Source organism: Sphaeramia orbicularis, chromosome 19, assembly GCF_902148855.1.
Source record: "Sphaeramia orbicularis chromosome 19, fSphaOr1.1, whole genome shotgun sequence".
NCBI classification, from domain to species: Eukaryota; Metazoa; Chordata; class Actinopteri; order Kurtiformes; family Apogonidae; genus Sphaeramia; species Sphaeramia orbicularis.
In genome coordinates this window covers 36,807,510-36,920,012 of record NC_043975.1, presented here as the reverse complement: position 1 = coordinate 36,920,012, position 112,503 = coordinate 36,807,510, and the positions used below count along the sequence as shown (strand labels likewise).

At 37.9% G+C, this 112,503-nt stretch overlaps 9 protein-coding genes across 11 annotated transcripts; 4 read left to right on the top strand and 5 right to left on the bottom strand.

Moving 5' to 3' along the window:
• The first annotated feature begins 16,350 nt into the window (after positions 1-16,350).
• On the top strand, positions 16,351-24,242 carry LOC115439350 (ras-related C3 botulinum toxin substrate 1). The gene is made up of 6 exons (XM_030163184.1): positions 16,351-16,714; positions 18,072-18,143; positions 18,388-18,505; positions 20,515-20,577; positions 21,232-21,391; positions 22,661-24,242. Exons 1-6 carry the CDS (start codon positions 16,680-16,682, stop codon positions 22,789-22,791), a joined length of 579 nt encoding a protein of 192 aa, XP_030019044.1. The 5' UTR covers positions 16,351-16,679; the 3' UTR covers positions 22,792-24,242.
• Positions 23,094-31,944, bottom strand: LOC115439349 (ketimine reductase mu-crystallin-like). The gene is made up of 8 exons (XM_030163182.1): positions 31,720-31,944; positions 31,447-31,597; positions 30,396-30,458; positions 30,201-30,302; positions 27,584-27,767; positions 25,864-25,985; positions 25,073-25,157; positions 23,094-24,965 (listed from the first exon to the last, which is right to left on the bottom strand). The coding sequence occupies exons 1-8, from the start codon at positions 31,887-31,889 to the stop codon at positions 24,889-24,891; spliced, it is 954 nt and encodes a 317-aa protein (XP_030019042.1). The 5' UTR covers positions 31,890-31,944; the 3' UTR covers positions 23,094-24,888.
• A 1,552-nt stretch (positions 31,945-33,496) lies between these two features.
• On the bottom strand, positions 33,497-35,289 carry LOC115439351 (NHP2-like protein 1). Its single transcript, XM_030163185.1, has 3 exons — positions 35,092-35,289; positions 34,809-34,929; positions 33,497-33,951 (listed from the first exon to the last, which is right to left on the bottom strand). Exons 1-3 carry the CDS (start codon positions 35,092-35,094, stop codon positions 33,689-33,691), a joined length of 387 nt encoding a protein of 128 aa, XP_030019045.1. The 5' UTR covers positions 35,095-35,289; the 3' UTR covers positions 33,497-33,688.
• A 969-nt stretch (positions 35,290-36,258) lies between these two features.
• On the top strand, positions 36,259-45,314 carry uqcrc2b (ubiquinol-cytochrome c reductase core protein 2b). 3 transcript variants are annotated; one of them, XM_030163180.1, is made up of 14 exons: positions 36,259-36,379; positions 38,236-38,337; positions 38,628-38,777; positions 38,894-38,958; positions 39,063-39,119; positions 39,635-39,756; positions 41,147-41,247; positions 41,335-41,392; positions 41,516-41,611; positions 41,710-41,900; positions 43,068-43,148; positions 43,266-43,342; positions 43,555-43,708; positions 44,972-45,314. In XM_030163180.1, the coding sequence occupies exons 1-14, from the start codon at positions 36,347-36,349 to the stop codon at positions 45,053-45,055; spliced, it is 1,371 nt and encodes a 456-aa protein (XP_030019040.1). In that variant the 5' UTR covers positions 36,259-36,346; the 3' UTR covers positions 45,056-45,314. The 3 variants fall into 3 exon arrangements, with proteins under 3 accessions (XP_030019040.1, XP_030019039.1, XP_030019041.1); XM_030163179.1 differs by having other exon boundaries at positions 39,635-39,759; positions 41,150-41,247; XM_030163181.1 differs by lacking the exon at positions 38,236-38,337 and adding an exon at positions 38,114-38,200 and having other exon boundaries at positions 36,265-36,379; positions 39,635-39,759; positions 41,150-41,247.
• A 139-nt stretch (positions 45,315-45,453) lies between these two features.
• Positions 45,454-61,951, top strand: LOC115410675 (uncharacterized protein C16orf52 homolog B-like). Its single transcript, XM_030122421.1, has 3 exons — positions 45,454-46,229; positions 57,891-58,103; positions 60,623-61,951. Exons 1-3 carry the CDS (start codon positions 46,124-46,126, stop codon positions 60,805-60,807), a joined length of 504 nt encoding a protein of 167 aa, XP_029978281.1. The 5' UTR covers positions 45,454-46,123; the 3' UTR covers positions 60,808-61,951.
• Positions 61,952-65,825: 3,874 nt separating this feature from the next.
• Positions 65,826-78,861, bottom strand: tmem235b (transmembrane protein 235b). Its single transcript, XM_030163177.1, has 4 exons — positions 78,435-78,861; positions 78,246-78,326; positions 77,959-78,096; positions 65,826-66,969 (listed from the first exon to the last, which is right to left on the bottom strand). The coding sequence occupies exons 1-4, from the start codon at positions 78,610-78,612 to the stop codon at positions 66,713-66,715; spliced, it is 654 nt and encodes a 217-aa protein (XP_030019037.1). The 5' UTR covers positions 78,613-78,861; the 3' UTR covers positions 65,826-66,712.
• A 2,286-nt stretch (positions 78,862-81,147) lies between these two features.
• Positions 81,148-86,121, bottom strand: birc5a (baculoviral IAP repeat containing 5a). Its single transcript, XM_030121887.1, has 4 exons — positions 85,945-86,121; positions 85,138-85,247; positions 84,012-84,129; positions 81,148-81,430 (listed from the first exon to the last, which is right to left on the bottom strand). The coding sequence occupies exons 1-4, from the start codon at positions 86,050-86,052 to the stop codon at positions 81,338-81,340; spliced, it is 429 nt and encodes a 142-aa protein (XP_029977747.1). The 5' UTR covers positions 86,053-86,121; the 3' UTR covers positions 81,148-81,337.
• Positions 86,122-86,533: 412 nt separating this feature from the next.
• Positions 86,534-95,818, top strand: faap100 (FA core complex associated protein 100). Its single transcript, XM_030163173.1, has 8 exons — positions 86,534-86,786; positions 87,048-87,166; positions 88,977-89,860; positions 90,771-90,927; positions 91,033-91,924; positions 93,584-93,694; positions 94,955-95,041; positions 95,557-95,818. The coding sequence occupies exons 1-8, from the start codon at positions 86,631-86,633 to the stop codon at positions 95,686-95,688; spliced, it is 2,538 nt and encodes an 845-aa protein (XP_030019033.1). The 5' UTR covers positions 86,534-86,630; the 3' UTR covers positions 95,689-95,818.
• Positions 95,819-97,853: 2,035 nt separating this feature from the next.
• On the bottom strand, positions 97,854-111,937 carry fscn2b (fascin actin-bundling protein 2b, retinal). Its single transcript, XM_030122405.1, has 8 exons — positions 111,660-111,937; positions 110,695-111,532; positions 110,288-110,386; positions 108,883-109,609; positions 101,442-101,598; positions 100,864-100,985; positions 100,605-100,772; positions 97,854-98,832 (listed from the first exon to the last, which is right to left on the bottom strand). Exons 3-8 carry the CDS (start codon positions 110,378-110,380, stop codon positions 98,627-98,629), a joined length of 1,473 nt encoding a protein of 490 aa, XP_029978265.1. The 5' UTR covers positions 110,381-110,386; positions 110,695-111,532; positions 111,660-111,937; the 3' UTR covers positions 97,854-98,626.
• Between the last annotated feature and the right edge of the window lie 566 nt (positions 111,938-112,503).

Sequence of the window (112,503 nt, the reverse complement as noted above, 5' to 3'; positions counted from 1 at the left end):
ATGTCTTTGGATGATAGAAGGAAGTTAGAGTACCTGGAGAGAATCCACTCAGAACATGGAAACTTGACACAGAAAGGTACAAGCAATTGGTAATTACAGCTGTCAATCATGAATTTAACCCGCCTATCCATTTCAAAACATTTTCACATCAGGGGGTAGATTTTCTACAGCTTGAAAACACAGGCAAGGACTAGATGCATTTTTTTTAAAAAAGCTTAAAGTTAAAAAAGAGTCTGGCTTCTGTGTTTCTTCTGTGTTACGCAGCTTATTGCATCCCCGAAAAAAATTTGCGAGGACATGGTGGGTTATATAGCTCAGTAGGTAAAGCCCCCCCTCACCTCATCACTGGCCACCTGGTGACCCCTGAAAACAAATTTGGGATGGGGGTGGGGGGGTACACATCATTCTACAGTATTTAAGGTGAGGGACCTGTTTGCGGAGGACGTGGTGGTCACCTCATCACCTCATCATTGGCCACCTGGCCCCACCCAAAAACTAATTTGTGATGGGGGAGACCCATAAGACCTGGGGGGAGAACGTGTAAGTGAGTATGTGTCTCTGTTATACATCAGACACACACTCCTTCCACTGGGGGGGGGAGTGATGTATAATGTTGTAATGTACAACAGTGGCTATCGCCCACTCATTTGTGCCTGAGCGCCCCCCTCTCAGCTTTCTCATTCCAAACCCGCCCCCCCCCCCCCCGAAGATGTCCCAATGCCCCCTCAGGGGCCATACCGTCCCTGTTGAGAAACACGTTACTAGAGTTTCTTTGACCTTTGTGCATGCAGACTAGCAACCAGTTAATGCTCAAACTATACAGTAAAGTGATGTCACTGATTTTAAAATATATCTATTTTAAGTGTTTAGATGATTTAAAACAGCTAAAACTTCCATGTCCTAAAACTGAAAAAAAAAAGCATAAGTTGTAGACTGTAAAACCTATAGGTGCTCTGTCAGGGGCTTTTACAGACGTCTTTTTTTACCTGTGGGATATGGGGAAAATGCTTTCAATGACAGATGATAGTGGAATCGTCACGTTTGTGCTCCAGTCTTCTATCCAGTTCTTCTTATGCATGAAAACACAAAGCCTAATACAGGGCATGCTATCTAAACTATGTTCTCCACTTAGCCTAATACAGTATACACGACTTAATATTGAACAGGCTAACTTTAATTTCTGAAACCACTTTTTATTGACTATCAGTACAGTATATTTCACTTTGAGGAGGCTATTATTTATGATATCCCTAAGAGCATGAAATACAGAGAGAGAATCAAGGCAGGTTAGTGGCAAGAGTATGAGTGAAAGGAGAAGTATGGAAACAAAACCATAATTAAGTTAAAATAAAATAGATGTCACTGAAAATAAAGTATTCAGAATATAATTAAACCACAGTAATAAGATAAATCATGCAGTATAATAATTTCTCTTTATTAAGTTTAGTTATGTGTATAATTACTAATGATTGTTCAAATGAAACTGAGTCATTGCTTGACAAAGCTGTTTTTTATGTCAATAGCCTGTACTGGGGGGAACATTTTTACTGACTATACTGGGGATATGCCCAATATTATTTCATATTTTAAAGGTTCAGTGTGTGCTGTGGTGACACTTAGTGATGAAGTGGGAAATTACTCTGTACTAACTTTCCTCTGACCTAAGGACACCCTTATTAAAGCTAATGATTGTTTTGTATTATGGACTTCTTACTTCAAAGGATATTAACAAACAGAAGGTGAGTGTAATGTACCTTTAACACAAATTGTCACTCATTTCAAAACTGATAAGAGGAGAGCTACTGTACTGTACTGTACTGTGGGTATATGGCTGTGCAACCTGGTGGACTCCATAAAAGACATCCCATTCCTCCTGTAGGTCTAAATAGATCCCTTACTAGATGACCTTGCCACTAACAAAAATATAATTATAACAATTGTATCCAATTTCTGTAATGACATCCCCTTAAATCTATGTAGACCTTGTACAGTGGAGCACTCTACTGAATATATTTGTTGAGTTTCTTTAACATATTTGTATGTCACTGAGGAAAAAAGGCATATAGTCCTTCATGCATTGTACTGAAACTCAGAAAATGAAATTCTTTCACAATGCATTTTTAATGGCAGTGATGCGTGGCTGACCCATATGGCATGAACTTCTGGCTTTGCCTGCATGGTGACTGGCCTATATTTACTAGTTTGTGTGGTTCCTATTAAAATATTCATGCATCCATACATTTTATTGCTTTTCTTTGTGAACTTACAGCACCCCATCTCTGTCAAGTAACTTCACTTGACTTTTGTCCTGATGTTTTTGGTTTTTATTTAAATAGTGATTACAGCATTAATTATGAAATGTGGAGGGCAAAAAGCTGAAACAGACTTTGCAACAGATGACTGTTTTAATGGCACTTCTGTTCAGATTAGTCTGTGATACAACATTTCAAATAGGAGGAAAGAATCACTTACATTTAGTCTCTTAAAAAATAAGATTCCTACCCAGTGTTTAGTTATTCTTTAAGCTCCAAGGACTAACTCTATGAGTTCAGTTAGTGGTTAAACACTTTAATGACTAATGTGAAGGTAAACTGAAGCAGACACAGCTCCCAAAGTGCATTTTATCTATTGATCAGACCAAGGTGTTCTTAGTCAATACAGCCAAGTCATAATAAATCACATTATCAAAAATTAATTAGTTTAGCTTCTAAATGTTTGGTATTGGTGTTTTTATTGTAATGATCTGGGAAAATCATCATTGTGTTGTGTACCCACAATGCACTGTGAGCTAAAACTTCAGTGCGTCATTCTGTCCTCATGCACCCCCTCATATCCTGCCTGGTGAGGCAGGTATCTTTGAGGACTTAAATGGCCAAATGATCCAGTGTGGATATATCCTGTCTGTCCCTGCCTGTCTGACTCACTGAGGTTTTTCTAGGAAAGATCTCAGCCACACCAGCCTTGATCTACTGTAGGGAGGAATACGAAAGCAGGATCCAGCATGCGCTCCACTGTTCAGGAAGGGAGTTGTGCTGAGGACTTATTGTACAGCTCTACAGGAGACTGTGGAAGAAAGTTACAGAGAAGGAAGTGATGTAATGGGTTGGCACTCCACCCTTGAAATGCTATGAAATCATACCTAAACTGTGTCACTTTTACTTTGTAGGGTTTCACTACAAACTGCAATAACTCCATCTTATAAAGTACATAAAATGTGCATTTATACACAATTTACACCAACAAAAAGAATATGCAGAACAATATCCATAGTCTGACTCTGATCGCAGCTGGAGACTTTTGTTGCATGTCACCCTACTCCCTCCCTATAGACTTTATTTTTCCATCATTGTCAAAAGCAATCTGTATAAAGGATGTTGATGTTAACTGAATCTGTTTAAACCTCCAGTGAATCAATTTCCCATAAGCGTCCTCTGTGTTGAGTTCAGTATTTTTCTTTCTGGGCTGTAAAAAGCTCATCCCCTGCTATGCAAACAACATGATGTTATTAGTGTAATGACCGGATTCTGTCTGACATAGTGACAGTATTTGAGTTTTGATTTGTGCTTGAAGGCTGCACACATACATACAGCAGCTAAATCAGCAAATGGGGAGGAGACAGCATCGATTCCCGTGAAAACACAATATTAGCTCAGTCGTCTCTGTTAGAAAAACATATATATTCCTGCACATAGCGTGTGACCAGTGGTGGGAAGTAACTAAGTACTGAGGCACAGATTTTAAATACTTTTACTAAAAAAAAAAAAAAGTATAAATTTTATGTGTTTTGGAGGATTTTCACAGTCTACTGCTTATTCAAATTCAATTCAATTCAAAAATGTTATTTGCCATTTGTGCATACATATACACAGTGCAAAAAATAATAAAAGTGCATAAAAACCAACCCAGAAGACAATAAAATGAAATAAATAAATAAATACACCGCAAGGAGGTAGTCAGTCTACAACGAGCCCACATATATACATACACACCTACATACGTATATACACACATATACACACGTACGTGTACACATATACACATACATAATACATACATTATATTGCACTATGCTCAGTTTATTTTGCATTGGCCAGGAGCCTCACTGCGGCAGGGAAGAAGCTGTTGTAGAAGCGTGTTGTGTGTGTGATGATGCTGTCCACTTGTGATGATCCTTATGCAAAGGAACTGAATATTCACCAGTCATGAGATCTTAATTGATCTTTCTGGATTTGTTAACATCATTGCTATGTTTTACCATTTCAAATTGACCAAAATCCTAACAAATTTTTGTTTCGATATTTTTTTAGAGGGCAACACAGTGTATCGCCTCAAAAAAAAGGTCTTGGGTCTTATTCCGACGCCAACCAGTATGGAAGTTTGTATGTTCTCCTTATGTCTGCATTGGTTTTCTGCAGGTACTCCAGTTTTCCCCCACCATCAAAGCACATGCATTTTAATAGGCTAATGGGTCAATCTAAATCACCTGTAGGAGTGAATGGTTGTTTTTTTTGTACATGTCAGCCCTGGAATGAACAGGCAGCACGTACAGGGTGTACCCAGCCTTCACCCATAGGTAGTGTAAGCAACGTGGGTGTGTGTATGAAGGAATAAATCATTCAGAATAGGTACAGGGTCCTTCTCATAACTTTTTAGTCAGCTCCAACACACAGTCCAACTTTACTCTCCCTCCTTTCACTTCACTCTTGTCTCCCAGAACAGTGCCCCCCTAGGCAGAATCCCTCAAAATAGAATATCAACCTAACATTACTATAAACTTATATATGTAAACATTATACAGTAATTATGTAAGAACACACTAAAACCATGTCTGTATAACATCATCATAAACATGTCTTTACCACTACTGTGCTTATGTTTACAACAGAATGTTTGCTTGTCTGAAGCATTTCCCATTTTCTCTCTTACAGTACCAAGGAGAGGCTGAGGTACCCCCACAATCCCTCATAAGGCCAGAGACGGATTTTTTAAAAATAAAATCCTAGCCAAATCTTTTGTAATACAGTTTTGTTTGCCTAAACCACAAAGAGTTTTAATGTAACAACGGGACCAAAAGTGTGAATTCTCAAAAGCAGCCATTACTGAGAACATGTCAAACTTCAATCAGCATTTAGAAATTATAAAGAAAGGTTGTGTAAGTCATAACAGCAATGCCAGTTCGCATTATTAATCTGCTTCTATACTAAAACTCTATAACAACCTTACCCAATAAGATTTAGTGAATATTGGCAATATATAATAGCCATTTGTGTATATATTCTATGTTTCAAGATGCTAGATTCAGTTGTCTGTCAGCTGTGTCAAGTATTTTTCCTTGTGATAAACAATGACAGGACAGACATGATAATGTTATTAATGTGTAAGTGACCTGTTCTGGTCTTGGACATTACTTGGTCTCACTTTAGGAGGTTTTGTCAGCAATATTATCTCACACCACTGACTGTCAGAACCAGTCTGATTTTTTTATATTAATTATTTTATCACTGAGTTTTTCTGATGTTTATCATGACATTTTTGCCTCAATAGCTGGTAATAGCTCATGGGATGTTCAAGGACTTGTACAGTTATTACTTGGAACTACTCATTATTCAAATGCCATAAGCGAGAACATCCACCTCGTGATCTGGTCACATGTTTTGGATATAAACACGGCAATGAACATGAAGACAAACATTTATATTGTTTACTCTATACATTCTTGACTTATTTTTTACATGTATCACTTATGTGTTTTGCATGTTTTACTCCATGAGCAAATATAACATACTGACATAATCTCTTTCCTAAAATAGAAAATTAATGGTCTCTCTTCTTTTTTCCTTCATAGGCTCCAGGCATAAACAAATACTGACTTCATAGCACTGGTAGTTACAATTAATTTGTGGCTTGTTCCCATAAATTCCCCATCACACACCCACAGAGGCACGCCTGCAGCCAGGAAGCAAACAGTGTGGGTTTCATGGTTCTTCAAAGTGTACCGAAGGCAGAAGCTTACTGGACATATTGAAATACCATCATCTTTAGAATTTTCTTCTTGTGCCTTTCCCTGACATACCAACAAGTATTAAAATGTTTTCTCTGAGAGGAAGCTGTGAGTTCTTGGAAGAGTTCCAGCATTAGATGCAGATGTGGAGACTCGTACAGGAAGGAGGTCTAGTTCCTGTTTCAGTGGAAACAACAGGGTGGAGTTGAGCAAGAGCGCCCCATCATTAAATTGAATTATCTCCCTCTAATTGACAAAAACTAGAGTTGATTCATCATGTGATCACAATGCTCCCAGTGTTTACCACATTATTAAAATTTGGAGCTGCTCATTTTCTGTTGGAAGTCTAATGTGGGAAATGAAGCAATCTTTACAAATAAAAGATTACTCATGACAGGAAATGTTTTTTGAAAGCCAAATAATCAATACATTTTCGGTATCATTTCAAAAGAAACAAAAAGAAGACGTAAAAGTAAGGCACTGCTTGGTTCTACTTTCTTAATTACTTCTTGACCCATAAACTTAACCCCAGTCTGACATCATCTCTGCACTAAGAATGTGGTTATATTTAGATTTCCCATTTACAAACCAGAAAGGGAAAAAAACTTTGCATGGATGATCATATTTTACGGGAAGGGGATGTTAGAGAGAAGCATATGTCAGCCATAATAAACCATCCCATGTGCAGGGTCAAGGAGGGGCTGAGCTGACCTTGGGCCCTGCGGAGTGGTCATGGACGGCCATGTTCATGTGATGCAAACTGATTCCAGCAGCAGCAGAGGAGCACATACACACTATCTACTCGTGTATGCGAAAAGTAGGCCTGACAGGTTTGACAACGCTCTTTAGGCAATCATATGGTGATTTTAGAGGACTGGATGGAAATTCTAACTTTAAATGTCAGTAAAAAAAACCCAAAAAAACATTAGACTAATCATTCTGGTAAATGTGTTTAAGAAGCACAATGCTGAATATTCTTGATCCATTTATTTATATTAACTTCTCCACAACAGATGATCAATCACACTGTACATGCAAGGTTATGTTTGTAGTTGTAGAGTCAAATCTTTTACTGTCGGTAGCCTCCAAAGACCACAATGCAATGCAACCACTATGTCATTTGAGTACGTGGAGACATGTAATTACTCTTAACTGGAAAATTATTGCTCCTGCTATTATATTTACTCTGTGTGCTTAAGTTTAGTGCCTACAAATGCTATGCTCTTGGGGTTTACATAGGTTTGTGTCATGGTCAAGAACACATAAACATGTTGCCTTGGGCTTGCCCTTGGAAGTTTATTATCTGTATAGGGTTTAGGTTTATTGTTTTATTTTATTTAAGGGACCATGTACAACAATAAGTATAAAAATGGTCATTTAATGCATCAAAGCCTTGGCCTGTATTCATGAAGTGCCTTGAGATAATGATGTATCATGATAGGTACTATATAAATGAGACAGAATTGAAAGGAATTGAATAAATCCAGATCATGTCATGACTATTACAACACTGTATTGAGATGGAGAAAGGAGAGAAGGGATTGAAGCAAGTCAAGACCTGGACCAAGGTAGGGCAAAGTGAGATCAAGACCAGACCAGGTACACAATTGGGACACTACCAAACAAGTGAATTTTCTGTCCACATCTCTGAAATAATATTCATTTTAAGGTGATTATAGTGGGTGGATGTGCATTTTTCTGAGTGACTGAGTGAGCCACAGCTGACACTGGGAAAAAAGGTATGTAACATAACTTTATATACTTCAGAGAGAGAGGCAAAGTCTTGCCCCTTCTGGTTGTGTCCCATGGGATCTTACTTTAGAAAACAAAAAAACAAACTATAGTAATCAGTGACAAGAGCCAAATAATATTTTGAGTCCTTTTGAATTATGCCATGTTTGTCCGTCAGTTGCAGAGGTGATGTCACTGAAGTCAGTCACTGAGGTTGTTTTTACACCTTCAACATGACCAGACTTCTAATGATTTTTACTTATTTTAGAACTTTTTTCCACTTGGTCTCAAAGTCACAAGTAAAATATAACGAGGTAATGGTCATTTTGGCGTAAGTGACATATACCTCATGAGACAAGAGTTGTAACTCTACTATGTTCCCCACAAATGTGACGTTTTTTTCCTTATATGATTGTGTTTTAATAAACAAACATCATAAATTGTACAATTCAAACAGGCCATTCACATTATTTTCTGAAATTAGTTCCCATTGGGCACAATGGAACTTATGGACCAACAGTTTGTCATCACATGTTGTATCCCCTCAATCTCTCACAAAGCTAAGTCATATAACTATGTCCCTAAATTTATGCTACGGAAATTAGGTAGCATGTTCACTTAGCTATGTGGCGAATAACTGGCAAACAACTACAACGAGTGTAATGAAACAGAAACACATTTATTGCTTATTCTCAAAAAATGTCAAATTGTTGAAGGTAGTAGTCGTAATGATGTCTATAAATCACTTGTTGTGGTCCTAACTGGTCTTGAAATAAAGCACAGAATCCTCTTGTGCAAAAAGAGGTGATCCTGAGCACTACGTACAACACAAATACAGGAATTCTGGAAAATGTAGGAAATCACTAATCCAAAGAAACATAAGGCGAATAAAGGTTTTGTTTTCAGCAGACACAATAAATATGTTCTCTGCTAAACACGCATCTTAAACACTCAAAATCCTGCTCTTCATTTCTAAACACAGGCCTACTCATATTCTCTGAACTCCTGGTGTACTTATCAAGGAAATGGCCTAATGCTGTGTGGAACCAGATCCAGCCAGTCCATCTCTTGGCTGCAGTTGTACAACATCGCAGTAAACAAGTTAAGGACTAACCTGCTTCATGACCCATACTGTTATAATGAGGTAAATGTCCAACTGTACAGCCACAGACTTGAAGCACTGAGACTGAAATAAACCGATCACTCAGTGCCAAGTAGAAATACTCCATGACATTAAAATAGACACAATCTGTGTTCCTTTTTTAAGAAATCTAGAAAAAGGAAACCCAAGAGGGTATGCAGCAGTGAGAAATAAGGAGGTGCAAATATATCATTACTGTACATATTGGAGATTTCAGGTATCTATACTTTAAGATTTCATACTTGAAGAACCTATTTTCTGACCACTTTTTACTTTTACTTTCTAAATTAAAAAGAAAAACCTGGTACATTCAACAGAAGTATCAGTCATTCTTGTTTTGACTAGTTGCATATCTTCATAAGATCAAGACAGAATTCAACCTAAGTGGATGAACAATAACGTACAAAAGGCCTATCAGTGCATTTCACAAATGGCAACAAAACAAGATGAAAGTAGTGTAACAGAAAATGCAATAAGGAAAAAAATGGTGTAAAAGATGTAGAAATGTGAAAACAAAATAAAAGTCACCAGCCACAATAAGACAAAAATTATGTAAAAGATGCAAGAAAATGAAAACATCGTTAAAGACATAATAAGACAAAAACAACATAAATGATGTAGGAAAAAGGAAACAACAATAAAGAGAAGCACCAAACAAAATGCAACAAAATGAAATGATGAAAAAGGCAAAAAAGAAAGTGAAATGCTTTATAGAACAATGATATCATAATGTGTCAAAAAACTGCTGAAAATGGAAACTGATTTGTTCACTGGAACCAAATTAAAGTTCCTTCTTTTCAGTGCATTAGTTTTAACTCTATTTCAAATTAGAATTGTTTCATAGTCTTCACCAGGGAAAAAAAAAAATCATGTCAGCAAACTTCTCAAATGCACTCAGATATATCCAAAAAGTGTTTTATTCATCTGCTCCACTCTATCATAGAGGATATTATAATAACTTTTAACAGAGCAGAAGTTTTACTTATAGTGGAGTATTTTTATTCTCTTCTTCATTTTTTTTTCTAAGAGCTGCACAGTTTTGTTAAAACTCTGGTCTTTTTCCTGCTGTGAATTAAAAACACTTGGGTAGTTTGTCGGTGGAGACATGAAATGACAATAATTAGTTAATCTAGTTTTGTAGATCTTTACTTTTTCCGTTAACATACTGTATATGTGGACAATCCCACATACTGCTCTTCACATTATATTAACCCATAAAGACCTAGCGCTATATTGGTGTCAGTTCCCAAATGAATTTTTCTTTCTATTTAACCTTTCTTAAGTGATTTATCACCATTTTTTATAATACTATCCTCTGTATATAGCATTTTTTCAGTATAAATGAGGTATTTTCCCATATTTAAGCGGTTGATCGTTAAAAGTCAGAGTAAATTCAAAGGTTATTAAAGCAGAAACAGAAAAAACTGAAGAAAAAGTGACATTTTCAACAAATATATCAATAACTGAGCATAAACCCAGTGTGTCCATCCACTGTCATTTATCAAACTTCATGGGTTTTACTGGTGAATCAAAGTTGTAGAAGATGACAGTGTTTCCACGTTCACTACAGAGCATCTGAACGTCCAAATGGGTCATATCTGATGGCCATGAAAAGACGGCAAACTGCATTTTACACCAATTATTTACATGGATTGTTAGGGTTAGTGGATCAACAGGTATTAAACATTTAGAGAAGTAGATGGTTTTGGTCAGCAGTGGCTGTTTGGGTCTTTATGGGTTACTATGACATGAATTGCATAGAATTAGTCTGAATAAATGTCTGTAAAAGCCTTACTTCTTACTTTTACTGTAAGTGACATTTCAGAGCTTGTACTTTTTTCAGTTTCGCTGCAATTTAATCAGTTCCTCTATTAATTTTTGCTGTATCTGTCCTACTGGAGTAAAGAATGTGTGCGCTTTTGCCACCTCTGATCATTTGTGTTCAGGCCTGCTGAAAACTCTCATGAACAGTCCCACATACATTCCTGCTAATCCAAACACACACATGCACGAGTAATGTCACACACTTCCTTTCTCACAATGGTGGAGAGAGTGAAGCAGGCAGCGTCCGGTAAAGAAGGGAAAGGAAACATGCAGCGGGAGAATGAGGGGGAAGACAAAGGAAACATGTGGGACATCTTTCCAAATGACAGCCAAGTACTGCGATTTTGCTGTTGTTTAACCCCACAGCTGGAAATTTCCCATCACATCCAGTGCAGCGATGTGTGACTCACCTCAGAGCTCTTTATATCTGATCTAATGTGATTGCAACTATGACTCATAGCTGATGATTGGAATGCTAGAAATATCAAAGCAAGAAAAAAAAAGGGTTTGTGAAGAAATGGGACTGGACATAAGTGACCAGTCAGTGGTCCGATGTTATGTGATGACTAATAGCCACAGCATATGGTGCACATCACTGTTCATGTACAGAGAGCACTTCAAAAGAACTGCTCTTTTTTTATGGGAAGTTTCACATTTGCTGCCACCAGCTAAGCAAAAGTGCCTGAAACTAATATAAACTGTGCTTCTCTCTGGTAAAGCTCTTCTGTAGAAAAGCCTCACACCACCAGGAGGTTTGTTGTTGTTAGCAAAGGTAAAAAATACATATATTCACATACATTTGCATTTCTCAGTTTCTGTATCAGGATACAACTGGAATGAATATAAACAGCATTAAATACTAAAAAGTCTGAAAACATTTTGACAGACCACAATGGAAAATATTTAGTGTGAACGCCCATTGCATTTACCATGTCCTCAACTATTTTTAGCAAACAGTATGAGATTTATTGCACTAATTTTTGACTGCATTAAAACAGGTTTCATTCTGAACATGTCCAGCTTTTTTTATGTACTTTGGGCTGCTGTGTTCAGAAGAGAGGAAACACTAAATACTGCATTTTGCATGTAAAAGAAAAATGTAGCCATTGGATAAACTAACACAAAATTGGACTGAGTAGATGTAAAGTTGTAAATCATTCATTAAAATGCATTTCTAAAAGATTTTTTTTCTCTAAAATTGTTAGATTTTGTTACATTTATAAATACCCCCCCCCCCCCCCCACACACACACACACACACACACACAAATTCACCATATTCTGTCATCTTTTAACCCAGATTTACTAAAGCTTTAGGTAAAATTCGGCCAATTTTGATTAAATGTTTCTGTTCAATTTTTTCATTCTGTTGTCACAATTTATTTATCCTCATTCAGTTGAAACCCTTTGTCATTGTTCGCAAGATTTACATGAAACATATAAATAGCTCTTGAGAATTAGATGAATGGAAACCATGTGTTAACAACTTTTAAAACAAGAAGAAAAAGAAGAAACAAGAACAAGATGTAAAATTCCACATGAGTGACATCAGCAACTTTCATTTCTTTCACTATTACCATTTACTCAATATAAGATTGTTCTTTTTTTTTTCTAAACTTGCCAAAAATGAATAAAAGAAAGTTATTTAAATATCTTTACAAATGGTCAGAAACACCTTTAGTCCATTATAGTCGATAAGTTTTGCATTTATGAGTATTTTTTCAACTTAGTCTTAGATTTTAGATTTTTACGTTTAATATCATGCACACTTTTTTCTTGTATTTTATTGTCGTATCAAAATAAAGAGACTGAGAAATCTATATATTTGACTATTACACCTCTCAGAGACAACAAAGTTAAATGTGTTCTTAGGCCCTTGCACAGCACTGTAGGTTCAGTCAAATGTAAGCATCCATCTGGAGGAAATAAAGAATAAAAACTGAATTAACCAGCACTGAGACATTTTCAGGGTTTTTCGCTATTCTGTAATATTAATGCAGCTGCACACGAAGATTCAGCACTGGAGAAAGGGGTATTTTTAAGCATTTGTAAGTGTAAATGTGTGGTCTTACAGTAAATATACAGGGAAAAGGCTTTCATGGGTGGCCAAATTTTCTTCTTTGATGCAGCTGTGACATGAATTCACTGTTATGAAACCCCATTATCAGATCACAACACACATTTGCAGTCAGACCTGCTCCAATACACACATTCTCAGAAAATCCATCAGATGTCACCATTTGAGCTGCTGAATAATTCATAGTGAAGATAGTCATCGACAGCATCTTATTACTGCAGCATAGGACTTGAGCATAACATTGATCAGAAGATAGCAGCTGCATAAATGTCAAAATCTCAGCTGGATTCACCCATATGCTGAGTTCATCTGAAAAGATTAAATCCAGGGAACACCGTATGAGTCTTCTCATTTAGCTGCCTGAGTTTGGACTGTTGTTGGTGCTGCCATTACAGAGTCATTTCAGAGTTGATTGCAGTCTGACAGTCAATCTGACTCCAATGCAAATGAAAGCTCAGCGATGGGGGCCATTAAACATTGGTGATTACTTAGAAAACTAATGGTTGAAAGTAATGATTTAAGCAAAAAATCGTTAGCCTCATACCATAGTCTAAATCATGTTTTTGGTGTTTGAAGAGTAGAGTGGCACATTATCACAATTTGACCAAAAATATTATTTTGTATCATTTATTTGGCAGACTTCTGTCTTTTCAGTTTACCCTTCCTATCCAGTGAAAACCGTGTATCCCCAAATGTGAGGATTTGAATGGTTTGTGATAAACTGAAGGATTAGATCTTTGTTTGTAGGTTGACAAAAAGCAAAATAAACTCTCCAAATCTCCATCTATCAATTATTGAGAAAATTGTCATGAAACTTTTAGACAGTTCCCACTACTTACATAAAAAAAATACACTGCAGGTATACACTTAGAGCATCAAAAAGTGGCATCACCATTACTTTCCAAGATTAAAATGTCCTTACATGTACATAAGTGATAGAGACAGAATATTGAAATACTCTGTAACACCTTGAGACCACCATTAGAGAAAGTTAGTGACTTTTCAGAATGAAACTTGCAAAAATGCACCATGAGTTTCTATGACATCAACATTTCCTTCCTCCTTCCTCTATCATCAGGACTATCATGAATCAATGAGCAATCAATAGGAAGAATAAAGTTGTGAAAATGTTAGGATCTGACATTTGACAAGTAATGTGAACTTGTAACAGACACAAGAAACACACAGTTCACTGAAGTGGAAACAAAAAGACAAAGCAGTCATAGCATTAATATGTATTTGACTCTGCAAATGGACAATCCATCAAAAAATGTCATTAATTACTGACCCATGACTCATTCTTTGTTCCAACTCTGATTCTAGGAAAGAATGTTGTGTAATATTATAACACATATGCATAATGAATACTTTCGCCCACATTTAGATTGTACTTTTAAAAATTTCTTTATGTAATACTTTCACCTCAGTAATGCCTAATTGAAGTGGTTCATCTCTTTTATTTCAGTAAAGGATCTGACTTCTCCATCCACTGTCAGCCAAATGTAACCCTTGGATGTTTTGCATTATGTGACCAAATACATCCAACTTGTATCATTTGAAATCATGTCTTTGAGAGTTATTAAAGACGTTCGAAATTCCATATCCGACAGATGTGTGAACATGAGGCATAATGTCTTTTCTCAGTTTGACATACTAAGTTCACAGTGTGACTCCCTGTGCAGCCCCGGCCCTCTGCTGTGTCTTACAGCCTCCCTGATGTGCAAGTGGCAGGCCTGTTTATCCTCCATTAATCTCCCTCCTCTGCTTCGACCCCCCCCCCCCCCCCTTTTTAATGGTGGTGGTTATCCGATTAATGTGTTGTTTTGCTTGAGAAAACCTCCAATAACATAATCCAGTGTCAAGGTTACTAATGTACGTGTATGTTTGACTACACTTCATGTGCCTGAATTTACAGTGGATGGAGCCACAGATTAATCACATTTATCTACGAAAAGAAGCAACACAGAAGTGGCAGTTAAAGAGAAATGTGTCTTTGCATAGTTGTGTTTTATTTCTTTCTCACTTTTTTTTTAAACTCCCCTCGGGTGGACAGAAAATTATCAATCAGCAGCATTACGCGTCATTTAAAACATTAAAATTGTAAAATACTGCCCTCTAGTGTTTACATGAAAAACTACAAATGGATTCTTTTTACAGGGGAAAAAAAGGAAGTGCCAAAATATTTACCTGTCATAGGGAGGAGAATTACCGAATATAGCTGGCAAATACCACACAAAAATGAAGGTCCTGCCATAGAAACGTCATACACAATAAGTGTTATTTTATTATTTTATTTTGATTAATCATTTGGTAATGTCTTGGCATAAGAAGGATTTTCATCACTGAGATCATTTATGTTTACCTCACACATGCGGTGGAATAACAGTAATTAAACTATGAAGGTGTACAGGATCTGACTGTGGATAAAAAGGTGATCATGTCAAGAGAAAAGACAAAATACTACGAGAATAAAGTAGAAAATCCTAAGGAAATCATGTAGTGTCAAATACCTGTTTGATTAACCCTTTCATGCATAGTGGTCACTTCAGTGGACAGCTATTCTACAGCTGTTCTCTTGCATATTCATGGGTTTTATCAGCCAACACTGTGGACACTTATGCATCATCCCATACAGTCCAATTCAAACTTACTGTATCTATGCCATTCTTGATAAACCTGATCTGCAGTAACATGTTTTAGTGTAAATCAATAAACAAAACAGGGTCTTTTTTGCATATTCTCTCCATGAAGTGAATAATAACTAGCATTAGAATATGTTAAAATGTGGGTAAACATCTGATTAGCAGCATTAAAAATGTTTTTATTGCACAGTTTTCCATATCACTTTCTAATGTTAAGTTTTAAATTCATGTTTCTTTGCTTCAAAAATTAAATGCATGGGGTCCGGCTGAGTGGACAGTTTTGTAACTGCTTAAAAAAAAAAAAAAAAAAACCTCGATCTCAATGTTTTTTTCATGCTTAAGGAGGAATAAAAACACTCAGGAAAAATATCTTGACTAAGGTTCTCATAATTGCATGAAAGGGTTAAATACTTGATCAAATACAAACAGCAGATGCTGGACTCACACTGCTTCATTTGAGTCAACTAGCAATTTTGACAACTGCGAAACCCCAACAAGTTAAAATAAAAATGTGACTTGTTTCTCAAAAATATCACACCTTTTTTTTTTATTTTACCTTTCCTAGTATAACTTATCTTGAAGAATGGTGGCTTTACAAATATAATATGTATGTGTCCGTACTGCCCTTTCTTATATATATATATATATATATATATATATATATATATATATATATAAAAGCAGGAAAAAAAGAGCAAAAAAGGAGCAAAGCCTTTCAATAGGTATGTACATTTTATTTGATTTGATTATATATACATTTTTTTATATTATTTTATTTATTTCACTTATTATATTTCAACAGTACCACATGCTATTGTTACTTTACTTGATTATTTTTTTCCCAGTCACTTGATCTCATTTTGAGGATTTTGCTGTAAGCCCTCATGTGTAATTCCTGTTTCCACCAGTAGGTGACAGGGTTTCACTGCCCTCTTCTGACCGGATATGACTTGCAAGGATCTCGGAGCTGCAGCTTCTGAACTGTGGGCGTTTTTTCCTCAATCTTGACTCCACGGTTTTTTTTTCTGGGTGTTGCCTTTCTGCTTTACAACTTTGGAGTTTCACCGGGGAATTTCTGAGGAAGTCGGACAGGTCGAAGAGTTTCCGTAACGACAATATCTTTAACTTCTTGGAGAACAATCGAGGCCCTCTAACTTTGTTAGCGCTGTACTTTTCAGGCGACAGAGGAGCGGTTTACTTTAGCCGCCTTTAGCTAACGTTAGCTAAGAGAACTGAAGAGCTGTGGTAACGAAAGAGCCGCCCGATGCAGGCCATTAAGTGTGTGGTTGTGGGGGACGGGTAAGTTGGAAAATTGTTTTTTTCCCTTGCTGTGACATTAAAAATATTAGACTAATGCGGTAGGGTTCAAAGGCTAACATAGTTGTTTTCGTTGACCCAGTTACCAACAGTTGGCTAGCGGCTAACAAGCCTCAGATAACATGCCAACATGAGCGACAGCTGTTGTTGTGCCTGCTTTCCAGTCCAGCTGGGTCAGACAGATTTATCTACATGCTCTGAGTTAGGTGTGTCTGAATGGGCCACAGCATGTCATTTAGGAGACATGACGCAGGCTGCTAGGTAGACAGATACACGGTAGCTCGACCTATATGGGAGCTTTTTCATCGATATAGTGATATTAAGCTAGTTGAGGTGGTGTGGTACTCATTAGCTTTACACAATCTGTACCGACACCTTTGGCCTTTAAATAAAGTTGTATTTTACAAATGTCACAAAGAGATGTATTTCGCCGGCTAGCTACTCCAAATGAAATTATCGAAGGCTTCAGAAACTCAACCATGACACCAATCCTATGGCTTTCGACACATTAATACAACGGCTCCCATGTTTGTACATTGAACGGCGTTGATTTATATTCTTTAAACCACGATTTATTATTGTGGTTTTGTATCGACTTTGTTTTTTCCTTGACTTATTTGGAACCAGAGTCTGCAATACTGTTTTTACTTCATCAGATTATTAATATGACCACAGCTGCCAGTAAAGTAGAGGTAGCCCAAACAAAAAGCCATAAAAAATTAATACAAAAGTGAAAGTAAGTAATTTGATACATGCTTAGTAATAGTATTACATGTAGTGACATGCTTTCATTATCTCACATAATGGGCATCAAGGCAGTTTTATAGTTTTCTTTTTGCAAATGGATTAGGAAATTATATTTGAAGACTTGATGAGTACATTTAAGGTAATGCTGAAAGAGGACATTGTTCCCAAAACTAAACCTCTAAAACTCAACCAGGCAAATGCAAATATACTCAGACACTGTAATCTGCTATACAGTAAATTACCTTTGTTTTGTAGTCATTGAAAGCGTTATTGTTCAAGGTAAATACTTAACTGTAAAGATCTGTCCTGACATAAAAGGGAAATACCTGACAATGAAATCACAGTAAACTTGTTTCCATTGTGGTCAAAATCAGAGAAAGTAATTACACTGTGTTCCTGTTGAGCAGGTCTCCTTTCTTAACCTGTTCAGTAAGTAAGAGTGATGTACTGAAATGCAAATTTGTTAGTGAAGACTATTCTTTAAATATTGCAACAGCCCAAAAATGTACAGAATGATATATGTGACTTCTCATGTGATTCTGTTTGTGAAACTGAACTAATTTCTTTTGATATCTTTTGTTTTCTTTTTTAGGGCTGTGGGTAAAACATGCTTACTCATCAGCTACACAACTAATGCTTTCCCTGGAGAGTACATCCCCACAGTGTAAGTAACATACAGACATGGTTCATTAACACAAGTGATATGGAGACGCCCACCAGATGGGAATGTGGCTCTGTTTAGCTGTTGAAGTTCATTAAAGTGATGGAAAACAATTTCTTTAACAGATGTTTTAAGATGTTCACAATTGTCTGTTTTCACTGTCATCTACATTACATTACTGTGGTGAGAGAAATACTCGCACATTACATGTTTAATTGGGTGCCTATGTCCCCCTCCTTCCCAACAGCTTTGACAACTACTCTGCCAATGTGATGGTTGATGGCAAACCAGTGAACCTGGGCCTATGGGATACAGCAGGACAGGAAGACTATGACAGGCTAAGGCCACTGTCCTACCCACAAACAGTACGTATATATGCAAACATACACAAACCAGCAGCAACAACTGCTTACGTCTGACTGGGGTCCTGCACACACTAGAAACAGCTAAGCAATGTTAGGCTGAACACTGTTCTCATTTTACTGGCATTGATTTGGAGTTATTCACTGTCAGTGCACTCAGCAAAGTAGAGACTTGTATCCACAGTACCTATACACTGTCTGGAAGATGGCTGGAGGAAGTGAAAGGGAGCTCTTGTTTGGTTTCTCTGTCTTGACAACAAACTGGTCTCTGTGCCAAAGATGCACAGAGAGCTGAAAGTGGGCGTCAATTTGACCAGTGACTCCCCACAGCCAAGTATTTAAATATTCACTGCTGCACAATAATTGATTGTATTGATGCAGCTTAAGCCTAATCCACACAAACATGCATATTTTTTCATATACAGGGTGGGGAAGCAAAATTTACAATGAACATTTAGTTGTTTTTTTCTCAGCAGGCACTACGTCAATTGTTTTGAAACCAAACATATATTGATGTCATAATCATACCTAACACTATTATCCATACCTTTTCAGCAACTTTTGCCCATATGAGTAATCAGGAAAGCAAACGTCAAAGAGTGTGTGATTTGCTGAATGCACTCGTCACACCAAAGGAGATTTCAAAAATAGTTGGAGTGTCCATAAAGACTGTTGATAATGTAAAGAAGAGAATGACTATGAGCAAAACTATTACGAGAAAGTCTGGAAGATACTGTTAAAGAAGAATGGGAGAAGCTGTCACCCGAATATTTGAGGAACACTTGCACAAGTTTCAGGAAGCGTGTGAAGGCAGTTATTGAGAAAGAAGAAGGACACATAGAATAAAAACATTTTCTATTATGTAAATTTTCTTGTGGCAAATAAATTCTCATGACTTTCAGTAAACTAATTGGTCATACACTGTCTTTCAATCCCTGCCTCAAAATATTGTAAATTTTACTTCCCCACCCCGTATAGTCTTGTTTTGGCCATTTATTTTTATATATATATATATATATATATATATATATTCTCTTTGAAGAGTTGCTATGTGGATAAGGACAGTTTAGTTTTTGGCATGTAATGTGTGGCATTGCCTTTTGTTCATGCCAACATTTAGGGTTATATTGCCACCTGTTGGTTTGGCATACGCTTAATCAAAGAGGACAAAATGAATGCATTATTTACTCAAGTTGAAGCATAGATACTTCAGTATAAAAGCAGAAGTGATTCAACTTTGATACTCATAGTATAAAGGTAAAAGGCAGCTCATTTGTACTAGCCATTTATATGCAAAAAGATAATTGAACTTCATGTGATAATGACATAGACTATCATAACTAAGACAGCAACAGTAATATACTGAAATAATGAATTTTGCTCCAATATGCTCATAATTTTTTTCAATGACTTGACAAATTATGACAATGATTTTCCACTCTGCAGTCCTCCTAATGTCCGTTTTGTCTTTTTGTGTTTTTATGCTGTTTCATCTTGATATGTTTTCATGCATGCCATTCAATGATGGACACAGAAAAAGGATTGTCATTTTTGTGTGTTATTGTCCCATCGCTGTAGGATGACCTCGGTTTTGTTCAGAATGTGTGCAATGATACATAAATTATCATTCATTTTCCTCAAATGCATTAAGCCCCAAGAAAACTCAGCCTGTTTTGAAAATGCAAGGACTAGAAAGTACAGATATGTGTGTAAATGTAGAGGGGAAAGTAAAATACTATAAGGAAAAATAAGTCAAGTACAGATACTAGCAAACTCCATTGAACAAACCAGTATTTATTATATTAAGCAGTCCTGCTTTTCACAGAAGTTCAGTTGTGTTCCTGGACATGTAGTCAAGAGTTTTTCCAAATCGGTGGCCATGATTGATTTATTCTTGAGAGCAAATGAAGAAACACACTGTATATGTAGTTCATATGAGTGTGGACTGCACCATAGTTCTGTTTTCCTCTGCAGTGATCTGAATAATGATGTCTTTGCCCCCCCCCCTTTAGGATGTGTTCCTGATTTGCTTTTCAGTAGTCAGTCCGGCCTCTTTTGAAAACGTCCGTGCCAAGGTAAGAATGGCTTCCCCTGTGTTTAAGTGTGTTTAAGTGTGTTAAGTGTGTTTATGTGTTTGGTCCAGGTAATGACAATATAAAGGTGTTTTGTCTTGACTTTTCATGCATGCAGTGTTTTAGAAGCTAATGAACAACTTTTCACAAATGTTCTGAGTTAGGTTGGGTGGAGAAGAACTGATTATATTTTGACAGTGATTCAGAGCTGGGACCTCTGCCAGTGACCCAGTTTTGTCTCATAACTCCACACCAAGCATAGATGTAATAGATGTGAATGTATCTGTTGAGTTTAGATAATAACCTTTGCTACATTGTCACATTTTCCTCTTTGATTGATACAATAACTTTAAAATTTTAGTTTGAACTGTAATCATAATGCAATGGTATTAAAATGCCCCAAAATACACTTGAATTAATGTAAATGTGTAGAAAATTACAACAGAGGAAATTTCTATCTTAATGGGGCCAGTTTGGCTTGGAATGCTTATGTGTTTCCAAAATCATGTAAACTTCTCTCCTTCCGTCATTTAGATTTTGTTCCCATCTTAGTCTCAGTTTTCCTAAAGTCCACATTCACTTCAGATTAAACACCAAAAAAAGAGAAATCTGTCATTTCACATTTGCAACCTCTTACTGTTCGTATTTCCTCTCTAGTGGTACCCTGAGGTTAGACACCACTGCCCTAACACACCCATCATTCTGGTGGGCACCAAGTTGGACCTGAGAGACGACAAGGACACCATTGATAAGCTAAAGGAGAAGAAGCTCAGCCCCATCACCTATCCTCAGGGCTTGGCCATGGCTAAAGAAATAAGTTAGTTGATGCACTGCACACTGGCCTATAAAATATACACTGTGTTATGATTAGAGGACACAGGCCTCCCTTTTCTGGATTAAAGTCAGTTGTAAAATAGAAATTATGCAGATTTAAGTTGCTCCATACTCTGTGAAGGACTGTTTAGACCAAGAGCAATGATGAGAGCCACACCCATGAATAGTAATGTGCTATAAATGGAAGCACTGAGCATGCAATGCACGTTTCAGCTATGTCAGAGCCCTGAAAACAGAATACTACAGACCTGTTAGTGCTCTACATTCCAACCCAGATTATTAGAAAATGTTGATTATAATGAGGTGAGACCATTGTCATGAGGCTGAAGTAGCGCCACACAGCCTGCCATCTTACATTGGGTATTCATGACAACCTCCTCACCTTCAGTAAGAATAATCCCAAAACTACTTACCTCTGATTCAGAGGATGAAGCCAAGTGGATTCCACGCCTCACCCTTTATAAATACTTTTTTGATAAAATACGTGGGTTTTTACATGCACACAATCACTTTACTCTTGTTCTGAATATGACAATATTCTGTATTTAAAGGTATCACACAATAGGCCGATTCTTTTTTGAATATTCTAAATTAGACCAGTTTCTCAATGGAGCATTTTCTACTCATGGGTACAGTGTGGGATATTTAATACCCTCCCACCCTCACCTGCAGTCAAAAAAAGCCTAAGTCCCATATTGGAATCAGTTTATTTTGCCTGTTTGGCTTTTCAGGTTGGTGATATTAACACTGGCCCACATTGTATACGGGACTAATGCATTTAGATATCAACAACTCCTTATGAAGTAACAAGGAAAACAATTCTCATTTTGTTATTCATATACAAATAAAAACACATTTATGAGAGTATTTTCCATTTAACATTATGAAAGAGAATGTCAGCAGTTTTGTTTTTTTTAATCAAAATTTTACCCATTTCAAGAGGAGTTGGAAAGAATGAAAGAGGGAGACTCAGTGGAATTTCTGCCATAAATGAAACGCTGTGTATTTTTTTAAAATAAATGTATTATTTCTAGTGTTCATCAAAAGTGATCCCAACATTGTTTTCCAGTGTCTTCTAGGATGAAAAATATAGTCATTGTTCTTGGTATGGACAGTCTTTTATGATACTTAATTATTTGCTGTTACAGGAAATGTGTCTATTTCAATATTGCTTGGATGCGATCCTTTAAAGCTGCAGTAGGCGGACATTATGCCTTATTACTGTTTTTTGTGCATCCCCTCTGCCCACCAGGTGCAGTGAAGTATCTGGAGTGCTCAGCTTTGACACAGCGTGGCCTTAAGACAGTGTTTGATGAAGCCATCAGGGCGGTCCTGTGCCCCCCACCCGTAAAGAAGAGGAGGAGAAAGTGCACACTATTGTAACAGAGAACCACAGGGAGTACATAACACGGCTGCAGTCAGAACTTGCCTACTCAGAGGGAAGAAGACGATGGCTCCCCATATTCCAGTTCACACTCTGTGTCCTTGCTTACATAGACGCTCTGGTAGATAAGACTCACATCTGAAAGAACTCAACAGATCTAAGCAGCGTTGGGGGTTCTCCAGCTGCTTACATCTGTCCAGTCCTTTCAGACTGTATTAAGTGACTTTGCTAAGGCCTGGGGGGGAATGTTATGTTGGTGAATTTAATTTTGGGTTGATGTAGGATGCTACAAAATGTCTTTTTTCCTCAAAAATTGTGAAGCAGCACTACTTGAACATGATTTTTACCATGAAATTACAGAAGGATTAACTCCAAGAGAGGGAGGTCCTGCAGTACACTCTTTCCTCTACATACTAAGAGATTCCTGCTGCCTTGAAGAAATTTTACTAACATTTTTAGAAAATCTAATTTCTCCTTTTGTTTTCATTGTCAGTCTCTTGTCTGCTGTGGCTGAGGGACCGTTTTGTTTACATTTCTCATCTGACTAGACTGATGTGCTGCCAAAAGTCAGTCGACGGTCACCGCTCTGTGGTCACTCCAAACACTAAAATGTGTTTTAGGGTGATTTCTGTTTTAATCACCATGCAGTCATGAAGTAACGGTTTAACCCTTTGTGGAGGGAAAAAATGTATCAAACTCTAAAACGACTAATAAAAAATGTTGAAGCAGCTGCTAAGAAAATGCAGTCTATGCTACATAGTTAACTGACGTATTTTTTTCCCTGAAAGTGAACCACTACATCTGTGCCCATTACTGTTATATGTGCTCTGTTAGAAGAATCACACAGTATTTTAAGTACATTTCAAGCATTGTGAAGGTGCAGCATGGCCAGTTGGAGAGATGTTCAATCAGCAGAGGCCTCTCGTTTTGATTGGGTTTTTGCGGTTTCTTTGGTGTAAGATGTGCCTGCTGTGTTGTCAGCCTGACATCTCTACTCACGTGTTGTTGTGTGCCAGTTAATTTTCTCGTGAAGCCCTGGTATAATAGCTCTTCAGATCTATTGGCTTGTCACTCCATCTGTGAGAGTCAATGTTGCTACCACGACGATTTGCAACCAATGTCATTTTGTCCCCGTCATTTTATTTACTGTGTCGCAGGAAGTCTATGAGCCATTGTATTAGCACTCAAAGGTTGTGACTGTTTTTATGTCTTGGATGTATATGACCTGCAGTACCGATTCAGGAAATTCATTTTGAAATGAGCAGTGATCAAAAAAAAAAAAAAATGCATGGGTGCTCTGGGGAGCCACTGTAAATCTAAACTCATTTTAGCAGTGTTTCAACGCTGTGGTGGAAGTTCACATTTGGATTTACTCTTGCTATATGTGGTTTTATTTTCACATAGTAATATGCAGAATTTTCTTTTTAAGTAAATAAAGTCTTTAAAAATGTTCTGTTATTTTTTTTTTTTTTTTTGACAACAGTTTAGAGAAATAGTATACAGGACCACAAGTAATCACAACTTTATTCAGTTATCCATAAATGTCACAAAATGATAATTAAAAAAAAGGGCTTCAGTATTGCACAAAGCTCAAATAGTGACACTCCATTTAAATTTGTTTCAGCTCCTAAAATCTTCTTGCATATTAAATGCTTAAGATAATTCTGTGGAGAAACATCTTCCCTCTAGTTATATTCAGGGTTGGGAAGCAAACTAGTTACTGAGGGGTAAAAAGTGTTGAATTGCAGCTATTAATCAAAATGAAGGTGATTACAGAGGGGTTATATACAAATATCTTTCCATCAGAGGTTGGAAATGGAGTATTTTCCTTCTGAAATAAGAAAATGTCTCAACACTGAAAGGTTTATTTAAGTAATTTAAATTTAACTTGTTGGGACTTTGAGAGGCTTCTTTTAATCCAAAAGACATCAAATATAAGCAAGAGTTCTGCCACTAAGTAACTAGTAATACTTATATCACATATTCCTTTTTTTAACAGGATGGCTTGTAGTTACATGTCAGGAGTGAAATTCCTAACAGGTATATGAATTAAAAACATCAGTAAGAATCATTTGGGATTCACATGTTGAGATATTTCATAATTGACTGGTGGTATATGCATTCCACTTGTCGAATACCAGTTTAGCAGACACTGCATCTTCAACACCCATACCTGTTATGTGAAAGAAAAATAGTCTAAATTATGAGGCTCAATTTAAATGTAAGACTAGATTCACTGAGTGATAAAAATAATAATATAATAATCGCATCTGGCCATACCAAGGGATTTGAACACAGTCGTCTTCTCTCTGTGGGCTGCTTTTGTTCCATTGAGAACGTCTCCAAGTTCTGCAAACACCTCCACCTGAAGAAGAGAAAATCCACCATTTGCATAATTTTTGCACATAGAGTAAAATAGGAGCCACATAACATATACAGAGCTCTGGAATTATGTCCAGGGTTCCCACAAAAGTTTACATAAAAATTGATGGTTTCTCCAAGGATCAATAGTATTTCTTGGAACAATTCACAGCCTATGTAATTCAGCCAATTATTGTAGGAAAACTAAAGAGCAACTGATCCACTCCAGTGAATTCATATTTATTTCTTATGATTTTAATCATTAACATTAAACATCACAAGAAAATGCTTTGTTTTAGTAAAATAACAGCTATAAAACAAACATCCTGGTACCTAGACCTAGGAAAAATCCTAAGGTCTACTCCATTCATTTTGTAAACTTGATTATCACAGAGAACATTATTTAACCTCCTATGGTTTTTTTTTGTCCAATTATTGGGAGAATAGTTTCACAGCTTTAACAAAAAAAAAAAAAAAAAAAAAAAACGCCAATGCAAAGGACCTTTTTAAAAAAATGGAAAATTTATCAGAAAAAAATGTTGCATCATGCTTTGTTTCGCAAGGCAGTTTTTTCCTGCAAAAAAGTCAAAAACTATACTCGTCTCAGGAGGTTTCAATACATGAAATACAGTAAAACTTTAATAATAAAAACTTGTTTTTTCATGACAACACAAATACAGTTTCCCCACTTCAAAAACACACTGACTGACCCCAGACAGGATGACGTCCCCAGACTCAGCTGTCGCTCCCTCCCTGCTGTCAGCGTACACCACCGCCTCCTTCATTAACGCATCATCCAGTTCACGCCAGTCTGGTCTGCAAGCCCCCACTGCTGCTCAGCCACAGGACAGAAACTGTTAAACTCCTGATATCACGGCAGTAAGTAAAGTTTATTTATATAGCACTTTTTACAGAAAGAATTCACAAAGTGCTTTACAGTAAAATCAGAAGTCAGATACAAAGACACATGGCTACATACACTGGCATGAAAACAAAAACCCAGTGTTCCCCTCAGTAGACCCCATATGTGATGCAAACAGCAGCCAGCTTCAGTAGCCCACATGTTTTGGAATTGTCTTTGGATAAAAAGTGATTGGAAGAATCTATTTCAAACAATGTCCAAAAAACAGCTTAAACCAGATCCAATCACTGCTATATTCGGAGAGAAACCGACGACTGTTGAACTTTCAGACACATTTTATTATAAAACATTTTGTGACGTTACTAGCACGTAGACGAATTCTGTTAAAATGGAACCTGTTTGACTTTATTATAGGATTTGAAACATTTTACAGCTAGGAAAAAATAAGATTTTTACCGAGGGGGAAATTGGAAATATTTTATCAAACATGGCAACCATTCATGGACTTCTTTGATGCTGCAGATGTATGACTACTGAGCTTGAGCTGATTCTAATAAGGAATGATGTGATGTCCTCTTGTTGATGTTTGTTGTGTTACTGATTTGTAAAAGAAAAAGTTTAATAAAGAGATTAAAAAAAAACAAAAAACACCTAACTAAAAGCCTGTCTAAACAATGAAGTCTTCAGCTGCCTTTTAAGACACTCAACAGAATTTAAAATGCAGTGACAATGGCAACCTATTTCATAGGTTCCTCTTCCACTGCTTGAAACACTCGATTCCCTCTAGTTATGAAGTGTGTGTGTGGGATGATCAGTAGGCACTGACTCAAGGATCTAAAAGCACATGTAGGGTTATGCAATTTTAGCAACTCTGAAACATAAATGGGCTTGACCATTTAAAGCTCTAAAAGTGAGAGCTAAAATGAAATGGGACCCATGTAAAACTGGTGTGATGTGTGCTCTTTTACTGATGTGAGTCACTTTATTGCATATTGCAAATATTGCATATGACACTTTAACTCAATAACTCATCTATTACCAATAACTCATCTGTTTAACTTCCCTGCTGCACTTTCATTGTCTATATTGTCTCCTCAACCCTCAGCTGTTTATAGTTATATTCTCTGTTTAGAATTATATTCGGTATATAGTTATATTGTATTCTATTCTTTTCTACTATGTTCATTTTGCACTGTGGGGCCCTAGAGTTTTGTAAATCCAGTATGTGGCAAAACTGACAATAAAGCTGACTTCGACTTTGACTTTGAAAAGTCTGAACAGCCTAAAGGCGATGAAGATCTTTCTAGCTCAAACAAGTAAAAAGGCTGTTACAGTAGTCTAGGCGGGAAGAAATAAAGGCGTGAATGATCATCTCAAGTTCTGCCCTTGGTCAAAGGCAGAACTTGGAAATGTTCCTCAGCTGAAAAAAGCAACATACCGAGAAAAGACAGAAGATGAGAACACACTTTCTTTGATTATGAAAGCAGACTGGTTGAACACAGCAGGACACAGAACTACTATACATGTGACTGCAAACAGGTTTAATGTGTGCAGTGTTGTCTTCTCACCTGCCACGTGGGCTCCTGGTTTGACCCAGTGTCCACACAGAACTGGTTCTGTACTACCAGTGACGGTCACGATAGCATCTGCTCCCCTCACAGCCTCCTCTGCTGACCCACATACTATCACTGGACCAGCAACGCTACGGCAAAACCTCTCAGCTCCCTCTCGAGTGCGACTCCACACACGCACCTATAGAATAGAATAGAATAGAATAGAATAGAATAGAATAGAATAGAATAGAATATCCTGCTACTTCAGTCAATGCAAACAATATCAATAAAAGGCCAATACGTAAGGAAACAAATTTACAAAAGAAAACTAAAAAGAAAAATAGAATATAAAATTTAACAAAAGTAAAATAAGAATAGAATTAAAGTAGAAGAAAATAAAAAAAATAGGCATAAAATATGAAATGACACAATATTAACAGTATTAACTACATGTATACCTATGAATATTAGTAATACTAACAGTGTGTAAATCTATGAAAGTCTATAAAACTATAGCACAAACAGAAGTGACTGAAAACTACTGAAGCATATGACCTGTTGTACTTTAAACCAGAGGTGAAACACAGGGTATGGACACCAAATGGTTGGAAAGTTTTCATCTCAGGTTGAGTTTTACAGAACAATTGTGAAGTAACTGTGAAGATCATAAAACCATTTCAGCACACAACTGTGAACAGCATGAGCCCAAACAGGTATCAGTTCACCTCAAAACCTGAACAATCACCAACAACCAAAATCAATCAAAACACGCGATCCCAGGCCCAACAAACCCCGCCCCTCGCACGTATTGTAGCTTATTTTGGCATGGATCAGGCTGATGTCATCATGTCTATGCATGTGCTGATGTCAGCATATCAACTGCCTCTATATATGTGCCAAGTTTCAAGTAAACAAAATTGATGTTTTTATAGAAGTGAAATTTCACCCATTATACATAAATGGGAGAAGAAAAAAGATTTTAAAAATTCATAAAAGTGTGAACTTTGACCTACTTTTCCCAAAATGCAATCACATCTATTCTGGGTCACTGGCAATCTATAAACCAGTTTGGTATGAATTCAACCCATAGTTTTGCTGCTACAGACGTGTGAAATTTCACCCATTATAAGTAAATGGGGGAAAAAAAGTTTTTAAAAAATTCAGAAAAATTTTAAACTTTAACCTATTTTTCCCTAAATGTAATGAAATCTATTATGGGTCACTGGCAATCGATAAACCAAATTTGGTAGGAATTCAACCAATAAATTTGCTGCTACAGACATTTGAAATTTAGCCCATTCTAAGTGAATTCAACCAATAGTTTTGCTGCTAGAGTGTTAACAAACAAACAAACAAACAAACAAACAAACCGAACCAAAAACAATACCCCTTGCCTCCCCTTCGGTGGGCAGGGTAAATATTTAACATTTAACCACTAATACTATCATTACATTTACATAATTCAGATAAAATGCAATTTCTCAGCTTGTCAATAGCATCACATATAACTTTTTCAGACCCTTCATAGTGAAAATGGAAACACCACCACTTTGAGTGGTTTGATAAATGACAGTGGTTGGAGACACTTGTATTTACAATCACTTAATGACACACTTTGCTGATTTGATATAATAACCTTTGAATTTTATCTGAGCTTTAAAGAACCTGGAACATGGTCACTAAATCTACTATTGGAAAATATTTTATTTTCACTTTAAAATACAAAATGCAGAGGATATTGTTATATTTAATTGTGATAAATCACTTAACAAAGGTGGACGTTGCCACAAAAATAGACCTATAGGACTGTGCAAACATCTTCGCCCATGTCTAGGTTTGTTGTTTTTGCAGGGTTGAAATGAGCATATATATTTATTTCTCATTCTCTTTTCTTCAGATAGAAGAAAAACATACTGTAAATCTGAGCACAGCCTTAAAAGACACAAAAAAATGGAACTAAACAGGTTCTAAAGGTTAAAGTCACTATTTATTGTGACCCGACCCCATGACAAGAAGCAGCACAAACGATTAGAAACTTCTGACATGTGTTGAAAGAACCCTGGTATAAAATATCAGAAAATTAATCCAATACATCTCACATTGTCTGAACAAAAGGGTTAAAGACATGTTAAATGCAAAGGGAGGTCACACTAAATGAGGCCACTGGTTTATAGAAGTTGTTTTTCCCTGAAACTTTAGTTTTTACTGCTGTACATACTTCTCATATATCCAGATTGGATCTGAATCCAGAGACTGATAAATGCATGTGACAAACCAACAAACATGATATTGGACTTTTGCACAGTACTGTCTTCAAGCGATAATAGATTTTCTTTCAGTTGACTATCCTCAGTTTAACCAGTCAGTCACATCATATTGGAAAAGTGTCTCTTTAGCCTGATCTTAATTTACAAATAATCCATAAAGTGTTTGATTTTGCTTATTGTTAGAAAATGTGTGATATTGTTGAAACTGTTTGGAGAAATCAGGCAAATTAAGCACAAGTGTGTTACGAGTGCTAAAGTTTATCATTTTGTTAATACTGTGCACACAAATAAGACAAACACAATGAGAATTCGTAAGTGAACATAATTCCATGTGTGCCATTCAGGATATATTTCAATAACTGCACCTCTTTAAATGAAAATATTTCTGTGAAGACGGTGTAATGGCTCCGGGCTTGTTGGCCAGATCCTAGGATGGCCAAGACCTCCGTTCCAGGACGCATCAGCAACTACATGACAAAAACGTACCACAGCATAGTAATACTGCACACATGACACAATAAAACCATGTGTTTACATCGACATCACTGGTGTAAGTTCACCTTAGCAGAGATCGCAGAGACAGCAGCCGTCCTCATGCATGTGATGACCTCTCCTTCCATGACCTGCAGAGTTCACAGCTGATTGGTGAGGCTATTCGAGTCAGCACCCCCCATATCACACCATGTGCATGTGCAACCACAATGTAAGTATCTTTAGCCTCAGCATAACTCTCTAACTCATACATAAATGGACAAAAGTATTGGGACACGATGAATTGAGGTGTTTCTTTTCTAACAGGGGTCGGGGCTACAAAACAATAATGACAAATATAATACAGTTTTATATTGGGATAAATATCATTGGATTAGTTAGTTGTATTTAAATTATTATCTGTGCCTCCAAAATGCCTCAGAGATGGTTTTTACTTCATTTCTCTCAACATTGTTTTTTTTTTTTAAATTTTTTTATCCATGACTATGATTTTAAATGTTCTACCTCCAAATTTCTAAAATATTTATGTGCTCTGACTAAATAATAATTTTCTACCACAACTAACCATCTACTTTCTTCACGTCACTTACAGGACAAAATCTCCCTTTAAACTTATTGAGGTCTATAAACTATATGGACAAAAATATTGGGACCCATCTTAACTACAGCTGTAAGATGTCCTGTTCATGCTGATTTGAGATATAAACTTCACTATTAATAATCAATATGATATTTATCACAGTATAAAGCTGCATTATGACATTATTGTTTTGTATCCCAGATCCATGTTAGAAAAGAAACATCTGAATTCAATGTGTCCCAATACTGTTGTCCATTTGTGTATGAGTAAGGCAATTATGCTATGAGGCTAACAATATCTTCATAATATTTCAATTTAAATCTATATTTATGCTTATATAAATAGCAGATTTTCTTTCTTCTCTATATTTTATGTTTCACAGGTGTATTTTTTTTTCTTCCCTGCCCTTTTATTTCTATGTTGTTGCTGTCAACTCAATTTTCCCATGGTGGGATCAATAAAGTCTTATCTTATCTCATCATCTCATCTCATCTCATCTCATCTTTTCTTTTCTTTTAGGACAGATCAGTTTCACTCACAGCCTTCACATTCCCATATTCTGGGTCCAGCAGCACCACAGTGGCCTGAACAGGAGGCAGAGTAGACCCCTCCTCCCTGTTGTAGAAACACACCAGTTTTGTGCACAGAACCCCATCATTCTCCATGTAGCAGGGCATCATCCCCAGGAACCTGCAGGACAGACCACGTCAGCAGTTGCGACACACTGGCTGTCAATGTGTAATTCATTGTAAACACAGACTGGTTGGAACCGCATTCTGCAGTCCGGGTCCGGGTCCAGGTCTAGGCCCTACCCGCGGTGTTTCTGCAGGGCCACCGTGGTGCGCACAGGCTGGACCACCTCTGCGCTGTCCCGTCTGGAGAACTTGGCCAAGGCGTCCTCCAGGCGGGGGATCAGGTCTCTGTAGTGCAGCAGGCGGAGGACTTCGTGCCCCCATATGATGACGGGAGGGGGTGCAGCCATGACCCGGATCCTTCAGCTGACGGAGTCTGTACGAGTCAGAAAAGTTTAGACTGAGTCTGAAGTTTGACCCGCTGGATACTTCCGGTCTCAGAGACTTTTATTCTTTCAGTATAAAAAAAAATATGACAAAATTTAACAGAATAATACGTCAAAATAAAAGCACGGGCTCCATCTGTTCATTTTACTGTAAGTGATGCGGGGTTTTTTTGGGTTTTTTTTAGAATAAAGTTTGGTTTAGAATGTCATATCTGCACATCATGTAACAAATTACAATTCAACCAAACTGTGTAGAAAAAGATCACAGCTCTTCGATTTCATTAGATTAACAGGTATTTTTCTTGCAAAAATAAAGATTTCGAATTACCAAACATGAGCAAAATGTGTTTATTAGAGATTCAATTTGTATATTGAGATAAAATCTATCCATCCATCCATTATCTTCCGCTTATCCGGGGCCGGGTCGCGGGGGTAACAGTCTAACCAGGGACGCCCAGACTTCCCTCTCCCTATCCCGAGGCGTTCCCAGGCCAGCCGAGAGACATAGTCTCTCCAACGTGTCCTGGGTCTTCCCCGAGGTCTCCTCCCGGTGGGACATGCCCGGAACACCTCCTCAGGGAGGCGTCCAGGTGAGATAAAATCTAAAAAAAAAAAAAAAAAATCATAAAAAATGTATGATTGTAAGCAGATGCTTATGTGGAGGGAACTGATCTTAGTTAACAAATATAAGCTACAAAATAGGCAACAGAAGCAGTTTTAATTGAATTAAACATACGTTTATGAATAAAGTTAACAAATTTCAGAAGAAAACAAATAAGTACTAAGTAGTTATAAATGTAGAAAAATATAACGTAAGTAAATTGCCTTCTTTCAAAGTCCTTGACTCAGTGAATTTTTTCTGACTGTGATTGTCTCAAAGATACACTGACAACTAAAAAGTTTTTTCTATTTTATTTTATTGTAAATATTGATAAATATTCATGAAATAATTGTAACTCTAAAAAAATATTTTTATTGAACTTTAAATCCACTAAACTGTGCCACTTGTTACAATAATTTCTTTTATGTAATCGGTTACCACATTTTTCATAACCCTAATTTGACTTGAACATGGTTTGTGTATAAAAATAAGCAAGGGCAAATGCTGACCATTGTAAAAAAAAAAAAAAATACATACTTGCATAAAGACAAGTGTAATATAGCCAAAATAAATGCAAGACTGGACATATTAAATTGGAACTCATGAAATAAAGTCAGTTACTGATTTGGGGTCAGTACTTTGCAGCTAAATAAAAACAAGCAAGTAGAAATTAGATTTTTCACTTACTGGGTTAGATTTTCAATATGCCTTGTCATAATCACTTGCAAAGATTAGTTTCAAAAGGTTTTGCTTTCCCAACTTTAAAAGTGGCAGCAGTTGTTCCAATAGGTATCAGAATATTACAAAAAAAAAAAGTCAAATATTTTGGCATTTTCTCAAAAGCACCCTTTCTGTAATTTCTTCCTATTTGGGTAAGACACCTTTAATCAAAATGTCATGATTTCAAAAATGCAAAACTGATTATCTGTAGGACAAGAGATCACACAGAAAAAGACAGGTTTCTGTTTAAAAAAAGCTTTTATTGCAAATCAAATGATTCAAATGCAAACTGATACACTAGTGGTAAAAACTCAACATAAAAAACAATATCATTCTTTGTCATGCGCAACTTTTTTTAAATGAAAGATGGGGTCACTTCCTCTGGAATTTGTTTTCCCCTTTTTCCAAGGAGACAGTATCACAACAGTGCAACAAACAAAAGTCACACAAGAAGTCTTTCAATGGCCATCTGAACAGACTGAATCTGTGGTTTGAGCTGAGAGCCCTCCTTTATGGTGACCGAGGTAGCAATGACGGGGCGAGACACCCCACAAGCCCGGCCCAGGGCCTGCTTGGACCGGACAAACACATATGGGACGTTCTTGTCTTCACAAAGCAATGGCAGATGGAGGATGATCTCCAGTGGTTCAGCATCAGCAGCCATCACAATAAACTCTGCAATGCCTCTGTTCAGGGTTTTAGTGGCTGTAGAAAAAGAACACAGTTAGTACAGCATCTACATTCTAGATCAAATACAGACAGTACAACCTTTTTCATACAGGTTTCACCAATATACTACTTAAGACCCATTTCACATCCCATCATGCTAGGACTGAACACAAGTGTCAACTAATGACGGATTTATATTTTTTTGATGAAACACCCAATTTAAATATTGACAAGCAGGACGGTACAGTGAACTTCAAATGTCATTTTTCACTCTTCAACCAAGCACTGAATCCCATCAGTTCTTAAGATAATTGAAAAAAATAAACTTCAATGTCTGCAATTCTTATTTTAGACTTAAAGGGCCAGCAGAATTTTCAAGATGCATAACTGAAAGTGTGATTTATGTGCTTTCCACGAACCGTTTTCAACCTAACAGTCTGCACAACTCAAACAGAAAGTAACAGTATACAATATATATTACACGTAAATGTAATAACCAAGTGTACAAGAAGATAATACATATTTATGTCAATGTACCTGATGTTACTCAAATGATCACTAACTTATGACGATGTTAATTAATTAAAATACCGGATTATAGTCATGACTGATATTTAAATATGAACCCAACTATTTGCAATCCTATCTCAATAGGATGAAACTGTACTACGCAAATAAGTTTTCATTTTAAGACAATATATTATCGCGTCTATGTCCATTTGGATTTTACAACTGTTTACTGTTACACACAAATAAGACAAGTGGCCACCACGTTTCATCCAGTCCACTCATGACTTAACTGATCAATTGTCTCAATGTCAGCCTGTATGGATAAACACAAAACTAGTCCACAAAAGAGTGGTTCCATTCCATTTCAGCCTGTTTTCACTCACCTTCATTAGCCCCCTTCCTCAACTGTTTGTAGTTCGAGGCTTGCTGCACCAGGTCCAGGATGGTTTTGGTCAGCGTGGCGTCGGCCAGTGGGTAGGCCTTTGGGTTCACTTGAGGTTCAGACTGAGGATGTAACATAAAACAAAACCACATTAACTAGTTACATTTGGATAATTACAACAAACAACTTTATTCTGAGGTTATGTTCGCTTTACAGCCAAGTTTCGTCGACTTGCTAACAGTTAGCCGCATAGTTAGCCTGTTCATTCAGTCAACAACACTCACCATGGTAGATTGTTTTTCTCTAATATATGTCCCTCTCGGCGAAATGCTTCACGGAGGACTACGGTCTCTCAGTTGGGTTTGAAGGGACAACAAAAGTAGATATTTTTCAAGGTTAGTAAATAGTTCGTAATGCTACACACTTGCTCAGAACTGTTGCATTCAGCAAGTCCGAACGTTTACCGCACGTGTGAATAATCGCACATGCGCACTGGAACAGGAAATGTCCCGTGTGGGCGGTCTTTTCTCTTCTTCCTCTATTATGTTTGTAGATAAACGTCTTCATCTTATCGAAATAATGGATTGGCTTGGATTAAATTTGGAACAATGACTTGTTTGTCACATAAATTAAAGCACACCTGTTATAAAACTATTAGTAAAGAATATTGTAGCTTCATTACTATCAATATTCATCCGCATTGGTGTCTATGTATGGTCCTCTACAGAAAAAAAATGAAAATGAAATTAAGTTTATGATGGTTTTTATCAAATACAGCTGTCGTTTTAATGAATACATTCATGAATATTTTTTTGTCCTTTTCTCATTACATCGCTTTCAAGTAAATCACATGTATGTAATTTGAACAATTCTTAAAAATAGAACTAACAAACAAAATAACTAACCAAACCAAAATAACTAATCCAAACTAACAAAAATCTAACAAAAAGATAGAAAATATCACAAAACTATCTACATAAATGTTGCCTATGACAAAGTATTTAAAGATATTCTCGTGTTTACAAATTTCTGTTTTCAAGGATTTATTATTTTTTACTCCAACAGTATGTCGTCTTTCCATTTTGAATTTGTGTTTTTGTTTGTTTGTTTTTTTAGTCAGTTTACATTTATTAATGCAGTATTTCCCTAACAAATAAAATATTTATGTTCTTTACATGTAATATTTTTTATTTAAATAGACAAAAATACACACACAAACATATATATATATATATATATATATATATATATATATATATATATATATATATATATATATATATATATATATATATATAATACACACATATTATATTATATTATTTTATATTATACGGTTTACGCATCATATTTAAATTAGTTTTATTTTCATTGATGACTGATGGATGATAATACTCCGTGCCAACAGGGGGCGTGCATTCATCGATATGCCAGGACTTTTATGCAAGAGAAAGAGGCTGAGCGTGCATGGAATTCTGGGTAGGGCACTTTCAGATCGGCCATATTGCCTCATCGTCCTGACTGAAGGAGAGAGGGGAGATGAAGGGGATTCGGGGAATAAGTCAATTATCGGTAAGAATTTATCCATCACTGTGTCTTCGGACAGTAGTGGCCGTGATTTACTCTGTGCGTAATTTTTGATACCGTGGAAAGTCAAAATCTTGACCAGGACTGCCAGGAGTGAAGAGTAGAGAAGTAGGAAGCAGTCACTGAAGCCTGACACAAGTCTACTGTAATCATCAATACTAAACTAACTGCTATTAGTACGTAATAAACCACATATAGGTCGAATTAAGTACTGCTAACATGTATTAAATCAACGTACTGACTATGAAACGCTTTATTAAGGACCAACGACAATTACGGTATTTGCAGACCTGAACCTTGTCGGCTAGCTGTCTTTACATCTGTTGTCAACATGGCTGTATCACTGAAATAAGAAGCTAGAGTTCGTTTAATGTCATCATAATTTTATCTATATTACGTTATTGGTATATTGTGGAACAGAGGCAACTTAATGTAATTTTATTTGAATTCAAAAAGGATCCAAAATCTTCTGGTGTGGTTATTGGTAAGCAGTAGATCAAAAAGACGTAGAAGACTGTATGTGACTTATATTGCATAATACTGTCTATCACGATAAATGTTCAGTCATTTCTTAATCATCATGCTTTTCGATGTCAAAGCTAGATTTAGACTTCTTAGTGAAAATTATTTGTGGTTTTACCATCACCTTCGGAATCAGAATCTGAGTAAAATTCAACCAACAGATCATTTCAGAAGTTTAGGGTAAAAAAAAAACCTTTGATTTATGTTAAATAAACAGCATGTATTTTCCAGATCAGTCAGGCTCTGACATTGTAGGATATGCAGGCAACTGCAGATCAACAATAATAAATAACAACAACAAAAAGTCTTTTAGTAGTTATTATAAAAAATAATTAATGTAATAAATGTAATATCTTTTACTTTCTGACTGGGCAAATGGCCCAAAAATCTCCCAGTCAGTTTTTACTTTCTCCTATACATTGTGTTGTGGTTCAGTGGTTGTCAAATTGCATCAAATAGTAAGGACAGTCTTTGTGCTTAATGTACATGTTTAACTTTTAACAGATTAGGAGGTGAGATAGCATTTCAAAACTATTTCTAGTATCAGGTTTGGAAAAAAAAAAGTAATGTGTTTTATTCTTGTGTTGGTGGGTGTCTATTCTCTAGCCTGATGTGGCATTTTACTTTCATTGGGCAAGTGGTCAAGCCTTATCGATGAGTCCTGTCTTAGAAGTGAAGCCCATAAGCTTCATATACCTTATGCTTAACAGAAATCTTGACTTTATAAGCAAAACACAGGGACGTAACTCAAGGCTGCACTTAGGCCTTGCTGTGTGCATGCTGGTTTACTCTGATGCGTTACTTAGACATTTGAGTTATTCCCAGTACACCTTTGCTGTCCTGCTGTGTCTAAATGTCTGTAGTGAAAAAAGGTCTCCTGTTACATGTATACCACTTAAGTATTTTAAGTTTTTCCTCTCAACTTTACTATACCTCCATTCTTTGGTCACAATAAAAAAAAAAAAAAAAAAAAAAATATATATATATATATATATATATATATATATATATATATATATATATGCGTATATACTGCATATAGAAGGAAGAAATTTATGACACAAAAATGCCAATGCCATCATTTAGGGGTCTGTAAGAAATTGTTTCCCTTCCTCTCAGTATCCCTTTGCATTAGACAGAAAACCATTACCACTTTAGCTGTAATGTCCTGCCTTCCTATGTTCTCTGTTTTTCCAGAAGAGGCTTTATGCAGCCCAGGCTGCCCGTAAGGTCGAGTTCACGGGGGCTGCCGAACATGTTAAGTTTCAGCCGCAGGATGTGCAGGTCAGTGGTTGTTGACTTATCTCTCTTCTCCACAGGAGCGCTTCTATGCGGCTGCCAGATCAGGCCAGTCCCTTGTCCAGCCTATGGCTGTCCACAAGCTCTCAACAAGAGCAGCCCACTCCTACCAGGACGTCCATGTATGTCAGGAATTGATGGGTGACTGCTGGAGAAAATGAATGGTTTCCAGTGGTTATAAAACAGATGCTTTATTTTCTTACCAATATTGGCTTTCTAGGGATGATACAGATAACTTTTTTGTTGTATTTTAATAGAGACAGAGAGAAGCTATTTTCCATCTTTAGTTTGTGGACAGACCTTAACCTACAAAAGTGATAAGACTTAAATTTCAATAATTGGTCTGCTTTTCTTGATTTTAATGAAACTAAATGCCATCTTTCTTTATTTATTGTTTTTTTCTTTGGTGTAGGTGACTAGACTTCCCAGTGGACTAGTGATTGCCTCACTGGAGAATTATTCCCCAGCATCCAAGATTGGAGTGTTTGTTAAAGCTGGCTGTCGTTATGAGACCCCAGACAACCAGGGGGTCACCCACCTCCTCCGGCTGGCCTCCAGCTTGGTATAACACCACAATATAGCCTGTTGTCTTTCAGTAATTTCCCTCCAGCTCCCACTTTTCATTCAATAGATGTAACACTCTTATTTTATTCGTGTTATGTATTTGCACTTTTCCAGACAACCAAAGGAGCTTCAGCTTTCAAGATATGCCGTGGTATTGAGGCAGTGGGAGGTAGTCTGAGGTCTGCAACGTCTGAGGCAGTTTTCCTTTAAAGTATGGCTTCTGTCACAAAAGTTAACGAGAGTTCTTATCTGGATATTTGCATTTTTGTCTGTTTTTCTGTAGTGTGACTTCAACCAGAGAGAACATGATCTACTCTGTTGACTGTTTGCGGGACGATATGTGAGTGTGCAATGACACTAGTGTTTTGATCATATTACACACACAGCAGAGGAGTTGAGATAAAATGTCTCACATTTGTTCCAAATAAAACATGTGTTAATCATCAGTTATCTCCTTTCAGTCTGATAATGTGTATAAAAACTATACTAGGGGTTTAACTTGCATTCATGTTATATCATTGATGTGGTGTTAGAAGAAGGCTGATGTTGTAGAGCAGGGTTGGCTAACCCTGTTTCTGGAGAGCCACCATCCTGTATGTTTTAGATGTATCCCTCTTCCAACACACCTGATTCACATGATAAGCCTATCATCAAGCTCTGCAGAAGCCTGATAATGACCTTCAGGTGTATTGGAAGAGGGAAACATCTAAAACATGCAGGATAGTGGCTCTCCAGGACCAGGGTTGGCCACCTCTGTTGTAGAGGAGGTCGAGCTGGGTGAGAAAACAATCTTAGAACTGGGTTGCAAGAAATTTTACTTTTTGTCTCTAATTTTCCCTCACTCTTGGTCTGCAGTGACACAGTGATGGAGTTCTTGATCAATGTGACGACAGCCCCTGAGTTCCGACCATGGGAGGTGTCAGACCTCACAGCCAGAGTGAAGATGGACAAAGCCCAGGCTGCACAGAGTGCTCAGATTGGTCTGTCTATGTTCCCTGCACAATGTTCACATAGATTATAGTTGTCTGAGCAGAAGATTTCAATTTATATTCAACAGTTCACAGCCTACATGCGAATTTGACATTTCACTACATCGTAACTACAGTTTAGTAGCAGATTCATTCATTTTACTACTGGAAGTGAATCACAGAAGGCTGTTAAAATGGCAAGAAGGTAGAATAAGTACTGTCTAAAGTAAGTAAACCTGCTCTCTTTTTTCTCAGGAGCAGTAATGTGCCATCAATCATCTAGTTTAATCTTATTCTTGTCTGGTCCTTTGTTAAATAAAGTGGCAAAATTAGATTGCAGTCTTATAGATTACACACAGTGCCGAACAATTCATCAGAAGGTTGTCAAAACAGCAGCGCTGCCAAGTGCAATATCCAGACTGCAGTAGCTGCAGGTTTTTTATTTGGGTAAAATGTACAACTTAACTTTATCATTGAGGCATTTTGGTGCAGTAGAGATGCTCCAGTCTAACATTTGTATTTTCCACATGTAAGGGAACAAGCTTATTAAGGAAAGATCTCAGTAAAAGTTACATAATTGTATTGCTGCAGTGATTTGGTTTGAGTAACAGATTCCAGCTTATTGAATTGGACTTATTTCTATTTTTGTTCCTCCTCTGTGACAGTAAACAGAATATTTTGTGTTTTTAGGATGTTATCTTGGGTTTTCATCCAAATTTCCAGGCAATTTTTAGACCAAATGATTTGTTAATTAATCAGGAAAATAATCGCCAGTCTGGGGCCAGCTGAGGTGGCTCAGGCATCTGTTTCGGATACCTCCTGGACGCCTCCCTGGGGAGGTGTTCTGGGCATGTCCCGCCGGGAGGAGACCTCGGGGAAGACCTAGGACACGCTGGAGAGACTATGTCTCTCGGCTGGCCTGGGAACGCCTCAGGGTCCCCCCGGAAGAGCTGGAGGAGGTGTCTGGGGAGAGGGAAGTCTGGGCATCCCTGCTTAGACTGTTACCCCTGCGACCTGGCCCCGGATAAAGCGGAGGATAATGGATGGATGGATTGATAATCACCAGTAAAATGAATCTTTGTTATGGCCCTACATGATTACTTTTATTATTAAAGTCCTGTCAAAATCATGACTCATAAAATAACAATGACAAATAACAAACAAATAATAAACAAATAATAAACAAAATCATGACAAAATAATTGCAATAACATTTTTTAAAGAGGGTTTGACCTCAATTAGAAAAATATAATATATAATTCAGCCCTTGAGGAGATGTCAAATGATATAGATGTAAAGCCTTTGATCAAAATAGAGGTTAATAAGTATCTCAATTGAGCAATAATAAACAGTAACTCATTTTGGTGAGGTTGTTACTGTTACAGTTTTCTGTCCTTTGCAGATGTGGTTGAAGGTCTTCATGCAGCTGCGTACAAGAATGCCCTCTGTAACTCCCTGTACTGCCCCGACCACATGGTTGGAAACATTCAATCTGATCATGTGAGTGTTTTTCCAGTATTTACTCTGTTAAGATTATCAGTGTTAATATACCCATTAAAGCCAGCTTCTTAATGTTTGTGTCCCCAGCTCCACCAGTTTGTCCAGAATAATTTCACAAGTGCAAGAATGGCCCTTGTTGGACTTGGTAAGACTTGTTCTACCATTTACATAATTCTATAGCAACATAATGAGCATTTATCTGAAGAGGATTCATGAAGATGTTAATTGAAATAGACTTTTAAATTCAGTATTATATAATGTTCCCTAGGTGTTGATCACACGGTACTGAAACAAGTTGGAGAGCAGTTCCTTAACATCCGCAGTGGGGCTGGCGCCACGGGGGCCAAAGCTCAGTATCGTGGAGGTGAGCTCAACAGAACTGCCTTGTTTGCCATCCTCTTTTCTTTTCCTTTCAAAAGACTAAAATTCAGGTGTTAAACTTCCTTTATACCCCCCTTCCAGGTGAGATCCGTCTGCCCACCACCAGCAGTTTGGTCCACTCAGTGGTAGTGACTGAGGCGGCGCCGGCAGACACTCTGGCCTTCAGTGTACTGCAGCATTTACTGGGAGGTGGCCCATATGTCAAGAGGGGGTCCAACACTTCTAGCAAACTATTCCAGGGTGCTTCCAAAGCAACTGCTGACCCCTTTGATGTGAGTGGGTGACCATTCATCAACACCTCACACTGACTCAGCCCTCACCTTAGAAATGATGCATGTGTTCAACATGATAATCGTCAATAGAGCCTAAACTGTACTAATACTCTTCAATTTTAAATGCAACAGTCCCACAGTCACAAACCCAGTCAAAAGATTTTCATAAGGGAGAACGGAAGGAAATAAAGAACTGCACTGGGTGTGCATAACTTCAAACTAGCTTAACTAACTTAGAACAGAGTTAGTGCACTGCTTACATTTAAAGGGTTGCACCCACAGAAATGTTTTTGATGGAGACATAAGTTACTAGTTAAATGTTCTCTGTAACATAAGAGTTGGCACAGTTTTGAAAGATGGGAAAACCTGGAGAATGAGGAGGTGCAAAATACACCAGGAACACATTATCTGTGACAGATTACACCCAGCGAACATTTATGATTTATATTCACGGTTTCATTTTTCAAGAGAAGATGCATACACGATCACTAATATAACTATCTTCTGGCAGCAGACTTGTAGCATGACATGGGCCAATCACACACTAGATAAACATCAATATAGCATTACATTTATACTGGACAAGCCAAGCTCGTAACTCGACTAAAGTTGTCATTAGACACCAACAGTATACTGTTGACAAGCCGACAGTTTGTCAGTGTGGGTTATCATGATGTGTTTGTCTTAATTTTATTGTTGTATAACCATTGGTGGGAGCCTATAGCTGTGTTGTTAACTTTCGCCAAACACTGTTGTTATTTTGCACTTGCTTTATGTTAAGGCTGTACATACTGTATATAGTTATAACTTATACTTTGTCTAATTTACTTACTTTTTTATTGTTTAGTGATCAGCTTTAGTTTCTTCACTATGGTTTACAAATATGATGAACCCACTCACTGAGTGGCCACAGGTAGTGAAAACCATAGAAAGTGCCCAAAGCATGAGTTAATTTTAGCAGAAGGCAACAGCAGTGTGAATTGTAATATTTTGAAAATGATTGTCTGAAGTAAGAAAGAGTAGGAATTTATAACTGATAGTGGCTGTAGCATCAATGAAATCTATTCAATTTCAATACCTATAATGGAGGCTAAAGGGGTATAACTAATTGTAATTACAACAGTCATGATGACTTTTCCTCTGTCTGCTTTTATCTTTTTTCAATAGGTCAGCGCTTTTAACGTGGGTTACTCTGACTCTGGTCTGTTTGGATTTTATACCATTTCCCAGGCTGCGGTTGCTGGTGACGTGAGTATCGATACAACCAAACTTCTCAATAGTACAGCTGCAATGTTGTCTTTCCAAAATTAAACTATCATTTGGAGACTGTCTCAGTTTGGTGCCTTTATTTTCATGTCTGTGCAGGTGATCAGGGCTGCTCTGGCTGAGGTGAAAGCTGTTGCAAATGGAGAAGTCACAGCTGCCGATCTCACCCGGGCAAAGTAAGACTAACACTAAAGACACAATGATTTATATAGTCAACATGGAAACAACATTTCGTCTTTTCTAACTGACTTGACTACCTGACTAAGATTAGAGTTTGGTGATTAGTTATCTGGCCACATACTTTCCTGTACCAAATTAAACTTAACTCAACGTTACTACATAGTGTCATCAAAATTTTTACTCATGTACTGTGCATTTCTCTCTGCAGGGCTCAGCTGCAGTCCCAGGTCCTGATGTCCCAGGAGACTTCGGAGGGTATGCTGGAGGCGATAGGAACCCAGGCCTTGGCTGAGGGATCCTACCATACAACCGAGGAAATCTCTAAAAATATCGACAATGTCTCCTTAACTGATGTTGCCAATGTAAGACTCCTGAGTTTTAGACACAGTCATGGATAAGCAAACACATTTCAATCGGTTAAAGGTTCAGTGTGTGATATTTAGCGACAGCAGTGAGTTGAATAACCCCCCCATCCCAGGCTCCTCTATGTTGACCCAGGCCCATGTTAAAGCTTCAGTGTCATTAATGTCTTTTAGTGTATTGCACTTCAGTTGGTCTGAGAGGAAAAAGACTCCTGCACCTGACACTTAGTTGTGTGTTCAGGTCCCCATGAAGGGACATTATGGGAACTTCTAGATTCAGTGTTTAAATGGATGCAAATTCTGGCATTTTCCCCCAGTTTTTCATCTCATGCTTCTTTAGGGAGAGTTTATGTTTTATCCTTTTGTGCTTTTTAAAGGGATACATAGTAAGTGATTCATTAACACTGAATAGCATCTTCCTGTAAAACAGTTCACACCAGTACAGTATGAAAATGTGGTGTGGCAAAAACAGAAAATACAGCAGATCTCAGATTTTCTCTTTATTACTATGCACGCTGCATCCAGTGTGAATTATCTGCACTGCTGTATGCTATTTTTGCCTGCTTTGTGAAGGGAAAATGCGTCCAGCAGTATTTTTGAGAGGTAATAAAAAGGTTGTGTTCCAAACTGTTCTAGTAGCTCTGTGTGCATTACAGCCAAATCAGGCATCATTTTCTGATCCTCATGGACCAGTTTAAGGTTTGCAAGCATTTGTAGGTACTCTATTAGAACAGTTTTTAAAAGATTAAAGTGTAGATTTTTCATAGAAAAATCAGTGTGTGTGGTGTGAATCAGCCTTAATATAGAAAAAAAGAGGGGGAAGTCTGTTCTTAGCTGCTATAGAAACATGGCAGAGTCCAGGAACAGCAGCCCACTCCCTCTGCAGATAGATATGCTTTATTCTAAGGTCACAAAAACATTCATTTATTTTCTGAACTCCTTAGTCATGGGGACCAGGGTCATGGGGGTGCTGAAGCCTATAGCTGCAATCAATTGATGAAGCTGGAATACCCTCTAGATATGTCTCCAGATCATCACCAGGCTGACATATACAGTCAAACAACCATTCACTGTCACACTCAAGTGGTTTTGAGTGACAATTCTATCCCAATATATATTACATTTCTGCAGCTAGATCCTCCAAAATCTTACACACTGGGCCTTTAATGCTGTTCAGATGGTTCAATTTTTTTCCTGTACCAGCTCAATGTATGTTTTATATTTAACAATGATCCTTTTGTCTTTGCTGTCATTTGTTTCCAGGCTGCTAAGAAATTCGTGTCTGGCAAGAAGACCATGGCATCCAGCGGCAACCTCATAAAAACTCCCTTTGTGGATGAAATCTGAGACTCCTCCTCATCATCCTGTACCGTACCTCACCCTTTTAACGACAAAGCAGAATTTGTTCCCCTTATATTTTGACAAAATTAAAGAAAAAGTTGAGGTCACCATCACCTTTTGCGGTGCTGTTATTCAGAGATATAATGTCATAACACCATTGGGTATTTATAGGTGTTGTAACAGGATATTTCATCTGTCATGCATTTGTCCACAATAACTGTATAGCTGATGTAAAATAATGAATAAATATATCTACCTTAGAAAAGTTGTGTTTTTATTTTGCCTGTGTTCCACAATCATAAAAATAAAGTATAGTCTTTTCTGCTTCAGGGTAGGACAGTTGTTAAAGGTATCGGAGCCGAAGCGTTGGTTTACGGGTTTTCTCGCGAGAGTTGTCTGGTACAATGATGGAGACGTGAGCTGATTCATGTTTAGTTTCCGCTGTTCAGAGAGAGGACAGCATCGTCTCACCAACAAAAACAGCCGCTATTTGGGGTAAAGTAAAGCCTCGTAAACTGTCAACCTATTAATAGAGCTAGGGAAGATTTTAAGCTGCAGAAAAAGAGCTTTTCAGTGTGAGCATGGGCGGCCTCCGTTTGGTGGACAAAAGCTCGAGGGGTTTCATCAGGAAATAAGTCGACTTCGTGCACGAGCCAGTTTCATCTGCTGGACAATTCAGAAGAAAAACAACACATTTCTTACCGTTTACTTCTTTAGCGGGAGAGGACATTATCACCGGGATGCGACGGAGCATCCGGATGTAAGTACAGCTCATGTGCACGGGCAGCGACCCTCTCCTCCGGGGCTGGAGAAGAGCCAGCAGCTCGGTCCCCGTCTGGCTCTAGGACAACAGCTGTATCCTGCGTGTATGTGTATATATTGTGATACCTGAGGGGACATCGTGCTTATTTTGACCAACATGACAGAGTCAGACACGGTCTTTTCCACAGCCGGGATGATGGGACGTGGGATCGGGGGCTTGTGGAGGGTCACTGACTTCTGAATGTCCCGTCTCTGTGTGGAGGGAGGTGAGACCGAGACCAAAACTCGGACTTGTTTCCTGCGTCCACCGTCATGGATAAACTCACCGTGATCTCAGGATGTCTCTTCCTCGCTGCGGACATCTTCGCCATCGCCAGCATCGCCAATCCGGACTGGATCAACACCGGAGAATCAGCTGGTAGGTGTGGGTCTGTGGCAGCGTGGGCATGATCTGTGTTGTTTTGGATTTCCCCCCTCATCCACCATAGAAAAAGACCAGTGGAAGTGTGTGTGGTTGGAAAAACAAATGTAACAAGTTTCTCCCAGTTTCATAGGTGGATCTAGTATTTATCTGGGTTTCACATTATTTACACATTTTTATTCATTGATCAGTAGAGTATATAGGGTAGAGTGGGTATGGCTGCAACAATTTTTGCTCCAACTTTCATACATTGTACCCTCATTTTTCTACTAAAGTAGACTATATAGGGTAGAGTGGGTTTGGCTGCAACAATTTTTGCTCCAACTTTCATACATTGTACCCTCATTTTTCTACTAAAGTAGACTATATAGGGTAGAGTGGGTATGGCTGCAACAGTTTTTGCTCCAACTTTCATACATTGTACCCTCATTTTTCTGCTAAAGTAGACTATATAGGGTAGAGCGGGTATGGCTGCAACAATTTTTGCTCCAACTTTCATACATTGTACCCTCATTTTTCTGCTAAAGTAGACTATATAGGGTAGAGCGGGTATGGCTGCAACAATTTTTGCTCCAACTTTCATACATTGTACCCTCATTTTTCTGCTAAAGTAGACTATATAGGGTAGAGTGGGTATGGCTGCAACAATTTCTGCTCCAACTTTCGTACATTGTACCCTCATTTTTCTACTAAAGTAGACTATATAGGGTAGAGTGGGTATGGTTGCAACAATTTCTGCTCAAACTTTCGTACATTGTACCCTCGTTTTTCTACTAAAGTAGACTATATAGGGTAGAGTGGGTATGGCTGCAACAATTTTTGCTCCAACTTTCATACATTGTACCCTCATTTTTCTACTAAAGTAGACTATATAGGGTAGAGTGGGTATGGTTGCAACAATTTCTGCTCCAACTTTCGTACATTGTACCCTCGTTTTTCTACTAAAGTAGACTATATAGGGTAGAGTGGGTATGGTTGCAACAATTTCTGCTCAAACTTTCATACATTGTACCCTCATTTTTCTGCTAAAGTAGACTATATAGGGTAGAGCGGGTATGGCTGCAACAATTTTTGCTCCAACTTTCATACATTGTACCCTCATTTTTCTGCTAAAGTAGACTATATAGGGTAGAGTGGGTATGGCTGCAACAATTTCTGCTCCAACTTTCGTACATTGTACCCTCATTTTTCTACTAAAGTAGACTATATAGGGTAGAGTGGGTATGGTTGCAACAATTTCTGCTCAAACTTTCGTACATTGTACCCTCGTTTTTCTACTAAAGTAGACTATATAGGGTAGAGTGGGTATGGCTGCAACAATTTTTGCTCCAACTTTCATACATTGTACCCTCATTTTTCTACTAAAGTAGACTATATAGGGTAGAGTGGGTATGGCTGCAACAATTTTTGCTCCAACTTTCATACATTGTACCCTCATTTTTCTACTAAAGATGGGACTCGTGATCCTTGGTTTCAACCTAAATCACCACAAGTAACATGCTGTTGTGATTTGGAACAGAAAAAGCAAAACAGGGGCAACATCTTGAAAGATGGCTGTAAAAGACAAAAGACTTATTAGGATGAAAGAACATATGACTTCTAAAGTAAATGTCCTTCACGTTATTTTTGTGCAATGAAGTGGGTTTTAGAGATAGACCCAAAGATGGACTGTGGAAAGAACAGTGGTACTGGCAGAAGTTGGGGTGAATAGACATTGATGCTCGTTTGGAAATACTAACTTTGATGGAAAATAATACTTTGTTCAAAAGATAACAATTGTTACAACCTAGATTTTTAACAGTAAATTTGATGTTCGATCTTACGTTTATTGAACAATGGCTTCTAGTTTTACTTTCCATGATTAAGATTTATGTTTTTTTTTTTTACTTTGACTCAGTTTTGTGGGATAATATTGGCCGAATAATCAGCTATACAACCCCTAACTTAAATTAAAATCTTTAAAAATCCCACTATCACTTAACCTAGCGCTGAACACTATGCCAAAATAAATGTTGGGATTAATAGGAATCACTTAGTGGAATTGGTACATTTTATTAAAACTGAAAAGATAAAAAATCAGATTTTTGCTCCATGTTTCTGGTGAATGTGAGAATTTGTCAGCCATGAATAATGTAAAACTGCAAATCCCCTTCTGGTCTTTGCAACTTTCACTTAGAACCAAAAATCATCCCCTAAACATAACCAAAACAAGATCACACCTTTATTTTAATAATTATTGATATTGACTGATTTGATGTTGATATTTACTGATACTGACACATTTTTTGCCTTGTTGCCAGTCCTTATTACACATCTGTACTTCACATATCTGTGTATGTGTGTTTATAACTAGTATGAACAAACTTTAGTGCAAACTGCTCTCAAAAAATACTGCAAATATTTTCCACTTCTACTCTCAGTGTGTGCTTGGTGCTTTGTGTGCTTCTTCAGACTATAGTTTCAGCTCCTCCTATTAGAAGAAATACTGTAATAGCCTCATACTACAGGCTGCAGTATAAGCCAAATATAATTTATTGTAGAGTCAGTACTCAAATATAAATGTGGAATGCAACTCTTCGGTCTATCTTATTATTTAGAGTTATTGAGAATGCCTGAGGCTCCTGTCAGTTTCCACCTTTATGCCACAGTTGAACTGAGACAAGCCTGTGATAGGAGAGTTCAGTTACTACAGGATATAAGTTGTTACCACTGGTTTTTGTCATAAACCTCAATTAGTAACTTACACCAGCTCTGTCTGATATAAAATGAAATTAAACTGAGAACAGCAGACACGCAGTGAAGGTTTAGCCTCATGTTGCACACAGTAAATAATGGTGTGAAATTAATACACTTAGCGTAGTAAAAGGCTGTGGTTCCTGTTTAATTAGCCAGAGAGTAATTACCTGAAGATGGGAAGTGTTGTTTATGAATGAAGTGTGACTTATAATTAGGTCTCCTGAGAGTGTAATGTTGCCTCATGGAGAATTAAAGCTCCTCAGGCTTAGTAAAGACCAACTCCAAGTGCAAATCTGTAGTTTAGTGTGACTGCAGCTGTTTTGGTCAGTACAGATGTGAACCCCTGGGTAAAACTTCATTTATATGAATTGTTTATCTTTTAGAACTTGACTTCATTCATCCCGTCTCATGGTATTTCATTTTTTAGGTGGTGTTGTGCTGTAATCTTCTATTTCTCCAGTTGTTTCGGTGAGATAAAGCTAAAACACATCCGGACTGCAGAATATTTCCATTATATCTTCTGATTCGGGCTCCACTATGCAGGGAAATGGCTGCACTATTTACATTGTCCCCCACCCTGTACTATGAAAGCATGTGAAAGCAAGAAACGGGATATCCTGTGTATAAGGGGGGATAGGTCAGTCTGCAGGAGGATGTGGTTCAGGGCTTCATTATGGTCCTGCTATCATCCTCCTCCTCCTCAGTATCCATGATGAGGGGCTGAGGCTAGTTCATGCCAACATTAAATATTTAAGAGGCTGTATTTCACTTTATAATGCACAGAAGGTTGAACAGGATATGAACAATTTGTGATAGGTCTTTTGTCTCTAAAAGTTGAGACTGCTATTAGGATACACAAGAGCAGAAGGAATGAATATATATATTTTATGCACCTTCTGTGCATTAGTCAGTACTCTTGGTCAATGTGATTGCTTCAAAATTTTGTGCTGAAATCATTCTTGAACTCTTACTTTATGAATCTTCTTTTATTGTATATTCGTATTTTATTTATTTGTGTTGTTTGTGTCTTGATTTAATGTAACTACATGTGTGTGTGCTGCTCTCTTGGCCAAGTCATTCTTAGAAGTAGATTTTAAGCGCAATGAGGATTATACCTGATTAAATAAAGCAAGAAGGTCGTGGGTTCAATTCCAACACCAGTTGACGGGGGGTGGGACCTTTCTGTGTGGAGTTTGCATGTTCTCCCCGTGTCTGTGTGGGTTCTCTCCGGGTACTCCGGCTTCCTCCCACCATCCAAAGACATGCACTAATAGGTTAATTGGTTAATCTAAATTGCCCATAGGTGTGAATGTGAGAGTGATTGTTTGTCTCTATATGTCAGCCCTGCGATGAACTGGCGACTTGTCCAGGGTGTACCCCGCCTTCGCCCCTATGTAGCTGGGATAGGCTCCAAGTGACCCCTGTGACCCTAGTGAGGATAAAGCGGGTTCAGAAAATGAATGAATGAATAAATAAAGGATATATGTAATAATATGCTATTTCCAGAAAAAGTCAAGACTTGCTCTAAAATGCAGTAAAATAAGGTCTGATTTGTTCCTTCACTTGATGTAGCAAATGTGCAGAGAAATGGTTTTCATTGTTTTTACTGACCAAATTAATGATATTTTGTGAATAGAAACAATTTTGATTTTGATGCCTGCAAATCACTAAAAGAAATGGGACAGAGACAACATAAGACTGAAAAGTTAATGGAACATAGAAGTAACACTGCTCTATCAGATTCCACATTTATCAGGTTAATTACTAATGTGAGGGATCATGACTGAACATAAAAGGAGCATCCACCAAAAGCGTAGTCTTTACACCAGTGGGTTGTAGCTTAACACTTTGAATCAAACTTGAGTTCAAAACAGAGTACTTCTCACTGCTGAATAGCAAGAAATTGTGCCTTTTTTCATCTGCGGTAGATAATATTTAGTCTGGCCAGCCATCCGTCTTTTTCAATGAGAAATCGTCTGGAATTGTGGGGCTTGAATCCAAATATGAAGGCGGGACTAACAGGCGCCAAGCAGGCCCGGACTGGGTAATCGGGAGGACCGGGACAATTCCCGCAAGGGCCGGAGTTCACTTTAAATATATATGATTTTTTTTTTTTTTTTTTTTTTTTTTGGGCGGGGGGGAGGGGGGGTTCAGTCATATCACTGGGTTGATCACGTAAACTGCAACCGCTGTTCCTGGGCCCCACCCCCTCTACTAGCAAGCAGACACACCGTGACCTGACGTAACATGTCCTTGCATACAGTTAGTAGCTCTATGCTGTAGCTGTGGAGCATATACCATCTGTGCTCTGTAGGCTGTGGATGGTCAGCTGTGTTTGCTGTTTTAATAGAAAGAACAAGGGTGGTGCAGAGAAGGCAAGAATTAAAAAGAGGAAAGCTCTGGAAGCAAACGCAGCCAAATGTGCCAAAATCTGCAACTTTTTCACAAAAACGACCTCCGGTTGGAAACAACTAATGAGGACGATGAAACGGGTAAACCACCTTTCAAGTTAGTTAATTATCGAGTCAGTGAATTGTGTGGCATTGTGGTGTGAAACATAATGTTATGCATTTTAAATAATAGTATGATGCGACACCACATAACTGGGAAACTTTGTCTTGTAGCTCCTCAGAGTCAGAAAGAACATCCAGCAGCAGACACCAACCATGAGCCCACAAGTCCAGAGTGGGCAGGTAGGACTGCTCATAGAGGGAAGATTATTAGAATAAATAGGCTCCAATGAAGAGTATGGTGTAGGCCTGTTCAATATGAAAGGTGCTCTGAGATGCTAGATGATTCAGCACTACATGAATGAAACTGACACCAACGCTTTGCAGAATAGAAGATTTGTGCTGAGAATTCTGACCATTTTAAAAATGTGCTTTAGTGTCAGAAACAGAGCCTGTAGCTAGTAGTGATGAGGGGATTGTTCCTGTCAGGATGGAAGGAAAAGGTGAGCTGCTGGAACAGACTGTGTGAACAAGCATTAGTTCCAGTAAAACCACTTTCTATACCCAAACAATAGTCCTGACCTATTTTATTTTTTATTATTAAAAGTGAGACAGTAAATACACAAAGCCCACACTTGAAAGGCAATAGCATAAAGTAATATCAAATAAACCTGCATATTTTGCCAATGTAAATATCTGAATTGGTTAAGTAAGTCAAAATGTCTGCAGATATTATTTTTTATTGTGATACAGGTGCAGGTGAGTCTAGGGAAACAGGAGGAAGTGTGAAAGGGAGAGCAGAGTCTACTGATGACAGAGGAGCAGCTCAGCAGCACAACCCTGAATCCCTAGGCACAAATGAGACCGATGAAGATGAGTCTGTTGTTAGCTTTGATTGCTTTGCTCACCCTCAGTCACAGGACATACATACATTTTTTTTCTTATCATCCTCGTCAAACCCCTAATATCACTATACCAAAAGTTTTCAAAAGCAAAGATGGAACAAACCGCAAGTAAGTTGTGATGGAAATCTTTTGTTGCAGAGGATACAAAAATGATAGAGTTATTAGAAAGTGCAGCAGGCCTTATTTTTTGTATTATTTTTTTATTTAATATTTTTATATATTCTTTTATTTCATTTCAAACATTTTAAAGGTTTGAAAAATGTTAACACTTATAAGAACAAAAATATAGATTCTGTTATTGTTGTGTTGTGAGGAATAATAATGTTGGAGATGTTGATGTGCACTCACTGTTGAAATAAATCCACATTGTGAAGCAACCTTTACTTGCACTGAATTGGAAATATTTTAGAAAATACACTGAATTACAAGGCTTTGCAGAACAGTGTGTAGACCTAACATGTAAGGTTATAATTCCATAATTTTAATAATAATTGGTCGTGATCTAAAGTGGGCCGGTCTGAGGTATGAAACTCCAGGGCTGAAAATGAGTCTCGGTCCGGCCCTGGCGCCAAGTAAACCAATCACAGATAAGAAGGATCTGATGTAATTATGCTAAGAGCAGATCCTGAATGTCAGCAAACCTCAGTATATTTCCATGACGGCATACAGTGGTGGTGGTCAAGTAGAAACTTCAGTGGATGATTACTGTCGCTTTTGAGAAACTTGAGAATACAGGGTGTAATCTGTAATTCAGTCCTTATTTTGAATCAAGTAAACAACCGACAACAGTTGTAAAGAGATTTGCGGACTTGGAACTGACTTTGACTCGCGACAAGAAGAAGTGCTGCGTATGACGCATTGTGAAACACCCGCCCCCCAGACTTGTGATTGGTCTGTATAGAATAGATAGTGCATATTTCATATTGATTGGCCCAATTCCAGACTGTTTTCTCAGTATTGAATACACTGTGAAAACTGGATGACTGGTCAGGTTACATAATGTTGACAGGAGATTCACTGAGTCCATGCCATGCAAGTCTAAGTACATATGGCCAGTACAGTGAAACTGCGAATGACTCTCTGATAAGTAAACAAAAGAAAAATGAATAAAATAAAATAAATTAAATTAAACTTGCTCGAAAAGGAGTAGGAAGATGTAAAAACTTATATACTCCTACCCCCAAAGCTGATGAGCAGCTTCGGTCTTGAACGTAGCAACAACGGACAAATACAGCAATTAGTGAATGTCCTGGGTTTCCAAATGGTTAAAAAGTGAAATGAAAACAAAAATTGATGTAACCCAGTGGTAAACGTGCCTCTGTCACAACTTACTGAACATGTCACATTCATCAAAATCTAAGTTCATTCATTCATTTAGCTACTCTGTTAAAGTCTTTTCTTTGTAATTTTGGCAGCTAAATAGAAGTGAAAACAAGTTAACAAATCACAGGTTATCTTTTCTGAGGTGTGTGTATTTTAATATATTTTCCTGCCTGTTGTTTTGGGTCTTTAGTCATGCACCTTTTGCCAGTTCTTTAATTGAAACACACTTAAATATAATTTGAGTCTTTGTACCTGGTGTTTATTCTAGGCTGTTTTCACCCTTTAATTAAAATATGCCCCAGTGCTTCACTGTGTTTTTTCCACAAGTCTTTGTGATATTGGTTGCTTGTAATTTTGGACATCATGACAATTATGTTAATTGCACAGCCACTGGGTTTAAAGTGCCCCGAATAAATCCATAAATCCACAAAATGTGTAACACTCTTCTGTGTCTGCCTGGCAAGCACTTACTGCATACTGAAGATAATTCTGTGAAAGACAGAGAAAGAGGAGACACAAAAGAATAAATGAAGCTGTGGGAGGATTTCATTTAGCATGTCTCTCATTTTGTGTGGAGCCTTGTGTAGTCAGAGTAGAAGCCTTAAACGCAGCATTTCCCCTGCCTCGCGTCACAGCATCCACCAAACTTATGGTGATGAGAGGCCCTCAGATGCGAGTGTCTGATGCCAGGTCATCGATCTCCATTCATTCAATTTAGTCTCAGCTCTGGGTTGACATGACAGCTAATAATAATGATAATAATAATGATAATAATAATAATAATAATAACAGATTAGATTTGTATCGCATTTTTCTATTTAAGTGTTAATGTGCAGTTTCTGTCTTTATCTGTGCATAGTGGCTCATACTACAACTTTAAACCTATGTAACTGTTATTGGGGGGGGGGTCACTGCTGCACACCATCTCCCTGTTTCCATACCAACAAGTTTCTCAGGTTCTATTTACTGTAGGGACTCAAGATTTGTCACATGGGAGTCTGTACTGGTCCACGTATATACAGGTGATGTCATATGATGCTGTACACGAGGCTGAGGGTGTTATTCTCCGAAGGGTCCAAGTTCACTAACCATACTGTAGCAGTGCGCCAATTGTGTTTTCATGTAGTAGCTTTAATGGATAGACTGATACATTTTCCTGCACCCATCCTATACTAGAACATTCTTATTATAGGACATTTACTGTAGTTTTCTGCAGTGTATCACTTACACTTTCCTAAATGGAGCTTAAAGGTTCAGAGTGTCATATTTTGCAACGGTGTAGTTCCAATTGCAGCTAACTGAATACCCACTATGGTCTATGGTGGCAAAAACATTGAGCCAGTTTGTTTGGTCAGTTTTGGACTTTTTAGTCAACGGCATATTAACTCTGGTTATTAATTCAAACATGGCTGGTGACATTAATGCTGTATCACCTGCAATCAAAAAGAAGGAAGAGTTAGTGTCGAAAAGTGCGTGAACAGGATATTGCAGTCAGCAGCACATTCAGGTCCAGTTTACACGACAATGTTCTCGGGTGAAAACGACAAAGTATTTTATCACATGTACGTTTCGTTTAGACGTTTTTGTGTTTTTGGGGGTTGAAAATGCAAAAAAGTGAAACCACCTTCCAGAGTGGAAATCTTAAAAACATTCCACTCTCTCGTCACCATCTAAAGGGTTGAAAATACAAAACTACCTTTTCTCGTCGCATAGAGTTTACATCACAGGTACGCACCAGTACAGGAAAACAACATGCCAGATTATTTCCCTGCAATGGACCTTCAAGTGGCCCTAGCCGCTCTAATTTACATCCAAGAGTTGTTTCAGCAGTTGTCATGAATCTTTATAGAGAGCAGTGTTCTGTTTCCTGTTTTGTGATTGTATTTCAGGCTAGGAGAGAACAGGACGAGAAGTAGAAAGGTTCTATGCAGGTGCTTGGTCTTGGTGGTAGCGACGCCACCTAGCCACCTGGGGTGTATGCTACATCAATAAATAGGAAATTTCGTACACTTTTGCATGTCCGTTTGCATGCAGATATCCCCCCCAAAAAAACGCACATCTAAACGCAGAATTAAAAGTGAGAACGCAACGCCACTTTTGCATTTTCAGTTCAGATCGTTACCATCTAAACATAGCCTCATTGTGTTAAAATGCTCAAGAATTCACCAATGACTCCATCAGTCTTTGTTAAACTCAAATACAAGTAAACATATCAGATGAGTGAAAATCTGGATACCCCTGAAATCCACCTATGGTTGTCCTGTATCCACCTTAAAAATGAATGCCTAGCCTAGTAAAATTATACAGTTAATGCAAACAACTGTCCCTTACTGTCCTAATCCATCCAAATTAAGAACCTTCCAGTTTTTCAGTGAATAGAACTCCCTCATTTCACAACAAGGTTTTTATTGAGATTCCAGAACTACTCAGAGGTGTGTTGTGGAAAACTAACTGTATTTCCACTTTGGCAACTCTGTCTATGATCTTCATATTTTGAGACTGATTTCATGAAATGGTGTTGTATGTCACGTCAGTTCTTATGTCATTTGGTGTGCTGTACATATGCATTTTTGACCTTTTGCATGTTATTCAATGCCATTTGATCACGTGTGAATGTACACCAAGCTCTCCAGATCACATAACCCTAACCCTCAGTGCGTGGTATTTGACGTATGGATTCAGGTTGGACGGGGGCTGATAACGGCATGAACGTACACAGGGAAAGCTTATAATGTGTACAGATAACACGCCAATTAAAAGTGTTGTGTATATTTACGCGAGTCGTGGTATCATGTTGCATATTTTAGATATTCCTTCATTACATTTCGAAGATGAAGGCACATTTAATGACTCTTAGATGACTTTTTAACTGATCAAATGTACCTGATGTTACTCTGCATCATAATACACTAATCAGAATTTTGAGTCATGCACAGGTCAGTATACCTCCATAAGATGCACATCACACTGGCTTTTAGTTCTATACATGTCTAAGTGATGAATATTCAGATGGATTTCAATATCTTAATGACAAATGAAAACATTTGGTTCAGTCCAAAGTTATGAAAAGCTGATAACTGGACATTTTCACTCAGCCCAAGACTGCAGAACTCATTGGTGACCTTGTATTCCCTCAAACCTCAGCTCTCTCAGTAACGCCTTGGGATTAATTTGTGCAAGCCAACCAAATTCTAATCAACTAGTTGAGGCATGGTAAAAGCATGTGAATGTATGGGCTGCATAATTTGACTTAAAATTAATTTCTTTCACTCACTCTTTGATTTTTTTTCCCACCCAGTTTAGGTGATGTAAGTGATGAGAATGGTGAACAACTCCCTCCAGATATTTTTGTTACCATGTTAACCAGGTACCAAGGGGCTTCACCCCAAACATGGTGGTGTTTACTGTTGGTTCCTACAGTGGGAAACTTTCACAACTTGCAAAAACAAGAGCAAATGTTTAGAGGCGAGAATGATGGACTTTACTCTGCACTGGGCTTGATGTTCACATCTATTAGTAAATTTGAGCAGTTATCTTCAGATTGTGAATACAGAATAGCAGGTGAAAATTAGATGGGTTTTACATGTTCACACAATTCTTTGAAAAGAAACAACAAAACCTTCCGCATTGTCTCACAATGATGAAAATGTGTTATAGTTAAAAGTGTGGGAGCTTTTCTTGTTGTGGTCAGATAACTCAAAATCCTGTCACTGGAGAAATTCTTATTTTAGATTTAGAAGCAGCATATCTGTTTTAGTTGAGATTTTGTGTGTTTTTTTCCTCCAGTTGACTGCAGGAGCAAGAATTTGGAGATAAAATGCCAGAATTTTAACCACAGAGGGAGGTAGTATTCTTATTTCCTTTCAGGTACAATATGTAGGATGGTAATTATCAATTTTTTTGCTTTTGCCTAATGATGCCAAACTACAGTGCAGCTTTAAATGCAGTACATCCTAGGAGCTGAATCATACATAAAAGCAGCAAACAAGCAGCCACCCACCACTGTGAGGTGTCCCCTTGTATGCTACATACAGGATATGTATTGTACATACTGTATATACTGATTGAAAACCATCAGACGGAGGAATGAACAAAACAGGGAACAATAAGCACAGTGATGTGAACAGGAGCCAATTTGCATTTCAGCTTTTATTCAACAAAATCAAATTGTACCCAAATCCACTTCACATGGTGATTCAAATCTCACTTAACATCGTCATTTATCCTTCTTTGTCTCCATCCAGGCTCTCTGACTGTCGGCCTGGTCCGACAGTGTCAGACCATTCACGGCCGGGACCGGACCTGCATCCCCCCCCAGTTACCCCCAGAATGGATCACCACACTTTTCTTCATCATCCTAGGCATCATCTCCCTCACCATCACCTGCAGTCTGCTAGTGATGTCACACTGGCACCGCGAGGCCACCCGATACGCCCGATGGATCGCTTTCACAGGGAGTAGGTTCTTCATGACAAGTTTCTCCCTGAATGTGTGATGGCTACAGGCTACATAGAGAATGATATGATTCAATTTAAAATATGTTCAAGGTGCATTGTTTAGGATTTGTGGGAATTGATAGTAATGAATACTTATGTTTTCATCACCTAAAATACATCAGTACCTTAGAATGAGCTACATTGGAAGTGAGTCCTGTATAGATCCCCCTATGTTGCACTACAGCAGGGGTGTCAAAACACATTTTCTTTTAGGAGCCACATTCAGCCCAATTTGATCTCAAGTGGGCCGGACCAGTAAAATAATAGAATAAATAGCTTAGAAATAATGACTCCAAATTTTCTATTTGGTTTAATGTCAGAAAATAATATTACAATATGCCTATAAATAGGGACAACTCCAAATTTTTCTCTTTGTTTTAGTGCAAAAACAAATCTTAAATTATGAAAATATTTACATTTACAATAGTATGCCTCAAATTATCATTCCTACATTTGCATTATGGATCAGATCTGCAAAGGCACCTAACATTTAGTAACAGGCATTATTTTGTTAACATTGTACTTAATTTTCCTTAGACATGTCAGGTTGTTCATATTTTATTATTAAAAAATAGTTTGTTAATGTAAATATTTTCATAATTTAATGTTATTTTTTTTGCAAAGAAAAAATTGGAGTTATCATTATTTATAGGCTTTTTTTTTTGATTAAACCAAGAAGAAAATTTGGAGTCAAGATGTATTAGTTATTTGCAAATTCATCTCACGGGCCAGATTGGAACATTTGGAGGGGCCGGTTTTGGGTTTTGGGTTTGGACATCCCTGCACTACAGTGTTCTGGGACAAATCAAACACTGCTTTTAACAGTTTCGTGTAGGTTCAGTAGGTCAGGGAACGGTGATGAAAGCTTATTCAGGTGGGTATTCAGTGCAGTATCACTATCAGATGCCACTAAATCATGCATAATGCATCTTTAACATCATTTGAACTGCAACAGTACTCTCATTTTGAGGTTATGTGAACCCACTCCTCTGAAAAGTGCTAAAAAGTTGGAAAGGCGCTGACATGAGGTGAGGATGGGATGAGCATCTGCAAGACCTAGGATAAGAAGACAACTGTACAGAACCATAAGAGGGTCTGAATGAGTTAGTTTGGGGTGTGTACCATCAAAAAATCCCTACCTAAACAAGACCCAGTGTACAATATATTTAGAATATTTTCTCCACTTTTTCCTGCTGTCACACCGTCTGTTCCCACAGTGAACTGAAGCCCTGAATCCTCTTAAACCCACCAGATTTCCCAGTCAAATAGAGCAATTCTGTAGCCTGTGTGATGATGTTTTAATGTGTTATTTCAGATTGAAACTAGCATATTAACCAATCAAGGCAGCATCTAGGTAAAATAGCTGCCCCGATGGGAGTCCGGTTCTCAGTAAACCCATATGAATCTGAATATGCTTCAGTTTGATCCATTGGAAAATGAAGAGGATTATTTTAAAACAGGAAGTGGTGTGTAGACCCATTTTCTTCCTATAAAATACTGATTTTCGTTCGCATCATCACAAGCATTGAGATGTTTGATTAGTCTTGCATACCCAGAACCCCGGTTCCCCACACTTTGTTAGTTACAGTATTTGGCAGCCTTTAGCTTTGTTGTTTTTGCAGGGTTGTAATGGGTGTATGTCTTTATTTCTAACGAGATATATGCAGGAAATATCTGCACAATATTGAAACACACAAACAAAAATCAGTACTAAACAGGTTCTTGCAGGTAAAATCAGTATTTAGTGTGACCTCCATTTGGATTCAGTGAATCTTGGGTCAACTGTCTGGATGTTATATACCTTACTGTATGTGCCAGTGCTGTTGATCAGTCTTCATTATTGTTCTAGAATAGGGGTAAAACTTACTTTGGCTGTTTGGCTAGTTCAGTGAGTGCAGAATGCTGCTACACTGAATTTCCAAATGGTGTCAGGAGAGAGGGTGTTTTTGTTGAAAATGTGCACATAAAAAGATATGTCTTTGTCCAAACTTGTTAGGGTGTAGTTACATCTTGAAAGTTGCTCTTTCACAGAGGGAGGAGGACTTGAAAAGGGAAGACTGGCTCTATAACCATTTAAGCTATAGTGTGTTTGTGCCTTGTTCCTTTTAGAGCATCAGAATCTCACTGGTAAATAACTGGCCTCTGTCCAGTTAGCAGCAGTTACATAACGGCAGGATTTATGTGTCCTGCTTTAATGTCAACCTAAGTCTTTTTGGCTGTACCGTCACAGAAGGGCTTATACAGGACCTCCCATTATCATTTATAAAATGTCTGGTAAAGAAAGAAAGTCTTTCCTCTGTGAAATAAAACCAGATTTCCTTGACGTCAGATTTCTGCACTTCATTTTGGGAAAGCTTTTTGTAATTATGAACGTCTTGAGTGCTGCTGTGCTGTAATTGATGGACCAGTTTCTATTTTTACGAGGCAGATGGAGATGATGGTAATGCTTCTCTCTCTCTCCGTTTCTCTTTCTTCCACAGTGGTTCTCTTTTGTATGGCTGCTCTCATATTCCCCATCGGCTTCTACATCAACGAGGTTGGAGGACAGCCATACAAGCTCCCCAACAACACAGTGGTGGGCTCCTCCTACGTACTCTTTGTCCTGTCCATATTCTTCACCATAGTAGGACTGCTGTTTGCTGGGAAGGTGTGTCTGCCGGGCTGAAACAACAGGACCATTGATGCCATTTTTCCAATCCTTTGGGACAGAAGCAACCAGCATTGTGGGCAGCTTGCTGGTTGTGATATCTGACTTCCCACGTGGCAGCTTTGGAAGTGTCAACGGATGACACTAAAACTGAGAATCAGCTGTTTGTGTTCCTTTTGGATGAACTGTCTCAATGCTCATAACTGGAGCATCTGTTCAGAGACTAAGCAGGTGCTAAAAGCTAAAAAATAGCACTCGTCTTTGCTCTTTCTGAACAATTTAGTGAATCTTGTGGTGAACAGAATGGAGGAGATGAAAAATGAGCTTAATGGAAATAGATGGACTTCGAAGGGAGCCCTGCGGTGCTGTATGTCATCTCAAGAATTAAAAAAAGATAGTAAAACAGTTTTCATTCATTCCACTAAAATGCAAATTTTGGATTAAACTTGTTTGTCAGGCCAGAAAAATTGACAAAATATACCAAATATTGGCCAGTAATCTCCAAAACTGTCTGATGGAGGTTCTTTGATGACCGTGATCTCCGATGAAGGTTCCTTTTCTCAGCACGTTTATTTATTTATGTCACTTTTTTTGTAAAGTCACCTTTAATTAAAAGGCCTAATGTACAGTTTTCCCCTGCCATTAATACAGGTGATGTTTCACCTTGCCTTAAAAAGCTGGAAACCTTAAAACAACTCAGATGTTGTATGGCTTTTGTGTCATCGGATCAACCTTAAAATGTTACCACTGGAATATAATTACCAGTACAATGTAATTGGCAATCAGCAAGAATAAGACATCTAGTGAACCCTTATCAGTGTGACAGATTGTACAGTTGTATTTTTTGGAGCTGTTACAGAATGATGAGCTGGTCTCTGAAAAGAACAACTTCAACAGGTTAAATCTGTTCTTGGTGTCTCTCTTACAGCCTTTAGTGATGCAGTGAATGTATTACTTCACCTTTTGGTCGGGCATTTCCTGTTTAAACACTGTATTTAGAAATCGGAGACTGGTTTGTCCTATACAGTTAAGACAGATGCCGATGCCTACTTCATCTCTGTACAAATAAACAGACAGCCAGTCTGTGTCGTTTTGTAGAAGCACTGTGACATTCTTGAATGAGCATGAATGAACTCATCTCATTAAAAATCATCACAACACAGATCGTCTTATTATTAAGTCTTCTCATCAAGCTCCTCAAAGCTGTCAAGTGGATTTTAGGAGCTTATGGATGCAAATATTTTCATCATAGAAAGAACTATTTTTTTCCTTCTCATTTGGGATGTTGCTTTATGCAGAAACCTTTTGACCTCATAAATTGTTGGGGAAAATTAAAATTTTATCAGATTAGTGACATGTTTAACTTTTAGGAATGCGTATCAATCAGAGTCAGGGACAAGGAACATCATTTTGAAGTTCCACCCTGCAATAAGTATTCTTGTAAATTCTTGTAAAATTTCCACACTGTTACATCAGTAATATAAGAGGGTGGGACATTTTTGAGTTAAGCTGGCCATAGATGTTTTAGTTTCCATGATTTAGCAAGTGAGAACTCAGCTCATTACATCAGATATGTTTTAGTTTTTTTTGCCAACACTGAAGATAAAATCTGAACATTCTGAGTGTGACAAGAGGGATAGTATTAAAAAAAAAAAAGTTGTAGAAAAGATGGGAGGATCATAAATGTTTCTTTTTCTAAAGCTTATTTCAGAAAACAAAACAAAAAAAAAATATCACTGAAAGACCGACTTTTCGCGCATGTTCAGGCCCTCAAAAATGCAAAGGAATGTCCAAAAAAATAATATTTAACACAGTCGATACAATAGGGCCTTCACCAACCATTGCATGGCCAGCACATGGGCCCTAATGACTGTAGTGTGACTTTACTATTATTAACCTAATACCTGTTATTATTACCCACTGTTATTACTCAAGGGTATTCCAATCAGCATGCAGCTGTGACTCAGAAACTGTAGCATGTTTTAACTCAACATATTTACACATTGTAGGCATCTACCATATCTCCATCCTCCCAGAGCAGGGGTGTCCAACTCATTTTAGTTCAGGGGGTCCACATACAGTCTAATATGATATAAAGTGAGCCGTACCAGTAAAATAATACAAATAATAGGATAAGAACTAATAAACAATGTCGACTCCAAAGTTTTCTCTGTTTTTGAGTGAAAAAAGTAGAATTCCTTAATGAAAATGTTTACATCTACGAGCCATACTTGAACATAATATGAACAAATATGAACAACCTGAAAATTCTTAAGAAAACAAGTGCAATGTTAACAATATTACACCTTAGTTTATCATTTATACATGTACATCACAACTTACAGATCACAATGACTCTACAAAAAACATTTAGTAACAGGCAGAATATTGGTAAAATTCCACATACTTCTCTTAAGACATTTCAGGTTCACATTTTTTGTAAAAGGTTCGTCTGTAAACGTCAACATTTTTGTGTAATTTAACTTTTTTTTTTACACTAAAACAAAGAGGAAAATTTGCAGTTTTCATCATTTATAGGTTATTATGATAGTACTTTACTGGTCTGATCCACTTTAGATTGAATTGACCTAAAATGATTTTAACATCCTTGATTGTTAATATCTTCAGTGTAATTTTTGCCTTTCACAAATTCATCCCACGGGCCAGATTGAACCTTTTGGCGGGCCGGTTTTGGCCCCATGTTTGACAGCTGTGTCCTAGAGGATGTTAAAGATTGGGGCTCTAGATTTTTTGTCATTGTTTAGAAGTGGGTACATCTGGAGATTATTGTAATTTTCATTGAAATTAGGTTAATTTAAGTATCAGTATCAAAAAATACACACAACTGCTAAATGACAACATCTTTCAATACAATCAGTGTGTTGTTGATCCAGAAGATAATCCAGAACTGAGTGTAATTTCATTTTTTTATTTGTAAATACATCATATTTATGGGAGTTCCTGGTTTTGAACATGGTAAAGTCAGATTTGGTTTTTATGCCCAGTGTTCATTTGTTTTTCATATAAGGCCTATTTATACTAAGTCTGAAAAGGAATAAATCCACTCCATCACAAGTAATTTCTTAACTGATGGAAGCATGCAAAATAGTGTTTTTAATGTTTGTTATTTCTGTTTTTAAGTGATAAAGAAAACTTAAATATATAATAAGTCATTTATATAAATATATGGCTTTTTTCATAAAAAGTCACTCTAACAGGAACAACACTTTCAGCTGAAAGAAAAATATTTCATGCAGTCAAACATCTCAAGGCCAGAGCTGAAAACACACAGGTTTCTTATTTTATTTGTGCTGACATTTTGGAGATATCTGAAGTTCATCAGACCACGGCTAAAAATAATCCTGTCAGTCGAATGCGTCTGCTTTCACTTATCTTTTGTTTGCCGAGTGAAGCTGAATTTGGTTGGAGCAGAATCTCTGAATGCACATTTTTGTCCTTTTGTCTGTGTGGATGCATGGGATGTTTAGGTTGCCATGGAAATATCATAGATAAGTATGCAAAGAACCAATGAGTTCTAGTGCAACAGTGGCACTAACACAGATGTGCATCTTAAAATCATGTCCTCCAAGGGTCAAGCACTCCAACATCCCATTTTACAGCCAAAACATGTAAATATTTAAGTATGCATGCAGTATTAATTCATTCATTATTTTGTAAGTGTTGCAGTTTCCATGGCATCAGTACTCGAATGAAATATTTCTCTCCCTTTCTGCTGGTTAATTAATAATCAGTTGCACACTAAATGAAAGAAACGCATTGACTCAAATACATGGACACATACATATATTTGACAAACAGAAGGGTCTAAAATATTATCAGATGAAATCACACTTTATATTGAAATACATGTATTTTCACATATTGACACAACATATCGAAGTAATATTTAAAAATTACAGACATTTAGTGAACATTAGCTATTGAAAACATGTACCAGTGTATTTTTGGGTCTTTTTTTTAGTGGTTTTCTTATTTTCATCAGTGTGAACTTTAAAACCAAATGGATTCAGTTTCTTTAAAAAAAATACTGTGCATGATTAAAGGTACATTATAGTCTGAATGAAATATGTATTAAGAATAAGAACACCAGTTTTGTTTGGCACAGATCACACATCACCACACAGTATGGGATGGGTATCATTACATTTGTTCGATAGCAGTTCAGATACTAATAGTCTTTGATACAGGTTCCCAAATGATACAATATATATCAATATAAACTGATGATATAGATGATATATAAATATTAAATATGATTGATTTTTTTCAATACCAATTTTACATATTAACAAAAGACAAATTGCAATTCACATGAGAATATACATCTTTACATTTATTTCATTGGTATATTCATGCACTCATATAAACTGTTGCCCATAAAGTTGGAACAAAATATTTTTACCTCTTCTCCTGAAATGGTTGTGGCAATGTGATTTATTCTTAATAGATTAAGTGGAATTGGGACTCAGTATGTAATCATTGTAACTGGTCAAAGGGGATTATGAATGTGTTTAAATAGGAATAAGAACATGAATGTGTCTGAAAAACAAATTATTCCAACTGTATGGGCAACAGTGTACAAAGCTACACCAAAAAAAAAAAGTTTGCATCTGCGTTTAACTCACCAAATAGTTCAGATCCTTCCACTGATCATTCCATCTTTAAGCCTAAGTGTTGCACTGAGGAGTTTGATAGAGAATGTAAAAATTGGACTGTGTTTCAATGGAAAAAGGTCATGTGTTCTGATGAGTCCAGATTGACCCTGTTCCAGTGATGGATGCATCAGGGTGAGAACAGAGATGAAGTGATTACCCATCATGCCTAGTGCCTACATGCCTGTGGGGGCAGTGTTATGATCCGGGCTTGCCTCAGTCAGTCAGGTCTATGTTCAGTAACATTATGTGTAAATGATGTCAGCTGAACCTGAATATACTGAATGACCAGGTCTGAAGATCAGCGGCTTTTTTCTTCCCTAATGACACAGACTTATTCCAAGATGACAATATCAGGATTCATCCGATCATCAGAAAGAGTGGTTCAGGGAATATCAAATGTCATATTCGCACATGGATTGGACACCACAGAGTCCAGACCTGAACCCCATCGAGAATCTTTGAGATGTGATGAAGAAGACTTTATACAGTGGTCTGACTCTCCATCAACAATTTAAGATCTTGAAAAAAAATGTAATGGAAATAAATGTAATATTTATTGTGATATTGCATAACCACTGCATAAACATCACCATAGCAAATGCATCATGTTAATCAAAGCTAAGGGTGGTCCAATGAAATGTTATGTGAGTACCTTATTTTTTGGCCAGGCTGGTATAAGGTATAAACCTGTTTACAACTGGGTGGCTTAACCTCAGTTGTGGTTCAACACCTTTGTTTTATCTTTCTGCACTGCTGCATTTTTACACTCAAAGCAGTTTTAAAGCATAGAAAACAGATGACTCTAAGTGGTCTGTTATGATATCAATAAATAAATGTGTAAAAGAGCTGTTGCTGATCAGTTATAGTATCTGATATCTGAAATCTGATATCAAACAACAACACATTTTGCATTTTACTTGTAAAATAGAAGCAGTCCCACTGGTGCAATAAAAGCACTGTAGTTGTACTGTATCCAACCCAATGATAGACAGTCAGCATGGTGAGAAGCAAGAAGCCATATTATTTTCCTCCACAGGGTGGAGTAACTTGTCAAGTTTAGCTAGTGCTCATTGTTGTACACTTACAGTTTTCACTTACAAGAATTATCAATCTCTCATCACAGGTTTAAGAACTTTAAGAAAATGTAACTGATAAAACACACTTTTATAAGACATTTTTAATTGTCTGTCCAGAGACCATATTTTGCTTTAAGCTTTTGCAGAACCACCTGTTCTGTTCATCACTGCTCATTTTTCATACTTAATGTAAAAGGATCCGGCTGCAGAGGGACTACTCTGTGACAGCTTTACCATGCGAGCGGCCATGAGCAGCAGCACGCCAGTGAGTAGCTCCAGGCCGTAGGAGAGCCACGCCAGACCCAGAGACCAGCCGAAAGACATGTGGATGTAGGCCAGACCCTCTGGTCCCACCAGACGCTCTGTTTCAGCTAAAGCCTGGCAGCAGTAGACAATGTACAGGCTCACACCACACAGGGTCAGCAGGCCTGCACAGAGAAGACACAACACACTCTGAACATTCAGACAAGACAACAAAAAAGTAAACTATGACTTATGTGAGAAGTTCACAAAATTTGTACTAAGGGATATTAAGTCCTCAGAGATGAAAAACGTGACAAAGATGACTCCCTCAGAAAGTTTTGTCTTGAATATCAGCTTTAAAATATGGCTTTATAATCATTATTTATAGTTGTTTTTTGTTGTTGTTGTTTTTTTACAGTACATTAAGATGAAGACAGAAACTCACTGTAGAATGAATCTTATTGTACTGCTACAAAAGTGATGTAACTTATTTCACTGAAATGTTTGACTTTGATTCCTAGCAATAATAGTTGCATAATGTGTAACATGTAAGACATCACAACATCACAGAAGGCTAAATTAATTTACCACAAATATTTTTGTTATCATATATTTTAGACATTCATTTTATGCAGCTGTTGAAACATTGTCCTCTGATTGTGATGTAGTGCAGGTGAACACTGTCAAGGCCATCCCTTACTAAAAACATGTTGGGGAGGCTGGGTATGTTTGCAATAAACAAATACTACTTTAACTGTCACTTACATCATTTTTGACTTAGAGTACTGATAATTAAGTACTCACATTTATTCACTACAAATGACACCATTTCAACCTTCTAATTAAACATGGCATTTCTTTTCAGCGATTTCAAACCTAACTGAAACTCTGTACATTGTATAAACCTTGTCCAGCTATTTTTGCTTTCAACTGCAATTTTGGAGCATACTACAGTGTTCTGTTGTCATCATATGTGCAACGTGTCTCCTTGTATTTCACAGTGACTGATTTATAGACTGGAGTGAATTTGATATCTTTTGTTTAGCTTCTTCTGTTTATTGGTAATAGCATTGCAATACTCCCTGTAATTGGCCTGAAAATCTGAGCCATCTAACAAGTGTTTTCTCATTGTACATGAACCAAACCATGGTTCTGTTTGCTTTTTGGCTTTGTGTTTGCTCTTCACTGTGGTCCAGAGGTTTCCCACCTGCATATTAGGAGTGAAAACACCCTTTGTTTCAACCTTCCCTGTTACTGAGACAGGCACATGCATTTAAGTTGTTAAAGAAGCAAAAAACTGAAATCACATCCCATAGCATAGGTCAAAAAGAGGTTTTTATTGAAATAAAACAACCAGACAGACAGACAGACAGACAGACAGACAGACAGACAGACAGACAGACAGACAGACAGACAGACAGACAGATAGATAGATAGATAGATAGATAGATAGATAGATAGATAGATAGATAGATAGATAGATAGATAGATAGATAGATAGATAGATAGATAGATAGATAGATAGATAGATAGATAGATGACGGATGGACGGACGGACGGCAGAGGATCCTATTGTGAATGCAAAATGAGTCACGATGTTAGTGGGAATGGTACTTGTTGTATAACATGTTCCTTCATATCTGTAACACTTCATATCAGATAACATAGTCATAATGTTAGTTCAATATCGTGTAAAAATATCAAAGCTAAAATGTAACTTCATAGCTCAAAATCACTTTGTTTCTCTATAGAATATGTATGTGTCTGTTTGCAGGTAAATCATTTGACATGTGAGATTGGGGAAAAAATTGATAAACACTGAAATAATCATATGACCTACACATGTTGTAACCATATCCAGTCTCCCTTACATTTGTGTTTGGTCTTAGGAAGAAATACTTTTTCATTATGGTAAGAACACTGTGAACTACCATGGTATGACAGCAAATATGAAAAGCTTTAGCAAAGCGGAAATTCATAACAGTCCATGCTGTGAACTCATCAATAAAAAGCCATTAGCCACCAAAAATCTCAGATTATACATAAGAGACAGGAAATACACTGACACACAAGTTGTCTGCACAGCATCCAGCCATCACACACTTAACTGAAAAACACAGACGCACACAGTCCTCACAGCTACATAGTGTTGCTATTGGAAACCCTTTTAATTTTGATGTCTTCCTACTAGTTCCAAGTGACTGCTGCAGGGCGGGACTAATAATCATTTGATTATGATTTCACCCCTGGGTGCGACAAGGGTGGAAATTGATGAGGAAGATGCATCCGATCTGTCTTTTTTATTCAGTTCATTTGAAAGAGAAAGAGAAAATCAGATAAGTGGGGCATGCTTTTTGAAATAACCAGAACTAACAGGAGACTAATCGATAAAATGTTAGTCGATACAATCCTGTCAATCATTTGTCCAAAAATAGAATGTCAGTTGTGAAAATCCACCACCTTTCTTTGATTTCAGTCATAAGAGAGTGAATGTGGTGTGGAAAAGTGTTTGCCCCCTTCCTGATTTCTTATATTTTTTGCATTAAATGTTTCAGATAATCAAACAAATTTAAATATTAGACAAAGCTAACACAAATAAACACAAAATGAAGGTGTTTATTTTTAAAGGGAAAAAATTCCAAACCTACATGGCCCTGTGCGAAAAAGTGATTGCCTCCCCCTGTTAAAACATAAATTAGCTGTGGTTTATCACATCTTTGGAAAGCTGAGTTAAATTTCTCTAGCCACACCCAAACCTGATTACTGCCACACGTGTTCTCAATCAAGAAACCACTTAAATAGGACCTGCCTGACAAAGTGAAGTAGACCAAAAGATCCTCAAACACTTGACATCATGCTGTGATTGAAAGAAATTTAGGAACAAATGAGAAACAAAGAGGTCTATCAGTCTGGAAAAGGTTATAAAGCCATTTCCAAAGCATTGGGACTCAAGTGAACCACAGTGAGAGCCATTATCCATAAACAGTGGTGAACTTTCCCAGGAGTGGCTGGCCAACCAAAATTACACCAAGAGCGCATCCAAGAGGTCACAAAAGACCCCACAACAACATCCAAAGAATGGCAGGCCTCGCTTGTCTCAGTTAAGGTCAGTGTTGATGACTCCACCATCAGAAAACGACTGGGCAAAAATGGCCTGCATGGCAGAGTTCCAAGACCAAGACCACTGCTGAGCAAAAAGAACATAAAGGCTCAACTCAGTTTTGCCAGAAAACATCTTGATTATCTCCAAGACTTTTGGGACTGACGAGACAAAGGTTGAACTTTTTGGAAGGTGTGTGTCTCATTACATCTGGCATAAAAGTAACACAGCATTTCAGACAAGGAACATCATCCCAACAGTAAAATAGAGTGGTAGAGTGACGGTCTGGGACTGTTTTGATGCTTCAGGACCTGGAAGACTTATTGTGGTAAATGGAACCATGAATTCTGCTGTTTACCAGAAAATCCTGAAGGAGAATGTCCGGCCATCTGTTCGTGACCTCAAGCTGAAGTGTACTTGGGTTCTACAGCAGGACTCTGATCCAAAACACACCAGCAAGTCCACCTCTGACTGGCTTAAAAAAACAAAATGAAGACTTTGGAGTGGCCCAATCAAAATCCTGCCCTGAATCTGATTGAGATGCTGTGGCATGACCTCAAAGGTGGTTCATGCTTGAAAAACCCTCCAATGTGGCTGAATTACAACAATCCTGCATAGATAAGTGAGCCAAAATTCCTCCACAGTGCTGGCAAAGACTCAGTGCCAGTTATTGCAAACACTTGATTGCAGTTGTTGCTGCTGAGGGTGGCCCAACCAGTTATTAGGTTTAGGGGGCAATCACTTTTTCACTTAGGGCCATGTAGGTTTGGAAGTTTTTCCCCCTTAATAATAAACACCTTCATTTAAAAACTGGATTTTGTGTTGACTTGTGTTATCTTTGTCAAATATTTAAATTTATTAGATGATCTGAAATATTTAAGTGTGATAAACATGCAAAAAAAAAAAAAGAAAGAAATCAGGAAGGGGGCAAACGCTTTTTCACACCACTGTCTAAGGCTCGGGCAAGAGGCAAGCATGGCGTCTGAGAGATGGAGCCAAAGTGGGAGTATCTTAATGTGTAATGCCACTGACAACCACTAGATGCTTCAAAAAGGTCTGACTTCCACAGACTTCCATTGAACTGTCTAAGACAATGAGTCTATGATTTTCCAAGAGTCTCTCTGGTCACGTTCATTTTATTTTAACTCTCTAATAAGATCTTATGATCCATCTCTACATTCTTGCTTTATGTAAATAATTGTAGGGCTAATAGAAGGGTTTGATTGGTGTCATCAGATGTTAAAAGTTTCTATTTTAGTAAAAAGTTTTCCCTGACATAGAGCTCAAATGTAGTTGTGGTTGAGAAGATTCATCATATGATCATATGATTTTGATCTGCAAATGTTTGATGAAGTTTACTGTCTTACCCTGTCACTAAGTTAAGGTTTACCTCACCCATCACTCGTCGCATGCCCCCTGCTGGACCCTTTTGCCCAAATATGGTCACTTCTGGCTCCAAAGGACCAACATGATAAAAGCCAAAATGCAAACTTCCGGCTTTAAATCAGCTGTCCAGAAACTAATAAAATACATTACAGTGTCCTGTCAACTTTTTTTTTTTTTTTTTTACAATGTACTCGATGAACTTGGACTTTGTGGAACAAAGTGCCCTGTAAATTCAGGAAAATAATGTAGGCGGATTAACTTTTTAAGCGCCAAAGTCAAAGCAACATAACTGAATGAAACAGACGGCTTTTTAAAATTTTGATTTGAAAAAAAAAAAAAGAAAAAAAAACTTTCAGCGCTTAAAGGGTTAAGTTAAAAAAAAAAAAAAAAAAAAAAAAAGAAAGAAATGCCATTATTTACCCATAAACTTAATAACTATTACCATCACTACAGTTTTTTGAGTCTGGTTGGAGTCCTGGTGCTCCTAATGTAATAAACTCCCTGCTCTTCATTTCAATCACAGATCCAGAAACTTGAGGAAACACACTATTAATAGCACATTTGACTATTTTCACAAATGGGGATTTTTTTTCCTCCCTTGTTTCAGATTAAATCCTTCCTCACAATGTCCATAACACTAAAATGAAGTACAGGAAATGCAATGGAAGTGCTCTGCAGGGAGCCCAGACAAATGCTCATTAGACTCTTTCATGGTGGTGACGAAAGAAGTGTTACTGTAACCCACCAAACTGCACTGAAAGCAAATTCCACCAACCTCGGCCAATTAAAAATGATTCAATGGTAAAGTGAAAACAAAGACAGAGGCATTATCTTTAGAATATATACAGTTTTACACTTGCTTTAAATCTCACTCTTCTCTTCTGGTGCAGAGGTACAATGCATTAACTGGCTGTAGAAAAACTCTTGAAAGCTCTGGAAAAACAGAGAAACCAGTCCAACAAAAAAGGAAGTGGAAGAAAGTGACTGAATTGGCAGAAGGGCAAGATCATTTAGAGGCTAGACAGACAAGTTCACACAGGACGACTCCAATCTAATTCCATCCTTTATTTCAGTGCACACATTACCATGTGCTGCTCATTTAAGTGACACTATAAACAGTCCTTTTAAGTGTTTATCCATCACAAGATCCTCTTTATGGAGGTCATAAGGCGTCTGGCCAGAAAACGCCCACAGGGAAAAAACTCCTCCACATGAACATTTTACGCAAATACGAAAAACTTGATTATGGGAAATAGCTAGATTAGCAGTTGGAGGCGTTGACATGGTTAGGAGTAATCTAATTCTGCCATTAACACAAGTTTCCATTGATTCTCAGAGCATGGCAACACAAAAGAATATTTACAAAATGAGGGCTTTGAGTAATGAGCTGAAAGAATTAATAATTGTATCAATCTTATATTACGGCAAAACAGAGGTTGTGGTCTGTACATTCAATTATTCTCAGTCTAAATGTGTCCTTAATTTAGTAACCAAGTTAAGGTGTTGCATTATTTGGAGTATTATCTTAATGTTGTTAAGCATGAACTTTGAAAAACAGAAACTAAAGCTCTGTTTACACTCCCACTCTTAGAACTCAGTTTAAACTTATTTCTCATGTCTGATCGCTTCCTTCAGTAAAAGTATTAATGCACATTAAGAAAATACTCTGCTACAGGTTAAAGTTGTGCATTGTAATCCTTAATTTTAAGTAAAACCTAAGTATTATCAAGATGTCATCAGACAATGGTCTCTCGACTATGTTTCATTATTACACATGATGTTTTTGTATTTATATTACCACACAGTGCATGTTTACTGTTGAGCTCATTTTAGATCATTTATAGTGGTTTAGTGACTCCCTCCATTACAGAGTTATCAGGAATCTCAATCTAGAGACATAAATGTCACATGAACTCTGATCTGAGTGAGGCTGCATTGGAAGACCAGCCCAGATCAGAATGGGGAAAGATCAGATTTTATGTGATTTCTATTGTTCACAGTCAAAAGAAAAAAAAAGATTTGGGCTAATTTTGCCAACTGTCTGAACTGAGTCAAATTAAAGAACATTCACTGAACTATATTTTTTAATTTATTGCCTAAGCACCTAAATGGGCAGATGTTTTACTGAAAATGATCAGATCTGCCATGTATGTCATGGTTTACGATTCTTACATCATTTTTGTCTTGCTACGTCTTTGGCACCGTTTTTGTTACATCTGGTGTTACGTTATATGTTTAAGCATACCATGTTTGGTATCTACTGATGAATACCCCAACTGATTTCCCCCCCCCACGTATTCTCCCATCCATGACGTTACAAAGGCTCCCAGTAATGCAAAATAAAAATAATCAATAATTACCCTCAGATGCTTTAAAACTGAACTAACATGACTGTTGTGAATATGTAAGCAGTAGTAAGTGAAGATATTTGAAGTAAAATGTGGCGAGCAAAAGGGCACAGTTGTCTGAAAAATACAGACCCTGATGAAGGCCACTAGCTGAAAAGGTTTGGTCTATATTTAGACTCTAAATGCAGTTCTTCAATACTACAGGTGCTGCTGGAAGTCTTGACCTGTAGCTACTTTGTTTCCTTCTTTATGCACATTGGAAGTAGGTGAAGTTGTGCCAAAGCTTTCCATTTAGAAAAATAAATACTCAAATAAAACCACCTGAAAACTCTACTTAAACTATGTGAAAGCAGTTACCTTCCACATCTGCTCTGAAAGCTCACTATGAAACTAAAAGCAGCAGAAGGATACAGAATACAGAGACTGGGATTAGTCTTTGCCAAAGCAATTTTACTTCTCCGTTGTTCCTCCCCACAGACCAATAAAAGCTCTCATATCATCTGATGAGAACCGGATGAAGCACTTCTGAGGCAACAGATGCAGGAGGACACACACACACACACACACACAGGTTTTCCTGCGCGTTTGTGCATACATATTTAACCAAAATAGCCAAATCTAACAGTCTGTCGTCCTTGGCTGGTAATAACCTTCAGGCTCTGTGGACTCACAAGGTCAATAACTATAACTGAGGTCAGTTCCAGCCCTGACTATAAAGTCCCCCCTGAAGTCAAATTAACCACATGGCCACTCCATCTGCACACGGCATATTCCACCAAACCCTCCACGAGTGGTTCTCATGTTTTCCAATTTCTCCTTGTTGGTAATGCACACTAATTGTGATTTCTAATGCACCAAAAAGATAAATGATATGTTATGTGCGTTAGTTTTGGTCCTCTAAAGTTGGATGATTCCCTAATATACTGTAACATCACAAGAGGAATGTGTTTAATTAAGCAGCTGGTTTATTATTTGTATTATTACAACATTATCTAACAGTGAACTGTTTTGCTAATACCATATTCTTTACCTTAAACATGTTTGTTGACTAAATGACATCCTCTGTGGACATCTCTCCAGACAGCCACTACTATTAATCTAATAAATGTGAAAAAAATGTAAATACTGAGCACAGATGTGGGATGTAGCTCACACTTCTGAGGTATCTGTGATGTTCCTTGCCGTGCCCACAGCCATTTGAGAGAAATGATCTCCTGCATGTGTTGAGACAATTTTGTCTCTTCTCTCATTTATACAGACATCTAATGGCTGCTGCTTGATTTAACAGTGAGCTAAATGGTCTTGAGAAGCACTGAACCGATGCGCACTCTGCACCTACCTTTACTGGGATGTCTTTTTACCTGCAATCTACAACACAGTGATGTAGTGTTAAATGTCAGTGTTTCATATATTTAACCCCAACGTTGCAGACATACTGTACATAGCAGGTGTGGAGACAATTATTCATTGTATGTTTGTATGTATTAAATGTTCAGAAGTAAAGAATTTTGTCAGGAATTTGGATTAGTAGTGCAGGAAGTTTGGCACTTTATATGGATTTAGAAGCTAAATTGTTTGTCATTGCTATCAACTAGAGGGACATAAGAGAAGCTAAAACAACTTGAAACAAGTTAAAACAGTCATCTCCTAAATGTGGAAATGCACAGGTCAACCATGTAGTGGATGTTGGCTTAAAGCAGTGTTTCTCAAATTGTGGGGCGGTGGGCCTTTGCTTACCCCCCTGGTAAGTAAAGGCTTACTGGGGGGGCCTAGGATCACTCTGAAGTGTTTTATTTTGTTCTTCAGGTTAGAACATGTAGCAGGTGGAACTAATGTTTTAGCGTTGGAGCACCCTGGACTCATTTTAGGGATGTACAACAAACAAATCTACTGCCATAGTGATCTGTTACTAAAAAGTTTAAGTTTGGAGAATGGACAAGGATTGGACTGGAAAAGAAAAATGTGCAATGTTTCTGTTTTTGCAAAGTTTGTAAAGTTTGCACTTTAATGTTCTGACATGTGCAATGGAAATGGGCTCATTGTAGCCACTGATATTATTAAAATGTTTATCTTTGTTACCAAAATTAGTTTGTTGTTTTAAAAAAAGTAACGTTATTGTCGTCGTTGTAAGGTAATTGAGCATTTCCTATTTTTATTTGGAAAAGTATTGTCTCAGGGAGCAGTCTGGTTGAGTTTATTTGTATTGTTCAAGCAAAAAAATCTAAGTTATTCTTAATTTGCACAACAAATTATTCAAGGAAATGTAAAAAGTATTGTTATAATATTGATGTTTCTTTCAATAAAAGTTATAATTGCACCACTGTTACAATGTTGTTGGGGTTGAGGGGTGGCTGGAGATTTTTTGTCCTCTAAAGGGGGACCCGACAGAAAAAGACTGAGAACCACTGGCTTAAAGAAATGTCTCTAATTACTTTTGGAAAGGAGCCGTGTACACACCTGGATCACTTCCCTCACAGTGAACAACTTCGAAGATGACTCCATCATAAACACTTGTGTACATAACAAACTAAAACGTCACTCGGGCCTTTTTGGAAATTTTGCTGCAAAGTGCATTGTGGGAATGGGAATTCCACGCAGCAGCAATGTCGTTGTCTCTTCATGAGTGCTGAACCCAAGTGTCGCCTCTACCTCCATCCACTGACTATACTCATTCTTTAAAACAACCCCGGTGGACTGTATAATTTTACATTGTAGCAATCCAGCTCGTTTTCCTGCCGAATCTGAGAAACTGCTTTCGCTTCCCACAATGCACTTCACAACAAACTTTCTGAAAAGGCCCAAGTGACATTTTGGTTTGTTACGTAAACAAGCAGACTGTGTTTATGATGGAGTCATCTTCAAAGTTGTTCACCATGAGGCAAGTGATTCAGGTGCATCAGCATGGAAAGACTAATGGATTAGTGATAACTGGCTATCACTCGGGTTTTACAAATCTGAAAAAAAAATTGTGATGAAAGTTATATGCTGCTTTAACCCATAAAGACCCGAACATCCACTTTTGGCCAAAACCATCTACTGATCTAAACTGTTTAATCCCTGTTGATCCACTAATCCTATCAATACATGATTGATGTTTGATGTTTACATTGGTGTAAAATGTAATTTGTCATCTTTTCATGGTCATCAGATATGACCCATTTGGACGTTTAGAGGCTCCGTAGTGAACATGGAAACACTGTCATCTTCTACAACATTGACTCCGTAGTGAACATGGAAACACTGTCATCTTCTACAACATTGATTCACCAGTAAAACCCATGGAGTTTGATAAATGACAGTGGATGGACGCACTTGGTTTATGTTCAGTTAATGATAGATTATACTGAAAAAGTCACTGTTTCTTCAGTTTTTTTTTCTGTTTTTGATATAATAACCCTCAACTTTAATCTGAGCTTTTATGAACATCTTCATGATCAGTGAATCAAATACAGGAAAATACCTGATTTATACTGATAAAATGCAAAATACAGAGGATAATATTATAAATAAATGGTGATAAATCAGTTAAGAAAGGTTAGATATAGAGAAAATTTCAATTGGGGAACTGACATAAAAGTAGCACTGGGTGTTTATGGGTTAAGGGTTATGTACATATACATATATATATATATATATATATATATATATATATATATATATATATATATATATATATATATATATATATATATATTCAGTGGCTTCTGTGACTCTTAAATCTGTATCTGGGGCGTATGTTTAAGCTTTAACAATGAGTAAGCACAAGTAAGAAAAGAAAAAGAATGAACTTTTTTTAAATTTTACAATTAAGTATATGCTTTACTTATCTGTGTATATGCATTTTTCATTTATTATTTGTCTTCTTATAGATATGCTTTCATTTTACCACCTTTTTATATTAGTTTTACTTTTGTATTGATCTCTATAATCAAATGCCACTGTTTCAGACATCACTGAGGTCCGAGTGTACACAAGAAGAAAAAAAAAATGCATTTAAATATCTAATTAAAAAGCAAGTGGCTTGTATTATAAATATGCCACAGATTGTAAAGTAGCTGTGAGGCTGCAGTGACCATTCTCAGCAGATGTGAAACAGGCTACTCCATCTCAATGAGGCGCAGAGAATTGATTCCTCTTGGAGCATGTGCGTCACTAGGCATTGTGGTGGAGTTTTAATGGATCTGTCTTTAGAAAGGTTTTCCATTTTTGCATTAATTTCCTAACTTCCTACCATCGCCTGCATGCACTCTGAAGTGGTTCTCTGTCTATACATGGTCTTTGCGCCTCATATCAGAGCAGTTTACAGTGAGTGAGGAGAAGAGCTGAACCTCTCAACTTACTGCAGATGAAGAAGTAAGAGGCTGTGCCGGTGAGGAGGAAAGAGCTCTGAGCCAAGGAGCTGACCAATCCGCAGATGCCCCCGAGCAGCAGGAGAACCAGGCTGAGGGGGAGAACCACCACGATCGCACTGTGCAATTCTGCGTAAAGAGCGCACACAAACACAGATGGATTATGGAGCATCCGTGGAGTTCTATGTCTGCCCTGACAATTACATTTCATTAGTAGACTTAGTTTTGTGATGAGAGCACAAAATGTTTTCATCACAGAGGAGGGAGGAGAGACTCACTCAGCATGTTCAGCTCAGTCTCAGAATACCTGGAGTAATTCGTCTGGAAGGAGTCTATGAAGTCCGTGTGACTCTTTCTACCTGCGTGATGTAAATAAAAACAGAAAAGCACCCAGATCCGCATCCATCACTAAGTGGGCCAACATGAAATCTGCATCTGAAATTAAAGTTAGGAGAAGTAGACCCTACCTTCATTGATGGTCCACAGCCCCGAGTGGGAGCTCATGTCCTCAAAGTCGCTCATGTTCACTGGGTTCGTCTCTATGATGTACCAGTATTCGGTTCCGAGTGAAGTCGCCAAAAAAGCGAAGCTCATAATTCCGCAGACACCAGCTGAGATCACCAGAAAACCAAATGTTATCCTCATCCTGTTGGGGTGATGCTTTTAAGAACGCGTAAACTGGGACGCCGAAACCCTGATTTTGCGTCTGTTCCGTCTTCTCTTTGCGCTTTTATAAACTCATTGATGCGCAAAAAGGAAAGCAATACAAATACTAAGTAACGTTGAAATGTAGCATTGAGGTTTCCCTAAAAGCTTTTCTGAAATGAAAATCTACAGGATTCAGAGATTAACTTCTTGACTGAATGAATGAAGTCACACCACTGCCCGAGGATCACTGAGTCCGACGGAACACCACTGCTGGGAGGGACTGTTCATTTTATTTATACGCAGGGCGCACACTTTTACGCACAATTTGTGTGACTATTCCTTAGTTTATTTTTAAAAAAGGACTTCAACTTCTTACATACTTTGTCAGTTACGTTTACACTCGCTTCACACATTCCACTCATGTTCATTACAGAAATTTAAACCATTATGAAAGCAATTTATTTCATTTCCTTGACATCTGTACGCTGAGTTACATTACTGGAACCATATAATAGGGGTTTTGTAAGACCCCCCCCCCCCCCCCCCCCTTTTTTTTTTTTTTTTTTTTTTTTTTTTTTTTTTTACACTTTGAAGAGACTGAATTCAATTCCAGTTTGTAAAATGTTTGCTTTGTAATCCAATAAATTTTAAGCCCCTGTTAAAATCAATTACAACATATTTTAAAGCATAAAATTAAGATAATTGGTACAAAGTTTGGCACTGACTTCCACCCATCCGGAAAAACTGAAGAGATGTTAAAAGTATTAACTCAAAAATAGAACATAACCAACATAAAATACTCCCCATTTACCAAGATGTGATATAACACCAGAATTTTACATTAACCCATAAAGACCCAAACACCCACTGCGACAAAAAACATCTACTCATCTAAACTGTTTAATACCTGTTGATCCACTAATTCTATCAATACATTTAAATAATTAAAATGCAGTTTGTCGTCTTTTCATGGTCATCAGATATGACCCATTTCAGAGGCTCCGTAGTGAACATGGAAACACTGTCATCTTCTACAACAGGGGTGTCAAACTCATTTTGGTTCAGGGGCCATATTTAGCCAAATTTGATCTCAAGCGGGCCAGACCAGTAAAATAATGACTTTAAAACCTATAAATAATGACAAATCCAAGTTTTTCTTTTTGTTTTAGTACAAAAAACCCCAATTAAATTATGAAATATTTACATTTTACAAAAAAGATGTGAATAACCTGAAAAAACAGAAATTTAATTTGAAAAATTTGTGCAATTTGAACAATATTATGCCTTGACTTATTATTTATACATGTACATTACACACAGTGTTCCATAAACATTTGGTAACAGGCAGAATATTGTTAAAATTTTGGAGTTTGGAACTAAAATCTGAACAATTTTTACAATATTCCATCTCTTATTATTAACACAACTCCAGATCACAGTGGATCCATAAATGCACAAAACATTTAGTAACAGGCAGAATATTGTTCAAATTGCACATTTCATGTTGTTCATCTTTGTTTTTATTTATGTATTTATTTGCATTTTATTGTAAAAGAATAGTTTTGTAAATGTAAATATTTTTACAGTGTAATCTAATTTTTTTCACTTAAATTTTTCCACATAATTTTTCACAACGAAAATTTGTCGTCATTATTTATGGGTTATTGTGTTGTTATTTTTACTGTAGATCACCTTGGTCTGTATGTGGAACCTGAACCAAAATAATTTGGACAACCTTGACTGTTCAGGTTCATTTTTGCACTTTCAATCCGCAGGCCGGAATGGAACCTTTGGCGGGCCAGATTTGGCCCCCAGGCCGCATGTTTGACATCTGTGTTCTACAACATTGATTCACCAGTAAAACCCATGGAGTTGGATCAGTGACAGTGGATGAACATTTGTTTTTATGTTCAGTTATTGATATCTTCGTTGAAAAAGTCACTTTTTCTTCAGTTGTCTGTTTCTGATATAATAATCCTCATCTTTAATCTGAGCTTTTATGAACATCTAAAGGATCAGTGAATTAAATATAGGAAAATACATGATTTACAGTGGAAAAAAAATAAAATTACAATAAATGGTGATAAATCACTTATGAAAAGTTAAATATAGAGAAAAATTAATCTGGGAACTGACACTAAAATAGCACTGGGTCTTGATGGGTTAAAGTCTTTCAAAGTCACCCAAGACTGTTACACTGAATATACTGACTTGCTCAGGTTTTTCATGATGGTGAGATCAGGGGTATTCAAATCCGATCCTCGAGGGCCAGTATCCTGCATGTTTCAGGTATTTCCCTCTTCCATCACACCTGGAAGCCATTAGATCATTATCAGGCCTCTGCAGAGCTTGATGATGAGCTGATCATTAATTGAACCAGGTGTGAAAGGAAGAGGGAAATCTCTAAAACATGCAGGATACCGGCCCTCGGGGACTGGATTTGAATACTGCTGCTGTAGGTAATACACATTTCACTTTTTTACCAAAACTGTCTTTGCAAAAATAACAAAACAGCAATAGAGTTATTTATAAGACAAGTTTAATATAAAGAAAAAGTGAAATACATGACACAGAAAACAGGACAGATCAGAGACACTGTTTTTAAAAAGACAGACATTATAAACGACCTCTGGAAATGAACAGATTACAGCGACGGACCTGCACATCAGCAACAAAACAATCTGTCATACACCACTCTCATTCATCTGTCTTTATCTTCAGTTCACTCTTCACCCATGGCCGACTTAATGATATCTGCTCTTCTCTTTTTCGCTGCCTCCTCAAACTTGGTGATGCCATCATTGCAGGATTTGTTCTATGAGGAGGAAGAAGAGGAATCCATTGTTCTCCCTTTATAACAGTTTCCTTCTGTGAGACAAGCTGTTCAATTCCATGATTTTCAGATATGTTGACACCAATATAAAAGAAGCATGATATTGAGTGATCTAGCTAAAAAATGATCATTTGAAGTAAAATTCATAATCCATAATCTGAATCCCAATTTTCTTATCTCTTTTAAAATACAGGAAAGTTAGACTCAAATGTGCATTGCTCTACTTTGCTCTGGTTTAGACTGTGTGCACTGTTGTTATTATCTGACTAGAAACAACAACAGCATTTTTGTGGACTAAAATTATTATATTTGAAAAAATCTGGGTCAAGTAAACAAACACATTCTCATTTTTGCGTGTGTACATCTGCAGTGTTTCCATTAATTACATGGATTTAGGCCCAATTTCCCCCATCTGAGTTTTATAATGAATCAAACAAGTGAAAAAGTAGACGGAGATTACTAATACCCCCACACGATTGCACAACCCTTTGCCCCTCCTGCTCACTGATACCCTGCCTACCCTGGGATTAATTTTGAGACTGAACTTTCAATCTTTAAAAAAAAAAAAAAAAAAATTCAAAAATGTGTAGGAAAAAAATGCTAAAATTGAGAGAAAGGGACATGTAAAGAACAAAGGAATTGGGTGAATAGTGTCTGAGAAATAGGATGGACAAAAATTTTGGACGACTGGAAGGACAGATGGAATTTTTACTATCATATTAACGTTTACTCTCTTGTATAACACTTACGCATTTGTCTAAATCAGATTCATTGCAGTTCAGAAGCCAGATCTGCAGCTAAGAGACCAAGGCTGATTCTTTGACATTATTCCTTTAGCTGCAGGAAAACAGCCTATCACACTCTGCAAGTTAACATGGACTAAGCTTGAATACCTCAGTGAAGACAGATGCCAAAATATCTCTATAAACAGACTGAAATAAAGGCACTTGACTAGTAACCTGTGCAAGTGACAGTAATACTACAAATACATTAAGATTAATGTTGTTGTTAATGTAAAGCTCTCTGTAAAATACCATAATCATACTGACAAACAGGCCATTTAAAGTGAAGAAGATGCGAAGCTGTCATTTATATTTGTAATAACACGATTAATAGGATCCCTCTGATAATTAAGATTCATTAGTTATTCTTTAACTCTTTAAGTGCCAGACAGTTAAGGGGCTAATAAGCCTTAAAAGTGCCACAGAATTTGGCCGTTTTTCAGTATTTCGCGTCGTTTTTATAATATTTGAAGAATCCTGCAGGAAACCGCTCGGTAACATCCGACCGATTGCTGTTTAGATCCAAAACGCACCGGACGCAGCCGATTCATTATTGATCGTAATTTGCATAATTTATAATAATAATAATGATAATAATAATAATAATCTTTATTTATATAGCACTTTTCATACATTAAAAACTGTAGAACAAAGTGCTTTACATATCAGTTTAAAAATCAGTACCGCCCCCCACCCACACCCACCCACTCACCCGCACACACACACATATACATGCAAACCCACATATACATGCAAACCCACAAGCTCACACATACTTAAGAAGACTGACTGAGCACGGGTAGACCAGAACAAAAATGAACAAGTAAAAGTAAAACATCAATTTAGGAGGCGCTGCCTCAGGGAGCCATCCGCACCAGGAGGCAGCCGCCGACCCCGGCGACCAGGCACCAGCAACACAGCCCCGCATGCCAACTAGTGGGAGAGGGCCAACTGGGACCCCCACCCACCAGAATGGAGCGGACCCCAGTGAGAGAAGGCGCCACAGCCCCCGGAGTCCACAGCCGCCCCCCGGCATGGAGGGCTCCCTCTGATGAAACACCGGAGAATAAGAAACATTAAAAAGATATAAAAATATTATTCGGTCGCGTGACCTCAAATTCCCGTCTGCTTGGTCTCAAAAGGGGGACACAGAAAGAACGTCATCGAAATGTGAGAAAGAAATGGGGGTGGATGGTTTGTTTGTACACAAATGTGGCATGTTCTCCAAAGCCGATCTGATCGGCCCGTGGCACTTTACAGGTTGTTTTCGTAAAGCCGATTTAATCGGCCCATGGCACTGAAAGTGTTAATTCAATTAACTGTTTGAAAGGCAACACTTGATTTGGATAATGTGTCTGCATAGTCTACACAGTATATTTTTAACATTTCAACCACTCACACCCTAAATAAAAATTAAAACATGTTTCTAATTCAGAACAATTTTGACCAATAAAACATTTTAGACTATGGCCATGCTCACAAGAAACATCACTGTAGGTCTGGGGTCACCAACCCTGGTCCTCGAGAACTACTATCCTGCAGGTTTTAGATGTTTCCCTCTTCCAGCACATCTGATGAGTTATCAGGCTTCTGCAGAGCTTGATGATAGGCTTATCATTTGAATCAGGTGTGTTGGGATACATCTAAAATATGCAGAATAGTAGCTCTCGAGGACCAGAGTTGGTGACCCCTGCTATAGGTGGACCATCAAAATCATGTGTTAATATTCACATTATCTATTATGAACAATCCTAAATATGACTCGACTCTTAAGAACTTACAATGATGAACTTGTGCCTCTCTTTCTGTAGCTTGAAAAATTCTTCCACATTCAGGTCTTCTACTTTCTTCTTCAAGGCGATAAAGTGGCAGGATGGTGAATGAGATTTGTGCTCCTTTCTGGCAATAAAATACACAACAATGGATACGATAAAGGGAGCTGTTTATGAAAGCTTTACTTCAAAATATTAAAGAAACACTGAAAATAATATTAGCATCTCTTCTGTAGACAGCTCTCACTAAGTAAGGGTATTGAACTTCCAACATTTCTTCTAGACAGGCGAGGTAGCATAGCAATAACTTAACATAACATGCCAGCACTTGAAAACCCTCGGCCTTCTTCAATCCACGCCAAAGTTTTTGTACATATGGATGGACAGACAACAAACTGATGACAATCCCCTGCGGCGAGGGCCAAGGGTAATAAATGTATTAAGTTTTTCGGGTGTTGTGTTTGCTAAGTTTGCCATCTGTTGATAAATGGTCAAACAATTAAAACTGATGTTTAGTGCAGCTATTGACAATACAAACTGTAAAAAAAAATATTCCAAATGGAGATGAATCATGGTTTTACTGTTGCTTTACTGCTGAAAAATGTGATAGTGATAATATTTTAAGACAGTGGTGTTATTGTGACCAGCTCTCCGAATTTGTTTTAAACTGAAAATGTTATAATACTGTAACACAGATTTAGTCTAAACGAGCTTCGCACATTTTTTCAGTGAGTAATATGCTAAAGTTTGAGTGTAGCTTTCAGTGAAGGGTGTTTTTAATCTTTTTCTTTAAAGTCCCATAACTTTACGAAATGGCAGTTCTAGTTTAGGTGTCTCTTTAATCCAATATACATATAGTGCTCTTTTTTTATGAGAGCACAATGCCCAATAATATACTTAGCTCTTTGTTATTTTTAATAACACACTGTTGTTTTTATTAGTTGTTGATACTTATTTTCCATTTTTCCCCTGTTGGTTCATATTATTTTGTAGCTGCACTAAAATATTTCCCAAGATAATTCAGCTAATTATGAATACAGGATTACGTTACATGGATGATGACATCAAGCTGCAATAGTCTCCTATCTTCAATTTCCATTTATGACCCATGAGGACAGTAATATGGTTGTCTTACTCTGGGTCATCCTCTGGCTCCCAACCCTCCAGCTCTTTGAGGCAAAAGAAACACATGGCAATGTCTGGACTGTTATCTGAAGGGGTGTGAATGAATCCAGCTTTTGCCATCTGAGGGGAAAAAACAAAACATACAAGTGGAATAAAAATCTGTGCCAAGTAGGCACTGTCCACAAATCAACTTACAATCTCTACATTTATTGAATGTTGAATACTTTGTTGAACAATCAGTATCTGCTTTCCTCTGTGTATGTTTTGAGCTGTGAATGAATCAGTCAAACATAAACTAGAAAAGACATAACTTCAGTTGCTTACAAATATAAGAATGAAGGAATTAAAATCACAATCAAGACACTGGTCAATAATGGCTGAAATAACACATTCCATTTAGCCGTGTGAGTGTTCCAAATTGAGCAGCTTGTACTTAGCAACATTGAGTTACAGAGCTTTTACTGTAAATTCGTATGTACAGTATAATCAGTCCGTATTACGTTATGTTAGTATGGTAAATATGATCATAATGTAGACTGTAAAGCAAAGAGACGATTCTGAACGGAGACTACAGCTAACCAAACTATTTAAGCTAACGCTAAGTAGTTATCTTAATTTAATTAATGCATTTTAAACCGTGACATTGGTTTTCATCAACGATTTGAATATGTAGGGACACTTATTAGCGAAACCCTCGGTAAGTTGCATTCGCAGTTTATTTCAACAAGATTTCCTTGTGTACCTTAACTGGTTGTTGTTGTGTTAGCTGGTGGCTAACGCATTTAACCCACCGTTAACCACTCAATACATGACTTACGTTTTGCGGAGTGCACGCGCAGTCTTCGTCGAAAGGCCAGCCTTCGAAAGTTTTCAGTCTATTCTTATAAAAATACATTTTAATATTTTCTTCGTTGATCGGGTCCATTGTGTTTCGTTTTCGAAAAAAATGTTCAAAAGCTTCCGTCTGAAGTGTCTCCCTGGGTTCAGATACCAAAAGGCGTTTTCAAATTTTCGTGAACATTCACTTCGACTGTTTTGATTGGACGAAGACAGACGCGTGTTCTTCTTCGTGAATCACATACAATATATTTGAAGTACAGGTGCGCCTCCCAGCGGTTTTAGCTAAGACCACCACTGAATATTACAAATCCAATGTATTTAAAGTCTAGCAATCAAAAAATATGTAGGAAAAAATGTATTTTTCTTTGTCTTATATCGCCATGTAATAAGTCCCGCCCACAGATAGAGTGTATGGAGGACTTTTGATTAAACCAACCATCCTCTGCCCAACGTCATTTTTATATCCATGGGAAATGTAGTTCTTGACGGCCATTGGTCCAAATACAAGGCGCGGAACTTCATGAAGTCATGTCAACAACCAGTCCAGGCTAGCTGGTTTAGTTTTTTTAGTTTAACGGTTTACTTTTACTTCTTTAACCTTGTTAACAGTGCGTTTCTCGTAACACATGCAGTCCGGTCTGTATTTTGTTCGGTGTTGTGGCCATGGCAGGGCGGTGTGGTGTTGAGACCTGGGCACAGCTGGGCTGTTCGGCTGCACACAGCACCCCGAGCCTCAGCTCTGGATGTGGGACACATGTGTTCATCTGCCCCGGAGGGGACGACGTCTATGTCTTCAACACACAGGACAGAAAACTCACGGTAAATTAACCATTCACTGCATGAATGTCTTATTTCTTTATTATTCAAAATTTCTCATTTTTCTCTTTCTCTGTCATTTTTCAGTCGTTTGTGGTTTTTCTACCTGTCTTTCTCTTCACTTGTTTGTGTTTGATGCTGTTCACTGTGAAAGTTACCGTCGGTGGGATAAATAAAGTCTTTTCTTTGCTTTGCTTTGCTTTTGTCACCCATAAAAAAAATCTGCCTTCAGGTGTTTTACCTTTGATTGGTCCATGTTTGCAGGGTGTCCTCCAGTTTCCAGCTCCAGTTTGGGACCTGGTTGAGAGTCAGGATCAGCAGCATCTTTATGCAGCCTGTAGAGATGGAGTTTACTGTGTCAGTTTACCAACCCTGCTTCCCAGGTATGAAGACACTAACAACAGCTGTTTTCTCTCACTGGATTAATCTCACACATATCCTTTGTTGTAGGATTATGTGAAGTGTCTGTTCATGTCACCAAAAGATCCAATGTGTAAGATTTATGGGGTAAACATGAGGAGAACTTAATATTGAATATTATGTTATTTCATAACCCCTTAAAGACCTAGTAGTATTTTTGTGGGGACTTTCAAATTAATTGTACTCTATTATTCGCCTTTCCTAAGTGATTTTTCACCATTTATTCTAATATTATCTTCTGCATTCCGCATTTATCAGTGAAATCAGGTATTTGATTTACTGATCATGTAGATGTTCATAAAAACTCAGCATTTTACCTTATTTACTTGTATTGATAGGATTAGTGGTTCAAAGTTCAGCATTTTGGATCAGTAGATTCTCTTGGTCATCAGCGACTGTTTAGGCCTTAGAGGGTTAATGTATATTGCCTCAAAATGAGAATCATTGGATTTCATTACCTTTTAATTGGCTGTTTATATTGGAGACAGACCGGTTAATCAGTCAGCTTATTAATAATTAGTGCCAGCGACACATTTTATAAACTATCAGTGCTGGCAGAACTTGATTCCAATTGTGACTAGAAACTAATATTGGGTTTCTCTCCTGCAATTACTCATTTTGAAAGAAAATAGGAGCTGAAAATACTGAAATCAGTCCAACCTTGATGGTGTCAGCCGATCAATCAGTTATCAGCTTTTTTCCTGCTCCAAACTATCAAAAATCTACTATTTTCTGACCTGGGGTTTATATCAGAGGGTCCAATATGTTTGTCTAGTAGCTCAGAGTAGTCTTAATCTTCTCTTTTTTGCTGTTGTTATATTTGGTGACATCCATCATTCATGTTAATTACAGTCATCCACTCTACTGTGGACCAGAGCTAATATCCATTTCACTAAAAAGCTCAGAATGGAATAAATGAACACTGGCCACCCTAGGCAAGGGGATGTGAGTGGGAATTCAGTTTGTGCACTCTCAATGCTTGAGTCATTAATATCATTGAATCACTAAACACAAAAACATGTTTTTTGAACTGTAAACATAATTGTGATGAAATTTTGTGGTTGAATGCAGCTCAACTTGCTGCTTCCCATTTGAAAATAATTTTGAGCCATCCCATCTATTTCATAATGTAGCATTGTGCTTTCAGTATTGTTTTAGTATGACTCTATGTTATGAAATTTGTTAAAGTTAAAGCCTCTATCATTCAGTTGCTGTTGCTGTCAGGTCAGACTGAAGCCTTCTGTTTGGAAACACTGGAATCACATTGAGGCAGTGATGGTGCCTTGTAAAACCACTGTCTCAGTCAATTCATTACTCTATCAGTCTGAATCTGAAATAACATTAAAACACCATAGTAACAACGCAGGCTCTAAAATAGCTCTTTTTTCCTGTGAAACTTGTTAAGTTCAAGAGCACTATAAGGCTTCAGTTTCTTGAGGGAAAAGACTGTATGACAAAGAAATATCAATGAAAATATTTTAAATATAGTGTAGATAAATGGATATTGATTTGTGTGAGTCTTTAAACCAGTACAAAACTCACGGTAATCCTTTCAGATCCGCATGTTGTTCTGCATAAGTGTCTAGTAATTCTTTGTTATATGGATGAACCTGAACTGCTCTGTCTCACATCCACATCTGCACATTCAGACACTGATCACTGTCTTCTCAGCCCATTTCTGAGTATGGTGGTGTCTTTAGAATCATACATTGGGTGGAGTTGAACTTAGAAGTGGAATAAAGTGACATTCCAATGTTTCCTTCACCTCCACAGGGACCAGAGCTGCCTAGATGACGTATCCTCCAGTCCAGCTGAGGTGCAAGTCTCCGGCGAGAGTCTTGCTTTTAGGGAGGAAGGGGTCTTATCTATGCTTGTTACTGACTCAGTGCTCATGACCCTTTCTCACAGAGACAACACTTGGCTGTTGACTGTCTACAAAATGACAAAGCAGTCCAGTAGTTTTGAGATGCTCAGATCATGTAGTGTACCACTTGTCTCAGCTGGTAGCGCAAAGGAAAATAGGTCCCTAGAACGGAGACCTGCACTTATTTGTGTCCGCTCTGGTGATACACCTTCAACCTCTTCCCTCTCCTCAGGTTTTTTGTCAGATAGGCATGTTCACCTGGAGCCTTTACTTTTCAAACTTTTATTTGGGGTAGATGCTGCTCTCGCCAAATCACCAGTTATTCTTTGTGGGCTGCCAGATGGACGCTTGTGTTTCCTGCCTCTGCATCTCCCAGGAACACAGCTTAGAGTCCTTCACAGCCTTGAGCAGCCGGTCGTATTTGTTGGAGCATCTGTTGCCGTGGAAACAGGTTCGGGACGTGCACTGTGTTTGGTGGCTGTGGGTGAACATGGGAGAGTGGTGGTGATAAAGACCTGTAAGGCCGCCTCAGAGGGAGGGAGCAGCCACGCTGGTTTCACTGAGGGGTGTGTCCCAGGTCCAGTGGTGTGGGCCTGTGTGGGTCAACAGTGTCTTTACTTCAGCACCGGTTCAGACCTATTGACACTGAATCTGTCAGAGGAATCAGATGGGACAGAGAGTCGAGGATGGGATAAGGAGGCATCCAGTAAGGCAGCCGCTGGACTTCAGAGCCCCACCAGTCTAAATGTGTGTAGACTCATCGCCTTGACTGGACCTACACACAACGCCACAGGTACACAGTCAGACCAGTCTGAAAATAAACCTGTGCAGTTTATCATTTTATAAATGCAAAATGTGTTGTTAGAATACTCCCCATATAGCAGACATTGCCTTCAGTCATTACTTTTACTAGTGTAGACCCAGGACACTAAGGTAGGATTAAATATGCCTGTAACCTACAGTTATCTTTATTGTCAATTAAATTAGGAACATAGTTCATCAGTTTTTCTCTTAGCCCAAGATGACATCCTCAAATGTCTGGTTTGGCTCACAATGCAAAGATCTTCAGTTTGTTGTCAAAGAGGAGAAAAGAAACCAGAGAATTTTGAAGTCAAGGCTGGGTTCAGACTCTTATCTGTTTTTTTTGCAGCTGTTAACTCTTAGTACCTGTTGTGACCAAAAGTGTGTTTTGTGAGGACACACTGAGCTTTGGCACCAAAATCTACAAAAGCATTTGTGTCTGTCAAGCTTAGACTTTATGGTTTAGATGTAATGGAGACCAAATGACAGACCTTTGTACTAAGAAGGTATGAACACATAAAAATTACTCAAACCAATTCATCACTTGTTTAAATAATAGGTGGTTAACTTCATCTAACATATAATCCATCAACTGCTGCTGGTCAAGTCTAAAGATGGTAAAGTATAAAGTGTATATTTGTTTTTTAATTTAATAAGAATCAAAATATTAATGAAGTTTCATGTTAACTGGTGTTTACGCAAAAAAAAACCCGATATCACAGAAATGAAAATGAACACAATACAAAGATTATCATGACAATTGTTTAGTGGTTCATCCATAGATAAAATGCAGACATGCTATATTGTAGTGATTTAGTTTTAGTTAAACCTCTTTCCTACTTGTTCTTACTCATAAATATGTGTTCTTTGTTGTGCTCTTTCTTATGGTTGTTCGGTACCAGGTGACGTTGAGCTGTTGGGGCTGTCTGTCAGAGGGCAGCTCCAGAGGATTACTTTACCTGTGGGAAAAGAGGACTCAGGACTGTCAAAGTCAACCCCCATGCAGGTGTCCCGCAGTGTCAGGGACCTGGTGTCTGCTATTGGAGATGTTTGTGAAAGGTATTCCTGACATGATCTCGACTTGAATGTAATTGTGAAACAGCAGACATTTGTGTACTTACCATGGCTTTTCTGTTGATCTGGATTTTCTTTACTCTTCTTTAGAGCATCAGTTTTGAAAAGTGCCATCAAATTCAAAAACCAACTTCTCCAACACCTTAATCAGGTGCTTAACATCAGCTGCCTGCTAATGGGTTGGACAAACAGTGAAGAGAAGCCAATCAGGTGTCACGCCATGACTAGCTGGAGCAGACTGCTTCAGAAAGACTCCTTAAACCTGATGTGTGTCCTGGATAATTCAAGTCCTTACTTTCTAGAGCAAGGCTGGACACTGAGCACCACTGTGTTTCCTCTGTCCCACTCTCACACTCCACAAGGGGAGAGGTCATCCACAAATTTTTTATTCCCGTTCTACAACCTCCATCCAGGAGGACAGTTGGAAGTGTCTCTACCATTATCAGCAGCAGATGACACCTCCTTCCCCATAACAGTGAGCTGTGCACTCATTTTCTCACTCACAAGTCTTTTAGGAGAGAAAGAGCTGGCAAGCCTTCACAACGTACAGAATACTAGTGTCACTTTACCATTAAACACACTCACTGTGGACTGGTTGCATGCGCTGCAGGTGAATTCCACTACTACACATAAAAATCCAACACCTCAAACCAACATAAGCACCACAGCAGATAACATCCAAGCATTTCTAAGCTCACGTGGGAACAGGTGTCTTAAAAAAGAGGAAGGAACACAGACCGAGAAATATTCAGCGAGTGTTCAGGTGTCTTCAGATCTGCTGAGGGATACGCTGGTGATGAAAAGCTTAGATTTAGAGCCTCAGGCTCCTGTAGATGTCTGTGTTTCTCTGCTGGACTGGCTGCTGTCTGACGGTCCTGGAGGTGTGAAGAGGAGACACCAAGGGGACCAGAGTGTCCTAAATGCACCAGTTGTCCATGCTCAAGGACCAAGTCGATGCACAGTTAAACTGACTGCAAAGGAGGTAAAGCATCTCCTAATATAAAACCACAGTTTACTGGTATATTTTAGGAATCACCCAGAATGTCAGGGATGGTGCTAGTTATTAAGAATCAAGAACCATTGCATATGTGCAGGAAAAGTAAAAATCTTTGGATCAAAAATTTGAATAAACATACTTTGTTGAAATACCTCGAAGGATATGCTCAGGCCAAGATATTGGATAAAGTAATTTATGAAGTTTTCAAACACTGCAAAAAAAATATGACCTGGAAAAAAAAAAAAATTTTTAGGTACTTACAATTATGACAATATCTTTCTTCAAACATTCTAAAAATGTTTATTCAGAGGCCAATGGGATAATTCAACTAGTCTCACAAGCTTTCTTTAAGCAGTGTAAGTCTACTATTTCTAAGCTCTATCAAGGCCTGTTGAAAGGCAAAGGAATCTCAACAGATTATATTCAAAAAAGAAGGGAGAAAGAATTGAATACTGTTATATTATGTGAACAATGGGACAATATGTGTGAATCTGCTACTTCAACCTCCTCTTCAGCCTACTGGTGAGAATTTAGTAGGAAAAATTTATTATGGTTCTTTAAAACGCCAAAACAACAGTTTCATAGAATCTTTAATGCTTCTACATGCTGGAGGGGTTGTGGTGACAGGCAAATGACACCCACATTTTTTGGTCCTGTATGAAAATTACAACTCTTTGGAAAGATGTTGGAATAAAAATTTAGCAGATTTTGGGTTTTGAATTACAGCAACCCACTTTGTCACTGTTGTTAGGATATCTTCCTGATGATTTGACACTAAGTGCTAAATACCTTCTAAAAATCTGTGGTGCTGCAGCAAAAAAAAAAACAACAAATACTCAAAAATGGCTTCAACTTGATCCACCGGTGCTGGAGGACTGGTTGAAAATTGTTGATGAAATTCACAAGATGGAGAGATTAACATTTATGCTGAGGCTGCAAGATGAACTTTACATGATGAGATGGGGCAAATGGATTAGTTTCTTTAAATACAATTAATGTGTGGTTTGTCTCATAGTCCTGTGAAATACGATATAAACTGCTGCTCTAAAAATAAAATGACTGTGGTAATTTGATTGCTATTTAATAACTGCAACCTAAATTATCATTACTATTAGATTGTGACTATTATCTATTGCCAGTTGTTATGTTCTGTATGACAAAATGATAAATAACTAATAAAAAGTAAGTGTCAAAAAAAAAAGAATATGCTTAGGGCTGCAAGATCTGGTGAAAAAGTCATATGGTCATTATTATGGATGGGGATAAACTGATTGTAGATGTTTAACTATCAACCAAATAATCATTTGGTTGATCTTATATGATCTGTTGACTAATGCAGCTCCAACGAGAACTCAAGATTCAAGGATTAAGACAAAGTGCAGGGAGTTTCCTGCAGCATGTCATATTTGCAGCTGAACATTTGAAAACATAAGTAAAATAACTCCCTCCAGCTTTATAAAGTAGAAGAAAAGTACCACAGACTCACAGTTTCAATCTCCATTAGAAGTCCCAATTCAGCAGCAGATTATGGTGGTAAAAGCAGAATTGTTTGGCATGTCATTGACATAAAAAATAATGATACTAGTAAAAACACTGATTGATAAAGTGACTGAGTGATAAAGAGTGTTCCCTTCTTTTCTCCAGGTGAATTTGGGGATAGAGAAGGAGTCCCTGGTCATTGTGGAGGTTCAGGTTGAAAGCTTGTCTTTGGCGGCTGTGTGTGGACTGCACCATGCTGTCCTGAGCAGGATACAGGTATCAAAACACACACTGCAATCCACTTTTATCACACGTTATTCTTTTACTCTCTCTCATTGTCACAGTTTATGTTGGTTTATGCTAGTGTTTTTATTGGAGACCAATTTTTAAAATGACAAGCCACCACAACCCATTTCATTATATACTTAATAAACTGAGATGACTGAGACTGTACATAATGCCGATGAAGATCTGGATTTGGTCCCTGAGCTCCATTAATGGCATCTCACTGCTCCTAATGTGTACCATGTGCTAATGTTAATGCTAGGTACTGTGTGTGTATTAGGACGGATAAAACTCAGAGACTGCTATTATCCCTGTGGGGATAATAAAGCCAGTTATTCTTAGGACTTATGTATTTAAGTATTTAAGCGACAATGTTTCTGCAATTTCAACATCAGTTTATATGATCCTGTATATGTAAACCCACCACTTCAAAGAGGTATTTGATAAATAGCTACTTTTTACGCTCAGCCCTCTCAGCAGGGTATTGTCATCAGTTCGTCGTCCATCTGTCCATCCGTATGTGCAAAAACTTTGGCGTGGGCTGAGGGCTTAGGGTTTTCAAGCACTGGCATGTTATGTTTTATGTATGTTTTTGAAAACATGCACATATGTTAAACCTGAAACACTAATAAGACCAAAAAGATGCATTTAGGCAAAGTTAATAGACACAGTCCGTTAGACTTGATTTAAGAACATGAGTCTTTGGTACTATCAAACACATAATATAAGTCTGTATTGTCAAGTACAATAATACAAAGTAGAATAGAAAAATGAAAAAACTGCAAAACTGTCCCATGTTGGTGCAGAAAAGACAGGCATGCAATAATCACAAAAAATGCTTAGAATAAAACTACAATGACCAGAGTATACACAGAGAATAAAAATATATACAGAATAAAACACACCATATGTGCATGTTAAAAAACATCCTTTTTCTTGAAATGCAGATATCTCAGCTTTTTGCAATGGAGTGTATAAACATTATTACATCTTTCTGATACATTAACGCTGAATAATAGAAAACTACCTGATCTAATCAAATATGTTGGTTGCGTATTTACTTAAGGGGCATCAAAGCTGCTCATTAACATAGACATACAATGTAGCATTTGTTATGGATGTAATTAAACGTGTGTGCACACAACACAGTGGTTGTCCACTTCTTTGTAACATCTTTGAATGATCCTAGACAGTCGCAACTTATTCAGGTCTTTGTCAAGTTCTTCTCAGTCATTCTATTTGTGTCTCTAGACTCTGGTGCAGAGGGCACCTGAGAAGACTGCTTCTGCCAAGACGGTGCAGACTCTAGGTTTAAGACAGGCTCTGCACCATGCTGAGGTAAGACCAGCTCATTTGTTCATGTAATTTCAAATATGCTATTTACACTACACCCTGAAATCCAATAAGTCAAAGTGTAATTTATCAGCTTTTTTTGTTATTTTGGAGTACATTTTTATTGCATGGTACAGTGCGTGATATTAAGTGACATCTAGTGATGAAGTTGCAGTTTGCAGTCAAATGAATATCGCACTATGCCTAGGTACAGTGATCGCTAATAACATGAAAGTCCCTCATTAGGACTAGTATTGTTTTTATCCAGTTAGGTAGATATTAACTCTGGTCAACACTCAGACACACATAGGTGGTGGTAATGCACTTTAACACTTAATGCCACCCACTATAAAGCAGAAAAAAAGAAGAGAAAGTTATTAAACTCAAGACATTTAGCTGTTTCTCAAAGGAAGTAAAACCTTTTTATGCTGTAATGCCATTACAGAAGACACAAAGATACACCCAGTAATTGGCTTTTCTGTCTTCAGATTCTTTAACTTTCCTTCTTGTTCTTATGTCAGCGCTTGTTACAGCAGATCCAGCAAAGTCGAGTCTGTGGGGCTTTCAGCGCTGGCATGTCCACAGGGCATCTGACCCGATCGCTTCTCAACGTATACCAAGAACTCAGAGAAAGCCCTCTACTCATTCTTTAAAGCCCGTCTCAGCAGAACCAACACATCTACCCTCAGTGTTGTCCACTGTGATGTAATCTGTCTTTGACTTATGTGCAACAGTGATGACACACATTTGTAGAAGGAATTTATTGGTATGACCTAAACTATGTTTCCTCACATGAAAATAAATAATTGTCTGAATTTATTCCTTTCATTGCCATTATTTTCTTGTAACTTACTGTTTTTTATAGGTTTACATCATACACATTTGAAGCCCTTTAGTGTTTGGGCTCATCTAATGATCACCCACTTCACCTCTTTCTGTATGTTTTCTCTTTTTTTCACTTTAAATCCATGTGTTTAGGACAAATACTGACATGGTCAGAAAAATGTTTACCGTTACATTTTGAAAACCACTCCGATTTACATTGTGTGTATACATTTCCCATTTTAATTTAAGCATTTGCTTCATGTTTTAATGACTGAAATCACTCTTAAGCTCCTAAGACCCACTGTTCACATTTGTGGACAAGAGTTTCACAACTTTATACAAAAAAAGAAAAGAACACTGTCCACCACAAAGGACATTCCATAAAAATTTTAAAAACTGCATCTGAAAAAACTGTTGCATCATGATGTTTTCAATAAAGGCAGTTATTTAATAAACAAAAAAAGCTTGTACTTTGCTGACATGTCCTGGGTCTTAGGAGGTTAAAGGTGTTTTTAAAAAAATATTTCACTGAATTACTGTTTATTCTCTGTTTTATTCATTTTATTTTACTTAGTTGTAGTAAAAATAAGACCTTTTTGATAAACCTGGTAGAATTCATTAACTATAACATTAAGAGAATAATTCTGTTGTACTGTATGGTAGCATTTCAATTTTTTTTCTTCTGTCACTACCAGAATTGAAACAGTGTCTGTCCATAATTACAGGTAAAACCTGTGGAACGAGTGTTTAGTTGAATGGTAACTTCAGCTAAAAGGATTTTTTTCCTTTTCATTAGAACTTTTCTAGTCTAAGTATCTGATATTTAATGGCTTATTTCCAATGGCCAACACAAAAACTCACAGCCTGTAGCATTGATTATGGGATATATTCACTGTGGCATTGTTTATGTCTCACAATAGTTATGCAATGTCACAATGAATGTATTTCTGTCTGTAGCTGCATTAACCTTAAGCCAAGATGTTGTATTGACAACAGGAGAATCGAATCGCTGTGTAAAATCTTCTGCATCACATCCCAAAGATTCTCAATGGGGTTCAGGTCTAGACCAGTCTAGTGCAGGAACAGGGTCAGTCTGGACTCTTCAGACCACATGACTTCTTCCAAACAGTCCAGTCTTCATGCCCTCTACCAAACTGATGGTTGTTTAACTTATTTGTGTAGTTAAATCCAGGTGGGGACAGGTTTTTTTTTTTTTTTTTTTTGCTTGTGTATGACATAAGTAGAGCTTGACTGATAAAGGATTTTTAAAGACTGATAAAATAATTTCACAGTGAAAATTTTCTGATTTCAATTTTACCCCTCCCCCTCAAGCAGGTTTCTATTCACATTATGCATGTCAGAAACAAGGGGTCTGAAATTAGAAAGCAGATAACTGTTGAATGTAATCACTAAGTAAATAAAACCTAAATCACAGCATGAATAATAAGAATGGAACTGAGGTTTTATTTTCTCTCAAAAGTCAACATTTTGCCTTTGGTGCTGATTAACCACTCTGTTTCTTAAAAAAAATTATAATTTGAAGCATCATGATGTTTGAAATTCATCATCTTTCACTTTATTAGAAACAGAATAACTGTTAAAATGAACATCTAAGTCTAATGAATGCCTTTCAATTACTGACCATCACACTCAAAGTAATTAATTGATAAATGTGGAAGTGAAGGTTAAACTAATTGTTTAAAAAAAAAAAAAAAAGACTAAGTGGGATCTATTTTTACTGTCTGAGCTCTGTTTTTCCAGTCTTCCCTGGTTTAGAAGTTTAAAACTTTTAGTCATCAGCCAATGATAGCACAGCTTCATTAGTCTATCTCTAATCCAGATGTAAATACAACGTAATTATAAATATGTTGGAGGAATATATATTTACAATTTGTGTCCTATATTTACCTTTGGACCCTTTAAATATGGATGAATGCAAACAATTATGATGTAAACTTTAAAATTGGAAATAAAACATTCCTCAAACAAGATATAGTGAGCCATTACTCTTTTATTTTTTATTTCTGGGTTCACAAAAGAAATAAGAAATGTCAGGATCAAATAAAAATTCACTTATTTCTAGCTGCAGGTCGGATCACATCAGTACTGCTACTACCGCACATGGGTCTCGCTTACAGTTTTGTACCGTGTCTACAGGCGATGACTTGAAACTCAATCACCTCAGCTGCCAAAAAGCATTTTGGGACAGCAGCACCATGCTAATGACTGCTCTGAGAGTGGTGACCTCACTTGTAATGTTAACTATGTCGTTCTCAAATGGCACCCTAATTCACTGTACTTCTGACTGGAGCAGTGACACTTTTGTCATTGCCTCACTCATGTAATAGCTTTGAGGAGGGTAGGAAGATACAAGTGAGGATAAAGAGGAGAGCTGGAGATCATAATGATGCAGTGACATATTACACAGGGAAATCTAGTAATGTTTCTGCTAATGAACAAAATGGAACAACACAAAAACTCTAAGGTACATTCACACCTATTTTGCTGAGATAGAAATACTGACTCAACTTTTTAAAACTTCATTAAGACTTTTCTTGGCTGATGGTTAGTTCTTCATGTGCTGGAGTCTGTTCTGTTGGAGTCCTCAGATGCAACAGGAAAGTCAACTGAAGCTGCACCTTGTTGCTGTCGAACCACCCACAAAGCTTTAGAGTTAAAAAAAAACAGCACTGATTCTGATCCTCTGTTGGTGGTCGGTGTTGACTTTGAGAGGAGTCAGAGTCAGGCCTGACTGTTCTGGCTTTATTAATACTCCCACAGGGCCGAGTTGTTCAGGCTGAGTCCGTCTCCCTTCAGCGTCCCTCCTTGGTCTCCACGCAGGTATTTGCCATTCTTACCACGAATAGCGAGGCGGCGGTGCTCCAGGAGCTCAATGGTGAAATCCTCAGGGACTTCACCGTCTGAGCACACCAGGCCAGCACTGTTCACATACCAGAACCTTCCATCCACACCTGGAAGAAGTGGAAAACAACAAGTCACATACAGAAAAAGTGTGATTGTGCTGATGTGTTGTACTTCTCAGCTACAGATGAGGTCAGCAGTGTACAACAAAAGCAGTGATTTTACTTTGAATTCTATCTCATTGTAGACAGAAAAACATACAATATATTTCATGTTTTTTCATTTCATTTGTGAATACACATCTATTCCTCATATGTAGGCTGAAGCACACTTATAAAAAGTTGTTGAGGTAATATAGGGCTAATACTCACATAAAAACATGGAATAACAATATGATGTGAAAAGGCATCATCCAGAAAAACTTTAGTCTCATAAGTCTGAAGATGGGATGAAGATGGCCAATTTCTCAAAAAAAAGTCTCCATCTATGGTGCGGTAAAAAATTTAAAGATTCAAGGAATTGGAATGTATTTTCAGCTCATGAGAGGTAAGGGTTCTTTCTTAACATAATAGTCATCACTGTCACCTGTATATTCAGCACATTTGACACTGAATTTATTTTTGTATGTGTGTGTGTACCGGGTTTTAACCCCGCCCCTTGAAGGAGAGGCAAGGGGCATGGTTTTTGGTTTGGTTTGTTTCTTTGTTAATACTCTAGCAGCAGAACTATTGGTTGAATTCACACCAAATTGGTTTTAGATATTGCCAGTGACCCAGAATAGATGTGATTAGATTTTGGAAAAAGTAGGTCAAAGTTCAAATGTTTTATAAATTTTTTTAAAAAATTTTTTGGTCCCATTTACTTATAATGGGCGACATTTCAAATGTCCATAAAAACATCAAATTTGTTTCAATTTACTTCAAACTTGGCAATATATAGAGCCAATTGATATGCTGACATCTGCACATGCATGGACGTGATGACATCAGCTGGATTGATGCCAAAATAAGCAACAATAAGTGCGGGGGTGGGGCTTATTGTGCCTGGCACCACTTGTTTGTTTCTTTGTTTGTTAACACTCTAGCAGCAAAACTATTGCTTCAGTTCATACCAAATTGGGTTTATAGATTGCCAGTGATCCAGAATAGATATGATTACATTTTGGGAACAGTAGGTCAAATTTAAAATTTTTTATAACTCTTCTCCAGTTTACTAATAATGGGCAAAATGTCAAATGTCTATAAATACAATTTTCTTTCAATTTATTTCAAACTCAGCACATGTGCTGTGTATATGTATATATAGAGGCAATTGATAAATTGACATCAGCACATGCATAGAGATGATGACATCAGCTGGATTGATGCCAAAATAAGCTACAATACATGTGAGGGGCGGGGTTTGTTGTGCCTGACACCACTTGTTTTTGTTTTTTACTTGACTGTTCTCTACCTATATTTTTATTCTTGACTGTTTGTAATTGATGTGTGTATTTTACTTGAGCACCATACAGAACATAAAGCCAAATTTCATTGCACTGTACAATGGCTTTTTGCAGTGACAATAAAGCTTATTCTATTCTATTCTATTCTATTCTATTCTATTCTATTCTATTCTATTCTTAATTTAGACTTTCTACACTCTTTGGCAAAATGCATTCAGACTAAGATTTTTTGCAATGTGCATTTTCATAGAATGTTTAATTTCAGGTTTATGCAGCTTTCACACACTCAGAGACCTTTAAAGTGTGTAACTTCAAACCTACATCTGGGGTACAACTGTACAGTGTAAAAAGTGATGTAAGTATTTTAATCTCATAAAAAACATTGGTTTTCAGTCATCAGTTTTAGTCTTTCCATATGTTTGAGTGTTTCTTCCTGACCTTTAATTTGATAGGCTCCATTACTATGTTGCAGGGTGAAAATGTCATAGACAGATCTGCTGGCATCCAGGGTGTTGGAGTTCTTGTGGTGGCAGATGAATCCATTTTCTCCTCTCAGGATCAGCATGGGTCTGTTGATCAGCTTCAGACTGAGCTGCTCATCCTCACCTAACAAAAGACAACAGCACCAAGATAATGGAAACTGCATCAGAGTGAGCATGACGGATGAAAGATGAGGGAAACAAAAATGGACTCTTACCCACGGAGTCACTGACTGCGAGGAGCTGGCCATTCTTCTTGGTGCAGATGTATTTTCCATTGCTGGCTTTCACTGCCACCTTCTGGCCAAGCCACTCCACTGAAAACAGGGTGTTTGCTGACCTGCAGTTGTGGACATCACAAGAAAGATGGAAAAAATTGTTCTTGCCTTGAGATATTCTGAGATACTTGAGATTTAATTGATTCTTTTCATGATTGGAAACTACCAGAGAGCCAGTCACAATGTGGCAGAGGTTACATTTCTAACTGAGCTGTGGCTTCCATAGTGCAGAAGTGCAAACACTGATGACTACAATTTTGTAATTGTGTGTAGGCAAATGAATATTTGGTTCTGTACTTCCAGACGTTTCATTCCCTTTGTTTTCCTGGTCCAAGGATTCAGGAGTGTGTGTGTAAACTGAAACAGAAGCTGCAGATATGCTAAGAGTGCCAAACAGAAACAGTTCAGTTTGGAAAAGCACATCCATTCATTTTCAGTCGCAGTTTGTGCTGGAGGGAAATGCACATCTAAAGTATGAAATATAGTCCTTTCACCATGATATCAGAGCTTTTACTCACACTTCAGTGGCGGTGCTCTGGATCCCTCCATGGGCCACCAGAGCCCAGTAGTTCCCTTGGCTGGTGCGGAATGTGCACTTTTTGGTTTCCTTGTCAATCTCCATCTGAAACGTCTCCATGTCTGTCTCATCTTCTTGATTGGCTGCGAGGCTTACTCCTGGTAAAAGCATAGCAAACGTGTTCTGTCAGCAGTTATTCAGTGTAAAAACTTACATTTTTTGTTTCTAAGGCCCATCGAGTGCTGATTTATTTGCTTTAGTTTTTTAGTGACGGTCATTTTCCATTTCAGTCGAAGTGATATATTTAATATCTATTAGGTTCTAAAAAAAAAAGTCAGCTTTAACTCATTTCCAAATTTGCACCTCTTGGTTTTATTTATCCCAAAAAGATTCTGCTGAAAGTAAAAATCCAGCAAAGTAGTGACAAAGACACAAGTGACAAAGCACTTTGCTAATGAGGTTGTTTTATTATATGGAGCTTGGCATTGCATGGAAGAGCTGGTAATCATGTCAGATCTGGGGATGTTAGGGTTGTTTTTAAGTGGTTTCATCTAAACCGTACCTGTGATCTGACATGGCAAGTGTGTATCTTCCTCAGGGCTAATACTGGACCATTAATATAACAAAGTCATACAGGGTAGAAAAATATCTATCCATAACACTTATTGTAAAGAAAGACAAATGACAGATTGCAGAAAGCTAAATCCTGAATTAGATGGATCCCAGAATATCTATTGTTGTAATCCTTTAACAACACCAATCTATGTGTCTCCTCCCCCTCTCTCTCTCTTTTCTGGTCATCCTACTCTACATTCCTCCCTTCCCTTGTCTCACTCCCTCTTTACCCCTGACCCCCTCTACCCCCCACCTCCACCGCCCACCCCAGTCACCCCACCTTAGGCCCTGCCTATCTGCCCTCTTCACAGTGGGGCTCTGATATAATCAGCTTTTGAGCACTACCAGTCCAATTCCTCAATCCCCCCTTCAATAAAAGAAAGAAAGAAAAAAAAAAAACAGGAAAAGACCAGAGGATTTCATGGTCACACTTAGCGGGATGCACAGATAATTACCCACCCCTCTCAACCCTTAAGCCAACACAGCCATGAATGAGGGCAGATAAGAAGAACATGCTGTATTAGCATCCTATAGGGCAGACATTCAGTGAAGCCTGAAAAATCAGAAAACATTAAGTGTACTGATATTTAAAGTGATATTTTATTTTCATCAACAAGTAGCAATCCTCTGTCTGACAGAGATGTCTTAAAACTATCTCTTAACACATGCCAGAACTTTTCAGCACGGGAGCAAAAAAAGAAATTTGTCTGTCTCATTGACCCAAATTCAGAAAAATTCATCACAGATGCAACAGCTACATTTTTCAAAACACTGAGTAAATACACTTGTTTAATGTAAGAATATCATTAATTTTTTTGGATCACACTAAACAATAAAAACAAACAACAATAAAAAAAAAGTCTAGCGGTGTGAGGTCTGGTGAACTTGCCAAACAGGTGGATTGGACGGAGGGGTTTCGTTGAATACCCTCTGCGTTCACCAAACCTCACACCACTAGACTTTTTTTATGGGGATACCTAAAAGACAAAGTCTACACTGTGAGACCTGCAACAGTCACTGAACTGAGAGTAGCCATTGAACGTGAATGTGCGCAATTACCAAGGGAATTGTTTCGTGATGTGTGTAATTCCATTGCTTCACATTGTCAGCAGTGTCTGGACCAGAACGAATGTCAGTTTGAGAACAGGCAGTGACAAAACAATAAAATGATGTTTGTAAATTCTATTACATTTTGAAAATTAAATGAATTTGAATAAACACCTACTTTACAATTATTTAAAGTGTGTATACATTTTTTGGGACACTCTGTATATGTATAAAGCCTGTTAGCTTTTAGCACTCATCATGTCACAAAAACTACTTCAGTAACATTTGTGTGGTGTGAATTTGACCTCTATAATAGTTTGTGCCATTATTATTCCTTATGTTGTGTAAATTCTTAGGTCAGATAATTAGCTTGCTTGTCAGTTTTCCCATGTGTTGCAAGCTGGTGAATAGATGGTATTCACTGACGTCACACATCCGGGGCACTAGGTCAGTCTCTGCCATGTTGAGGGGCAAACAAATGCGTAGTTGACTGTGCTTGCCTTTGTATGTATGTGTGCTTTGTTCAAACTATGACCCACAGCCGCTCCACTGTACAGAAGGACAATGGTTAACACCTGTGCCATTCACGGGAGCAGGTCTTTTCGGACCCTGGATGTTTGGAGCATGAGACAGTTCGCACCCAGCCTGGGCGCTTTGAACTCTGGGATAAAGACTTTTCGGACCAGACTTACGTGTACATGTACTATACATGTAAATACAAGAAATATGTAGATGTGTACAACAGAGAGATCGTTTGTCATTGTCAGTCTGAGGAGGATTTCATGTGTCACTCTTTAAATCATTTATATTTTTCAAAATAAAATTAAAGTGTTTTGTCTGAACCAATAACTAGTTTTTTTTAGTACCTTAGATTATTGTTAAGGTAATATCTTCTTCTACACTAATTAATGTAAACATCATCTTATTAATAATTATGGAAGTGCATGCTAGGTTTCTAACCAATTCTTTATTCATAGCCAGGATAAACAGGAAAAACTTTGAGCCAACCAGACACACAAGGATTTGTTGTGATCATTTTGTACAAGGTACCGTATTAATTTAATCCCTCTGAATGTTATTGTACACTCTCTGTTGATAATGCCCCTTGTAGGGTTGGGGCATATACGTCGTCAGATATACATAGGTCAGCAGATAAATTTGAACCTCAATATGGCGACTGAGGCGGGGTCCCGGGGGTGGTGACGTCAAGTGGATATCATCTATTGGCAGGTTTCAGAGGCAGCACAGCCTGTGAGTTACTACGGTACAACATAATGGTTTATGTAACATCCCAATAGTTGGCCATCCTCCATTTTGTTATGTTGTAGCCTTGAACATACATATATGTAAAAAGGATTTGAGCTTCCCTTGGTTTTCAAAACATTTTTTTATCTAGATTATTCTGCTTTATATGTTTCATTCAAAATTTTGTGCTTTTATGGCTAAGTATAATTTTATGTATAGCTTGTAAATATGTGTGATACTGACTTACAGTAACGCTTGACCCGACTGGACTTGAAAGCATCGCTCTGAGCCAGAGACTGATCATTTTTTCAGATCTCTTCTATTTTAACCAATAAATAAATAATTCATTTATATAACATATTAAAATTAAGCATTTCATTCTGTTCAGTTACCAATGAAAACAGTTCTATGACCTATTTGGGGAATGACAGTGTCACACAATAGTAAGGGAGATGGGGTCTGATCACCACTTAGTTAATATATGTAACATATACTTAACAATACAAAGTGAAGGTAGTTTTCAACAGCTGTTAAGTTGAATCCAACTCCTTTAAATTAAAAAAAAAAAAAAAAAAACAGTGGGAAAACACCTGCTCCTGTTAAGTGTGTATGATATTGAGTAGACTTTAATAATGACAGATAAGAGCACTGACTTAGACTGATTTTATAGCTTTTTGGAAATACTTGACAAGTTAAGAACTAAATTTAATGATACTAGTCACTGTGATATAAATAACAAATAAATGAATGAATATAAAGCTAACACATGGCTCATTTACATTCAGTTTTCTGAGCTTTCATTTGTCCAACATATAAATCAGAGCAAAAGTGCACTATATATTTGTATAATAAAAGGGACAAAAACCTTGACAATATAAGCCTCTATGGTGGTATGTGGTGGTGACTTCACATCATTTTGATTCACAAATATATCATGCAGTGGTTTCAGTCTGCTTTGAGACATATGCATGTATATTAGATTTGCATAATCCCACATAGATACACACACCAGTCTGATGGGGACTGGTTTTCCACAGTTTTTGTGATAGAAAAAGATTGAACAAAACCATTTTGGGGCAGTCTTATATTCCCTTTGTGTTACCTCTGAGGCTTTTTGTTTATATTTTGATTTCTTCCCATAGAAACATAGATACCAACGTGTGACAAAGATGTCATGGTAACTAAGCTACCAGGACGCTTTAATCACATCTTATTCACACCTGATAAACTCGGTATCATAAGGTTGTATGACTGGTTAAATTATCATTGATCTTCAGTGCATTTGAAGCATACGTTTCTGCCTCCCCCATTCTGCACTTATGCCTGGGGCTTATCACTCTCATTCTCTCTCATCCCGATTCAATGTCATGCTTTGTCTATCTATTCCACGTGTCCATTTCACACTAATTCAACCCAGAAATGATCTTCAGACGGGGCTCAGCTGGGACCTCGCAGCCTGCTTTCTGATAGATGAGAGAGGTGGAGATGGAGGAAGGAGAGAAGGATGGAGGAAGAGAAAGGGACCAGAGGACAGGAGGAGAAAGAGATTGGATACGCTGAAATCCAAGCCAGCAATCTGAGGATATCAATAGCTGTGTTGATGACCATCTTTGGCCCACCAGTTGGTGAAGCATACAAAATAAGATGTTGTCATCATAGCCATGATCACTGATAACTGTGCATCTGTACAGACACACACAAACATTACTCCTGCCACAGTTTGGATCAGACCTCAGATCCAGCTCCACTTTCTGGTGTTGTCCTACCTGCAGCCTGCAAGTGGAGCAGGCTTAACTAATCCATCAACGATGCATGGCTCTGACATCTATTATTAATGGATAGCTGATGCCACTATCCCCCTGTCCCTCATTTTCTTCTTTTTCTTTCTTTTCCCCAATTCCTTTACCTATCACAACTGCAACTGCTGTTTTTTAGCATATTTTTTGTTCATTTTATGCTCATCTGTTTCTAAGATGTTTGTGTTTGTGTGTGTGCATCGTCCCACATGCATCATGTATGTCTGTGTGCGTGTCCGCACGTGTGTTCCCCACGCGTGTTAATGGAAAGTATGTGTCTTTGGAGTATCGTCTCTTTTTCACTTTTGGGTCAGAGTGCACCACTTGGACCTGACAAACACAGGGAGGTGATGAGAGACACGAGAGATCTACAAGAGCTGCTAAAGTTAACAGAAGCACACACACTGCATGGAACTCACAGCATATAGAAAACACAACGCTGAGCAGCTTTGTACACAGACTTCTACACATGTACTGTATTATCTAGACAGAGGATTTTTTTTATATATATACTGACCCACTTACTGCATATGTCCCTTGGAAGCTATATATGTTATCATTTGCTAAGTGGCCAACATGAGTGCTCTGCACTAAATGGAGCATAAACAAAGGTGCTAATTTATGAGTGAAGAGACAGGTGACATTAAGGAGGATGAAAAGCCCACCTGTTTCAACACATATGTCTATCTTTTCTAAAGTCCTTTGAGGGTCCTCCCTTGCTTCCATCCTCCCTTCCCCTCTGTTTTCCACACTCCTCTTTAATCATATTGAATGATGGGCTGCAAACATACTACAGTCTGTTTTCCTGTTACTGTTCAGTTTTTGACTCCAAGATGAATTATATTTCTTTTATCTATCACCAAGTTTGGTTGGCACCTTTTTTTTATTTCCTTCTGTGTTGCAGTGCATTTCCTTGATTTCCAGCAGCACTCTGACTGGGGCTAGGGTTAGTGGGTTAGATTAAGGGACTCAGTGGGGCAGAAGCTTTGGCCCCAGGTGAGAGGCAGCTTGGGTTTCTGAAAGAAGACTCCCCCTCGCCTTCCAGGAACAGGGGCCAAGTGCATTAATAATTCAACACACCTCACCTCACCACTCACCGCAGCAGGACACTATGGTTGTGTGTGGGTGAGTGTGTTGAGGAAAGATAAAGCTTTTGTTTGTGCCAAACAAGTGTAAGAAGGGAAAGGGAGAAAGGAGGAGCCAGAATAACAGAAAAATGTGAGCATGCTGCAAGTGTTTCTGCATGTGAAAATGCCCATGCACAACTGTGTACATTTGGATAAAACATAAGGATTATATGTGATTTAGCTCAACCTTATCTCTTTATCCCATAGACTAATCAGTTTCTAGAGCTCCCAGTCATTTGGTTTCTGCCTGCAGCTCCCACTGCTAACCAGGAACAATGAGTAGGGACAGATTCAGTTACAGCACCCAGAGATGGAGTAACTCGACCCTGCAGACAAGAATCTGCAGCCTGCGAACGGCGTCATGGCCAAGTATGCTGACAAGCACTGTTGGTGTATGCTAATCTACCCCAAATCCAGTTTCAAATCAGACCAGCAAACCATTTTGAACAAGTAAAACTTTTGGCAACCACCTACGGTTCATTTCTGATTACGATGAAATTTGAACCTCACTATTACAATTGTTAGTTTTTACACTGATCAAAGAACTGAGGACTTGTTTTTCAGAAGAAATAACTTTGAAGCCAGTGGGGAGCAGGTGTACTCTATCACTGTAGTAGTCTACAGCCATGCCTGCATGCTGATCAAATAACGCTCCCCAACAGCTCTGTCAGAAGATACAGGAGTAAATACATAATATAGTATCAACACAGCATTACTGTACAACATATAGGTTACAAGCAGCTGTTTCAATAAGCCCAGGGGGGAAAGTATAGATTGTTAACACTATTACTAACAAATCCAGGAGGTACATTTGAGAGGGAATAAAAGGGCACTTTCAGAATGCCACTTATGATAGAATATTTAGCAAAACATAAGAAAACAATGCTTTGTTTTCTCAACATGTCTATAAAATTTGTTGTTTCTTATAGCCGGGGGAAAACTGTATTTTAAGTTTATATTCCCTATAACAACACCTTTTTTTAAAGTAAAATTGTTGAAAAAATTGATTTCTAAAATATGGGCACAATAAATTCCCCATCTGACTAATCAGTGGCAAAAATTTAATAAGCAAAATCTGTTAGCAGTGCCGCAAGAGAAATGGTGTATTCATCTCAGGTCTCCAAGATGAGGCAGATAGTCTGAGCTGTATCTGTCTTGTTATCTTGGAAAGATCCAATAATACAGTGTCATGCCAAGTTGATGTGCAGACTACATTACCCATAATTACAATGCATGTACTATCAGCTGTCAATCAGTGGAGAGCAGCTGATTCTTAAGATCATGCATATTCAGCATTCCAACTAGTTAATGTACTTCCTGTGAATTGTTAACTCAGTTTCCTGGTGATGTATCAGTGCACAGTATGACTGTATTTAGGCTACTAGTGGTAACTGTAGTACCTGTAGTAGTCGTCGGTCCTCTGCTTCATTATGTATGTTAGTAGGGCAGCTAAATCAGCTGAAGGCTCGTGTGACCACTCTCATTGGTGCCTAAGGTCAGCTTTGGCCCATCTAATCAGACCTTTAACTTCTCTGTAATAATTTAGGGACGTACCAAACGACCAGAATATATTTTGGATTCACCACTACCTAGTGCCTGTGTGTTTCCCTACCTTGTCTTATGGAGACATATCGCCCATTGGCTGCTGTCAGAACCACCTGTGGGTGGCTCTCCTCTAGGTCAAACAGTTCTTCTTTGCCTGGTTTTGAGCAGCGTCCAGACCTTAAGGTACCTGTCGGCCCCATAGGAGACAAGTACTTCCCCTCACAGTCTTTAAAGGCAATTTTCCCACACTTTAGCTCTAATGTGTATGCTGTAGCTCTTCCACTCTGCACCAAGAGCTTCCCATCATTGCTGAGGAAGCGGCTGTCACACGTCTTTAGGCAGTACTTCCCATCCAGGTAGACTAGAGTCAGAAGTGCTGCCACGCCCCAGGGAATGTTCAGATCCACAGCAATCTCCCCATCCTCCAAAGAGAGGTGGGCATAACGCTTACGGGCCACAGATAGCAAGTTGGCGTGTGGGTGTAAAGCCAGATGCATTGCCCACAGCTCAGTATCAGTAATTATCTGTGCAAAGCAGGACAGGTAATCACGAGAACCTCCAAAGAAGCGGAGGTACTGCTCAGACTGCAGGGCCCAGCGGCCATCGGACTGAGCCACAATGAGAAAACGGCAGTCTGAGTTATGTCCGTCAGCCTCACAGGTCACCTTTCCATCCTTGTCAGAGGCAAGGTAACGGCCAAGGTGGCTACGCAAGTAGACAACCTGAGTGTCCTGGGAGTCCTGCTCTAGAGTCCAAATCTGCTTCTTCTTGAGGCTTGGAGCTGATGCATTCACCTAGGAGACAGGGAATGTGAATGTTTTCATCATTAGATACTAGCCATTTAAGAACAGATGTAGATAAACAGTCAAACAGAGAAACAACACCAGCAAGGGACACAGACTAGAGACCATCAAATTCCCTGGAGTCCACCTTTTAACTGCACTAACATCATTTTTGCTTTTAGTTCCATTTCTAAAGAAGGTTTGTAACAGATGAACTGTAACTGTCATAAAATAAATGTATAAGGCCTTATTTGAAAGGTAACCTGCTCCACTTTGTGAATGTATATGTGCTCAATTCAATTCAGGACACAAGTTCTGCTATATAAACTCAAACTTATAGGAAAATATTCCTTTGGTCCTGGAGTTCAGTAATTCATCCTTGAGTAACATTAACAAGGCCATGTTCAATTTTACATTCATCATTGACCTTTTCTATCACGTGAGGAACATCCGTGTGAAAGTTTAGACCTGCATGCTGGTCAGCTGTTTTGGAAACTAGTTGACTTTGAGTTTGTCCTGTCTCTGGTGTCTCCAAACCTTAACCCTGACCCAGTTCTACATTTAATCTCCATCAAATACCTGCACACCCCCAACATCAGCCTTAAGGGCACCTGAGCTTCTCCACAGAGGCAGGGCATCTACAATCAGAGAGGTATGTTACACACATCATTTCATATCTGATGTTTTTACCTTGAAGCCAAAGGCCTCAGCAGTGAGGTAGCGACCCTCATGGTTGATTAAACCAAATTGTAACTTCAAGGGACGGTTCCCATTAGCAGGCATCTTCACCTGCAGCAAAATAAATAAATAAACAGAACAGAAGGAGAACAAGTTATGGGATGAAAATAGAAGTAGTGAAGGTAAACAGACTTGATATAGCACAGAGAGGAAAATAATATACATAAAAAGTGGAGGATATTTTTTTAGGGAAGGGGAGGCGTAAGGAGGTGATGTCATGGAGAATGATGGAATGCAAAAGTCCTAAAGACAGGAAATCGATTCATTAAGGTACAGTATATAAAGCACTCCCAAGCACTTCCCCCGCCCATGGCTTCATTACACATTTTTCCAGCCACACAGCCTCCTAATTTACTTACTGTGGTTTTGTGGCTTCCTCTTTGCAGTTTCTGTGGCTCTTATTCCAGCTCCCAGATTTAAGAGGCTTCTTTCACCAGGCGTCCTCTTGTAATTCTCTCCCACTCTCTCCCTTCTTTTCCCTTCTGTCCCTTTTTTTTCTTCTTCTTCTTCTCTTGCAAGCTCTCACGTTCTGTTGATCAGGTCTCCTAGCACCCCCTTCCACCAGTACCTCTCTTCTCCTTAATCAGGTTAGAGGCAGCAAAGACTTGAGTCAGCCTTGATCTCTCTTCAGTCCGGAATTTGGCGTCAGCCTTTCTTTCTCTGTAGACTAATTTTGTGCGTAGACTGCTTATCTCCACTTCTGCAGCTTATTCTCTCTCTCGCTCTCTCTCCTGTTGAACAGCGTTCTCTTGTCCAGCCTCACTCCATTTCTTGCTTCACTTTTTATTCACCTTGAAGGGTAAATCATTTGGTTACCCCACACAAAACTTCCTTGGCTTTTTTGCCTCTTCTTTTAGTTCCACTCAGACTCTGACCTTCCTCTTCTTTTTTGAAACCCAGGTTCCTGGTCTGTTAGATGAAGATTTGATCAGTGAAGAAGAACATCCTCAACGGTCCTGCAAATTTTATGGTAGAGCATTAAAGGACTCCTTCAGTCTTTGCCTAAACATAAGCCCTCCATCGCAAACTGAACTCAGTAACAAAAGGTGCTTGCCTCTGCAATCTTAAGCCTCTCTCTGTCGCTTTTTCCTCCCATCCTCTCCCTCTTTCTTGCTGCCTTTCTCTAACCTGCCATGTGTATAATCCTGCCTTTCTCTGCCTCTGTGCTTTATTCGGAGCTCTGCTCTTCGGCTCTTTCTGTGACATATAAAGACAGGTAAGTAGAAACAATGCAAACACACACACATTCGTACACACACCACATCAGGTAACCAGAGCACTCCCCATGCCTTTGGGGTAGTTGCCTGAGTGCAGCTCTCCTTACCTGCCTGTGCCGGGGGTTTGGTTACACACCTTCTCTGATTGCAAGCTCTCCAGGTCAGTCCTAATGGGAAATGTGTCTGTGGAGCTGAGGGAGTCAGACTTTACAACTGAATATAGACAGACAAGCAAATGGAGAGGAGATAGCAGGTGTTGTAAAGGCAACAATAACAAGCCAATCAACATATGGGCTTCTGAATGAATGTGTGTGCAGCAAGCACAAAAGTATAATGCGTGTGTGTGCACATGTGTGTGCATGTAATCAAGCTTGCCAATCAGCCTATTATAAGTCTTCTTTGCAGAGTAAACAGACGTGTCTCTTCCTGAATCCATCTAATCCTCAACCCAATCATTCCAACCTGGCTAATCTACAGCTCTACCCTCCCCGATCCTCTACCACACACACGCACACGCACACACACACACACACACACACACACACACACACAAACTTGTCAGTGGATAAAAGCATGCGTATAGACTCATTGACCCACAGCAGTGTGCATGTCATCATCATACACACCACCCTTAAAGTCAATGGAGGACCTCAAAGTTCATAATAAACACCACCCACCCAGAGGTTTACTTCTCTTGACCCACACTTTGATTGCTGGGCTTCAAGAAAACTAAACTTAACAGCGCATGCCACAAAGACAGATAATGAATTGTTCCCTGGGCTTTTTCAACACTAAACAAACAGAAATAACACATTTACCAGACACAAAGGGCAGAATAACTCCCTGATTTTACAAATTTTGATGCAACAAGTCTTAATACCAGTGAGGTAGTAGTTGTAAAGCATTAGAATTTGTAAAAAGACAGACTTGTCCACAGAAAATTAAATCACC

What these genes read in the sequence shown, in the direction of transcription:
- LOC115439350 (XM_030163184.1), top strand. Translation starts at nt 16,680, where the DNA reads ATGCAGGCCATTAAGTGTGTGGTTGTGGGGGACGG. An exon ending in GGAGAGTACATCCCCACAGT is followed by an intron (nt 18,144 to 18,387) that starts GTAAGTAACATA and finishes CCTTCCCAACAG; the next exon opens with CTTTGACAACTACTCTGCCA. An exon ending in TTGAAAACGTCCGTGCCAAG is followed by an intron (nt 20,578 to 21,231) that starts GTAAGAATGGCT and finishes TTTCCTCTCTAG; the next exon opens with TGGTACCCTGAGGTTAGACA.
- LOC115439349 (XM_030163182.1), bottom strand. Translation starts at nt 31,889, where the DNA reads ATGGCTGCACCCCCTCCCGTCATCATATGGGGGCACGAAGTCCTCCGC. An exon ending in TCTCTGCGATCTCTGCTAAG is followed by an intron (nt 30,303 to 30,395) that starts GTGAACTTACAC and finishes TTTGTCATGTAG; the next exon opens with TTGCTGATGCGTCCTGGAAC. An exon ending in ACCAGGAGCCCACGTGGCAG is followed by an intron (nt 25,986 to 27,583) that starts GTGAGAAGACAA and finishes GTGGCTGAGCAG; the next exon opens with CAGTGGGGGCTTGCAGACCA.
- LOC115439351 (XM_030163185.1), bottom strand. An exon ending in GAGGAAGGGGGCTAATGAAG is followed by an intron (nt 33,952 to 34,808) that starts GTGAGTGAAAAC and finishes CTTTTTCTACAG; the next exon opens with CCACTAAAACCCTGAACAGA.
- uqcrc2b (XM_030163180.1), top strand. Translation starts at nt 36,347, where the DNA reads ATGAAGGGGATTCGGGGAATAAGTCAATTATCG. An exon ending in GACTGTTTGCGGGACGATAT is followed by an intron (nt 39,120 to 39,634) that starts GTGAGTGTGCAA and finishes CTTGGTCTGCAG; the next exon opens with TGACACAGTGATGGAGTTCT. An exon ending in CAAAGCTCAGTATCGTGGAG is followed by an intron (nt 41,612 to 41,709) that starts GTGAGCTCAACA and finishes CCCCCCTTCCAG; the next exon opens with GTGAGATCCGTCTGCCCACC.
- LOC115410675 (XM_030122421.1), top strand. Translation starts at nt 46,124, where the DNA reads ATGGATAAACTCACCGTGATCTCAGGATGTCTCTTCCTCGCTGCGGAC. An exon ending in CAACACCGGAGAATCAGCTG is followed by an intron (nt 46,230 to 57,890) that starts GTAGGTGTGGGT and finishes GTCTCCATCCAG; the next exon opens with GCTCTCTGACTGTCGGCCTG. An exon ending in ATGGATCGCTTTCACAGGGA is followed by an intron (nt 58,104 to 60,622) that starts GTAGGTTCTTCA and finishes TTTCTTCCACAG; the next exon opens with TGGTTCTCTTTTGTATGGCT.
- tmem235b (XM_030163177.1), bottom strand. Translation starts at nt 78,612, where the DNA reads ATGAGGATAACATTTGGTTTTCTGGTGATCTCAGCTGGTGTCTGCGGA. An exon ending in GCTGTGGACCATCAATGAAG is followed by an intron (nt 78,327 to 78,434) that starts GTAGGGTCTACT and finishes TACATCACGCAG; the next exon opens with GTAGAAAGAGTCACACGGAC. An exon ending in CTCTTACTTCTTCATCTGCA is followed by an intron (nt 66,970 to 77,958) that starts GTAAGTTGAGAG and finishes TTCTCTGTGCAG; the next exon opens with GCCTGCTGACCCTGTGTGGT.
- birc5a (XM_030121887.1), bottom strand. Translation starts at nt 86,052, where the DNA reads ATGGACCCGATCAACGAAGAAAATATTAAAATGTATTTTTATAAGAAT. An exon ending in GAGCCAGAGGATGACCCAGA is followed by an intron (nt 84,130 to 85,137) that starts GTAAGACAACCA and finishes TTTTATTGCCAG; the next exon opens with AAAGGAGCACAAATCTCATT. An exon ending in AGAGGCACAAGTTCATCATT is followed by an intron (nt 81,431 to 84,011) that starts GTAAGTTCTTAA and finishes TCCTCCTCATAG; the next exon opens with AACAAATCCTGCAATGATGG.
- faap100 (XM_030163173.1), top strand. Translation starts at nt 86,631, where the DNA reads ATGGCAGGGCGGTGTGGTGTTGAGACCTGGGCACAGCTGGGCTGTTCG. An exon ending in TTAAACTGACTGCAAAGGAG is followed by an intron (nt 91,925 to 93,583) that starts GTAAAGCATCTC and finishes TCTTTTCTCCAG; the next exon opens with GTGAATTTGGGGATAGAGAA. An exon ending in CTGTCCTGAGCAGGATACAG is followed by an intron (nt 93,695 to 94,954) that starts GTATCAAAACAC and finishes TTGTGTCTCTAG; the next exon opens with ACTCTGGTGCAGAGGGCACC.
- fscn2b (XM_030122405.1), bottom strand. Translation starts at nt 110,380, where the DNA reads ATGCCTGCTAATGGGAACCGTCCCTTGAAGTTACAATTTGGTTTAATC. An exon ending in CAGAGCACCGCCACTGAAGT is followed by an intron (nt 100,986 to 101,441) that starts GTGAGTAAAAGC and finishes CCACAACTGCAG; the next exon opens with GTCAGCAAACACCCTGTTTT. An exon ending in CGCAGTCAGTGACTCCGTGG is followed by an intron (nt 100,773 to 100,863) that starts GTAAGAGTCCAT and finishes GTCTTTTGTTAG; the next exon opens with GTGAGGATGAGCAGCTCAGT.